Here is a 105707-nt window from a genome sequence, read left to right as displayed (position 1 = left end):
TGTGAAAAGAAAAAAAACTGAAATAAATTTAATTTATATAAAAATCAAAATGTTCATATAAACAGGCAAATCACAATGCCATCCACTTCTATTTTACCCTAATGGATGTGTGGCTGTTCTATCCCTGACACTGACATAATAGCATAATATGCAATCTACCTTGAAAGTTAGGACCACAGTTGTTGCTAACTCTTGAGCTGAGATGTTCTGAACTGATATGTCCCTTGAGTGGTGGTGATACAGGTCCTCTGGTGGTCCCATCCTCAGGAATAGGCTGCCAAGAGGCAAATTTATTGCCACTCTTGGCTCAGCCTCAGCCTCTTTGAGTACAACTGAAAAAAGATTGGATCTCTTCTTTAGAACCATCTGACAAAACTTAAAACCTGGCTGGGTCCAGATTTAAATACTTAACCGGGAAAAGGAAAAAACCGGGAAAAGATTCCTGTTCCTAATAGCTTTAGTTGATGTGGAAAGAAAAAAAAACTGAAATAAAAACAATATTTTTATTTATATAAAAATCAAAATGTTCATATAAACAGGCAAATCACAATGCCATCATCCACTTCTATTTTACCCTAAAAATACAAATTTCATTCACCATTCAACATTTCATTAACACGCTATATACAAATACCCTGAAAATTATAAAAATAATTTTTTTTAAACAAAAACAAAATGATGAAATTCTTATAATTTAGCTTGAGTCATAAGCGACTGTAACTTTTGAGTTAGCATCACATTCCCTTTAATCTTTAGTTTACCTTTTATAAAAGCAACCTGTGGATTAAGCTTACCAGTTACCTGAAAAAAATAAATAAAAGTAAATTTAATAAAAGTATTTTTTTAAATACAATAATATAATTCTATAAAAAAAATAAAGCAACCTGTGGATTAAGCTTATACCAGTTACCTAAAAAAAATAAATAAAAGTAAATTTAATAAAAGTATATTTTTTTATATAATTCTATAAATACAATAATATAATTCAATCCAATTATGTAATGCAAATAATTTCTTTTTTAAATACAATAATATGCTTCTATAAAAAAAAATTGTGGTAGTTTTACTGATATCAGCTGTATTAGGCCATTAAGACTATCCATCTAATGCAAATAATTTCTCGACGTCAACTGTTATGTTGAAAAGTATTTTGCTTGTACAATTGATATTAGTAACTTTTATACAGTTTACAAAAATATAGAAACTTTTAAAACAATTAAAATGTTGCTGACCTCTAAAGCGCAATATTAGGATTTTTTTTTTATCTACAACAGAATTGGGACAGTCAATGATAAAAGTAACTTATTAAATTATAGATCATGTAACCATTAGATTATTCCTTACAATAAAATTATACTTTATAAGAAGTATAATTGTTTCACCTTAATTCCAGGTGAAACAATGTAACTTATGGTCCCATGGAAAACATTACACTGAGGTTTGCCCTCTGTAGATCAATACACAAAAGAACTTCTCAAAATTTGAAACTAACAACCCTAACCCTGAAGACAATAACAACCCTAAAATGCTCAAGTAAAAGATTATTAGTGAACATTATATATACAGTGAACAAGAATACATTATATATACAGTAAAAGTGAATTACTCATATTTCTGATTGTATAATTTTAGTTATGAAAAATCTTTTGTTAATAAGACTAGAAAGCTAAAAAGGATTACCGTTAAAATGATGCTAGGAATGCTTTAAGGGGATTGGAATGCTCTAAGGAAAATGTGACAAATGAACCTTTCACAACACATGAAATCTTGGAAGAGAGACGCCATGTTCAAAATATTCCTTGTTAGTTATACATATAATTTTCATATGGAATTTGACTAATAAAGACTAATTTTTCAAGACCTGGACATTAATTTAATACAAAAGCAGATGATGAAATTCTATGGCAGTCAAAAAGAATATCTAATAATAAAGTAACTTGTTGCCTTAATAACCAAAGCAAAGAAAACAAAATTTATAGCAGAAAATTTAGAAGATTATATTAATAATCTTAATCTTGTAAACAAAGGAACTATACCAGTTTTAACATATATGATACTCACAAGTTAAGATTTATAAAAATGTATATAACTAAACAAATGAATGCAGAAAAAAGCACTATAACAGGTCTAGTAAAAAAATATACATCTCTATGCAAGCTAGACAAAAAAAAACTGCCTTTTCAACAAATACAAGTCACTAGAACTTTACATATGCCATTCAGTTTGAAGAATAACCTCCAACATTCCAGTGAATTAACTATTTTGAAAGGAATCCAAAATCCAAAATTTAGGATGTAATCATCTATTCATTCAACCAATCTAGAGAAATAAGCACAGAAACTTAACAGCATTAAGCCTGCCCATGAGAAGATGAAAGAAATTAAACACCAGATTGTAAAAATGAAAGGAGATTTGAGGGTTTTTAGTCTTTGAGTTACTATAGAAAATTTCATTAAAACTTTTCAAGTATAAAACTATTAAAAAAGGTTTAAAAAATATGTAAAAACTAAAATAGGTAATTCAGAATATGTAAACTGTTTTGAAAGCTTCAAAGATATCTTTACAACACCATTACAACAACCAAGGTTAGAAAAGAATCTAATTTGATGACTGATGCAAGTAATTTACAATAAGCAAGATCCTTAGTTATAACAAAAAGGTACAATAGAATAATTAATGCAAGTACAATTTCCAGAGATAGTGAAACCAGATAGAAAAAGAACTGCTTACAATAGTTTAGTCAACCAAATACTTCCGACCTTTCCCAAGTGGAAGAAACTTTAAAATTTATATCGATAACAAACCACTAGAATGGTTATCTTCAATATAAGACTAACTCAAAGTTCCTGCATAGGAGACTGAAGTTAGAACACAATTATGAAACAACTTACAATAAAGGGAAAAAAACATTGTAACCAATGTAGATAATGTGACAGTGGAAGCAGTGAACTTACATTTTCCAGAATTAGATAATTAATTAGTAGTAGTCAATATAAATTAAAATTAAATTTGTAAATGTGATTTAGAAGGCAGAAGATGATGATTTTAGTCAAACAAAATGAGGTAGAAATACCAATATTAAGGAACAAATAAATTTAGGAAAAAAAAATTATTTTAATGAAAATATAATCTTAGAAAAGTTTTGTAAATTGTACTTTTCATAAAAATATTATTTAGTACCAAATGCAAAATTCACCTTTTATTTTGAAAGTGATTTAAAAAAATGCCACTGCCACAGCTAAATATTTTAAAAGCTATCAGTTTTGTTTAGTGACACCAAAATATTTCCTAGTACATTAACTAACAAAGACAAAACAGATATGAACTATCATGTAAACCAATCACTGAGCATTCCAAAAACCAGACAAACAAAAAAAGAAGATAATATTGGCCCAAAGAAAAAAAAATCAAAATTATACTAATGCAAAGTTTGAAGTAACAAAATATGACAATTCCCTTAAACTTGGAAATGAATCTAACACCTACAACTGTAAAATCACCACAAATAATTCATATACATTAATTTCATCCTTGAAGGAAAAATCTTTTTGACTATATTTAACAGTTTCTCCAGATACAAGGAGGCATACTGAATAGTATGCAAACAAGCAGTAGAAACAGTAAATAGAATTTTTAATTATTTATCCCATCTCATGATACCAGAAATAATAATGTCAGACAATGGCATATTTATTAACAGATTAATTAAAGAATTAATGGGCCTAAGTAAAATAAAATTATATTTCATTAGGATTTAACATGCATATCTGATGGAATTGCTGAAAGAATTCATTCAATGATAACAGAACATAAAACATATAAGACTTTTAAATAATCACTTCCAATTCAAAGGGGAAACAGTAGAAATAAATTAAAATATGCACTTTTCATTTACACTGATAATAGCGAATATGTAATGAGACTAATACCCTTCAAAATTGTGTATTGACATATCAGTTTCAACTTACTGATAACAAATAAAAGAACTAATAATTAACTTCAACATTAATTAAGACATCAGAGTAAACAAAGTTATTATATGAACACTTTTAAGAAATTCAATTAAAGAAAATATTTCAGCTAAAAGGAGCACCATCAAAGAATTGTCAGTGCAAATCCTGTCTGAGGTTTAAGTTAAAAACATGCAAAAGCAAAGAAAAAAATAATAATTATATGAAGTAGAAGATTAATTTTGGTAGACAAACCAAAAAACATGAAAAATAAAAAAAATTTCTTTTTGAAGATTAAAAGACCTAACATTCCTAAGTCTTTCTTTCATAACAAACTATTATCAAAATAGTCTCTAATCCTTTTATAAATCCTGTTTCAGACCCTCCTGTTCACCAATGGACACAATTATTAGACTCAGGATCAATTATTAGGACTAACACTTTTCTGTGACTCAGGATCAACAGAAATTAGAGATACACGACTAATCCCAATAAACACAGGCTTGATCAAATTAGACTTTTCATACCATGTGCTAATAATACCTTACCTTATTTTAGTTCAAAAGTTTAAGGAAGGAATGTTTAAAGTTTAAAAGTTAAGGAACCTAGATTAATTATTATTATTATAGAAATGAATCAAATGCTTTAGTGTTAATAATTAAGTAAATAAAGACAATGAATTTGTAACTGACAATAATAGTAAGCTTAGAGGTGTAATTAATTATTTCAAGTTAATCATACTAGAGAATTAATAAATGAAAAATTAAAGATAATTTCTGTAGAAGATAGCTGTAATACGAGAAATAAGAAAAATGCTTTTGATACAGTAAGTTCAATTGAAAAAGCTATTTCAGACAATTTAGATGGTAAAAAATTAAAAAAAAAATAATCAAGAAAATATTTTTCAAGTATTCAATACTAAATATAATTATTATTGAAGACTTCAAAAAAACAATCAATCTAACTGAAAATAATTACAATGAATTAAAATAATGACTCTTCCATTAAATAAAATATCAAATGATTATGTAGAATTATAAAAACTTAGAAATTGGTTAAACCAATTATATATTTTATGCAGTAGTTTGCTAAGCTTACTATGAGAAGTCGAGCATCTACAACTTTTTATAAACTAGGAGTACTCTGCTCCAGTAAAATATTAGATAAAAAATAATAAAATATTAGATTATGAAATAAACAAATCAACTGCCATTAGAACTAAAGATTGACAAAATTCCTAAGTTCAAAAATTTGGTGAAATAAATTCTAGAATTGCATATGTTTTAAAAATTACCACTTGTTGAAAAAACATATCTTAAACTTTTTTAACTGTATTCTGTATCAGAAAAAATTGAATCAGGGTATATATAACAATAATCTCTGAAGTTAAATATTTTTTATGGTAAACTCAGAATTGAGCAATTTAAAGATTGTATAAATATCAAAACAAATGAATTGGAAAAATATTATCAGTGTAATCAATACAGTAACTGGAATGCAACTACAGCCCACTAGAAATCACCAAAAATTTAATTAAATGGGCATCAAAGATATATCAGTATTTAGAACACGACCACAAAAATAAATTTGGAGGTCGAAGGTAAAATAGAAACTGCTATATAAACAGTTCAAGATATTTACTTCATAAATCTGACTAGTAGCAATGTCACTTGTAAGGATAATCAACCGCATTATTCATCTGAATATTTACTTCATAAATCTGACTAGTAGCAATGTCACTTGTAAGGATAATCAACCGCATTATTCATCTGAAACTAGTTCATAAAAAATTCAGAGATCCATTTGAACTGCACCTTCTAACAAGTTAACAACCTGCAATTTCAATAGAACTACAACACTTGAAACTGGAAAAAATTAATTTAAATAATATATCTCTGATCTACAAATGAACCATTTTTACAACAAAAGTTAGACAATGGGCTATACAACTATTCAAAACTTCATGTTGGTGTTGTACTACTGATTTTTCAAGAAGAATCATCAGCAGCTGTTAGCATCCTCCAGCAATTTCTTTTAGGAATAGAGTTATTATGGTACAGAATATTCATTACGTAAACAGTAATTGTAACCTTATTCTAGAAATAAGTGGATAGTTAACATTTCTTTGTATAACTTTTATTCAGTATTATTACAATGTTCATAGATTTTAGACATTCCTACCTCCTGATAGTATAAAAAAGATAACTTATTAGTATGTAATTTTCAAACAAATAGTTGTTTTAAAAATAGAATATCAATATTTTAAATAACTTATACACATATTAACTGAAGTAAGTAGAGTTCATTAGTATAATAGGAGATATGTTTATAGGAATAAAACTAGTTGAAATTTTTTAACCCATGAAATCAAATTCAGCAAAACTCCAGATGATTAGGTATTATGAGGGATATGTTTGAAAAAAAATAAATAAACCAAGAAATGGTCAATTTTTGAAAAGCAATGACTAAAATTCATTTTTTTACAGTTGGCTTCATCCAAACACTTAAGTCTGGGAAAAAGATTCTGTGTTAATCTATCTTTCTTTTTGCACCACTCTATAAATTACGACATAATCTGTTTTTTAACTGTTAGCAACATTAAATCCCTAGGCAGGTGAGTTTTGTAACTAATCAGGTTAACAAATATACCAAAAAAATCTGATTTTAATTTCTACATAGAACCCCTTTTATATTTTTACATCACAGCGGTGAAATGTACAGTATGGATCATCTATTATAACTGATGTCACGTGAACATTTTCCTGTTCTGTTTTTAAATAGTTACTTCAAGGAGTTAAATAAAAGGTGCGAAATGTATGATGAAAGATGGTTGTCAAGGGTGTTAACAGTGCCATTATATCTCATGTATTTGATTCATATGTAAGTGATAAATCTATGTTTCAATTAATAATAATAGGGTCTTAAAATTTTGCTTCTTCCATTCATGTTTTCTGATAAATCTTAAGATTTAGGGAACAAAAAGAAAATTGACAACCTTCCACCATAATTTCTTGATTTGTAATCTACAAGACTCCTGCATCAAAAGCATATATTTCAAAACAAATAGTTCACTATCAAACCAATCAAAGTGAATTCTTTCATTAATTTGTAAACAAGGTTTTTTTTTTCTTCAGTCATTTGACTGGTTTGATGCAGCTCTCCAAGATTCCCTATCTAGTGCTAGTCGTTTCATTTCAGTATACCCTCTACATCCTACATCCCTAACAATTTGTTTTACATATTCCAAACGTGGCCTGCTACACAATTTTTCCCTTCTACCTGTCCTTCCAATATTAAAGCGACTATTCCAGGATGCCTTAGTATGTGGCCTATAAGTCTGTCTCTTCTTTTAACTATATTTTTCCAAATGCTTCTTTCTTCATCTATTTGCCGCAATACCTCTTCATTTGTCACTTTATTCATCCATCTGATTTTTAACATTCTCCTATAGCACCACACTTCAAAAGCTTCTAATATTTTCTTCTCAGATACTCCGATTGTCCAAGTTTCACTTCCATATAAAGCGACACTCCAAACATACACTTTCAAAAATCTTTTCCTGAGATTTAAATTAATTTTTGATGTAAACAAATTATATTTCTTACTGAAGGCTCGTTTAGCTTGTGCTATTCGGCATTTTATATCGCTCCTGCTTCGTCCATCTTTGGTAATTCTACTTCCCAAATAACAAAATTCTTCTACCTCCATAATCTTTTCTCCTCCTATTTTCACATTCAGTGGTCCATCTTTGTTATTTCTACTACATTTCATTACTTTTGTTTTGTTCTTGTTTATTTTCATGCGATAGTTCTTGTGTAGGACTTCATTTATGCCGTTCATTGTTTCTTCTAAATCCTTTTTACTCTCGGCTAGAATTACTATATCATCAGCAAATCGTAGCATCTTCATCTTTTCACCTTGTACTGTTACTCCGAATCTAAATTGTTCTTTAACATCATTAACTGCTAGTTCCATGTAAAGATTAAAAAGTAACGGAGATAGGGAACATCCTTGTCGGACTCCCTTTCTTATTACGGCTTCTTTCTTATGTTCTTCAATTGTTACTGTTGCTGTTTGATTCCTGTACATGTTAGCAATTGTTCTTCTATCTCTGTATTTGAACCCTAATTTTTTTTAAATGCTGAACATTTTATTCCAGTCTACGTTATCGAATGCCTTTTCTAGGTCTATAAACGCCAAGTATGTTGGTTTGTTTTTCTTTAATCTTCCTTCTACTATTAATCTGAGGCCTAAAATTGCTTCCCTTGTCCCTATACTTTTCCTGAAACCAAATTGGTCTTCTCCTAACACTTCCTCCACTCTCCTCTCAATTCTTCTGTATAGAATTCTAGTTAAGATTTTTGATGCATGACTAGTTAAACTAATTGTTCTGTATTCTTCACATTTATCTGCCCCTGCTTTCTTTGGTATCATAACTATAACACTTTTTTTGAAGTCTGACGGAAATTCCCCTTTTTCATAAATATTACACACCAGTTTGTATAATCTATCAATCGCCTCCTCACCTGCACTGTGCAGCAATTCTACAGGTATTCCGTCTATTCCAGGAGCCTTTCTGCCATTTAAATCTTTTAATGCTCTCTTAAATTCAGATCTCAGTATTGTTTCTCTCATTTCATCCTCCTCAACTTCCTCTATAACACCATTTTCTAATTCATTTCCTCCGTATAATTCTTAACTTTCCGTATAATTCCTTCCTTAACTTTCCGGTATGCTCCGTCTATTTTACCAATGTTCATTTCTCTTTCCACTTCTGAACACTTTTCTTTAATCCACTCTTCTTTCGCCAGTTTGCACTTCCTGTTTATAGCATTTCTTAATTTCCGATAGTTCCTTTTACTTTCTTCATCACTAGCATTCCTATATTTTCTACGTTCATCCATCAGCTGCAATATATCGTCTGAAACCCAAGGTTTTCTACCAGTTCTCTTTATTCCGCCTAAGTTTGCTTCTGCTGATTTAAGAATTTCCTTTTTAACATTCTCCCATTCTTCTTCTACATTTTCTACCTTATCTTTTTTACTCAGACCTCTTGCGATGTCCTCCTCAAAAATCTTCTTTACCTCCTCCTCCTCAAGCTTCTCTAAATTCCACCGATTCATCTGACACCTTTTCTTCAGGTTTTTAAACCCCAATCTACATTTCATTATCACCAAATTATGGTCGCTATCAATGTCTGCTCCAGGGTAAGTTTTGCAGTCAACGAGTTGATTTCTAAATCTTTGCTTAACCATGATATAATCTATCTGATACCTTGCAGTATCGCCTGGCTTTTTCCAAGTGTATATTCTTCTATTATGATTTTTAAATTGGGTGTTGGCAATTACTAAATTATACTTCGTGCAAAACTCTATAAGTCGGTCCCGTCTTTCATTCCTTTTGCCCAGCCCGTATTCACCCACTATATTTCCTTCCTTGCCTTTTCCAATGCTTGCATTCCAATCTCCAACTATTATTAAATTTTCATCTCCTTTTACGTGTTTAATTGTTTCATCAATCTCTTCGTATACACACTCTACCTCATCATCATCATGGGCGCTTGTAGGCATATAGACGTTAACAATCGTTGTCGGTTTAGGTTTTGATTTTATCCTTATTACAATGATTCTATCGCTATGCGTCTTGAAATACTCCACTCCTCTTCCTCCCTATCTTCTTGTTCATCACAAAACCTACTCCTGCCTGCCCATTATTTGACGCTGAGTTAATTACTCTAAAATCACCTGACCAAAAGTCGCCTTCCTCTTCCCACCGAACCTCACTAATTCCTACTATAAACAAGGTATAAACTTCAAAGATGGTCAACCACTCCATTCTTCACTATGACCATATATTTCAAACTTATAAGATTTACATCGTAACTTTTTGCTGAGTTATGATAACACTTCAGAAAAGAATTGTTTGACAATTTTTGCAAGGTGCATTAGAGAATATTTCAATGAAGTATGAATATATGTATGTAAACTGGAGAAATAAGTATTTGGAATGTATGAAGATTGGTTTAAATGATATAATATCAATAAATTGATTTAAATTTGATTTCTTAACTTACTTTACAAATAGATAAACAAAGGTAATTGAAAGAAATTAAAAATACTTACTAGATCTACCATGTCTTGATCATCAATAGTTAATGTAGTATCTACTTTAATATTAGATGCTGGTTCTCCTTCATACACTTCACCTTTCTTCAAGTCCACAGCTGTAAATAACATTTTTTATGTCAACTGAAAGAACTTAAGAGGAATTTAAGAAAATTAACTGTGTAATAGAGTGAAATAAAATCATTAATATCTGTTGTAAAATTAATTAATTGTAATGCTTAGTTAAAAATCTAGAACCAAACTGTATAAAAACACTGAACAGCACTAATTAATATTTATATCCTGTTGTAACTCAATAGTTCTAGTAACCTCAATCAATAAAGTAATAAGAGTTCCTTATCGTCAATTACAGATATAACAAGCAATATATAACAATGATCACTGTTATCTGGCTTTGATTAACCCTTCGTGGGCGGAAAACCATATATGGGTCTCTGAATGAGATTGGCTATTTGTCTTCACATAGTTACATAAAAATTTCAAGAGATGTTCTTTCAATCATTTTGAGATGGGAATTCCTGATACAACGTGATTGGGAACCACTTTACTTCAGTTATCAGATGAGTTCAATGACCGTGCACATGTAACAAAACATGTGCATTACTTTTTCGTGTTTTTCGCTCATTTTTAAGTAATTTGTTTACAAACTGTTCCTTCCAAAACTTCATTTTTGGCTTGCTTCGTTTGAATTCAAACAAAATTTTTGAGACAAAAATTCAGAAGGAAATGAATAAAAATATTTATATTATTATAATAAAGCCATATTATACTATATTAGTTACTTATTATAAGAATTAAAACTAGTCTTTCAATGAAAAATGTAATAAAATAAAGCAAAGGAAATGAATAATAATGTTTAATCAGTAAATTTCTCAACTGGTTAAATAAAAAAAGTTTTCTGTTTATCTTAGAAGCTGTTTCTTTCTTCCATCTTTTGAAACATTTCTGGAAACTTCATTTGGGTTACTATATAGTTCCACTAGTGAATTTTATGAAATCAATCAACTCAAAACATCAACCTTTCAATGACTTTTTAATCTGGGAAATAAATAAAAGTCTGTTGATATTAGATCAGGAAAATGAGGTTGTGGAACAACAGTTTTATCAAAAACTGATGCATTAGAAGTAATGTATGGACAAGTGCAATGTCAGCATGATGTATCCATTGCCTTACATTTAAGCATCATGCCTACATTTTGTGATAGCCTCATAAAGACACTTAATTACTACCAGATAATATTCCATGGTTCACTGTCTGGTCTTGCATAAGAAATTCATGGTGAGCAATGGCCAATATCAATATTTTGGAGTTTGATGATCAGCCTTAACAAGAATCATCAGTAAAAGTTAAATACCTTCATCTTGTAATATCTTTGAAATATCTTCACCACTTGTAGGTAGGAGTCCAGATTAATGCAACATTCCTTAATACTGATTTTAACATCTTCAAAAGAATTTTCCCAATTTAACACAAGATTTTGCAACATGGACGGAGCTTATGTTAATCAATCATTTTAAGTTTAATAAAAATCATCAAATAAACAAAATACTTGTTGACACAAAAAGGCATAGCATGATGACTCAGCAAAATATTGCACTGACTACCCACTTTCCAATGATGACACATGAATACAGCAAGGTCATGCATTCTATTTGGCATATAAATACAATAGTTTGGGAATTGAATAGACTTGGAGACTTGTTAATTATTCAAAAAGATCCCAACCAATAGTACGCTGCAATAACAGAAAGACAAATTTTGTCATATAATTATGTAAATAACATTTATTGTGATTTGGTTATAACATTGTAATACTTTATTAATACAATATTTATAAGTCCAATTAACTAGTGAATATAAATGTAAGCTTGTTTATTCATATATATATATATATATGAATGTCCCATAGAATAACAAAGGATTTTTTTTTTCAACTTTTTTATTTTAACCTCAATAGTAGCTCACAAATGAAACTTTTAATCTAGTAATCTTATTATTCAATTCAATAGACAAATATAATATCCATCTTATAAGTTACTTTCCTACTTTTAAATTAAATAACTGGGGTCCATGACTTGCTTGATCAATGTATTGCAATGGCAATACACCACTTTACATTAAAATATTTTGGAATAATTAAAAAAAAGAGAATCAACCAGTACACTGAAGTGGTTATTCGATTAAAAAACAAAGATGATACACTGTACATATCACCCTTTTTCATAATTAGAAATTATCTTTTAATTAAAAAAAAGAAAAATGCAGTTTAAAAGTATCCAAAAAGGGGATTTTTGGAACCGTTACAATTTTAAAGTAATTTCAACCTATAACAAAAATAAATCAATTTATGCCAGCAAATTAGGCTGTACATCCATGTAGCCTTAATTAAAAAACTTATACAAGCACCATTCGTACTTACTTCTTAACTAGAGATGTTACCACAGATATTGTAGTAATGGAGTAGCAGTAGCTATAATTTTATTTAATTTAAGACTAATTCAGTGTGACTAATTTGCCTTAATACAAATTAGAAAGATATTTTTTTAGTTTTTTATTGTAATAATGAATAAAAAAATACAAAGAATAAAATATAATTGTTTTATATTGTATATATTTGACATATGTTTGAGTAATATTAAATATGGAGAATGACTAAAACATATAATTTAAAAAACGAAGTTAAAAAAAATAAAGTTACTAAATGAGAAGATTAAAAGAAAATATAACAAGTCCACGCAAATTAAGTTTAATTAACGTGTTTCATGAAAAAATATTTAAGGACTTATCTCCTGGGCTTAAAAATGAAGTACCATGATGATTTAACATAATAAATGTCAAACAAGCAATTAATTTGTAATATTTCTAGTTATAAGAAGTAAATATTAACTGGTGCTTAATACTTTAGTACATAATTAAGTGCATATGGATGTGCAGCTTAATTTGCAGGTATAAATTAATTTATTTTCACTGTTATATGTTGAAATTACTAGCGGCAAGTGATATTATATTTCTCTATTTGTCTATCGAATTGAATAATAAAATTATTAGAATTAAAGTTTTACTTGTGCTACTAATAATAAATGGATTTGAAATTATTAATAAATGGAGATTAAGATTAATGTAAATCTATGAAAGGTAAGATAATAGTTAGATTAAAGTAAAAGAAGTTAACAATAATAATAAAAAAACCTCTTTGGCTCTTTATGAGTCAAAATCCCATTACAGAATTCATATAAAATGTTATTGCTGGGGATTCTTTAGAATAAGGTAGCTTGCAGTTTAAATATTTATGTTATTAAGTTTAATGCAGTAAAAAAAATTAATATACAATTTTTATGACAAGTTTTTTTTGTACCGTTTTAAGAATCAACTGCAATATAATTCACTAGATAATCGATCAACTGGAAAGTGGAATTGTGATATTCTTAATTGTTTAGAGATTTACTCATAAATATAATTAGTATAAACATTTTAGAATATCATAGAAAACCAACTGTTAATGATAAATTCATTTGTTATTTGGACCACGAATTGAACAGTAGAAATAATATTTTAAGTAATTTTTAATACTCTGATCAAATCGGTAAATAAAAACAATAATAAATAAAAGGTGACAGAAATTTAGAATTTTCCCTTTATCGTAATTCATCTCCTCACAGTGAAAAGTAAAATTACAGTAATACTCTTTTATGGTTTCAAACAAGCCAAACTTGGTCCTTAGAATTTTTTAAAAAACACAAGAAATACAACTGGATTTTTTTTTTAAATCATGGGAAAATCTGTTTAAAATATGTCTTGTATATCTGCTGTTCAGTAGTTTCTTCAGAAACCATCTTTAAATTTTTCAAAAGATTATGGCATATGTAAATTTCTGTTTTTTCCTACTTTATTTCATAGCTTTCTACATACACAATGCAAGAGCATTACAATGACTAAAATGGTTTTCAATTTCTTCCAAGTGCAAACTACCAGTTGACAAGTAAATCTTATAAAATAAAACAAATTTTGTGATAAGTTATTAGTCCCAACAATCTTGTATTTTCTGTTTATGTTTTTATGATGATAAAAAATATGTTAATTAATTAATCATACTTACTCCATTTTGAAACAGCATTTCCACTTTTTGTGATAATATATAGAAATACTCCATTTATTTTTTTAGCTTTTTCTACATTTTCTTTAATTTGCTCTTGCATTGCTTTAAATATAGAATTACTTTTTAATGACTCTGCAGAGGTTAGATGCTGTACTGGATTACCAGAAGCGATAACTTTATGTAAATCAATATATGCTCCTATAAAATAAATTAAAAAATGGTAAATATCCTAATTAAATGCAAGTAATTTATAATGGATTAAATGATAATTCACCTCCTATAAGCAACTAGCTTACTGCAGGATTAGATGATCATTTTACTGTGCCATAATATAATGTACAATACTGAATGAATACAAATCAGGAATATATAAACCAACTATAATCGTTTAAATGAACACTGCCTACCATAGTGCATCTTTTATTTACTCATAAATTTAGCCAAGTAATTATCAAATTAAAATAATTATAATTACATAATTACATAATTAGTTAAATGTACCAATAATTGCCTAAACAATAATAATCTGAGGAAATACTGGTTTTACAGTCGCTTTAACAAGTTTGAAATATAACTTAATAATGAAAAATATTAATTAAATTAGTAAATCCAAGACAGATGAAATAGAGTTTACCCAACTAATGAAGGAGATCAATTCTATCATGGTTCGCTTAGAATATCTCTAGTCGGGTTACACAATTCATGGAGAAATTATCAAGACATAGGTTCCTCTATAATAATATAAAAATGTTTATAAAAAGAGTAAACTAATTATTAATTTTAAAATAAATATTTTTTTATTTTGTCTTGAAGAATACCAATCGAGTAAATTGGATAGTTGTAGTTTAGGATTACATTTTAAAATTACCTTTTTGTTCACTTATTTAATATCAAGTCATCACAGAATCGTATGCTATGCTAATAAAAAAAAAAAAAAAATGTTAAATAAGTGAAATGTAAGTATTAATAAATAAAAAAAAATTAGTAATATTTTAGGAAAGTATTACCCAAAAGTTTTGTAGCATAATCTAATTACACAATCCAATCAATTGGCAATCAGAAACAAATGGAATATATTTTTTTGTTACTTTTGTCCTAAAAAAATTGATAAAAACGTTATTTTGATATGCATATCAAAATAACTCACAAATCAGAAAACACTCTGAAATTTTTTCCCAACAACCTATATAGACAATATTATAAAACTGTAAAAATGTATATTAGGCATAATAAGAGCAATAAATATGAATGGCATAATAATGAATGACCTATCTTATAAGCCAAAGAATTATGTTGTGTTATATGAAAACAGTTTTATTATCTATTTTGTTGGAGATGGATATTGTTTGTTTTTAAGAATAAGTGAATATTATTTCAGCAAAAATATCACATTCATAATTAACAAACACAGACATAAGTTAATATATTTAATTTTCTAAATATCAAACTTATGGCCAAAAAATGATCTGACAGCACATTTTTGTATCTTGAAAACTTATTGTGGTTTTATGAGGGAGTAACATGAGATGATGTTATACTTTATATGAGAATATATGTAGGCATAATAAATATTTAATAATAATGAAAAACTTAATGTTTTATTAAGGTGCTTCAAAGCACGTAGTACAGTCTGATTTTGTTGCAAACAAATAAATTTGATCATTCCAAGAGAACTTATCATCTAATAGAACACCCAGAAATTTTGCATGGACAACAAAAATATTATTGTTAACATCAATAACAATTTTACCTACATGATCAGAAATGTTATGTCTACCTGAGAAGTACAATGAAAGAATATGTCTTAACTTTAAAAATGGGTTTTATCCGTATTAGATGGTTACAATTCATCAGTGAACAATTTTTTGAACTGCAAACTGAAATCATATTACTTTAAATTTTTTAAATGATCAGCTTTATATAGATACAGTTGTGTTACCTGTGATAAGGTTAAGAATGGTTGGTTCTAGATTTTGAAGCAGATCAATAATAAACAATAAAAAGAGCAACTCAGGATTCTACATCTTGAAGTAAGAATCCAAATTTTACATGTGCAATTCTTATCAAAACAAGAAATTCAACTACCTGTTTATGGTAAGTAAGAAGATATGACTTTCACCAATTTTAAGCAGCTTCTCTGAGAACATAGCTAACTTTTTCAAAAGAAAAAAAAAGTGGAACTAAATCAATACCATTATTGAGATCACAGAAGGGATTTTTGTTTATCAACATACTTTAAAATATTTTCCAAAAACTGGGAAATGGCTGTATCAAAAGGAAATTTTTCCTTAAAACCATGTTGAAAATATGTTAATACATTAGAATTTTAAGAAATGTTAAAACTTTTCTTAATTTTTTCAAATACTTTAGAAAACATGGAAATAGTGAAATTGGCCTATAATTTTGTAAATTAAGTGCTGAATCTTTCTTAAGGAGGAGTATAACAAGGGAAGTCTTAAAGCAGCTGAGAAATTCTTTGTTGTTGAAATTTTATTTATCAAATTTGTGAAAGGTACAATAATAGGGTTTACAACTTCTTTTAAAGTAATGGCAGGAATTTCAGAAATACCTTCTAAATTATTACTCTAAAATAACGTTTTAATTTTTTTAAATACAAATTTAAACATCCTGGGTATCAATGGGAAATAAAAATACAGAAAATTCATCAAAAAAACCATTCAAGGAGAACAGCTTTGTTTGAAATGTGTCATCAATAATACTATTATTTGAAATATTGGGAAATATATTATTGAATTCCTCTGCTATCTGAATAGATATGATATACAAAACTTGAGTCCTTTTGTATGGTGAAGTAATCTGACCTGTTTCATTTCCAAAATAGCTTTTACTTTTGATAATTGTCTTCACCGTTTTAGATTTGTTGTTTGTGTTTAGATATTAAATTATCAAAATAAAGTAATTTATAATTACAAATAACTTTAAATTTGTTTGTAATTTCTGAAATAATTCTGGAAGTTAACAGCATACAGTCAGATTTTATAATTTCTTTATTAATCCATGCATTTTTCTTTTTATGTTTAAATTTTTTTTCTGTGAAGCAAGACATGATTAAGAAAACTATTAAATTTTTCATCAAAGCTAATTTAATTATGTAATTAATTTCCTAATTTGTTAGTGAAAAAGACTCAAAATTTATAACTGAATCTTTTTTATCACTCTTTTATAAGAATAAACTTAGTCACTGTTTTGTTGTACGTTTTCATAAATAAATGATGCTAGGCAGTTTGATAATTGTGATCTCACAGACCATAATCTGCACTACAGGATAAAAAACATCATTTTTAGGTAAATTTGTAAAAATATTGTCTATAAGGTCATTGTAATTCTAGTTGGTCGGGAGATTAAAATATTTAGTCCTGGTACTTCAAACTGAATTCATTTGTTACTAAACTATAATTATCTAGAAAGTTAACATTAAAATCACCACATATTATGCCACTGCATTTATTAGACATTTCAAAACATTTCTGAAAGTTTATCCAGAAAGATTTTTAAAGGACTAGAAGAGTCCTCTAGACTACAATTATTATTCTAGTAATTAATTATTACTATTAATTAATACTATAAATTATTACTTTTTAATATTAATATATCAATATTAAATAATAATTATTTCTTATTAATATTAGTATTAATTAATCATTACTATTCTATAATTAATATTATTACTATTTTGAATAGTAAATTATCATCAATATCACTTTTAGACTACGATACTGAATTGCACAGCATTCAAAATTAATCTCTTTCGCTAAAATACAGTAACTTTCAACTTTATTAAAAGGGTAACCATTAAACAAAAATGTGACTACCCCATTTTTATGCGCAATAATATAAAAAGCTTCATAAGTAAGGTTCATAAATGACTTTGCATTGACTTCTAAAAACATGCAAAATCTGGTGAAGGTGACAAATGGGATTAATGAATATGTGTTAAGAGTGTACAAAATTGGCAACCACCCAACTATCTAAGCAAAATGTTTTATCTTCATTTAGCAATAAATATGTAACCTTCAACAGCAAATATTATGAACTTCAATAAACAAATAGATTTTCAGAAAATATCATTCAAAATTGTGATGTAGGATTACATTTCTATAACCAGAAATATAAAAAATTGCAGTCACCCAACTACACGACCTTCCTCCCCAAATACAGAAGGAAAGAGTTCATGAAATCACCTAAGTACCTTATTTGGTACCTCTACCTTATTTATTAGAGCAAGTCACAAATAAAACAATAAACCTAATTTTGTTACCGAGCTTGTTCTTGCTTATTCAATCACAATCAATTTCACTATCACGGTTACATACCAATCACCAAATTAAAATAAATAAATCACACCCCAAATCAAAAACATGAATGATTCACTTTTGAATAACCCTCTATGAAATATGTCATTAAGAAAAAATAAATAATAACCTGATAACACAACATTTCCATTTTCGACGACAGATGTTTGAAAATGGATTCTGTTGCCCTGTTGCCACATGTCTGTTTTAAGTGTTTCTCCAGGTATAACTGGTTTTGTAAATCTAACCTGAAATAAAACAAAATGAAAAATATTTTAATAAATGAAAGTTTATTGATGACAGCAGCCAACTAATTGTTCTTTTAGAAGTTATCCATGTGGGTAGCAAATTCTTCATTCAGCAAATTTCACATCACAATATTTGACAACGTCTGCCTGACAATATCACAAATTCATTGTAGATATTCTTTTTAATAGTGTACAGCTTATGTTGCTATCTACCATGCATGTCAAACTGAAATTAACAATACGGCACCTATTTTACAACCTTCATGGTAGCAAATACTTTAACAAATATATACGTCCATTGTAAGCAAGATTTTAAAAACTAGAAAAAATGATAAAGCATCAAAAATTTTTAAAAAGTATTAAAGATTTTATGGAAATTAAGTTTTTTTCCATATTTTTACAAATATTACATTAAATCAAGAAAATGGAAAAACTGTTTCCAACCAATAGAGGTGTGCAGTTATCTCCAGTGTTACACAGCACTTTATATTTTGAAATGTGGTAAAATTTAATTTTGAATTAAGCTCAGGACATAATATCAACTATCACACTTATATATCATACTTGTTTCATCTAAAACAAGTAAGACTTTGATACCTTAATAGACAACAGAAAAATAAATAAATTAATACATTTACCAAAGTATTACAACCATAAAAAACAAGTATGCTAAAAACAAGTTCCTGAAATAAAACAGGAAATATCCTCAAAGAAAAAAATCCGTAACTAAAAGCATATTTCAGTTGTTTAACAATCAACAGCAGATACCAATTACCAAAAATGAATAGGTATAAAACAAAACAAAATTTCAATTATTAAAAAAAAACCTTAAAAACACTACAAAAAGTCTTATGCTATTTATAAAATAAAAATTGAAACCTAAAATAGCAATTCAACCTTGTTCTGAACAGTCCAAGTTGAAAGCAAAAGATTAGCAAATAATATAAGACTATAAAATCATCTACGATAAAACTGTACTGGCTTCAGAGGAAGATTATGATCAGTACTACAATGAACAAATCTTCATAAATCTAGTACTTACATCACGTTTACATACTTAATGTCTACCAAACAACCTATACTAATTTAACAATGAATATTACATGATATACAGTAGGTTAAAATTCACTTCATATGTAAGGAATAGTAATTTTTATTTTTTTATTTTTTTGCTTATTAATCATACTGAGGTCATGTGAATACATCAACAATGAGAATTTAAAAATGCAAATGAAATTAATAATTATTTTCTCAGGACATACAAAAGGAAACAAATTCTCACAGAAAACAAGACATAACAGCAAAACATGTATATTACTACTGGCATATATATAACTGACTGTAATAAAACATAAAACAGGTAATTATAAATAAAGTGAAAAAAAATTAAAGGCTAAAAAGAATTATTTTCAAGAATTTACTGAAATTACATACCTCTCAGTGGAATAGCATATGTTTTTTAGAAAAAAAGCTTATTCTCAAACATGATTAGCACACTCAATACAGAATGATAATGGATTTTTTTATTATAGAAACTGAATTGCCAAAATTGGTAGAAATGATGAAAATGTTAAAAAGAAACTAAAAATCTTTAAAGTATAAAATAACCTTTTTTTATAGTTACAAAGTCAGTAGCAGATTAAAATAAACAATGTAATTAAAGGTCAATTTCAAAAAGATTAAATTTAAACGACTGAAAAAGTAAATTAAAAAATTTGATGTGACATCACTTCCTTATATGCCTGTTAAATTAATCACATATACACATTTTTTGCTGCACCTCATTTAAACTTATTTGATTTGAAAGTGAGATACAATCCTCCAATTCTTTAATAAAGTAGACAGTTACACAATTGCATTGTGGTGGACACTACATTGCATCAAATTATTTTGTGGTGTCCGTATCTGCAGTTTATATTTCTTAACATATTAATTTTGTTTCCTGTTGCTCAATTAGTTATGTGGTGTAAGTGAGAACATGTCAGGTCAATAACCATGCACACATCAATTTGAATCCGACTTCATACACATATACTTTTTTAACTTTTTTTTTTTTTTATTTAAATATATTGATTTATTAACCTCTGTAAAAATGTTAGAATTAAAATGAAAAGTACATAAATTTTATTTCATTAATAACTTCTGATTTTTTTCATTTTTTTTTTTTTAATCAGAGGTTAATAATTATTAATAAATCAGTATGTTTAAATTAAAGAAAAAAGTTAAAAAAAAAAGGAAACAATATTTGCAAGAAACGTATAAGCCAACAATCCTATCTTATAAAAATAAGAAAAACAACAAAATTCTAGTGCAGAAGTTTGTTAATGTATTTTGTTATTAATGTTTAATATTTTGTATTAATGTTTTGTTAATGTATCTAGTGCACTTTGTTAATTGTATTATACCTTTCTTATTCACAAATGTTCATATAAAATATGAAAATCAGTTTTTTCAGATCAAATTTATATCTATTGCATTTATAAAAAAAAAATTATTAATGTAAATTTTCCTGAAGTTTCACATAAAAATATGTGAAATCAGTAATCAAGCTATACAGCATTACATTATATAAATTAAATTCTAAATAAGCAGACCGTGAAAATTTTCATTTAAAAATTTTATTTCCATTTAATTTATTTCCATTTAATAGAAATTATAGGACTATCAAAATAACCTCCTTTAAAACACAAAAAAAATAAAAAGCAAAAGTGGTGTGGTGTCATTTGAATGAAAGAATGACTTGAACACAAATACAAAAATATATATAATCAAACTGATAATCTCCTCCTCCCTTTTTTAAAGTACATCATGAATATTGAGTAGACTTCTGAAACTATGGCTGTTCCATACTTTCTAATCACTCATTAGTAAATACCATTTTTAAACTGAATAATTATTTTAACAAAATAAAAATTATTAAATGTTACATAATTCAAAGTAACATCCACAGCAGACCCAAAAACGAAAGGTCTGTTGTGGGTTAACACTTGAAATTGGCATTTTATAATTTTACTCTACTTTGTAATATTATTTAAAATATAAAACAAAAAATTAAGTTTAAGTGGAAAAACTGAGAACCAATATGGATTAAAACTGTGGAACTGTGTAATCAACACTGTCACGATGAAAAAATAAGATCATAGACTTTAACACTGGAACCATGTAAATTGTATTTATCATGTGCAGTTACAAGGTACTCATTAAAAGGAGAAAATACATTTTTATGGAATTACAGCACTAATATAGTAGGCAAACATAGTAAGAAAAACAAGTGCACAATTTTGAAATATGGTGTGATAACAATTTTGAAAAATGATGATGAGAGAATGTTCCATGATGATTAGAGAAAACAAAGCAGCAAAATCTTACAAAAAGAAAGGATACATTTATATATATTACTGTTGATTACAAATTCAAATTTTAAACTTCCAAATTGACTACAAATTATTAATTGCAAATACTCATATATATATATATATATACCTAACTAATTATATAACATTATTCAGCCACTCCACAAAGTGCAGAATTAAAGAACATTCTTAACTTACTTTTTTTCATTAAAGTGCTTTCGAGCATAAGCATTTAATTATCTTCAGTAATGTTTTTTCAAATTTGTTTTCTTTTACATTTACACATTCAAATACATATGATATGTTAAAATTAGTAGAACATTTTTGTTCAGTCAATAATTTTTTTTTTCTAAATTTAAAACGTTATAATATTTCAAATTTCCTTTAACATGTCAATATGTTAATACAGTACCGTACTCCTTTGTACTCCTACTACACTATGTGAAGTGACTGAATAAGTTTATACTATATAATTAGCTAGAATTACGTACAGAGGAAATATGGACTACAAAAAAATTTAATTTAAATTTTTATATATATAATATATACAAATATATTTATATACAGGATGGCACACGAAATGATCCAACATTTGTTTTGGCAATAACTGTTTCGGTTAATAATTTTATTAATGTGTTTTATGTTGGCAGAAGTGACAGCAGTTCATGAATATTAGTTTCTTCTCTTTCCAAGTGTGCTGTTTGTGTATTGTTCCAAGACAGCTGAGAAAGGAAGACTGACTGTTGAACAGTGCATAAAGATTGTGTTGTTTTTTAATGAAAAGAAGTGTGGTACTTACACAAAGATGGTTTCATGTACATTTCAAACTCATTGGTCGTCCTCATTTAAAACAATATGTAAACTTTACGAAAAATTTAATAGTGATGGTTCAGTGTTTGAGAGTAAGTGCAAATGGCCTGCCAATGTTCATTCTCCACAGAATGTCAAATCTGTCAGAGCAGCATTGCTGAGGATCCCAGGCAAATCAACAAGAAAAGCAGCAGCACAACTTGGGATTTCTAGACAATCTGTACAGCAAATTTTAAAAACCGATTTGCAGTTGTATCCGTCAGTATTGCTTAAATTAATGGTTGACAACAGACATCAAAGAATGGCATTCACTGAATGGGCTGTGAATCAAGACATATTGTTGAACAATGTTTGGTTTTTAGAGGCACATTTTCAACTAGATGGGGTTGTTAATAAACAAAATGTGCATTTTTGGGCTTCTGAAAATCCACATAAGCTTCATGAAAAGGTGCATCATGCTTCAAGAATTACAGTATAGGCCTTTATCTCAAGTCATGGGTTAATAGGACCATTCATTTTTAATAAGACAGTGAATGTTATCTAAACATGCTCTGTAATAATTTTGTTCTTCAGCTTTTTGCAAAAGGGTTTCAATTATAAAATGAGTGATTCAAGCAGTATGGAGCCAGAGAGCTAATGTTGTTTTAGACTTTCTGCACGAAACTTTTAATGCAAATGTCATTTCAAACTGATATGCTAATCATTTTGCATGTGAACAGAACTGGCCACTGAACAGTCCTCATCTGAATCCGTGAGATTATTTTTTTGGGGATTTCTAAAGGAAAAGATTTTCCCTAAAGATCCTTGTACAATTATGGAAGTGCTGCGAGTGCTGATCATTGAGGCATGCAATGAAATAACCAAGGATATGTATTGTTGAGTTATTAACAACATAGGAGTTCATGCTGAAGAAGTTACAAGATGTGATGGTGGTCATATTGAACATGTGATAAGCAGAACATAATCTCCAGGTATACAGTAAACACATTGCATTTTACTTTTCTGTGTGCGATTCAAATAAATATTTTTTAACAAAACCAAGTATTGGATATTTTCATATGTCACCATGCACACGCGTGCGCATGTGTGTGTGTAAACTTGGCGAACACTTCCCAGGACACCTATATATGATGAACTGACTAAATGGAAAAAACAAAGTAAAAAGAATGAATTCATTAACTGAAACTATTATGCTGTACAGTATAAAAGTTTAGCATATTGCAATTTTCAAACTCTGCTGAATATATAACTGTTAAAAGTACCTATATTATGTGAACAAAATTAAAGATAAGTGTTACAAAATTATATTTCTTTTCTTATACAAAGTCTGTTTAGAAAATAACAAAACATTTTTAATTACGTGCCAACGGACACATTTAGTGACATGCAGTTGGCAGCAATGTGTTTTGCATAACCTCCTCTGTAGCCACATATTCTTGGATTGTTGATATCTCATTTAGTTTTCGTGCTATTATTATTTGAGTGCAACAGGTTTAACTGTTAGTAGCGATTTTCAGGACCAAGATACAACATAAAATTTTGCATGAAACTGGGGTAAACTTCCACAGAGTGAATTGTGGTGAGACAGACAACTCGTAGTTCCTTCACCACGACAATGTGCCTGCAAACTCAGCTTTATCAATTCTTCAGATTTGTACCAAAAATCAGATGACTGTCCTCCCTCAGTCCCTTTAATCACCAGACCTAGCTTGTTATTTTTACTTATTTTTATAATTAAAATCAGTGATGATAGGGCGCCATTCTGAGACTATTAATGGCATTAAAAAAAAATTGTCATGAACCTTAAAGTCCATTTGAAATGAACCTATCCAGAACTTCTTTGTGAAGTGGAAACGCCACTGGGAAAAGTATGCGAATAGGGGACAAGGACCAATAATCTGTAAAATAAGAATCTGTAGATTAAAAATACAAAATTTGATTATTTCCTGAACAGACCTCTAGCATTAATCTCTAATAAAATCTCTTATACTACTAATCTCTCAGTTGTTGCTATTAACGATACTACATCATTTTATCCCCTAATCAACTGTCATAAAAAGGAAATTTTTTCATATATTATTTACACATATAAGAAATTATTCTTATGTAAGAATGTGCAGGTGATGAATTCATAACAAAAAACACAGACTAATTCACTGAAAACAGTACAAAATGTGACTAGCTTGAAATAATTGTTGCAATATCCACACAACTGTCAATAAAATGATGCAAAGAAAGTTAACAAATAATTCCAAGCATATGGTTAGATAGGAAAAAGTTATCTATAAAACTGTATTTCATATTTGACAATCCAAGCTACATGGTTTATATCACATGCAGACTCACTCAGCTGATACTGATATTATTAAGAATTAACTTTGGTTAAATTCCTGGCTAAGGATTTGCCATTTTTTAATACTTCATTCCACCCACCTCTTACACAAAAAATGTCCATGTAATTGTCCTGCATGTTGAAAATTCATAATAATAACTATCAACTGTGCAGTATCCAAATATTCAAAGCTTATAGCGTCACCAAAAAATAAACAAAATTAAATATAGATGATGAGATCTGACACATAATAAAGAGTTCTGAATTTTTTTTCTTAAAAATTTTCTTTAAAGAAATTTGTAGGAAATACTACAGTTAAAAAAAAGAGTAATAATTATTTTGGTACACATTTACAACTTTATGCTTCAAAAAAAGGTTAGTTGGCAAACAGACCACTTGCATTAGAGAAACTATTTCTCTAACCCAATAAAGTTCTTATCTGATAAATATGGCTCCATAACTCTTCTATTAAGAGTGCAGCTGCATGTCAACAATAAGAATGGATTCAGATTTAGGTAAAAAAATAAAACGGATCAAGATGATTATTATATAGAGAATGTAAATAAATTAATAAAAACTACCAACAACAATAAAATCTAATTTTAATATCTATACATATAATAAAATGATAGCTACGGTTGACCCTGTGCATGCAGGTTTTTACTGTGCGTTGGAAAAACTACTAGACAGATTTTAATAAAACTACGAAGGTAGACCTTAGGAGCTTGGTCATTAACTCCAATTAGAATTATCATGATTCTCCTAATGGGGGTTAAGACATTACAAATATAAAAAATTAACCATTAATTTTTTCTTTAATGAATAACTGTAAAATATTTAACATTTCAAATATTTTAATACATTATAATTATTATTATTTAATTAGCTTAAATAAGCACATTTAGAAAACTTATGGGTTTTGATTGTTTATTTTGGCTGTTGATTTGGACTGTCAAAAGTTAAAAAAATATACCTTGAAGAAAGAGCAGTAACCTTTCTTATTATTCAGTCTGCTAAAAGAAAGAATATTTCAGTCCTCTGAAATAGCTGAAGTGTGTGATTTTCAGTTAACTGGTCATCAAGAGCGCTATGCTCAGATTCGAGCTGCACCTTCATCTACAGCAGGAGTGTATCAGAGCTTGTATGTTAAGAACGAGGGAAACATTGGAAGAATGAGCTTTTCAGGCTTAAATTGTTTTATCAGTATTGTTCTAAAAGTCATGAGAATAACAAACATTAATCCACTGAGAAATGGTGGTCAAGAGGGCGGAGCCTTCTGGCTAGATAGGAAGGGTTTGTTTGCTTCATTGGCCCTGACCGGCTAGTTTATAATAAAGAAGGTGTTAATAAATATTTACTAGCATTTAAATACAATAAAAAAAGGTATAATTTTGTACATCATATTAGAGAAAACTTATTATCTAGTGAAAAAAAATCAATTTTATAAAACAGTAACAAATTTAAATCTCTTTCCCTTGAAAAATACATGTAATAAATAATAGTAGAATATGAACAACTAAAATTTGAACATTCTGACTGGCATACAAAACAATAAATTTAATTTAAATTATTATTAAAAATTTACATTTAAAAATATTTAAATATTAATATTTAATAGCCTTCTAAAAATTTACCAATTACAGTTAATATACCATAATACCAATATGACAGTTAGATCGGGAAACAAGTCTATATAATACTCTCTAAGGTTAGTTAGCCTCATTTTTGGTGAAAGAATTTCTAACTGCTATCTTTTGTTAATTTGTTAATTGCTTATATTCAATTTTTCTATAAACAGGACTGCTACAGCTTAGACTTATGTGTGAAGATCCTTTAGGAAATGCATAAATGTCAACTTTGAATGTAGCTTTTATCTATGTGGAGTACTTAAAAGAGACTTCCCTTATTTTCATTCACCCCTTATTCCCTTATTTGTTTTCTGAGAAGGGGATTAAATTAATTTTTTAGAATGAATTTAAAATTACTACTGAATCTTACTAATAAATCACATCATATAGTAACAACAGAATAACAACCTGAAACAATTAAAAATCTATATCTCAACATTTAAGTACACATATGAGAAAGCAATATTTTGGGAAAACAATGTTTATTACTAATAACCATCACTGGTTATACTCAACTTATAGTTGATTCCCCAAAAAGAGACATTTAGAGATTAAAACTCGTGCTTCCTCATTATTCTAATGAAGCTATTTCACGGACTATTTCAATAAATTTATGCTAAATAGGCTTCCATATTTGCATATTACAACAAAAAATAAATTAAAAATTGAATGAAACTTTGCTCACTTTAACTAATTTAATTTAAAAAATTTAATTTTAAATTTAACTGAAAATTTAAAAAAAGTTACACTTTATAAATTTAAATTAAGAAAAGTTAAGATTAAACAATTACTACACCAGCATGCATTAATAAACGGCATGTGAACTAAAACAGGAAAAATCACATATTCTTCAGATTTAATTACAGCACTTCATCAAACAAAAAGAGTTAATTCTAGCTTACAATTTCTTTAATCAATACAATTTTTATACTAAATTACTTTTTCAGTCTAAAAGAAATTAAAAATGCGTTAACCATTATTGTTTAGATGTAGAATAGATACATTATATTCATCATAAAATAATCTTAAATAAAACCTTATCTTAAATAATCTTTTATTTATTTTTTATTTTATTATAAATTTTAAACAATTATAAATAAAATTATTTAAAATAAATACAAGAAATAATTAATCTTAGAACAATGTAAAACTAATAACAAAAATTAAATACTTCAGCTTACGAACTTTAATGGCTTTGAAGTTTGTAGGATCATCTCCTCCATATTGTAACAAGACATGTCTAGCAGAAAATCCCAAAAAACAAAGACCATGTAATATTGGCACAGAAAATCCACCAAGAATTGAAAACTGAGGATCAATGTGAAGGGGATTTAAATCTCCTGAGAGCCTATATATCGCAGCCTGTCAACAAAACAGAATAGAATATAGAATAGTTTGTTTTTTACACAATAAACATACACCTCTTCCCCTGTGACTATTTAAAAAAAAATTGTGTAATTCCAACTAAGGTAGAACTCCTTAGAATATCACTAAATATTTACTACCTTGAACACAACTCTAATAAAATCAAATATCTTTCTAATTTTCATTCTGCAAATTATGTTTGTACCACAACTTAGATATAAAAAATATTCAAAAATATAAAACTCCTATTTTTTTTCATTAATAAAAACATGTATTCATAAAATCTGTAAGCTACAAATATCATGAGTAAAGTTTTAAACAATAAAATTAATTAATTATTTATTCTGCTGCAATTGTTAAAAATTTCTGTACAATAATTCTTCACTATACAATATTCATCAAAATCTTTGATCACCAAAATCAAAGTTTTCCATTCCACTACATGTAATTGTCTTTGGCACTTTCAAAAATGTTTAATGAACAGCACTATCTAAAATTCAATGAAATGATTAGTATTCAAGATATTCTTTCACATACTTACTGTTTTCACTCACTGACAGATTAAATTAATATCTGGTCTTTTAAAAATTTAACAAACCTATTATTTTTAAAAATTGTTCTTAAGTAAAATCTGTACGAGTTAAATTAATATTAAAGGGCTGATTGATCAACACACCACGCAGTTGCAACATAGATGTTATTCTTTTACATAAGATAACTGGATTCTTCCTTCATCAATAATTTCATTTGTTTCTTCATGCTGAGCCACAAAACTGACTAAACAATAAAAGTTTTTGGTATTTTGTTATCTTTCTGGTTATTAGTTTCTTGTTCTTGGTCCTATTGTCTTCTACTGTTCTCTGATGGCTTGTTCAGTATATTCTTGTTGCTTTTTCTGTTTGTTATTTTTGTTGAATTATGAATTTTATTTGTCTTGTGGCTGCCATTAATGATTCTGCAACAGTGATAAGTCTTTCTATAGCAGGGCTGCGATTTTAATCACAATCTGCATCTTTGTGATTCTAAAACTTTGAGTAATCATGAGAGATGGTTTTGTAAGAAATGAGTGTGTCTGTGAAAGAAATATGCAAATTGGGACTTTGCATTTTAGTTGTTGGTTTATTTATTATTTGTTTTAGTTTGGGTTGTATTTGATTAGATTAATGGTGGGGTTGCGGAAGGGCAAAGCTATCCCATATAATGATGTACAAAAAATCTATATTATCAACAGTGGAATTTGTAAATTCAAGTCTTTACAAGTATATATGAAAGGCAACAAGTATATATACAGCCAACTGGTATTTCATCCTGAACTCCTAGGGGGAAGATAACCACCTTGTGACGATTCCAGTCACCACACCACTACCTCTATTCCTAGCCTTGGTAGATTTTACCAGACCCTCAACACTGGCTACATTTCAGTCATTAACTAGGCCTCTATCACGATGCCATCTATCCCGACGCCAGTCTTATCTAACAACAGCAATTTTGACCTACAATCAATCTGAGATCCACTGATAATTTAAATTCAATATCAAGAATCAATAACAAAACCAAACTTTAACTGAAAATAAATAAACCTTCAGTGGTCCACTCTCAGAAGCCGAGGAAAATGTTTGTTCCCACTTCCACACACAGCTCAATCACAGAGTAAAAGAGATAATTAAACCTCCAGTCTGATCTGTTCTCAGAAGCAGAGGTTAATGTCTGTTCACACTTCCACAAACACAGCTCCATCTCAAAATAAAAATAAAATTGAAATACGAAATCTAACCAAGGCTTGAATGCCACACACGCCTACCTTTAGTCAAATAATGCTCAAGTGGCTCCCAGCTAATTGGGCATTTTAATCTATTTGACAAAGAATCAAGCCACTTCAGCCACCCTCTGCAGGGATAAAAATCATAAGAATCCAGCAACTACAATAAAATCTCTGCGAGTCTTCCAATTGACTCGCAGGTCTAATAAAGAATACTCTCTCAAGTTCCTTAACAATCTTGGTATGCTCAGCTTCGTACCATGACCAAACATACAAGACATAGTCCACTGTGTCCTAGACTCTACAATCTGGGCAACTGACTTTTTTCTTTTTAGCCTCTGGGAATCACCATCAGGAATTACTTCAGAAGATGAATGAGAATTATATGCATGAGTGTAGTCTTGTACAGTCTCAGGTCGACCATTTCTGAGATGTGTGGTTAATTGAAACCCAACCACCAAAGAACACCAGTATCTACGATCTAGTATTCAAATCCATGTAAAAGTAACTGCCTTTACTAGGATTTGAATGTTGGAACTCTCAATTTCAAAATCAGCTGATTTGCGAATACGCATTCACCACTAGACTAACCTGGTAGGACCTGGGCAATTGACTGAATCAATTCAACTAAACCTGGCTAATTTATCCCTAAAGGCACTGTCCAGAAAGAAACTGCTTAATAAATTGATTGGGAGAAACCCATCTAACTGCATGCAAAGCTATAACATATGGAAAAATACTATACATGTTCTGACAATCAGAAGATGCATTCCACCTAATCTGCCAAGATTCAGAACCTAAGTCCTATATTTTTTGCGTGCATCCGAGGGCAAGCTGATCTGTTTTAGCACTGTAGCGCAATTGCTGCTCAATAGCAAGGTTAACAATGAGTTTCTCAACAGCAATGACAGAAATGTCTCTCGCAAGACAATCCTAAAACCACCCATGACATGACAACAAAAGATGAAGGGCTCTCAACAAAATCTTTTTATAACCTTTATTCTACAAGCTCAGACAGGTTCAGTGAATAGAATTATGCCCTCACATACTCCTTTATAAAAGACATACATGATTCTAAAATTCAACCCCAATTCGGATGAATGCCACTTTTTTTTTTTTTGCAAAAAATGGTTTCATGTTCTTATTACATGAGACAAACACATCATAAATGATATTAAAACAGAAAACTTACAACTAGTACCACAGCAAACACATCAAAAACTTACTTAAAACTAATATTACAGTCAGAAACTTAAAAATAAGATAAAATTTACTTAAAAAATAACTCAAACATAAAAAATTTAAATTTAAAAAACAAATAAAATTTAACCAAGTCCGAGAAGAATGTGTAAAGGGCCTCTTCTAAAATAACAAAAAATCTAAGAACTAAGATTAAAACTAAAATAATATGGTTAGCATTTGAATAGAATATAGAACTAAATGTAAAAGTTGAATTAAAAATTGATGGTTGGTGTCACATGACAAAATTAAATTTTATGAAACATACTGATATTGGTAAGTATAACTCCTGGTCTAAAACCTTTTTATCGTTGCCTACGATATGGCGAATGTTTCTTGGCAATTTAAATTTACAACTTTAGGCTACAACATATGCAATCCACAAGAATATGGTGCACAGTCAAGCACCAATCACATTACACATAGTGGTGGGTTTTTGATGACATCAGATACCCACAAGTAGCTCTGGTATGTTCTAACTGCAATCAGCAGATTGCAGTTAGAACATACCAGAGCCTTGGTGCTTGGTCCTCGGTGAATTTTTCTACTTTTAGTCCCATGGCAACACAGCCATGATGTTCCTTGATGTGATGGAGTTTAACTACTGTAACAGTCCAGTCATCTTGTCACTACGCTTGAAAGGTGTGTTTTTCAGAATTAATAAAATCGACAGTAATAACATGAGTGGTGAAAGATGGTTGACTACATGCATTTTTAGTGGCAGAATCCAAAGTTCATTAATCAGAATTCCCACAGGGCTGGGGATCCAGTAGAAACTCACTTGTGTGTTGTGATGGTTCAATTCACGGATTGCATTATAGATTTCAGTGCTGATAGTTGTCTAGAATACAAATCATGGAGTGCACTACAAGAGTCGCTATAAATAATGATATGATGGTATTTTGGGTTAATCATATTCAAAGCCTTATTTAATTACATATTCAGCAGTGAAGCTGCTTGTGTTATTACGCAAACCAAACATACAGGCTCTCTCACAGAAAGAAATTCATAAAACATTTGCTGAAAGACCAATAGGAGTTGTTGATTTTTTTGTTATACAGAGGGGTCTAAAAAAATGTACTCCCTGTTTGCTAATCCATATCTCGTGACAAATTTGACTTGACATGACAATTTTTGGTACTGAGAAAGGATTATATATGTGTTCAAAATAACCACTAGCAGCTGTTATAGAACGCCCATGACACTGAACTGCACATAAAACTACAGCTGTTAGTGTAACTGGTGTAATGGCAGCATGTGACTCCACAATTTTTTCACATACCTCGTCGATGGTTGCTGGTTTTTGTTGATACATATCATTCTTGACAGTCCCCCAGAAGTAGAAGTCCAGAGGTGTCAAATCAGAAGACAGAGGTGAATAACAGTACCTCTTCGAACCACCCACCGTCCGAATACTTTTATCGAGGTACAACCTGACATCTCGATGGTACTGAGGTGGGTTCCGTCTTGTTATACATAAAAACGTTCATCACCATACAGGTTTTGGATGGCAGGCAAAATCTTTGGCTGAAGCATATCAAGATACACCTTACCAGTTATGGTATCCTCAAAGAAGAAGAGACCAATTAAACCATGCACTGACAGACCACATCACATAGCAACCCCCAGTAGATTCACTGCCCTGTCCTCACAAGCATGAGGATTTTCAGGAGCCCAGAAGACACAGTTGTGGTGCTTCACAGTATCATTAAGTTTGAATTGTGCCTTGTCAGTCCACACAAACTTCCCTGCAAATTCCTCATCCTCGCCAACCATGTACTGAAACCATTCACTGTACTCCATCCTTTGGTCTGGGTCATCCTCATTCATCGCGTGTAGCAGTCTTGGAATGTAGACTTTCCACTTTGCACTCTTCAGAATACATCTAACATTTGACCGGCTACCCCACTTTCATGCGAATTCACTGATTTCACTGATTCTCGCCGTGACCAGGTGTAATGTTACAACACCGCAGCAAATGCAAGCAATTGTTCAACATGTTGGTTATGATGCTCCAAGCTCTCTCTGTCATTGTCGTTGAACCTCATGAATGTTCTCGTACTTCCTTGCATTCACAGACGATAAGTAAACCTCAGCCATTATTGCTACTCGACTATCTTCTACTACACTGGCTAATATGACTGTCTCGTTCCACCACCAGCCACCTGTGCATGCGTGACATAAATTGGCAGTTCCGCCTACCACGACAAATTTAATACCTTACACTACACTACACATTATATTAATGAGTGTAAGTCTTTTTTTGTTTAGATATTATTTAATTACAAACAGTGAGTACACTTTTTTGGACCCCCCTCTGTATATAGGTCAAAATTAAAATTATTCAGGGTTGAGTTTCCACAGAAGATATGAACAGGAACAGATTGGGAAAGTAGAAGGTGTGTCACAATTTTAAAGATAATCACTGGGTATGAACACTCTCTGGTGCTGTATATCCTGGATGATCTTCATACTATTGTAAATGATTGCTCATGAGAATTGCTTTAAAAACCAGGTGATTCAGTTGTCCTTTAAGACGAGCTAAGATGCTAGCAGCTGGTCTCATTTATCCCAAAGTGATGGCTTACCACAATCAATAAGCACCTGTAGCAAGACGAAGGAAAATGTAATGTACAACATCCATATCTTAAGCAAGGTATGACATGCTGAAGAGTAGACGATACAATATAATATGAGTAGACAAAACAACCATAATCCAAATGGAACCGAACTAAAGATTAATAAAAATGCAACATACATGATCCCCAATTGGTTTCGCTAAGAATCCATAACATATCTAGAATTTTGAATTGTTTTATGTGTTTGACCCATGAAAGGCAACTATCAAAAAGCAAACCAAAGAAATTAACGTCAGGAGATATAGCAACTGGTTCTCCACATATATATGTAGCAAAATAATTAACAAATAAATAACATGATTTAATATAAAACATGAATTTAGATAAACATGAATTACAAGAGGTAACTGCACACATTTAATAACACTGTTTGATGGCTACAGCAAATAAGGCGACACTTAATACATTTCCTTAAAGCACTCCATTCTCTAAGGTGTTGCTACTTAACACAGAATCTCCAACCAAACACAGAAAGATTGGTCATTTAAGAAACCCCTAATAAAGGCATGCATATTGCTCATGACTCCCTTTTTAAGATGATTCTCATCTTTAAGGATGTTTAAAATACCACATCGCCAGGCCATGTCATACACCTTACTGAAGTCGAGGCACTGGCAGAGCATAACAGTGTATTGGTTAGCTGTTTCCAGTGACACTAGATAATCGATGGAAGATCATCCTTGACAGAAATCACACTGTTCTGGAAATATCAGGGCATGTTTCTCTAAATAACATGTAAGCCTGTGGTTCACCATTTCCCCCATCAATCTGCACAAAATGCTTGTCAAAGACATTAGGGTGGTAGCCTGAGGGATGTGCTTTGTTTTTACTTACCATGTTTAGGTACTGGTATGACTTTCAATCAGACAAGTGGGAAAACTTGTGTAGAGAACAAACCATTATAAATACACAATAAGTGCTGAAGCGCCAAATTAGGAAGATGTTACAGCATACTAAGACAAATGCTGTCAGGTCCAGCGGCGGTGTCACAAGAGTTTTAGTACATGTGGCAACTTATTGTATTAAAAGGAAGCATTTAATTCACCGACAAAATCACTAATATCTTATATCTCATATAGTATCTTACACCTCAGATATTTGTTAGTATATGATGAAGTAAGGGACAATGAATGAAAACAAACTGCAAGTTAGTTGTGACTTCAAAAGATGATTTATTAAATTTTCCATCATGAATAAATTTAAAAATAAATTGTTTCTGCGATCCACAAGTTGTGTGAAGCTTCTTCTACACAGTAGATGTCGAAGTAGTGTGTAAGATGGTGTCTGTAATTTGTCCATAACTTTCTCCTAACATCTAAGAATACCGAATGACATACCACCCTGACCTTACAGTTCAAATTCAAATTGTAGGTCTGCAGTTACACGCAGTGCCTGCTGTCATTTCCTGAAATAGTGCCTGTGAGCAAAGCAACTTGATCAGATAACATCTGAATAAGCTTTTTTAAGTCGCTGTCGGATCTGTATTGTTGATTCCCTGCATTTACAGGGGCTAGCCTAACTGTTGGAGTGGCAAAAAAGACATCTGGTTAAATCAGGTTTCAGGAGTTTAGAATCTTTTATATTCTCTTTTGTGGCTGGAAAAGGTAGCTTTTTGCTCAGTACAAATTTTAAGAACCGCCTTCTTTTTTTTAAAAGTTAGACAATCTTGTGAGCGAGCTGAATGAATATGATCCACCATAGCACATTTTTCTTCCTCCTGGCAGTTAGTGTCACTGTGACCTTCCTTAGTATACTGATTTTAATTTCTTATTTGAAATTTAATTTGAACTACACACTCTCATAAAATTGTAGTTATACGTTAATAATAAACATTAGTAGTTTAGTTCTTTTTGACATAACTTTGATTGTGTTTAACTATTTTTGAGAATCAAGTTATGTAGTGTTTTTGTGTTTGTTGTGCTCTAAACCATACCAAAATTTTTCAATTTGAATTTAAAAAAAGAAATTCCATTTTCAATTTTTTGTTTTGAAAAATGCCACGTCTCTTCACTCATGCAGAATAAGCTGATATGATTTTTGTGTACAGATTCTGCAATTGAAGTGCTCCAGCTATGGTAGAAGAATACTGACGTAGGTATCCTGGATGAGTGGTTCCAAACTGTATTTTGTAGAATGTTTAATAATTTTTGTGAAAACAAATCTTAGCACTCATGTTTCATCTGAATCTCAACCGGTATATGATGATAAAAGAGAAAATATTCTTCAGATGATACAGCTTAGTCCTACAATGAGCATGCAAATAATTTCTACACAACACAACATTCTGCAAAGTACAATATGGAGAACATTATAAGCATTAAAATCCATTACATTAAATCTAGAATAAGAATTTATTAAAAATTACAACCTGATCACGAGATGTTTTCTCAGTTACAGAAGCATCTGGCTTTCTTTTAGGAGGATCAACAGTAGGTATCTCTTTATCAGAATTTCTTTTTCCATTAAAATTTCCATTGCCTACTGCAAAAATACTTATTTGTTCATATACAACTTGCTCACCAGTCTCATCAAATGTTTCAACTAAACAAAAAAATAAAATTCATTAATGCAACTATATATATATATATATATATATATATATATATATATATATAGTAATTACAGGAAATCTTTACAGTACAAATTATAATAACACTAACTCATTTGATTTCTAAAATATACTTCATACTATGTCCTTAAAACACATAAATGTATAAAATAGTGTCAACACCCACACATCCAAAGAACTTTACAAGTATGCAGAACGAACACAATCAAGATCATCAAATGATGATTACCTGTTTATGTTATTTCAGGTAACATCTACACACTAATTCACTTTCACATTTTGAGGAAGATTAAAATTAGCAAAATAATACAAATAATTCTATCCGATCGGTGAGCAATCTGAATATTCAGCTTGTAAAGTGAATTCTTAAAATAAGAAGCCAAACGGACCTACTTGAGACAATAACTGAAATTTTCCAAGACAGAATACAGGAAAACAAGAATATGAAAACAATAATAAAAGCATATACTTTAGATTTGAATGTAGTAAATTCAAATCATTTCACCCATCTACTTGAAACCGAATGTTAATTCACTGTAATCTCACTAATACAGCCTACTATAGAATCAACAGCCTATGTGATGTGTTAACAAGAACTTTCATGATAGGATGCATATTCAATGACAGTATTATGGACAGAGAAATTTAGAATACCTGAAAACATAATAACATAACAAAGTGTGAAAAGCTAAAAAAAGAATGCCCTAATGATTATTTGAAACGAAATTTGTTGGCAGACATTAAAACAATAGAAATAAATGAAAAATTAATTAAAATTAAAATAAATGAAACATTAACTACAGAAAAATCCATTTTCCAGTTTTATAGCATCATAAAATGTTACATTCTAAGTATTGCATAGCATAATGCTAAAGTAATATTCATGCTTCAATTACATACACTGAATGATCTCAAAAAAAAATTCTTTGCTGAACAGAAATGTTTTTAAAACTGTATTTACCTAAATATTTAGAAATGAAATGTAATTTTTACCTTTTGTCAATTTTCTATTTTCAGAACCCAACTAAATACAAAAAGAGAAACAGTTAACCTGGTGATGAGTTTATACTAAACTATGTTTTAAAAAGGTAATAATTTAAAATTTATCTGCAGTAAAAGAAAATTATATTAATTAAAAAAGTCACATATACAGTTAATTATATTAACACTAAACATATATAAAGAAATAAACATATTAGTTGTAATTAGTATAAACATACCATCACAAAGGATGACAGCTCCCTTTCCTTTGTCCAAAACATCAGCAATTCTAATATGAGAAATCAGTTTTCCGTTAGAAGGCATGGGTTTACGCAGTTCTAAGTACTGTTCACCATGAAGTATCTGAAGTATGATGCGTAATAAAATTTATTAAATATTTATTTAATCAGAAACAAAATTTGAATGACAAAGTTCAAAATTTAATTTCATTTACAAATAAGTTCATGTACACATAAACAGTGTGCCTCTAAAATAATAGTGGAGTTTTAAATGGTTACAGCTTCAGCAAAAAGGATAGTAGAGATGAACTATACATTAATGAAAGAGAAACACTCCAAGTTTATGTGTGCAAAAGCTAGCGCATGCATGTTGTGTTTCTAGTACACGCAAGCAGAATGTGCACGTTAGTCATCATATTTGCGAATCAGAGGAAGGTTCAATAGGTGTTATGGCTTGCTATGCTTGAGCCAGTTGCACATGTCAGTTATGTCCTTTTGCAAGCCTCTAGACAAACAGCTGTACATTTTCTTACTTCACAGTAGCCCTCATGTTCTAATGAGTTAATATTATCAACTGAGTTAAAAATCTATTTGTATATACAATATGAATCCAAGCTCTAGTTGTTAAAATAAGTAAGTACAAGTGTATGAAATATCAATACTCAATATTATCAAATCTGTCAATACTTTTTTTATTACTCTTTTTATTATTGATATGATACTATATCATATCCGTAATAGTACTGATATGAAAGATGGTGGCAGTAGTTACCACATTACCTTATTAAGTCTAGTCAAGAGATCTAATAACAAAAAGCTGACAACACAGTTGTAGGACATTCCCGTCATGCGGCTTTTTTTTTTATGCATGGCTTGCAAACACATATATACACAACTTAATTAAAAATATTTATCATTTTATTTAAATATAGTATTTTTTATTTATTTAATTCAACGATTCTAACTAAAGTGCGCGCAATACCATGTTTCATTCACGCAGGTGTGGCGGTACTAGCAGCCACTTTAAATACTTTATTACATTTAAAATATTATTCACTTATTTAATTCTACTGCTCACCTGTGACGTTACAATATAGCAGATGACTACAGCAGCTGTATGTCAGTGCTGCAGTAGCGCTTCTTGTGGTGAGAGGCGATATTAATGACACACAATACCCACTTAGCCACACTTATTTATTTAGAGAATTTTTTGGGTGGGGGTGCGATTTTGCAAAATTTTTTTTTGAAATATTATTTTTTAATTGTTAACAAATGTGCCAAAGAAAAATAAGATCTTAATTGGGCGAAATCTAGAGACATTGAGAGTGACCTTGCTCTACAGCTTCACCCCCTTGACCTTTTAGATTAAAAATTTAATGGCATCATTGCCCTATAATTTAGAAGTAATCTAACCAAGTTTGGTCAAAATTGGTCAAGTATTTCTGGATATATAAGGTCATTTAAAGTGTGACACCAAACACACACGTGTATATACAAACATCTGGAAGATTTCCATCTGGTTTTTGGGTTTTTTGAATTCCTCAGGGTCAAAACGTAAAGATCCGATGAAAACCGCATATGCCCAAATTGGACCAATTACAATACTTTCCCTTCCAAAGCTATAGCTCGTTCTGCTATAGCACTAGGCGGGAAAGTAAAAACAGTATTACAAACGCATTCTATTACCATTAGGTTGTCATTGCATTGACTCCTAACACCCTTTTAAGTGTTCAGTGTAGAACAATACATTTTTCATTAACATGATAAAACAACAAAACAAAAATTTCACTATTAGACATAAATATTATTATCAAACGTTGTTTGCTTCAGCACTTCACATATGAAAAAAAAAATTTTCACAGTTATAAAGGAATTACAACAAAATACTATCAACTATATATTTTAATTATTAAAAAAATGATAAAAATGAATTCCATAATTTAAAAAAGCAGCCTCAAGGAAAACGGAATTACATTAATTTTACATTCATTTAGCCAATATTCTACATACGATCATGGTATGCTTCCCAAACTTTAAAATGATTCATCTTTCAAAACTAATTCTGATATGAAACCTCCCCAGTTTTCAACTTTTGACATTGTTTTTATGTTCACAAATCTGGGATATATAAAGTAAATTCAAAATACTTTTTTTTATTTAATTTTCAAGAATCTAAGTACGTATAAAATTTATAGCAGATTAAACAGTTTAAAACTGATGCAAAATCTATAACTATCTACTTGTTTTTATATGTTAAAAAAGTAGTTCATCTCTAAATATTTTTTATTAAATTATACTCTTACTTCTCAAAACAAAACAAATCCTGGTTATCAGAAATCTTTCATTTGACCCAGTTACTTTCCATAACTTGGGCTATACAGAATAACTTACTCTTGAGAGCTCTATAGTTTTTCCAGGAACAGCAGACATGACAAGATCTGAACTCAATAATCCAACCATTCCTGGTATAATGCCAAATGTAGGAAGAGCGCTAAATTCTTCATGTGATTCATACAAATACTTTAAATCACCTTCACGTTTAACTGTTGCCCCAACTAAAATAAATAAAATCATTAAAGATTAATTATACTTTAATATAAACATCAGAGTTAATAATGTATTAAATTAAAAATAAAATCATTTATACATGCACAGCAAATACTATAAAACATTTATGGCAAAACTGTTACAGCAAATAGTCCAGCAATGGGACAGATGAGCTCTATAATTTAATTTTAATGCATTTTTTCATTAAATAAAAGAAAAACAAATGCATATGCATGTATGTGCATGCACATATACACACCCCACATACATACACAACAGATTTAGTTTTATTCTTTTAAGCACATCCCTCAGCCTAGTTTTGTTGGCTAAATAACACACAATTGTGAATCCCTATGTATTGTGCCTTGCTATGCCAATCATCACAAAAAAGATTTTAAATTTTTAATTCTTTATTCAGTTTTAGAATGTAAGGGTAAATAAATTTTTTAACTGAAATAAAGTAATAAAATCTAACAGTACATTTTAATCTTGATTGTCTAATTATATAAATTCTCTCATAATTTAAGTTTACAAGTTTTGCCTTAAATTTTTATTTGAATAGTGGTAGTTTACAAAGTAAATTTAAACTAAACCAAAAAATGTGTGGGGAAGCTCATTACAGTTGCGGACACTTCCCTGGACTCAGTAATACTTGATTGCTGAGTCGGCACATGGGAAAAGAAGAACAAAAAACTACTTCAAAATTCTAATTTTTGGATTTTATAACAATTTTCTCTGAAAATATTAGAAATACAGTTTTGGGATTCATTTTTTTTATATTTTTCAAGTAAAACTGCACATAAAACTAGTGATTTAACTCAATAATTTGCATCCATAGTTTTAGTTCAACATTATTTCACCTTACATTAGAAATCTGGGCAAAATGTTTTGCTAGCCATAGCTTAAAAACAAAGCAAAACATAAACTATGTTTCAGACATATGTTTGTGTAAACTTTTTCATTCTTTTGATGAGAGGAATACTCTTATGACAGAAATTCCTAAAATACCCCTTTATATATCACACTGTAAAGTGAATGAATAAAGGACACATCATGGATATTATGAACAGTGCCAGGTATGAGATTTCCATACTTACTTGGAAACCATTTATAACACTGGACAAAGCTATCACATACATAACATTATACACCCATATAGTAAAAGCAATATTATTAAGTCAATGAAATACAAGCAGATTAAAAATAAATTAGTTTTCTTTTCTAACTATAAGCATGTAAATTCTTTCTCGCATAATTATATTTAACAAAATATTATTATAGCTCACAAAAAAATTACAATTTAATCATGGATCTCAGCGGCAGTTTTTAAACCTCAATAATTCAGACATAAAAAAAATTTGAGAAATACCTTGTCACAACACATAATTCAATAATTACATAAAAACTATACAATGAAATAAACAAGTTAAAATAAAATAGAAACAATCATTTAATATATTATAATTAACTGTTAAAATATTACACAATTACCTCCTAATGCATAAATGATTGAATCACGTTCAGTAACGTTAAAAATTGTTTCAATGCTGCCTTTCTGTAAAGAAATCAAACCGGTATAAAATTAGCATACTTACAATCAATTAAAACAGATATATTGAGGTAATAAAATGTATGAAATTTTGCAACTGAAGTAATAATAAAAACCTTATCTGGTATTTTTGTCACCAAGGCAAGAGAAATAAGTTGAAAAGTTTTCCTAGTCAAAAGTCTGCACATCCTAGTAACTACTACTATTTTGCCTTTTGTAATTTAGTTTTTTTTTCAAGTTTCTCTACAAAGCCTGAATACTTTGTTATTTATCAGTATTATTCTCACAACCATGAGGGAAACAAACATTGTGGGAGTCTTGACTGGATGGGAATGGCGAGTGAAGCGAGCTCTGTGGAGAACCAGAATGATCCTGGGGAGCCCTTGAGTTAGCCCTGGGGCTGCCTGCACCAACTTGGGCCGTAGGGTCCAGCGGGCTCCATCCCTTGGCTAGATGGTTGGGTAAGCAAAGCAAGCCAGACAGACTAGTATAAATATAAAAATAGGAAAAGGAGCAAGATAAGGACAGTACCAAATGAGGTTTCTTTTTCATGCTTAAACTGAAGAATATGATTGTATGCACTATAGTAATCTGTACATTTAAAATGCTAAAGTTGATCAAGAGAGCTAGCTATCTAAGTAATATTTGTTATCTGCTTTTTAATGCAAGAAATGTGGTAAAAATAGTTGAAATTCTTCACCAAATATGTGTAGGATATGGTCAAGATGTCATGACCAACGTAACGGTAGGAAATGATATGAGTGATGAAAGAGAGATGACTCAAAACTTGAAGACTGGATTTTTTGTTAATTTCTTTCCTTTTGGTTTGTCTTTTCTTTTCATGAAATTGTGTTACAATGAGATTTTTTGGATTACTTGATCAGAATTTGAATTTATACTGAGTACATAAAATATTTTTGAATGTGATAATACAATGGAGTCTGGTGAGAATTTAAAGTCAAAACAATATCCATTAAGTAGAGACATGCATAAAAAAACCACAAATTCAAGCTATTTCAACTAACAAGAAGATAAGAAGTACTTTTTGGGACAAGAAATTTTGCTTTTGAGGTCAGACAGAGAGAACTCACTGATAATGGACTGCTTCTTCTCCTAAGAACTTGAGCAAATTATAGTAAAAAATTCATAAGCAGTTATGATATATTAATCAACAAATTTTGCTGCTTTACAAAAATGCTGAAGCACACTCACATCTACTTATCCCAACAATTTTTGACATCATTAGGCTGAAAATAAACTGATCATCCATCCACCACACACCCACACCTACCACCAATTTATTTTAAACTGTTTTAGCGCCTGAAAAGGTTCCTTTCTGAGCAGCATATTGATGAGATTGAAAAATCAAAACAGGGTGTAGATTTGATTATTTTTACATGTCACTTTGTTCAATAATGAGTGAACACAAACACTGGTAAATCATTATGACAAACACCTCTACAATGACAAGACTGTTTAGCAAAGTGTAAGAAATAATTAGAAAAACAGTTCAACCCAGCTGAAATAAAAATATTATATGAGCAAGATAGAATGAAAGAAGTAAAAAGAAACAAAGAGCAAGACTCTTGTCAAGAATTCAACCTAGAACAACTGATTTAATATCCAGTGTGCAGACATCATTACAACTGGTTGGCTGCCAATTTTTTTATACTTGTTATTTTTTATACTGTAATAATCCACCATAAGCGAAGGATTACACAAATGATGTTTTAATACTTCATAATAGAATTTACGCATATAATTATGAGCAGTACAAAAGCATTCAAAATTTGTCATCCCAGGAGAACTGATTGGATATCGTGTTGATGCCCTTACTGATTAGAGTCGAGATAAAATAGTCTTTAAAAAATAAGCATATTTGCATTTATTTTTTTTTTGCCTAACAGTACTTACTCTGAATATTCATTATTTAAATTTTTATAATAACCATAAATTTTTTAGTAACCCATAGTTAACAAGTAAAATCAACTTAATAGTTTAATAATCCTGGTTAAATTAACTAAATCATCTCTATTGTACATATTATTATATTGACATTTGCATTGTCAACTGCTGAAATGTGTTCCTATAATTTTAATAATTATAGAGCTATAGGCATGCAACTTTCATATAACAAATTCATATTTCTTGGTTTGACATAATATTATTTGACAATAGTTTAAAATCAGAAGAATGCTAATGATGCCTGTTTTAAAATAACACTGCTCCTAGTATCAAAATATTACTCACTCATAATAGAACAAGGATAAACAAGCCTTACATAACTGCTGTCTCTCAGCTAATATGTTAATAAATGTCTGTGTAAGATATATATATGCTAGTATATATTTATATAATAGGAAAATTATTAGTTTTTGGTATTCTTTATACTGAAATTTAGCTATCAGCATTCATAAATATAAAAATACAGTAGTAATATTTAAACAATAAAATATTGCTGTCAAACCATGTTAACTAAGAACACACAATTCTAAATATTCTGTCAGCTAAATCAAAATATTACACAATAAGGAAATTAAAATCAACTTTTTTTAAATGCTAATTCAGACTTTTTTTAAATATCAATAATTAATACTTTTATCAATCTCTTAAATGTAAATTAATCTATTTATCAATGTAAAAAGATTTGGAAAAAATAAAAGTAAATAAGTCTTAATGAATTTAATGAGAGATTATAAATTATGAGAAGTTTGATAAAGATCATTTTTAAATCTTAAGCCACATCTGAAATTTACTGATAACAGGACCAGTGTTAAAATACAGGTAAAATTATAACAACTATTATCTGAATCTGAATAACTATTTTACCAATACAAATGGGATTAAACAGATGGCACCAATCAATCGTGATTAGCTTGAGATTATTTACAGACTTAACTTCAGTCAAAATTAGACTATAAAAATTGTTACAATAAAATAAAAAATTTAGCTGACCAGTCAGATGAATTATCACATGAATTAACCTTATATTTGCACTTAATTATTTTTTATTAGAAATAATAAAATAAAAGAAGACAGTAATATTTTAAGTAAAACATAAAAGGTAATTGAAATTGTGCATAATAAAAAGAACATCTAAGTAAAATTAATCTTTATTATAATTCAAATAAACATCAGCCAATATTAATATTACAAAAATAAAATTATTTTTTATCATATTTTGCAAATAAATTCTAATACACTCTCATTTAATAACATTAATAAGAAAATTATCTTAAGAACTTTAAAAATTTAATGAAATTAAACATTAGTACTTACACTTGACTTTTCAACTGCTGAACTGTCTCTTAAATTTTCTAGATATCCCATAAGTGAAGCAGTAGCTTCCTAAAACAAAATTTTAGAAATATAATTCTAAAAAGTTATAATTATACAGAGTACAAAGAATAGCGGAGTTTTAAAGCTATTATCTCTTAATTTTTGATTTACATTAATGAATCGCAAATGTGATGATAGAGTAACTCTTACAGTTTTTCCCTACAAGTGTTAAAAGTGAGCACCTTCATCAAGTAGCATACATCCAACTGATAGAAAAGTTTGTATCAAACTTTAATCAGAATATCTGAAGTAATGGAAGTGACAGTTACTTCAATCCTGCGCCTCAAATAGGATAGATCAGTAGGTTGTAGAGGCACATACACAAGATCCTTTATAAGAACCCCCAAAGGAAAAAATCACACAGGGGTCAGTTCAGGTAACCTTGGAGACCACTGCAAACAAGCTCTGACAAGAAAGTTATCATCTTCATGCTGCAACATTTTGATTGCAAAATTGGTGTACACAGAGTAGTAGGTAGGCTTCAAAGGCTGTAACAGCTATTACAGTATAGAAACACATGTAAGGGTTTCCTTAAAGTATTCCACAATGTCATCACTGGTAATTCAAGTTCACAGCTTTTTTAAAATAATTTTTAGGACTACACAGAAAAGATTCCTTGACACATTCAAAATTTTCTTCAGAGACCCTTGGTTGTCTTGTATCTACCTTTTACACATACATCCAGTTGTTTCAAATTAATTATGTCATAATGAATGTTATTGTCACTTGGAGAATCCCAATTAAATTTTCTATAGAAAGCACTTTGAATTGTAACTTTCACATTTGGCAAATTGCAAAACACAGAAGGCTTTCAGTTCCGTGGTCACCATCTTTGGTAGTGGGGCTGTCAAGTGGAAAGATTAGTAATTAATTTATGGCCGTGCATACAACTAAAACTGTCCTTTTTGCTTTTTTATTCTAGACTTAAAATCAACACTGTATACCTAATCCAAGTGATATAACAAATAAAAAACCTCAATAATTTTTAATTTTACATCCATTACAAAATATTACATGAATAAAACTCTCAATACAAAAAAATATTATATACAAATATATAATATTTTCCTCAACCAAGGAGTAAGTTCATTCACTAACTGAAGTTAGAGATTTCTAAACAAACTTCAAATCAAATTTCCAATGAACTTGAGGTTTTTTTCTAAGTATATATGTTTCTTCAAAGATCCAAATTTTCTTCTATTGTTTTTTTAACTTCTATTAAATTAAAACTATAGAGAAAATTATCAATTAAACTGTTTTGACATTTTAACATAAATGTGTCATTTTAAAATTTCTTTCAGGATTTACCATACTCTTATAGGTTTACTCTCACGTAACCTAATTTTGTTTTTTAATTTTTTACCCCTGTCTCTCTATACTAGTGATTCTTAACCTTTTTAGCTTCAAGACTCCCAAAAAGTAAACAAAATATATACCTAATTAATATTTCATGACCACCCCACAAGAAAATCCAATGAAACCTAGTTAAAACTATTCAGCTGTGTTAATAGCAACAAATATGAACATGCATGTATGAAGTATATAAACATGAGCACTTTACAAATTCCAACTTGATGTGTACGTGCTTCTTGTAATTTGGTCTGCTTAGATAATATTCGCTGTGAGAGCATCATGGTCAAACATCCATATGAAGCTCAATCTATATGAACTGTCCCAAAAAACAAAAGCTGGTTGCTTGACCAATTCAAAAAAAATTTTAACTTGCCCACTTGTTTCTTACACGTTTCAGGACCTTAAAACTATTTTTTTTTTTTTTTTTTTTTATTTAAGCAATTTTTGTTATGGTGTGCACACCTATTTTTGTGATTGTAAGGATTTACAGAAAAAAACATGAATAAAAGACTATTGGTTCTGGAAGGATGAAACAAAAAGCAATTTAATCATACTTTCTTAAGGTAAAAAAATTGGTCCAGTTGTTTATTTACCTATCTTTCTACTTTCTATAAGAAAATTACCAATAAAATTGAACATAAAAATGGTGAAATTTAATTTTTTGTAATTTTTTCAAGAGGCAGGGATGGTATACACAGTTTGAATTACTTTTTTAGGTATATAAGATCTGTAAATAAAGTAATGGGACTAGTTTTTATGGCAGCCAAAGTGGCAACACTGTAAAGTTACTAGTAAACATATAATTATATGAAAAGCTGATTTATATCAGGTATTAATATTTTTTTAGTCTATTGTTGCCACGTGAGATGTAAACAAACTTTTTGTGAAATGAGTTTTTGTAGTGTATTACAAAAATGACTGATACTAATTATGAGCATTGTTGTGCAATCAAGTTTTGTGTTACTGGTGATATACTTACCCCTAAACTTTTATGAATTTTTGAAAACTAATTTTTTTTTAAAAATTCAGATTTTGGGTTCAAATAACTCTAATGGGACTGATGATAAAAATCTCAAATTTGCAAAACTTGCAGTGCTTTTGTAAATGTTTATGGCAAATAAAAAAGTTTCTTGTGTATTGTACTAATAAAAAAGTTATAACCATTCAAAAATCATGAAAAACCTGTTAAAAAAGATACCATTTTGACTCACTAAAAAAGTGCTCCAAGGGGGTTTTTTCTTGTCTTCTTTGAACTTTAATTTTTTGTATATTTTTTATATTTAGCCCCTATGTTGTTGAAGTCGATGTTTTCAATGTTTTTAAAATAGTTTTTTTTTAAATTATTAATGATAGGTCATAATTTAATGATAACTTAAGCAATACCAGTAACCTATACAATTTTGATTCAAAAATGCTGTAAAACCTACCCAAACTGAGATTTCAATGAGTAGCGTACATCTTTTTTCAAGAATTCATTTTTATTATATTGGCTTATTTTTGTAAACACTATCGATGAAAAAATAAATCATAGCAAAATTTTAATTACTCTTCAATGAAATAGCCTGTTTTTGTAGCAATGAAAGTTTATTATTAAGTTTGATTAACCAGTAGCTGTGATATCTCTTATGATAATTTCTGTTGAAATTTTCCAATTTTTGCCACTAACATTTAGAAAAACTCATCTTTGTTCTGAAAAAAGTAATCATCTCTGCCCTATCAGCTGATACCCACTATCTGTACATTATCGTACCTGGCAACACATCATATTCTTTGGAAAAGTTGAGGATGTCACACACTGCCTGCTTACCTGGACATTTGGTACACACATTCATCATACAGCTGTAGTTATCCTTGTTACAAAGATGTCTACTAAGTCCTTATAATCAACATTAAGTTTGGGACCAAAAATCATGAGTTTAATATTCTGGTGGTGGGGGCAGACACAAACTATATAGTCCCAGATGCACCAGCCAAGGTATACCAATTTGGACGGAGTTTGCAGAATTTTGATCTTCCAATCTTTTCCTCAGGGTTTTCACTTTTAAAGGAGACATACAATTCATTTAAGTTTATCAGAACAAGGTGCTTTTGCTTATGCACTTTGACATTATCAACAGACATGCTAACACAATCCTTTTTAGAAGGATACAGCTTGCTATTATTGTCATCTTCATAAAATAACACAACTTTTTTAATTGTGTCATTACTAATTCCTGTTTTATGTCTTTTACTAAACTTCGTTGAATGCCTTGCTCATTAACTAATTCTCTAGTATGTCTAACCAAACGTTCAGACACACTGTACTCTTGATATTATTTTAGATCTGGTCCAAGATTGGGGAAGTAAACTGATAATTTTAACCTTATCTTCTTTAGAAACAAGAAGACTTATTTTTTTTAGTTTTAAAATAAGATCATCCATCATATTCATGTGAAGAAGATTGAGCTGGATTTTCATTTTCATAAATTTTTGAGCCAAAACACAATTCAAGATTCTTTTTTAATTTTTCAGATACCTTATTTATTTTACATTTTAATGCTGATGGCCTTTGATCCGTGCTTAATTTTTTTAATTTTGATGGAAGTGATACACCCAAAATGCTATAAGCAGCATCCAATTGTTCAATATTGTGATGTGGGGCAATGTATTGCACTTGGTCTTCGCATTCATACAGTTCTTTGTTCTGCTGAAAAAAAATCTATTGAAACAGTTAACACAAAGACTTTCCAGGAACTAAATTTAAATTTGGAAAAATGTATTTTTTAAGAGCTTTCTCTAATGTTATTTGTCTTAAGTTTTTCTTAACTGTTTTTTTATTAGTTCTCAAATGGTTACAACAGAACTATCCATACAAGTGACTGAATTTTGACAAAAAAAATTTTCATATTTACAAACTCTAGTGACATCTGAATTAACACGTAAAAAATTAAGTTGTTGGTTTTCATCACTAATTTCACAAATTTTAATGAGTTCTTTTGGCACTGTACCATACACTGTTTTTTGACTCTTCATTCATATAAATTCCTATGGAACATTGTTCTTCCACTGTTTTATGTCAAATTACTTGAAAATAATGTAAAGATTTAACTAATTTTAAAATTTGCAAATAAAATATTAAGTTAAACTTATTTATTTAATAAACACTTCCAAACACAGGATGAAATTTGAGACACTCAGTAAAGATGTGAACAGGTCACTAACTAATGTCGGACTGACCAGTCCACAACTGCAAAGTTATATGATGCAACATGCATAAATGAGCATGTTGAAACATGAATTTTCCTGATGACTGGAAATGTCTTCAAGCACCTGTAATAACATGAACACTGCAGTTGAATGGTTCAAACAAATCTACTCCAACTACAGTAATAACTACAAAAATATTACAGTGCCAAGAAGACAAAAAACCCCCTTGGAGCACTTATTTAGTGAGTCAAAATGGTATCAATTTTAACAAGTTTTTCAAAATTTTTGAGAGGTTATCACTTTTTTATTAGTAAAATACATAAGAAACTTTTTTATTTGGCAAAAACATCTACAAAAACACTGTAAGTTATGTAAATTTGAAATTTTTATTACCAGCCCATCAGCTATTTGAAGCCAAAATTTGAATTTTTTAAAAAATTTTAAAGTTTTCAAAAATTCATAAAAATTTAGGAGTAAGTATATTACCATTAATATTATTTATGATAGAACTACTAACATAAACCTACATACAAAAAATAATAATTTAAACTGTATATACTATCCCTGCCTCTTGAAAAAAATTTTGTAAAGTGAAATTTCACAGTTTTTCATGTTCAACTTTATTGGTAGGTTTCTAATTAGAAATTTAGAAGAAGAGATGGAAAATAGAGATATATTAGAAGATAGAAAGAAAAAATAGATATATGTAAATAAACTACTGGACCAATTTTTTACCTTGAGAAAATGTGATTAAACTGCTTTTCGTTTCATCCTTCAAAGACCAATAGTTTTTACAATCACAAAAATAGGTGTGTGCACCATAACAAAAATCGCCGCCACAAGTAAAGTGCTTAAAAAAAATTTAGAAAAAATAGTTTGAAGGTCCTGAGATGTGTAGGAAACAAGTGGGTAAATTTCAATTTTTTTTTAATTGGTCAACAACCACCCTTGGGTCACTTGAAATGGGTTACCCATGATAAATTTTAACACGTCAATCAATATAAAAGAGGCATAAGGGACTGCAGAACATCATTTTAGTTTTGAGTGTGAAGTGTGCATCTTGTGCCTTCATTTAAGCTTTTAAAAACATAGTTTCATTGAAAATAATAATAATAATAATAATTGAAGTTTCAGTTTTTTAATGTACAGTCAAATGGTGTAACTGTTTATTTTTTTTTTAGTTAGCTTCTTATGCAAAATGGATAAATCTGTGAAAAAATGAAGTGAACCATCTATATCCAGTGAATCGATTGGTTAAACGACAAGATTGTACAATGACAGTTACTTAAAATATAGTTTTACCTCATTGGATGGAAAGCCAAAGCATGTTGTTTTCAAGTCCTCTCTGATGAAAGTATGAAGCCATCAAAATTAACTTTGACACTTGGAAACTAAACATCCAGATCATAAAAGCAAACCCTTGGAATTTTTCAAAAGAAAATTACATTTGAGAAATTAACAAGCTTCTATTTGTAAATCAACTCATACTGATAAAAGTAAACTTGAAGCATAGCATTAAGAGTAGCTAAGACCCTAGACAAGAGTCCAAACCCTATACAATCACAGAAAATATCATATTGCCTGCTGCAATTGATATGGTCAGTACTGTAATAGGCATCAAAGAAGCAAAAAATTGAAAAATTCTGCTTTCTAATAACAAAATATCAAGACGAATTGATGACATGGCTGCCGATGTTCGCGATCAGATAATTCAGTAGGTGAGTTCAAGTAACTTTTTTAGTATTCAATTTGATGAATCAACAGATATTTTTCAGTTTTAACATTTTTCAGTTTTATAGTTTTGTGAGATATGAATGCGAAAAGGACAGACCAATCAAAGAAAATATGTTGTTTTGCAATTCAGTACCTGATCATGCAACACGACAATGTCTTTTTGATTTTTTTTGGATACTAAAAATTATAACATAGATTAGACAAAATGTATTACATTATGTAGTGATGGTTCAAAGGTGATAACAGAAAGAACAGAGGATTTCTGAGAAAATTAAAAGATAGTCTTATACAGAGGCCAGAATGGATGCATTGCTTCCTTCACAGACATGCTCTTGCCACAAAAAATATGTGCTAGAAAATCTCAAACAAAAATTCTTTGTAAAGCTGTAAAAAAGGTTAATTTTATTAAAGGTTGACCTTTACTGAATAGGCTACTTGCTAAAATGTGATGAACTGGGCAAAAAGAGAAATCTCTTCTTTTCCATACAGAAATTGATTGTTATTATGGGGGAAAGTATTAACCTAAGTTATTGGAATTATGAGATGATAATATTTCAGTTAATATTTCCAGTAAAAACAAACTCCACTTTCAATGGTTTTACAGAATAATGAGTATATGTGGTTGATGGCTTACTTAGCTGATGTATTTTCAAATTTAAACGACTTGAATGTGAATTTACAAGGATGTGACAGAAACATTTTATTAATGACAGACAAAGTTTATTCTTTCATTAAGAAGCTTAATACCTGAATTATTCACCCTCAAGCAGAAATTCTGATGTTTCCACTAACTTCCAATTATATTGAGAAAAATTTGTTTGAAGAAGACACTATTATTCACCAGTTTAATAGCATGAAGATGCATTTGCATGAGCTTAAAGTTCAGTTGGTGGAATATTTCCCAAAAGATAAAAATGATTTCTTGAAAAGATGGGTACTTAGTCCATTTAGTGAAAATGTTGTTGCAGCTGCTAAGTTACCAGTTGAGATTCTTGACTAGCTCATCAAAATATCTGCTGATAAAACATTACAACTATAATTCACATCTGCAGAATAAGATATAATTTTGCCTGCCTGTCGAAGTGAATATGGAAATTTAGTTATGGAATTAATGAAAATATTAATTCCTTCACAATATTTTACTTTTGTGAAAAGGGTTTTTTGTCTATGGTTGCATTAGAAACTAAATATAGGCATTGTCTTTTATCACTTGAAAATAATTTGCTTTTGTGTCTTTCTAAAATAGATCCAAGTACGAAGAAACTTTTAAATGAAAAACAAACTCACCCACATTACATTTAATTTATTTTCTTTAAATTTGTACTTATAAATGTAAGTAAAATGTTTAAAATAAATGGTTTTTTTTTCTCATAAAATGATTTCATAATTGTTTATGTGTAAAGCTGTAGGCTAATTTCAGGACCTTCCTTTCATATTACTGTGACCCCCCAGGTTGAGAAATGCTACTCTATACCAATATGGTTCCTAAAAGCAAGTTTTCTGTTTTTTAACATCTCTGATCTTTGATTTGCATTTTTGGTATATTTTAAACGGCAAGACAATGTGGATGAAATAAAAAGAAACAAAGAGCATGACCCTTGTCAAAAATTTAACTGCAGACCAACTGATTTAAAATCTAGTGTACACATCATTACAAGTAGTTGGCCAATTTTGTTATATTTTTCGTAAAAGAAAAATTATTTATTGTACATGTAAATAACAGTAATAATCCTCATAAGTGAAGAATATGCTCAGATGATATTTAAATATGCCCATAGCAGAATTCAAACTACAGATAAATATGAGGAATAAGGAAACATTCAAAATTTGTCACACTGGGTGTACTGATCAGATATCCTTTTGATGTCCTTATAAATTCATTCTTATTCTTTCTAACAAGCAGCAATGAATTTCAACTGTAACCCTGATTATTGGCCAAGGGGTATATATCAGCCTTCATGCCATACATTAGAAGGGAAAAAATGTTCTCTGGATGAAAGAGTATTATCATTATGGTAAATAAGCTAGATATGGTATGAATAGTTGAAGAGATGGCTGGAGCTGTACTCTAAGGAGGGATGGCTCCCTGTTGAAGATTCTAAATATATGTAAAAATGAAACTTTTTTGAGAAAACATTGTTTTCAATACTGAATACAAATTATTTTCAAAATAATAATAATTACAACATTAATAATGTATTACAGAGACAATAAAAGGTTAAATTTTAAAATGAGATGTTATAAAGTAAATTACTAAACTAATGTACAAAATTATAAAAAATATTTTTTTAGAAAAGTTGTTATACTTTCCTGGCATTGGTTATTTATTCTTATTTAGCACGAAAATAATGATACATGAAAAAAGTTTAAAAAATTCAAAGAATCAATATTTGTTTATTTTTTTCACTCCCTACTTTGAAAACCACTTACCGAGAAAATGTTCTGATTTGTCTATGCTTAGAAAAGCAGTTAATTTTATACTTTTATAATAACATTACATTTTTCAAGAATTTTGTTTACTATGGTGAGTGGAAGAATTTTAAAAACTCCACTAAAAAATGTACAACCAATAAAAAGTTGTCTAATATTTCTATCTCAGGGGTAGGGGTGAATTATGAGGAAACTGTTTTTTAATATTATTATTATTACAGGTTTAACTAAACTAAAAAAAAGTTTTATTCAAAAAATCAATATTTTTAAACTTTGATCGGCTCCTCCACCCCCAATATTGCCCCGAAGTATTTTTTTTTGAGCCACTTGCACAATTACTATGCTTAGCAATACAAAAAAAATTTGGTTAAAAATACACAAAAAAAAGATAGCTTTTTGGATTTTGGAGGAAGGGGGAGAATCTGGAAGCAAACATTATTTTTAACTCCTAAGATAAGCATGTATGCATGTACTGAGCTTAATATAAAGTGATGTTATGTTTGTAAAATTTTGAGAAAACTGACCCCAAACAAACTATCTACCCAATCGCCTGGGGAACTTGGCCCAAACCTTTTGTTTTTTGGTGTCTCAGGATCATGAAATCTCAAGAAATTAAAAAAAACACATACCCTTCTTTTTACTTATTATCATATGCTAAGTTGCCATGAAAGTGAAAACAATAAAAACACCTGCAAACATCTCAACTTGTGTTCTGCTGTCAAAAGGCGAGGGACCCACCTGGCACACACTTTACAGAACCCTAGGTTTTTGTTACGATTGTTTGATAGCTTCCTTAACTTATTTCAACATGTGATGCAATTTCAGAAATTATCAGATGTCGATCACCTTCAATAAGGTCATGAATTATGCGAATGTTCTCCTCTGTAATGCGTAATGGTTCCAGGATGGCAATCATGTTCCTCATTTTTAACGTGTTGATATCCTTCCTTGAACTCGTTATGCCAGGCAAACACACAAGCCCTTGGCAGTGTTTTATTCTCAAACTATTCAGTCAATCTTTGCAGAATTTCCACTGGTTTTACAACTTCATGACCGAGAAGTTTAATGATAACGCATTGCGCAGTGGAAGGATGCACCTGTTGCTCTAACATTGCAAGTGCTACTGCCATTGACATTGGAAGTGGTCTGAACTGGACACCACCTGGTCTCCCCACTCCTGACATCCCCAACTGTGCACTCTAGAAGCAGCAGCTTGCTACCTTCAAACTTACATGTTCAGAATGAAAAGTCTCGTTTATATTTGATCCACCCTTGTATATCTACTAACCTGTAAGTTTCAACTGATTGGTGTTTGTTGTGAAATAACATGAAAGTTTCATAGCAACATGCTATTGATTGCCAGATGGTTTTATTGCTAATGATCTTAGCACTTCAATTAGATTTGCATTACAATTAAGTGCTTGCTTTACTTTTACTCTTTAATGTTGTATACAGATTTTTTTTATCTGTCAAAATAATACTTCTATTTATCCTTCACTGAATTTTATAAAAATGATCATGATAGTATTTTTAATTATTAATTAACCACCACTCAGTTTCATTCATTTTTTAACCATCTTATTTCAGATTATCCTCAATAACTAGCTCACACATGTATTAATATGTGATGAACTTGACTAAAACCAGTCAATGTAAAATTATTTACTAAGTTTTCCATTGTTTATATACGAAATAAATACTTATTCATATTTATTTACTACTACAATGATACAAATAGATCTGCCCCTTGGATTCACATCTATACTCTGGATTCTTTGTAAACAATTATGTGGGACTCTTTACACAGGGCACACAGGCACTAGTTGAAATACGGATTGGAGATATGATACACACACATCTACACTTACCACAGATACAGCATGTTGATCCCCAGCCACAGTTTTATGGCGTATATACAAGTTAGATTATCTAACAATGTTTTTAGATAATACAAAAAATTAATGAATTCATCATCAGATGTAATAAACTACTGCTCAATAACGATGGAATAAAACTATTAATATTCAATTCAAAATACTAAATTAACAACATAATACTATACTAATTTTCAAATTATAAAATTCAGATTATAAACATTTAATAAAAACAAAAAAACAATAAGCAGATACTAATAATAAATAAAACGGAAACGTGAAAGTTTACCTGTATTGAGCCAAGATGTTCTGCTTCAGACATATCCGTAACAGGACCCCAGTTATTCTGAACAACCTCTGGTGTAACAAGATCTGATTTTTTTTTTCTTAATAACTGTCCTTTTCCTCTAACAATGTGACCTATAGAAATGTAAATCAATAAACACAAATCAATTATTTTGAAATCTTGATAGTAATAAAACAAGTGATCCTATTAATAGTATAAACTTCAGAGTAAACATAATTATTGAAAAAAGAAATAATTCAATAAAAACAATGGTTAATAATGTAATAATAACCTCATATCCACCTGTCTTGAACAAAACAGAAAACTCACAAGAAATGTCATCCAACAATGATTTATTAATCATGTATTCTTGATTTAAGTTGCTCATAAAAAATATTCTAAAAAGAATACTTTTAGAATAGAATCTGACTTTTGCCAATAGTAATTTAAATGGTATGTGCACTTCTCCAGCCTTCTTCCTGTCTTGTGTTAAAAATTAAACACATATTTTCAATACACTTCTTACATTCCAAATCCTACATTATCTGATTTATATTTATATCCCTTTACCACTTCCAATGCTCAATTTTCTTTAATGAACAATTAACTAACTCTAAATGCATGTTATAAATACCCCACCACCTTCTTATTTTTACAACATTGTACAAAAAAAAGTCTCTCTTTCAGTTAGTATCAAAACTTCATTTTTTACTCTATTAACTTATGAAAGGCATTCTGTTACACTATAATATTTCAAAAGCCTCTAAATTCTTTGTCTTTCTGTAGTCTATATTTTCCTGCTAAAACATTATGCTTAATCAATTAATCAAGCATACCTCAACATTCTTAACAACTGATGGGGTGAAAAATAATATTACAAAGGTAAAAAGATATAACTGACATTGCAACTAAACATTTCAGTCAAAAAGCCGTGATTCTTTTAGTTTGTAAAATAATTATATATGATTTTAAGAACAGTTTACCAAAATTCCATTTAACTTCCTCAAGTGCTTTTTGCTCTCTGCCATCTTCAGGAGAAATTTATAATAAAAATGTAAAATTCACATAATAAAATTAAATACATAACAACTGATTGTCATTTTGTAATGTTAAAATAACTGCGTCCGTTTTATAAGAATATCACTGTTTTAATGTGGTATTTTTTGAGATAAAAGATATTATAAAAACTATTAGAATAATCCAATATTTCCATGAATTTATTTGGATTATAATTATGTTTAGTATCCAAACTATGTTTTCCAAAATTTGAGTGGTCTTTGTATTTCTTTGTTCTTTAGCTCTAATTAAATTGGTACGATTGGTCGTACCAATATATTGTAATTTGCAATCTTCACATTTTAGACAGTATACACCCTGTCCATTCATATTATATTTATTTCCAGTTACTAAGGTTTTAGTTGGATCTCTATTATTTATATAATTTATGGTTTTATTATTAGTGGTATATGCTGTCTTTAAATTAAATGATTTATATATTTTATTACATTTTCTATAGTTTAAATTATATTCTATTTTTACATATCCATTTCCTGAGTTATTATGTTTTAGTTTTATTTTTTCTCTTATATATAATTTATTTTTTGCATCTAAATTATTTTTAGTTTTAAACGTCCTCTCATAAATTACATTAATTCACTTACATACCAATTAAGTAAATTTTTATCAAATACATTAAAAGAATATATTAAAATAGAAAATAAATATAATTTAAAAAGCAGTTATGAATTAATAAATATTCTTGATAATATCAATAAAAACAATCATACTAAACTTATGACTCTGAGATACTAGACTTATGACACAACATAAAAGATATGTGTGCAAGCATTGATATAGATAAAACCATAAACATAATTAATAATAATTTGGCTGAATTAAAATTACAAACCAATCTGACATATGAAATAATTAACCTATTAAAATTACGCCTTATATATAATTATTTTAAATTCAATAATACATTTTACCAACAGGAGAAAGGTCTTGCCATGGGATCACCACTTTCAGCAATCATGGCAGACATTTTTATGAATAATTTTGAAAACACAATTTTACCTGTGATAATTAAGAAACATCATTTAATACTATACAAAAGATGTATGGATGACATTTTCCAATTAAAAAAATAAATTATATATAAGAGAAAAAATAAAACTAAAACATAATAACTCAGAAAATGAATATGTAAAAACAGAATATAATTTAAACTACAAAAAATTTAATAAAAATATGTAAGTCATTTAATTTAAAGGCAGCATATAACACTAATAATAAAATCATAAATTATATAAATACTAGAGATCCAACTAAAACTTTAATAACTGGAAATAAATATAATATGAATGGGCAGGGTGTATATATTGCCTAAAATGTGAAAATTGCAAATTATGATACATTGGAATGACCAATTGTACCATTTTAATCAGAGCTAAAGAATATCTATATTGTATAACAAAGAAATACAAAGGGCGGTTTTTAAATCTTTTCAGAGGAACCACCACTCAAATTTTGGAAAACACATTTTGAATACTAAACATAATTATAATCCAAATGAATTCATGTATTGGATTACTCTAATAATTTTTATAATGCCTTTAAGCTCAAAAAAATTTACAAGCTATAGATTTCATATCAATTGTGATACTCTTATAAAACAGATGTAGTTACTTTAACTTACGACTTTAACAATACAAAATAACAATCAATTGTTATGTATTTAATTTTATTACGTGAATTTTATATTTATATATTTTAATTATAAATTCCTCCTGAATATGGGAGAATAGCCAAAAGCACTTTATTAATCTTGGTAAGCTATTCTTAAAATTATATGTAATATCTTTTATGTTGTAGTTTTTCTTATTTTATAACAGTTTTAAATTAAGCACATCTAAAAAAAAAAAAAAACTAAACGTTTTTACTAATAAAGATTTTTAGTATTTTAGTAAATACTTTGGAGGATTCTGTATATTACAGATCATTACTTGAGTAGGCTTCATTAATTTGGCAAATAAAGTATACAAACCCCCTCCAAATAATATTCAATTTGAAAAAATCAAATCAACCAGAGGATAATCTGGAATTGTTTTTTGGTAGAACGTTTGATTTTTTTTACATTTATTAGCTAAATAAGTGAAATAAGCACCAGATAAACAAGACTGAGCAACATGACAAATTGTACAGATGATTTTATCATTGGATTTCTAAAAACTGAAATGTTTTTCTGAAAATACTTTTAATGAAAGATTTTTATAAAATGACAAAAAAAAATCCCAAAACTGTATTACTACACACCAAATAAAGCTGACTAAAGGAGAATAAATTGGACTTATACTTTAAATATTTTATTATAAGTTACAATTTTACCAATTATCAAGCTGTTTAATTATTAGATGGCAACTCAGAGAATGGTGAATTCTTTGTAGATAGTTCAAGTTTTGATTAAGCGTGTCGATTATATTTTTTTGCCTCTTAATTAAATTTTTACTCAAAAGAATAAAAAATAAAAATATAATTTAAGGGTTTCATAAAAGTAAAGCCAATTTGGCCACGTTGAATAGACATTTCTCTTATAAAAAAATTGTCATTAGAAACGTCTGCAGACTTTCTTTTCTGTTACGTTAAAATATTAAATTAGTTAATTAATTACTTTAATGGATTAAAACAAGGCATTTCATATAACTTTTAAGTTTTAGAATACTTCTCGTAGAATTAATGAAAACTGAAATTTATAAAGCTTATATATAAATGTACTTTAAAAGGTCAATCAATGAAGAAAAAATAATGTGCAAACATGAATGCATATATTTCATTCATCATATAGTACAAATTTCTGAGCTTTGTACAAAACGATACATGGGCCCAGAAACACTGCACTAGTGAGTTACAGCTAGCGAAAGATTTCGCCCTGATTCCTGGACAAAGAGTAAAATAAGACCATACTGAAATTCTAGGACCCAAGTTAAGAGGTAAACTTGATGGTTTTTATTGTATTTAACCTGATAAATAGAATAAAACAGGTTCCAGAAACACACCTCCAGTAGTTTTCATAACATCTGATGTAAAACAGTTTTGTTTAATTTTAGACATTTATTGTCTAAAGCCATATTTTTTACGTTTGTAATACAAAAACTTTGTTAAATGACTTATAAATGCATAAAATTTGTTACCAAAACTTGTAGAGTATTTAATTCTGAGAAAACTGTTGTAAAATAGCTCAATAAAAAACAAATACAAGTTCAAGAAATTTGATTTTATTACTAACAATTACTGTATGAAAATGAAGGAACTATATCTACAAAGAATGTTTGCTTTCCTACAAAGTGCAATTATAAAAAATATTGTTAAATAAAAGATAAAAATAAAATTAAAGAATTTATAAAATAAAAAAAAATCTGAGTGGACATCACATGACTTCCTTGTATGCCTATTAAATTACATATACACTTTTTTACTGCTCTACATTTAAACTTACTTCATTTGAAAGTGAGATACAATCCTCCAATTCTTTAATAAAGTGGACGGTTGCACCATTGCATTGTGGTGGACACCACATTGCATCACTTTTGGTGTCCATATCAGCATTTTATATTAGTTTACATATTAATTTTGTTTCACATCGCTCAAGTAGTTATGTGGTGTGTGAGAACGTGTCAGATCCATAAACATGCACACATCTGTTTGAATCTGACTTCATATACATATATTCTTTTTTAAACTTTATTTTTTTTAATCTAAATGTATTGATTTTTAATAATTATTAACCTCTGTAAAAAGTTTTGAATTAAAATAAAAAGTACGTAAAATTTTATTTCACTGTAACTTCTGATTTTTTTTCAAATTTGTTTTTTCAATCAGAGGTTAATAAATTATTATTAATAAACCAATACATTTAAATAAAAAAAAAGTAAATGAAGTCAGATTTGAACCTATGTGCCTTCTCCTTGTAAGATCCAAATATTTCATTAATTAAAATTTTATTTGGCAATAATTCTGGATCCAATGAAAATAAGTACCACTTTTATTGTTGAAAAGCTCTCAATGAGGGCTTATTACTGCAGTTAAAAAAAGGCCAAAATCAAAATTGTTTTGGATTTTGGGCTTTTTTGGACACTTTTGGTTCAGTAAATTGCAATCAAAAGGGGAGGTGCACAACTAGATGTTACAACAGACGTACATACATACGTCACACCAAAACTAGTTAAAATGGAGTCAAGATTGTCAAAATGGATATTTCCATTGAAATCTGAAAATGATCCAATGCATTCTTTACTTTGTACAAGAAAGTAAAAGCTAGTCCTAATGTTATTCAGACAATTAAGTTTAAGTATCTTTCTCAAACTCAGTGTCAAATTGAAAATTTGAGAAATTATAATTTCCTAAGTTAGTAACACAGAAATCAGCTAGCCAACAATGCATTTTATCATGTGATCAGTGCATTGCATGTTCTGTGTGGATATACTATAAGAAACAGGGTAAACTTTCCAGCATTAGTACTCACCTCGATTGTTTATCCCATCAAGATCCCGACATTGATGAAACCACTATCGAGGCTATTCATTGCAGTTCAAGTTAGTACACAATACTTTTCCCAGTGGTTTGGAGTTTCCCACTCTACTGTATAGAGGACACTTCATAAAAAGCTGTATCCTTATCAAAATCAACGAAAACAAAATCTTCAGCCAAGAGATCCTCCTCTTTGTTTACAATACTGCTAGTGGTTGAATATGAATCGCCAATGGCACTGGTTAATTTTTATTTACTGAAAAGGTATTGATGCTGTCTACTCGAGACAGCATCAATAACCTTCACAAAAAAACACAATTGGCAGAAGTCAATCCACACATGACAGTAGAATGTAATCTCCAACACCAATTTACCATCAATGTGTGGTGTGGTCCTGTTTACGATCAGCTAATTGAACCATTCATTTTCCCACGATATATAAATTCCAACATTTACTTGGAATTCCTTAAGGAACAATTGCTGCTGCTATTACATGTTCCACTAGCATCAAGATACTGCATGTACTTTCAGCATGATGTTGCACCTTTCTTTTCACTTTTCACGTACCATATCAGTACACTTAAATGATCAATTTTCAGAGCAATGGGTTGGCTGCAAGCCACACTCCTGCCACCAAGATCACCTGATCTAAAAGTAGATTTTTGCATGTGGGGTTGATGAAAAGTATTGTATACAAGAGAAAAGTTTATATGCACAAAGAATTGTTTGCTTGTCATTACAGAAGCTGCCGCACAAATTAAGGAAAGTCATGCATAACTGGGATGAGCAATGTTAGCAATCTGAAAGCATGTAACCAAATGTATTGAAGTTGGACAGATTTTTGAAAATTTACTGTATACTTTATTAAATGTATCAATTAGATTTTTATTTTTTTAACATTGTATCAATTGATGTTAACTTCATTTTTTGTAATTGATAACATTAAAATGTTTTCATGTGGCAAGTACTGATAATAAAACATTGAATTTCTTGAACTTGCATTTGTTTTTTATTGGGCTATTCTACATCAATTTTCTCATAATTAGATTTTCTACAAGTTTTGACAATGAATTTTATACATTTAATAGTCATTTAACAAAGTTTTTGTATTACATATGTAAAAAAAAATGCGTGTTTGGACAAAAAAATTTTCTATTTTACATAGGATATCATGAATACTACTGGAGATGTGGTTTTGGAACTTGTTTTATTCAATTTCTCTGGTCAAAGCCATAAGAAACCATCAAGTTTAACCCTTAACTTGGAACCCTTTTTGCCCAGGTATCAGAGAGAAATCTTTCGCTAGCTGTAATGTTAACAGCATTACAAGCTATTATATGGGTTTCTGGACCCGTGTTTGTATGAACTTTTTCCATCATTTTCGTTAGTAGAATAAGCTCAAAAAGCAATGGTAACACTACATGAATCACCTCATATAAACAAAAAAACTATTAAAAATTTTTCTTAGTGACGAAAAAAATTAATATTATTAGCAGGAAAATTTTATAAAGTGAATGTATCAGGCATTTCTTAACTTCACAAACATCTGAATCTAATCTTACAATTATACATTCTTCTCATCCTCTAGACAACAGCATATGAAAACGTCCAACTGTTTGCATTGGAACACATTATTTTCAATACTCCAGTGACTTCTGGTTTCAGAACTCATTGACTATTAGTTGCAGCTAATATTTTACTAATTTAATATTAGCTGAAACCGTGTAGCAATTTTTTAATTATATTGGATTAATGGTTAAATTTAAGAACAGTTACAAGTTCGTAATTTATTATACAATATAAATTTAATACAATTAACAAATTTAATTCAAATGAAAATTATACTACTACCATGAAATAATATAAACATACATAATTTTTTATATAATCTTTAAAGACTACATATGCTGAAAGACTACATACGCACACACAAACACACACATAAACTTTATTTTGTTAACTTTATATATATATATATATATATATATATATATATATATATATATATATAATTGGAATAAATAAAAAAAAACTATACAAAATCGTAGTTTCTAATAAATCTGAAATAATGGATTGCAATAAGTATTATTTTTTAATAGAACTCTAAAAAAAGAGTGCAAATTGCAATTTAGAAAAAAACTGAAACAGCTTAAAAATAATAAAAATGATTCCATAGATAATGTAGCTTTTCAAGATTCAAAATATATCACAAATTTCAAATAGCAATAAAATAATTTTAAAATAAAGTGACTTCTACATTAATATTAATCTCTATAGAGAACAGACCAATATTTTAAAACATATAACCATTTAGTATCCAGGGTATAAGAAAGATTTTAACAAAAGAAACAAAGCATAGTAATAATTAAAGTACATACTTTATTAGCACTAACAATAAAAATTATTTTAATCAATAAAATAAATAATACATACATTTAGATGCCCAACCAGCTGCTGAATCAATTATAATACCATTTTCCTCACAATTCTCATGACACATCCACACAACAACTGGAGCAATTAACTCAGGTCTTAACTCAGCATAAAGATCTAAACAAAAAAAATAAAAAAATTAGACATCATTCACCAATTTCATTTAATAGATGTTGAACTGCAAAGAAATGCATTGTTAGACACTAAAGGACCACTAAAAAGATAACTGTGCAAATGCTAATTTTATTTTTTATAACTTACATGATATAAATTAAATCTAAATCATGATTTAATTTAAATCATGTTGGTTTAAATTATAACTCAATCTGGGATTTAAGTTAAAACTCGAGGAAGTAGGGTAAGTAATTCGTATTATTTATACTCATTTTACTGTCATTACTTAACTTATTTTGCTGCCCTTGAACATTTTGTAGTTTACAACATACAGAACATACTTTCTGGTTCAAAAGAAACAGAACAGTTCTCTCATTTTTTTAATTTGCAAAAGATTATGCTTAAGTAACTGTTTGATAGTTTACGAAGTTACTTTTGATATATGATGTATTATTAATCAGTTGTAATACAGATTCTTTTGGAATGTACATTCATTAATGTAAATTTACATTTTTTTTTGAAAATTCAAATAATCCATTAATATATTGGTTATCGATTACATATTAAATGAAATTTAAATCACCAAAACACAGTAAATAAATAAGTTAAACTTACCATATTACTTCCAAGAATCAATTTTCATGGTATCCTGCTTATTTAGTTTATATTTAATTCTATAATTACATTAAAACAAATTTTTTTTATGATTTTTGAATTTTGAATTTGTTGAAGTTTTATAAATTTTTAATTTATTATGGAAAAATACACAAATTATACTGTGCCGTATTGGAATGGTGTAATATTTCTGTATAATAATATTATGGAATATTTTTAATATTATGTATAATAATAATAATAATAATTTAAAATACCCTTCTAGATTATATCTTTTTGAACCGATTGTCCCTAAATTAACTTGACTACCAAAAATTCATAAATTAGCCATCCTAATTCAACCTTCAATCAATTTTAAATCTGTGCCATTATATTATGTCCAAAATAATGGGTGAAATGTTTAGGAATCAAATGAATTTAACTAATACATTTAATATAAGAAGTGGTTACAAATTAGTAACTAATTAAATAGCTTAAATATAAATAAAGATACTATAAATAAAAATACTTTAATGATTAGTTTTGACATAACTAACATATATCCTAGCACACCTATAGACCATGCCATAAAAATAATAAAAAATAAATTAAAAAGCAACCAATAAAATCCAAAATTAATTAAATGTATCATCACTACTATAGGAAACATATGTCGTCAAAAAAAATATATTGACAAATAACAGATATTGTACATAAAAAAATACCTTGCATATGTGGATTTTCACTAACAGCAATTATGTCTGAAATATATTCGCAGGATTTTGATAATAAATTAGTACATGCTTCATTCATACACAAAGTTTTAATATGAACATTTCATGTCGATATTCTCATTATATATAACCCAGTAATAACAGTAACTGTAATATATTGTTATAAATAACAGTAATAATATTTAACAAATTATATTCATATAATGAAAATTTAAAATTCACATTTGAAATACATAACAATAAAATGTAATATTATTTAAATGTCAATATCAAAATAAACAAGAACAACCGAATTGAAACATTAGTATATAAAAAACCTACATCTAATAACATAACAATTCATAAAAATTTATCACCCTTTGTCTCAAAAAATTAACATTTATACAAATAGAGCAATAAAATACATGCATAATAACAAAGAAAAGTTAAATAATGAAATAAACATCAAAAAACTTACAGTAGTTGAAAATGGGTATAATACTGCTCTAATTAATAATATTAAAAAAAAAACAACTATCAAAATACAATAACAAAATAACTACCTTAAAACCAATATATAGTAAGACACAAAAGAGTGAAAAAACATACATAAAGTATTTAAATACTTAAATAAATGAATAAAAATATCATTGTAATCATTAATAAAACTTACAATAAAATATTTAAACCAGCATACAAGCCTAATAACAACTTAATAAAATACTAAAAAAAAAAAAAAACTAATAATAATGATAAAATCAACAATCAGTGTGTAATTTGTAAAATTAAAAATACTGATTGTGATGGTATTTATACAGGAAAAACAAATAAATCCTTTAAAACTAGATTTCTTTAACATTACAGAAATTACAAAAATAATAAATTAGGTTTATCTAATATGGCAGAACACCATTCTATTTTTTGATATTAACACAAATTTAGAAATATCAAAAATTAATAAAGATGACAAAATTAAATAATTAAAAGAATACTACATATTTAAAAAAAAAAAATCAATTTGTTTGAGCGAGACAGTCTTATAAAAACTGAAACAGTGAGCAGCACTTGTTTAAATTAATAGATCATTTTCATTATTTTAGTATTTTCATTTTTAGATTACTATTATGCAATAATGGAATTATTTCAATTATGACTGAGGATGCAAAGTATTTTCATGGAAAATTAAGGTTACATATGTCTTATTTCAATGTTCTGTGTACTAGGTGGTTTAATTATTATTTAATATTCTGTATACAAGTGTACCACGAAGTTCTCCTGGGACTTTCATAACCTATACTACTCATGAAAATAATGTAAAAAGTTTATATAAACATATGTCCTAAAATGCTTCATTTCTGAGTTACCCGTAGTGAAGGATTTCACTTGGATTTCAGCTACTCTAGTGAAATGAAGTCATACTGAAATTTTTTGGACATTAATTAAGAGCAGAATTAGTGATTTCTATTGTTTTTTTTTTTTTTTGACTAGAAAAAGCAAATAAAATAGATCCCAGAACTATATCTGCAGTAGATTTTGATAAATCTGGGGTGAAAACCAATAAATTAGGGTTAAAAACCTCTGTTTTTTATGTCTGACAAATAATAACTTTGTTAAATGGGGAATAAGAACACAGAATTTTTAAAGAAAACCTGTAAAGAATATAATCCTCAAAAAAAATTGTGTAAGATAGTTTAATAAAACAAAGGAAACTTAGAAATATTCAGATTTTATTTACAGACAGTATGTTACTACATACTCAGAAAAGTGCTTATTTAATGTAAACAAAAACCAAATTCTTTTTTGATGTGAAAAATTTGTACAACTTCAGAATATAGGAAACCCACAACCAATAAAACCACAATACAAAGACAATCAAATCATCTGTGGTCACACAAAATTAATACATATACAAACATGGTTAATAGAGCAATTAATTATACATAATATAATGAAAATAGAAATGAATTAAACAAAGAAATGATATTATAAAAAAAACTGTTACATATAATGGTTATAGTGAATCTTTTAGTTGATAATATATACAAAAAACAAATATCAAAAATTCACAATAATATATGTTCAATACCAACAAATGACACAAAAAATTGACAATGTATGTTTAAAATATGTATATACTGATAACATAGTTGAAAATATAACAAAGGTTTATGATAAAAATAAATTTAAGCCTGCATACCAGACAAATAATCATATAATAAAACATTTAAAAAACAGTAAACATACTGATTCATGTGGTTTTTACAATCTGGGTGGAATTTATAAAATAAAATTTAATGACTGTGACCTTATCTATGTAGGAAAAACTACTAGATCTTTCAAAACTAGATTTTCTGAACATTTTAAATATTTTTTTTTTTTAAAAGCTGCAGCAGATGGCAGCACTTGTTCAGACAATGTTAATGTATAATTCAATCTATTTCAAATCTGTACATTAATATAACATTGGCTAGCCAGACCACATGTATATTTATTCTATTTTCCCTAACCTTTATTTTTAACCTCCGGGACCACCATTGCTTTTTTTTTGCTTCAGAGGAAGAGATGAATGACAATTTTTGTAGCGTGTAAAGTGCCATGCCTGACTGGAATTTGAACCCAGGACCTCCAGATGAAAGGCCGAGATGCTACTACTCATGCCACACAGGCCGGCATATTCTATTTTACCCTATTTATTTATTGTTTATTTCAATTTTTAATTTTAATATTTTTATCAATTGACAATATATTTTTATAAATGTAATTTCTAATTTTAATTATTGTTAAAAAGTATTTAATTTTAATTTCAATTTTTAACTTTAAATTATAGATTTTTATAATTTATATATTTAAAAAAAATGTTAACAAAGTTTTTACTGTTTTTTATGAAAACGTTTTTATTATTTTGAAAATGCTTATGTGTATTATATAATATATAACTTCAAATTGACATGAACAATCTGAAAAAATAATTACAACCGAGGATGCGAGAAATTTGCGAAAACGTTTTTGCATGTATAATAAAATAAGGTAAGTGTCATCCTACTTCATTTATTATTCTGTACTTAGGTTAATCAAGTACTTTAAATGTATATATGTATATTTAAAGCATTTTCAGATGGCTGGGAATCAGTTGCAGATGATCCACGCTCTGGAAGACCATTAACGTCAAAAAGTAACGACAATGTTAAGCAAATCAGACTTGATACAGTACGACCGGTGATTAACTGTCAGAATAATTACAGAACAATTCAATTTGAACCAAACCACAGTCCATCAAATTTTGACAAACAGATTAAGACATGAAAAAAGTTTGTGCAAAATTGGTCCCAAAAAATCTCACTGTTGAACAGAAAAACAACAGGGTGCAAGTTTGCCACGATCCTCTAGGGCGAATTGAAACTGATCCTGATTTTCTAAAAAATGTTATTACTGATGATGAATCTTGGATATTCGAGTATGACCCAGAAACAAAACGCAGAGCAAGCAATAGCACACTTCAAACTCACCACATCCCAAAAAAGCAAAAATGAGCAATCAAAAACCAAAACCATGCTAATTTGTTTCTTTGATAGTAATAGCATTGTCCATAAGGAGCTTTTGTCTATAGGACAGAATGTAAATCAATATGTTTACCAAGAAATTCTTGAAAGACTGTGGAAAAGAGTTTCCTGCGTGAGACCAGCCATCAAAGACAACTGGATGCTGCATCATGACAATGCACCTTGTCACACTGCACGCTCAATTAATGATTTTTTGGCAAAGTAAAATATTCTTGTAGTTTTTCAACCACCTTATTCACCTGACTTGAATCACTGCGATTTTTCCTGTTCCTGGCTTCAAAAAATCACCTCAAATGACACAATTTTGTTAACAGTAGAAAACATTTAAAAAAATGTAACCAAGCATCTGAAGGATGTTTTGGTTTCTGAGTTCCAACACTGCTACAAAGAGTGGAAAAATATTTGAAGCATTGCATGGCTTCCCAAGAGAACTATTTTGAAGGTGAGTCCATATATAACTAGATTTTAAATAAAAAGTTTTTCTGAATCAGTCTCATTACTTTATTTAGAGAACTCGTATATACATATAAATTTAGTAAAATAAATTTTTATATTGTCCATATTTTTCTCTGTATTAATTCAAAAGCAAAAACAAAATTCAGCAATCCACCACAGTGCAGAACCAAATAAGAGCTTACCTTATTTTTTTCATTTTTTATTATTCTCCCTTATGTATCACTAGTGGTTTTGAGGAATTCCTCATCAGTTGATTAAAATTAAAATTTCAAAATTACACATTAAAATACCAAAGTTATTACATATATAAAATATGTGTAGTCAAATAATTAAATTTTTTTAAAACATCCTTGTGGCTAGTCACTAAGTACAGCACTACACTAGTTTAAGACAAAATTTAACTGATATTGCGAAAAGTGCTACTATCTATAGCAACTTGATAAGAGCATCATTATCAAACTCTTGTCTGCAGATTGATTGGGCTAAATTTTCCTTTATATTTAAAAATATGGTATATTCCAAAATGTCCAATTTTTTATTATTATCACTTTCTTTTGTAATTTCAATTATTTTCAAGTTAAGTTTATATATATTTTTCTAAAATCAATCCTTTCAAAACCCATATCACCTCTGCACTAATAAATTCAAATATGTATAACTCAACTCAATCCACCCAAGTACAGAAATAAGACAACTCTTTCCATATTTTTTTATTTTTTCATATAATGTTTTACAAAAGCACTTTTGCAGGATCCTGCATCATCAGTTCATATATATTTATATAAAATTACAATTAAATATAAAAAGACATATGAAGTAATTAAGAAAAATAAAATAAAAATATAATGACACGTATAGCCAAATACCACAGAACTGCACTATTTAACTAGATATTTTATGTAATATCTGTAAAGGTGCTACTATCTATTGCAGCTTTTATGATTGTATCTCCTTCAAATTCTGTTCGTAAGTTTGATCAAGTTGAATCTTTGTTTATATTTATACATATGGGCCAAAGAAGACTGGAAAAATGTTATATTTTCGAAGTCACATTTTTATGTTCAGGGGTAAAGTACTCCATAAGTTAGAACAGCATTAGATGAAAATACATTACTACCTCATACTCAACAATCAGTTAAACAACTCCATAAAATATGTTTTGGGGTTGTTTATGATTTGAAGGACCTAGTTCATTACTTCCAGTAGATGGTATATTGAAAGGTGATGGATATATCACATTCTGAAGGAAAGAGTATTGTGACATAACCTCAAAATAAATCTCCTACAAGGCAATTGAGTGTTCCAACAAGATTTGGTACTATGCCATACTGCAAAAAGTGTATAATTTTTGTTACAGTGTATAAATTTTGTTACATTTTTGTTACAGGTGAAATAACATTTACATCACAGAAATACAATCTGACACCTGTTGTGAAAACTGCCTAACAGCATTATTTTGGTATGAAGGTAGGAGACCAGGACAAGTCAGGGGCTCCACATATATGCTGCAACTCTTGTTCAGTTATACTACAAAAATAGCTGAAAAATAAAAAACATTCTATAGTTTTTGTTGTGCCTATGGTTTGGCGTAAGCCTACAAATCATATAGATAACTACTATTTCAGCTTGACTTCACCTGTAAAGGCAAGATTGTCAATGAAGAAAAGAGGAACAGTTCATACCCTAATTTCCATCTGCTACTCAACGTATTCCACATTCAGATAGTTTATCAGTTCCTATTCCACCCCAAAATTATGAGCTTGAAGTAGAAAATGAAGACAGAGTGGAAGAAGAAGAACCCAACAAGCCTTCCACATCCCATGACTGTGATTTTGATGAAAAAGATAATAAACCGCAAGACTGAAGTCAAGCAGAATTGAGCGATCTCATTCGAGAGCTTCATTTGTCGAAGAAGAGAGCAGAACTTCTAGGGTCAAGACTACAGCAATGGAATCTTTTCTAATGTGATGTCAGGGTCTCACAGTACAAACATCGTCATAGGGATCTGCTTTCTTTTTTTGAGAAGAAAAGCCATTAACGTCGCAGCAAACAAGAAAAACATCTTGTTTGCTGCGACGTTAATGGCTTGATGAAATGTTGAATTTGAATCATGATCAACTGATTGGAAGCTATTCATAGACTCCTCCAAGCTTGACCCTTGCAGGAGATTGCATTGAAAGCTGTATTACTTCACAACGGCAACAGTCTTCCTTCTATTCCCGTTGGTCATGCAGTTCACATGAAGGAGACTTATGCAAACGTGGCAACCCTTCTAGGCTCAATCAAATATGCTGAACAAAAGTGAAAAATCTGTGATGATCTAAAAGTCATTGCTGTACTCTTAGGAATGCAACTGGGGTACACTAAATATCGCTGCTTTTTATGTATGTGGGACAGTACAGATAGGAAATCACATTAAAGTCAAGCAGACTGGGCTGCAAGAAATTTTAACTCAAGCGAGAAAAATGTTGTTGCCAAGCCTCTTGTGAACGCAAGAGATGTTCTTCTTCCATCCCTTCATATAAAGCTGTGTTTGATGAAACATTTTGTCAAAAGTGTGGACAAAGAAAGACAGGCCTTTAAATACTTAAGAGACAAATTTTCCAAACTCACACCTGGACTTTTTCCCTCCTAGTTGTGAAGAGTTGTCAGTGACGAACACAGAGAAAGATTCCATCAGGATATCTTCATCAGGAAATGGAATAAAGATATCAGAACTGTTGGGATGAAGCAATGCTTGTGGATTACTGCTGATCAGTGTGTAGGGATGCTCCACTCACTTACAAGAGAAAATCCAAAAGACAACGACCTCATGAAGCCATCACATGATTCTCTTCAAATCCAACCAACTGCCAGATATTCTTCCATCAATTAAGAACTCTTGTAACTCTTGAATGTAACTGTCATTAAAAAACTGTCAAATGGACTTTCTATGTTGTTGGCATATGTAATTAAGATGTATTGTTTTATCTTAATCCGTTAAAATAAAATACTTCTAGCTACTGCATATCACAGAAACTAGAGCAAATAAAAATTTTTCTTTTTCATATTAGTTTTTCTCAACTCAAAATTAGTAACGTTTGACTCATGACGTAAAGGAAACATTAAAAAAAAATTTTTTTTGTTGAGCAGTGTTATTTATTTTACTCAAATGAAATGGATAAATGCAAATACACAGGACAAAAGGATTAAAAATGAGGATTTTTATTCCAATTATTAATTAACTTCAATTAAACCTATTATTTCAGCTCTCTTCTGTTCTCCTCTTCTTTTTATCTGTCTAACTCTTCCTCTACTTCATCATTTTCCAAAATTTATTCATCATCAGCATGAATTCCTTCATCTGCTATTTCATATACATAATTCATCATTTTCCAATATTGTGTAAAATGGCACAAGCAAGAAAAAGTTTTGGAACTTTTTTTAATTTTACTTGACCCTGGTTTTCCAACAATGGGAACCGCTGCTTAATTTGCCCGAAAACTCTCTCAATAATTGCTCTTTCTTTGCTTAGTTCTTTATTGAAAGTTTTATTTCATTACTATCAGGATTTCTAAATGCCGTAAGCAGCCATTGAACAATAACAAAACCACTATCTCCCAAAAGACAAGCAGCCCCATTAAATCTTGTCATTACCTCCAGTGTTTTACTGCGTCTCCAAATATGACTATCATGGATGCTGCCTGGCCATGAAGCATCAGCACTGATTACCTTCTCATGTACACCACAAGTTACCTGCACATTAATACTCACATAACCCTTGCGATTGATATAACAGTCACCAAAATGCACCAGTTTTTTAATTTCAATATGGGTACAATCTATGCGTACAATCATCAGTAAACCTTACACAACTTATTTCTCACCCTATTATTACACTTATTCCATCTTCTTTTTCTTCCAATACATTCCTTATCATATTTTCAATGTAAATGTTGAACAGTGTCTGTTAGCAATCCTTGCCTAACACATCATACTAGACCCACCCAGTTAATCATACCCTTTCTTTCATTGTTGCTGTTTGTCTCATGTACAAATCTTTAATTAACCTTCAGACTTTTCATTCTATTCTTCTTCTTCAAAAATCATCATTACCTCACATTTGATTCAATCAAACACCTTCTAATCTATGAAACACATGCTTTTTTTCACTGTAAAAAAAAGCATTATAGAATATGAATACTAGTAGATTTTATCTATTCTCACACAGAGCCAGTCAATCAATCCAGTGATCCAAAGCTACATTTTTATTACATACCACTCAAACAAAGCAGTTATTATATGACCATGTTATAGTGTAACTAACATTATTGAGTGGTTTCTTTAATTTACAATTGAATTTTTTTGTTCACCTGAACCTTGCATTAAATCTAAATTGCATTGCATTACCAATCTAAATTGGTTGCATTAAATCTAAATTGTGAAAAATTATCATACATAATGAAAGCTTATATGAGAAATGACTATAACACTGGTGAAAAATTATTAAATGATAAAAAAAGATTAATAGAAATTAATTACCTGGTGGTAAAACATCCTCTGTAAGACGGGAAGCAGCAGTTGGTACAATAACATTACAATGGATATTATTATTGGCTCCCTCAACAGCTAGAGTATTAGCTAAACCAACAAGGGCCATTTTTGCAGCACTAAAAAAAAATGAGATAAATTAAAACAATTCTTTCACAAAATGATATTTGCCCACACCCAATAAATTAATTTTTCTTATTTTCAATTAATTTTTTTTTTCATTTTTCTTGATTTTTATGCAACTTTTTTGTCTTTTCATTCTGCAATTTAAGTAATATTTAAACTACGGGATGGGCAGGAAGTCCCTTTACACTATAATGCATCCAGCTTAATCAGGCTCCATGCTGCCAATTTTCACCACAATATCGCTCACTGCTGTTAGAAAAGGTAGGTAGGATAAGATGTGAGATCCCAATCGGGATCGTCCAGTATGTTCATTTGTAGTGGGATCATTTTAGTTGAGAGTGGAATGGTAGCGGATATGAGTGTGTTCTCGGTCAAAGAGCATTTTTCGTCTTGGGCGTGGGTCCACGAACATACACATACTAGTAAAATACTGGAAAACATTATGAATGACTTCTTTGTGCGTTTTGAAAAAACGACACCATCACAGTAAACGTTACTGACATGGGAAAAGGAAGGCTTTTGCAACAGAAAGCGTTCTTGATGCGCCATGCAATGGGAGACCAAGCACTTGAGCTAAGATCCATGCTGCTGTGGAGGCATCGATTCAATGATCACCAATAAAATCAACATGCAAACGTTCTGTAGAGTTAGGCATTCCGAGATCAAAAATGCGAGACTACATGCAGAAGGACTTGAAAGTTAAATGTTTTCATCCAGCCACAGTTAATGAATTGAGTGACAATGTCCTTGAATGACGTGTTATGCATGTCAGTTATTGCTTGAATGCTTTCCAAGAGCAAACAATAAAAAGAACATCATGTTTTCGGACAAGTAAGCGATTTATGACAGCTATCATGACCGAAATGTTTTTTTCTGGGCAAAAGGCAATCCTGACTTTTTTTGAGGAAATCAAACACCATCTGCCTCATATTATGATCTGGGCTGGGAAGAGAGCTGAACATCTCCTTGGTCCTTATTTTTTCAATGGCATAGTTAATCAACAGTTATCTGAGAATGACAAGTGTTGCTTCCACAATTAATGAAAAAAGAGATCACTGACTTAGTTACATTTCAGCAAGATGGTGCTCCAGTGCATTTTGCTTTGAATGTCTGCAGATGCCTCGTTGAAACTTTTCCTAATTGCTGAAATGGATGTGGGTCAGAAGAATTACTGGCTCCATTGCCTTGGCTAGCAAGAAGCCCTGACCACACCACACCTGACAATGCACTCCGGGGTTTTATAAAAGAATAGATTCAAAAATGAGGATATGCTAACAACAAGCAGCTCCAAGACACTGTTCGATCAGCATTAGAAATGATCATCTCTGATATGCTGTTGCAGATGAACAACTGGACATGGAAGCAAATACAGCTGTGCTTTGAGCATTGTGAAACCCATGCAGAATGTTTTAGTTCAATAAAAGGTAAGCTGTACCTATCCTAATAATCTCATAACTAGCGTAAAGGGGCTTCCCGCCCATCCCATACTAGCTTGCTAAAATTCAAAAAAGTTATTTAAGAACTGTACAAATTTGTGAAGAAAAAATACAATTTACACTAATACAATCAGGTCAAACATTTTATTTATTGAGATCAACAGTATGAGTCAGCTAAATGAAAAAATAATTTCCATTTCAGAGTTAACCAAAAGGCTTGAATTCATTACGCAACCACTAAAAATCTCAAATTTAATTTAAAGTACATGACTAAAAAAATTCACACATAGAATAAACAAAATTCAGTAACTTATTTATTTATAGATACAATAGGTAGCCAGCTGTTAGATCTAAGACTGAATTCTTCTACCAAGAAATACAAAGGAAAACAGTAAGACATTTCAAATTTCTACAATATAGAACAACCAATTTCTAACTTAATAAAATGTACCAATTTAAAAAACCATTATAATAAGAGGCAACACCTTTAAAATTTTATTTCAGCTACTGTTCAGTAGTATATTTTCTTACCCTGTACAATTTTTTGACTTCTCTCATAACAATTTTGGTCCTGAAAAACATAATAAATAGCATCCTTCACAATCTAATGGCATCAAAACAATTAAAATGTCTCAGGGAGTATCTTCTTGAAAATAAAATGATTTGAAAAGTATGAAATAAAAATGCTGAGATAGAATCCCTAGATAAAATATCACATCTGTGCAGTACAACTACACACACATCTAAGCAGGAACAACATGGTACTTCAGTACCTTCACTTGTCAGCCAAGGGGTCAATCAATAGTCTTACTCAGAAGCTTCCTTGCCGAGTATGGGAAGTGGGAATCCCAAGCTGTCTGAGCTGAATGCAGTTGGGCTTTTCAGTTGCAGTTTACAGTAGAAAGGAAGGCATCTTGTGTTTTTTGTGATGTTGAGCAGAATGCAGAGTATTTATTCCCCTCCTAGTAGTGAAAACTGGGTTGGGGCTTGGCAGCCGAGCTTGCTCTTATAAGGTCTTGTGTTGCGCAAGAGCAATAGTGTAATCCAGTCACTTCAGCCCTTGGCAGGTTGTGTTCCATGGGTAAAGGTATAGGAACCTTTATTGCAATGTGTGAGCCCTGGGACATCAGTATAATGAATCAGGCAGTACCTAATTCACCAGACTAGATTAAATCTGTGGAGGGCAGCTGACTGGGGAAATCCAGGCAGGATTAGTGATCTGGGACATGACAATTGCTTCTCCACCCGCACCTTATGAATGGCTTATCTTAATTCCTCACTTTCTGTGACAAAGGGTCCACGCAAAAATTACCATCCAGGAAAGTCTAAAAAGCAAAAGAAGAGCATAGAATTCAGCAATATAAAAAAAAACAAACTGAACCAAGTTTTGAACAAAGTAGTGTAGGTTATCAAGAAAATTGAAGGATATTTCACAAAGATTAGTATTGTCCTTTCATGATAGCTCAAGCCATTACAGAAGCTGCAGGAGGACCAGTAAAAGAGATAAGAAAGACCACTGTGGGACTATTTGATGAAACCATCAATGAATTACAACTGTCATGGCTACTCAAAGCCAAGAAAATTGGAGTGATGGATATTGAGGTTGTACCACATGGTGCTCTAAATGCCTCAAAGGAAGCAGTGTGCAAGGACTTGTTTAACTGTGCAGAAGAGAAAATCATTCGACTGAACACATGATGCAACAGAGAAAAAAGTTATAATCTCCATGTCACATGTCCTCACCTTTAACAAACTAATGTGTCCAGAAAAATGTCTGATTTTCATAGACTAGAAGTACATTCACTCATCCTGATGCCACTGTGGTACTTTGGAAGTCAAAGATTTGGATATAATAGCAGCACAATGTACAAGGCAACAGATCGATCTGTGCTTATGGTGACTCACTGCATCTGGATGACTTGTGCAGGGGTCCTCCTGTCTGTCTCAATTGTCATAGGCATAATCTAGCAAGATCTTATCCAATATATAAGAAATGAGTAGCAATTAAGGAAGTAAAGACCATACAAAAGACCAGCTACTTCAAAACAAGAAAAATTGTAAATAGTAGATCTTCAAAGGTAACAATGTCTTATACATAGGTTTCTATGGCTTCTGTAACTTCTTTCACATCAAAAAATGTAATCTCTGAGCAAGCAGCCGTAGCTAATATAGTTAATGCCTTAGGTAATATGGCGCCATCAATGAGAAATTGCAAAATCAACCACAAGAGAAAGCAGCCCAAAACCGGTACAGAAAAAAAAATCTGACGTTATTAAGCAAAAGAGTTCTTTTTAACCTAGGAAAGCCTCCAACTCATAAGGTGAAGGATGATGTAGCTAAAATACAGAAGCAGTCTATACCTAATGTAACGCATGTCTAAGTACAGATAGAGAAAATCCTCATTCAGGGAAGTCAGAAAGATGAAGAGATAATGATAACAGATAAAAAGACTGTTGACCAAGTAGCTATGGATCCTCCAAAAGAGAGGCCAAGAATTTTAGCTGGCCCAAACATTTCAATGAAGAGTGCACCCAGCCTAGGCTTGGATGCAATACCCCTTGCTCCAGCTGGGATATCATCCATTACCAGCCACAAAGCATCCCCTCAACCATCATTGGTAGTATCTGAAATGGATGAAGATTCCATCTCCAATGGCTCAAACATCCTGTTTTCAGAGGTGGAAGCTGTCAGAAGGACAGAAAAAAAATAAAAAAGGTTGATCAAAGGGAAAACCTAGGCATTAGATTTAATGTACTAAGTTTTCTAAGCTACTGATGACTTTATTTTAAGGATGTGTTTTTAATAACCGTGGGGGGCCCTTTATAACAATTTTGATATTTTTAAAAACATTTCTTTAAAAATGGATTTTATGTTATTAAGTGGCAAGAGTTTTATACACCCTTCTCATTTTATGGGATCTTGATGCCTTTTGGGATTTTAATTTTAAAAGTTCTATAAGTCTGTTTTCATGATGATCTGTTAGACAAGACTGGTCTTTAACTTGGTTCCCATTTCTGATCAGAGTAAGGAAGTTTTAGCTTGGGACAAGGGCTAATGACCGTAGCAGTCGATACAAAAAAAAAAAAAAAAAATGAAAAAACCCTACTGAAAAGTGGCTTTTTTCTATCCATTGTGTTACAACTTTGTCTCATTGTTAGTGTTCCATGAATGCTTTAACAGACACTTTGTTAAAAATAAAATAACAGTTACTTTATTAATAATAGACAAATGATCAATGGATCTTGATTTTAATTTGAATACCAACTGCTGATGTTACAGTAACTAATTTTATTGTAAGTTAATTTTTTTTTTTATCTGATTGATACAGAAAAGTTAAAGGATAAATTGATATAAATAAAATGATACAAATTGTTTTGGAGAATTTGAATTTTATTCAATCTGTTTCATTTTCTATATAAAACTGTCTGTGAAGGCACAAGATTAGATAAAAACCAAATATTCAAATTAATAATGTAAAGTTCCTAAATAATGTAATTTAAAAGTAACTACAGCGATGTTAAATTGTAAATGACAAGTTATCAGTTCAGTTAGCATAAGGTCAACTGTTAAATATTAAACACTGGATTTTGAATTTACATGGTGAATGCGTTCCACAGAACACTGAGTATAAAAACTATGTAAAAAGTACAGCAAAATGGGAGAAAGGCTTCATTACATACAAATCAACCCAGAATATCAAAAAATAAAATTCATTACTGCTTACTGTATCAACATTTGATTTAAAATAATAAAAATTTAAAAATTGTAATAAAATTCATTCATTCTCACTATCAGAAATAAGCACACACACCCCCCCCCCCCCCCCCAATGCACAATCGTTAAGAAATTGCTTTCATCACTTGAGAAGTTCAGAGGTGATGTACAATTTCAGACCAAATTTACAGGTTCACTTTTTTTAAACTAAAATTCAAATGTTGATTGCTGTGATAGTTTTTTCGCGAGTTCCTTGCAAGACTCCACTTGCCATGCAAGTGGTCAAATCTTGTTGAAATTGCACATCTCGTTCTACATTTTGATCATTTGTTAGAAAATGATTTCAAAATTTATTAGAAAGTTACAGGCCTTCCAGGACTGTATTCACTGTCACTGAACCTCTTTCTTCATTGTCATTACTTTCCTTGGAACAAATGCCCTTTATAATGCCCGACCCACGGATTCAGTCAAGGCTGTTGTATTATGTGGCTGGAATAATACTTTCACATTTGGGTGTTGCAATACAGAATGTCCAAGTGTATTATCGACAGATAAAAGAATTTTAAATGGAAGACCTTTGTCCTTCATCTACTTCTGTGCTTCAGTAATAAAAATGTTATTGAACCGGTCAGTAAATATTCTCTCCATCAACTGTGCTTTTTGTTAGCCTCCAATGTACTGGTAGAATACCATAGTCTACAACATTTATTGCATGTGAATGATGTGCTCTATTAATGAGTAAAGACCTCATTAAGTGATCTCCAAAAGTGTTACTACATATTACAAAAGTAATACAATCTTTAGCAGCTTTTAAACCGCTGATAGTTTTTTCGATTTTCACCAAAATATATTCTGTTCAGCATTTTCTTCCAAGATAGACCTCTCATCAGCATTAAATACTTGGTCTGGTGAGTATTCTCTTTCTTCAATTACTTTAATTAACTTTGGAAAAAATGTTTTAGCAGCTGTCTCATGTGCAGATGCAGCTTCAACTGAGTGTTTATGCATTACATGTCTTTTGAGAAATCCAGATGGACATCTCTTAATCCCAGAAAATAAAGCTTTTTTTGCACAGATAATGTCAACACAATATCAAGACTCCTGTACTTTAATCTGCCAATACACTCATAAGGCCAACATTTTAATAGTTAATTTATATCATAGAATATGTATGGATAAAACACACCATCACACAGATCACACTTAACATCTTCAATGTTGAACAGAATCCAAACAACTGACTGCACTGCACTCTCCAGACTTGCATCACTCCTCTCCTTGCTTTAACTAATCCCCATCCAACATACCTCTCCACACACACTGAATAGTATGTATGAATGTGTAAGAGGGTGCAGGAAATTCCATAAGGACAAATATTAGTTACGCATTTTTGAATTGTTGTCAAGAGCCTGAAAATGAAAATTTTAGTCTCTAACTTTTTGGACCATGTTATTTCAAAATCATGTTAAGATCATTGGTAGAATTTTCAGCTAGTGTGGACTAGCTGATTTTGATGAGATGGTAGATGATGAAATGAAGCAACGCTATGTTCTTCTTAAATCATTATATTTAATTTCTTGTCACCCTTGACATTTTGATTGAATTACAATAGTTACATTAAACTTAAGAAAGAATGACACTTTAGTCATAATTGAACTTGAATATTATCAAGAAACTATAAGTCCCCCTGGACTGAAATGAAAACATGATTGCACTGCGCGGGATTCTGACGTAGAATATAATTAACACTAATTGTCCATCCGGACGAAATGAAAAATGCGACCGCACTGGGTGAGATTCTAACGTAGAATGGTCATATTAGATTAACTTGCCGGCCAGCGCTAGTAGATGCTGGAGTGCAGCACCAACTGGCTCAACATGAAATGGAACAACCATGTAAAAACAGAATCTAGTGTATAATATTAATAAAATAAAATAAATAAAAAACAAATTAGTATCTATCTGTTCATGTAGAAACTAACAATTTACTCATAATTTAAGAATACTTCAGTGTATATAAAAACTTCAAGCATTTATTAAAAGTAACTTTACATACTTACTGGTAGATCAGAATAACATATCAGTAACTGTGTGGCTTCCACCAATCTATATCTCAATTATTAATCTTTTGGGACGAATCATAATATTTTAACAGGTTAATTTTAATCCAATCATTTAATACACTAACAAGATGAGCTAGTTAAATTCTTCAGGCCCGTTACTTTTATCTTATTGTTTAATTATAACCAACCACAATGTTTTAAATGTGAAGTAGCTTTCTGTAATCTTCACAACAGCCGTAAATGCTGTATCTGTTCTAATAAGACAATCCCTCTTCTCCTGCTATTACTGATATTGAAATACAGTTTTATCTGACACAACAAGCATTTTGATAAATACATTTTTAAAAACGTACTCATAGCACCTTTTTAAAATAAACACCCAATTGATGTGTTTTTGGAAACTTCCAGGAAATGTTCATACTTATACATATTATAAAATGAGAACAGCTAAATAACACAACTCCTCAACTATATAACATAACATGATCACTGCATTATTGAAATCAAGCTCTATAAACCCTTAATAAATGCATGTTTTCTACTCATATCAAAGTTCAATATTGCTGAATGGAGTTTGTATCATTCCTTTAAAAAGTAATTACAGAACTCGAAAACGTATTTACAAGGGCCGTTCGGAAAGCAACCTCCATTTCGTTACAAATAAAACACAGTTGTAGGTAAATACATTTTATTATATACATCTTAAAACTACATTTTTCCTCTACTTTTCAACATAATTACCATTTAAATTTAAGCACTTATCGTATCTTGTCACTAACTTAGAAATTCTGGCTGCAAAAAAATCTCCTGCCTGTTCCTTACTTACAGAACTTACAGTAGCCTAACTTTTTCATCACTATTTCAAACAAAACAATCCTGGAAATTTTCAGGAATTCATTGGAAAGCTCTGAGACGGTAAAACGTTGATTTTCACGCACTTTAGCATTTATCTTTTGAACCAGTTAATGACTGACCACAGATGGACGGCCATACCTTTCTTTGTCATGCATATTTCTTCATCTATTTTTGAATGAACAAACACAATCGTGTAAAATTCCTTTGCTCATAATCTTTCGTCCATACACAGTGCAAAGTTCTCAATGAATATCTGCCGCTGAATATTGTTTTACCATGAGAAATCTTATAACAGCATGCACTTCATACTTCACAGGGTTTTCTATTGCAGCGCAAATTTAAAAAAGCCACAGAAAATCAGCAAGTGATCGCACAACCTTGCTACTGCCACAGCTGGATGCCGATTGGCCTCCCATGCACGTCTGTACAAAAACGGTAGTGCTACCCCATTCCTTCAATCATAGTGAGCAAACAGAGGTTACTTTCCGAAATACTCTCATATGTTTACGGTAAAATTAGGTATTTGGAATAATTTTTCACATTTCCATCACATGTATGAAAAATTCATTACATATTAATTTCAGTGAGAATAAAACAAATTATTTCAAAACGCAGGCATATTTCAAACAGTTAATGCAATATTATTCTGTAACAAAAATACCTGTAATTTGCCTGCCCAAAGTTTCCATATAAACCAGAATTTGATGATGTCATAATAATTCTTCCATAATTTTGTTTTTTAAAATGTGGCCAAGCAGACTGTGTTGTTTTGAATGAGCCTTTGACATGTACATCAAATATGAGGTCTGAAAAAAGGAATAAAAAGCTTAACATAAAAACATTAATATAATAAATACATTAATTATATTTGATATATTTTAAAAATTAAAATTAATAATAAGTGTGACAAAAATCATGTTGACAACTACCATTTCATTCATGAGCGTTACCAGGTATATATCACACTACCTCACAAAGTGATAGTTTCAACATTTCAATACTTTTTTCTTTAATTTACTTTATCACATTAGACTTACTTTTATTGTTCAGCTGACTAAATTATGATTACACTCTTTCAAAGATTCACTTAATAAAGAAAATTTTCTATAACTCACTTCCAGAAGAATCTGTCACACAGCCCCTCCTATAGTGTTGCTGACGGTGATGTGGTGAATAATGGCATTCATTCCTTATGTGGTTAAAACCCTCTTTAATAAATGGTTTAATAGTATATTTGATTTGTCTTGTACCATGCACTTGATGCTACTTCTAATAAATTTAGCCATAATCTCAACATACTCAAAAAATATAACAATTTAAAATAATAATAAAATACTTACTCCAATCTGTGTCACTTATTCTTGCAAATGATTTATCGCGAAGTATTCCAGCATTGTTCACAATTACATCAATTCTTCCAAAATTTTCTAATGCAGTCTGTATAATTTTATCACCTTCTACAACAGAATTATAATCTGCTATTGCTTTACCACCTGAAAATAATAAACATGCATTACCTACTAGAAAAAATAAATGTTTTCTGGATAGGATTTAACTGTTCTTAATTTATTAAGGCAACAGTTGATCAAACTGTTGCCTTAAATGAGTACATGAGGAATGATATATCTTTTAAACAAGGTTTACCTTACAGAAGTGCTGACCTATAGAAAAATTAATGAAACTATATAGCTATCAAAGGTGCATAAATAAAAGACAAATATTAATCCTTAAAACATATTTTTAGCTTGTAAAAATGTACACAATGTACTCAAGAATACATATGCAAGTTAAGTCAATCCATAGAATAGATGAAATATGACCAGATAAAATATGTAAACTAGTTCCATAAGAGTAGATTGAAATTTTATTTTTACATGTAAATAAAATTTACATACTTCTTAAAAATATTTTCATATTTACAAAAAATTTACATAAGCAAACATTTTTACATTTTTGCCAAGAATAACTGAAAAAGGTCAAAAGTTTTTTTTAAAAATGAATAATATATCTTCATAAAAGTAAATAATAAATAAATAAAATTAATTCAGTCAGACTTTTCGATTATGGATCTCAACAAATAAAATTTAACCTACTTTACAACTTAAAAAAATAAGAATGCAATATTACAGAAGGTACATTCAATCATATTGATGAAAATAAAATTAATTTCTAATGAAATCAAATTTGCTTATAACAACTCTGACATTTTTATGTTCCTTTATTGAAATAAGAATAAAAGGATCAGAATAAGACAAAATTAATTTATAGTAGCTACTTTAAATTTAAAATTTCCCCCAAAAATACAGTAATTATCTCTTTTATAAACTCAATTACCAGATAATTCTTACATTAAAAAACCATACCTTTAAGTTTAATTTCATTAACAACAACATCGGCAGCATTGCAGCTTTTTCCTTGACCATCTCTTCCACCACCCAAATCATTAACAACAACAGATGCACCTCGTTCAGCAAACAGTAAGGCATATGCTTTACCAAGACCTAAAAATAAACATACATTCAATGAAAATAATTTTTCTTTAATTTCTGATTCATTCTCGTAAAAAAACTAAATTCATTCAAATTCAATCATCTCAGATGCAATGACTAAAGCAAAACAAAGAAAATTAGTTACAAAGAAATTACTACTATAAAAAAAATTTGGTTAATTTACATATACAATGCAAAAGATATGAATTTGGTTAATGAAGATAAGTAGTTTACAGATCAATTTAATTAGTGACATCAGTAAATACTACAATATATTTATTTATTAGTTGTAGTATACAATATAATTTTTAAATAAAAAATTAACTGTATAAAACTCACCTGCACCGGCTCCTGTTACAACAACTACACGGCCATCGTATCTCAACTGATCTGTCATTTTATTTATAGCCCTTCTCCTGTAAAACATTAGAGTAAAAAATGTTATTAGCTGTATTTATCCTATTTATTTTAAACAATAATTTAAATTTCAAATCAGAATCCTAGCATTAGTTTTTATTCTTCTCCATGTAACCTTAAAAAATTGCTTCTAAAAAACTCTACATTAACACAAACTGCTTTTCGACAGATTTTCTATCTGTCATTACAGATTGTAAGCATCATTTAAGTCTTGATAATAGGCAGATAGATATATATAATTACACAAGCATATCTAAAACATATCTAACACTGTAGTTTTAACTATTTATAATTTCTATTTTGAAAGTTTAAGCAAATTTAGTCATCAACTGAAATGATATATAATTCATTCATTGGTAAAATAAATATGATAAATCACATACATTTCTAACAACTTCAAACAAAAGGTTTAATACTAGGAAGTGTAATTAAATCAATTAAGTTTTAATAAGTTTTGGCATAATTTTTTATCACAATTTTTAACCCATAAAAGACATTCATGGAAGAAAAATGATTTGTAATGATACAACATAAAATTTCATATACAAAAGTAAATTTCATATAAATATAAAACATTGACAGTAAAAATTACCAAAAGGCTTTTACAATTAGCAAGTCCACAAATCCATTCAATAAGCCTACAAAAAAGGGCAAATTTAATTTATACTTAATGGTTAAAAAAACATACAAATAAAAAAGTTACACAATTTAATCAAAATGATAAACTTGATATGTGAAGAATAAAGATGAATTCTCTTTCATATATTATTTAACCTCAAATGCGTACAGTTACTGAAGGTCAACAACAAATATGTATGTATAAAACAAGAAAAATAAAATCAGAGCATTTTATAACCATTAATCTTTTACAGTTTTAAAGTTTTCTTATACACAGAAAATAAAATACATCCATTAAAAAAAAAATCTGATTACTGTGTAGCAATATTATGTACACTATCATGTAACTAATAAATTCAATATCAGTTTACTTTACAATTAAAAGTTAAAAGATTAAGTCAAATCAATGTTTAATATTACATTGCAGATAGCATGATGATAAACAAATTCATTAAACCATACAACCATACATATAGCAGTAATTCACAAACCAGCAATTAAGAGTGAACAGGAATGCAAACAAATCGTTATCACTAATGACAAAACTTTTATATTATTATTAACTACTTATAAAAATACACTAAAATACACTAATAATAAAACAATAAAAATTAAAGATTAAAAATAAGCTATTTTTAAACTACATTCTACAGACTAAAGTCTAATAAACAAACACACCCAGAACACACACACAAACACGCGCGCGCGCACTACAAATAGGGTAACCATAATAATTTAAAGAATACATCAACAACAACAACAAAAAATATAAATAAAAAGTAAACAAAATATCAGTTTAAAAATATAATAAATCACACACAAAGAAAACACAGTGCTTTAGATTACCAATAAGAAAATGTTGCACAGTTTAGTAAGAATATATTAAAAGTTAATAAAATTAGACAAGTACACAAATTCTATGTTGGAGTTAGTAATTAAATAATGTCAATAAATTTATCAGTAAAATAGATAATTTATAGAAGTGAGATAAAAATAAACTGAACATTTGACACTATTTTTTGTTTGATAAATATTTTTTTTAACGGGCTAAAATAATATTTTTCTATATAATTTACATAAACTTTTAAAAATTGCTGCCACTGTAGAAATAGTTTTTTTTGTATAAAGGCAAATATAATTTTGTTTGACAATCCTTTTTTTCTATGCTCACCCTAAGGAGGTGGAAAGTTGTGCAAACTGATTTTTCAAAACCAGCCATTTTTTTTTTTAATATCTCCCTCTAGTTGCGATGCAAAGCTGAATTTTTCAGAAATATTAGTAACATCAATATTAGTGTAATAACAACATTATATTTTTAAGTTACGAATTTAATTTAAAACCACCCCTAGAAGTGTTAAATAAAATTAGTTATATTCCCCAATTTTGATGAATATCTTTTTAACCTGTTGCAAGTAAAAAGATGCTACTCTCTGGTAATTTTCAAGAGTAATGAAGCCAAAATCACTCATTCAATAATGGTTTGGTATCTTTTGTAACAACTATTCTTGGTGGCTAATACTTTTAAGTATCATTTCATTCAAACTGCATAACATTCACATAAATTTTTACATTTTCTACTAAAAGTCAAATTTAAAAAATCTTGTATAACACTGTATTTTTGGAATTACTTTCATAATTATGCAGTTAAATATTCAGAAAAAAAAACAAAATAATTTTTTAATAATCAGTATTAACATAAAAAATAAATTAAAGAATAAGATTCAAACAAAACAATGGAAATGCTTTCTCAGAAACTGTTAATTATGAATAAATATAAAAGAATATTAATAAATCAAAAGGCCACACATTTCTGACTAGTTATTATTAAAGGTTACACACTAATGAAAAATTATAAACCACACAGGAATACAAATTAAAATACAGAATTTATATAAAAACAACAAGCATGTTCTGGTGCTTGCAAACAAATACTATGTTAAAATCTATCAAATGAAACCGGCAATTACGTCTTGGAACATATCTTAAATGAATAATAATAACAAATTTACACAATCGAACCATTCAATAAATTATATCAAATTCTAAAATAACAGATAAACTGAACTTGGTCAGCTGATGAAAAATATCCTATTACAATATTCTAAGCACAGTATCAAGAAACAAAAGCTTGTATTTGAAGAGTTAAAACTCAATATTTGACAAAAACGTTTTATACCATTTTAAAACTTGTTCTTTTCTACTTTATTTTTTGTGCTGCAGTTTATTTAAAATAAAACAAAAATGAAGAATTACAAAAAAATTACACATACACATTTATCTGCTTTCTCAGTGCACAATTTCAATGTTCCATAACATTATTAAGAAACCATAAAAGAATTTTCTAAGAATGTTTAAAAAAAATTAAGTTTTTTTTTCACCAACAGATTTTATTTAAAAAAATATTTCTTTAAACACAGCTATATTTACTATATAATAAGTAAATGGGAAATATTTTACATTACAATGTAAATTTTAAAACATCTTTGTGGTATACACATGATTTAAAATGTTCAATTACGAAAATAAAAATAGAAATCTAAATAAAAGGAAAATTTCCATTAAAATGGGTAAGAATCTCAGACACATATTAGAAAAGAGGATGGTCAATTGATATTGGTATAGATACAGTGTTGACCACATCAACTGTCTATACAGCAATCTCACTATCCTGCAGTTAAAGTAAATATTCTCTTCAAACATCCAAAATTCATGTCCATTTTAATAAAAATCTGTCTTCCTTGTCCAGTTGTTATCTGAAATAATGACTATGAAAATACAATTATGTGTTATTAAAAAACTTGATTCAGACCAAAAATAAGTAATATCTATTGCTCAATATGCAATAAAACATATTTTAAAGTAATCTCTAAGTATGTTGTCTATAAACTAAAATATCTAAAACTACACAACATAATACTAATCAAATTATTTACAACATTTCTTCTAAAGATGAACTACACACCACTTATCAGAATGCACTGATAAGTGGTTTCTAGCTTTACACTACTAATCAGAATGCACAAACAAGTAATTACTGCTAACACAATTACTATCAAAGTATTACCCTAACCTTGAAATAAGTTATTATTGTAGTTGTAGCAACGTTCCAACTTACTTCCTTTATATAATAAAATCTAATGCAAATTACATAAGAATTTATTTTCCACCTGAAAGAACACAAGACACTATAAAGCCATACAAACATATGATAATTCTAATATATTATTAATATTATAAAGAACATTAAAAAGTCATTTAAAAAAAATTTAAAAATATCTACATAACTTCAAAAGGTTTTTATATTTATTTTATAAAACGATTTAAAACGATATTGCATTATATTAAAACGATTTGCATTATATTTCCTTCAACAGCTATATACTTTTACCAGTATTTATTAATTTTTTGTAAATATTCCTGTACTATATTTATAATTTCATTTGGCTGCTTCAATGCAACACATTCATTCAGCAACCATTGGCACACCCTAGTATTACTTCCCTGATGTCTACATCACATAAAGAAAAAATGAAAACTGGCTGATGCCTGATCAGGAGAGTATGGTGGACATCCCAGAAGCCGAATAATCCATACAAAATACTTCTTGATCAGCACGGATCAATGTAGTTAGCAAGTTAAATATGCAAAAAAAAAATAACAGTTTGTTTCTCACTTCTCAAACATTTCAATTTTATTATACCCTGTACAATACACAATATCAATAAAATTCTCTTCACTGTTTGGCTTGGCCTTCCAGAATAAATTTATGGTGGTAAACAAAAAAAGTCTTCCAAAAGACTTTTCCATCACTTTTGTCTGAATGAAATTTCTATATCATGGAGAGATGATAATTTACATTCAATTAATATTTTGCAAAATCATAAAAATTAACTCTTGTTTCCTATGATTATATTGTTAAAAAAATTATTACCTCATTAAACCAGTCATAATATGGTCTCCTAGTATCATTCATATTTCAATAGGAAATATGAACATCTGTTGATTTACAAACAGACTTTTCTTATCTACAAGCAAAATTCTTTATAAATATTTGACCAATACAACACATTTTCACATCATTATGTACAGCACTATGGCAACTTCTCAACTGCATTACAACCATTGATGCTCTTGTCTTAGATTTCTTTCATTACTTCAAACACATTGTTTTCATCAAAACAGAAAGGACCCAATATAAAAATCATCACACGTGACCCTTGCAGAAACTATTTAAATCTCTTTTTTATTGTTATTTAATAATATGCATTTTAAGCAAAATTAACATATCTAACTGCAACTTTTTGGCCAAAACAAAAATCTGACATTAGTTGCTGTCAATGAAACTTTATGAACATTTTGAACTCTCTTTTTCTGTTTAGCTTCTGGAACCACCAAAAGGTATTACTTCAGAGGATGAATGAGATTGCTATGTATGAATGTAAATGAAGTGTATTCTTTTAGTCTCGGGTCGACCATTTCTGAGATGTGTTACTAATTGAAACCCAACCACCAAAGATCTAGTATTCAAATCCATAAAAAAGTAACTGCCTTTACTTGCAACAATATCACATGCACACTGTAAAAACAAAATGATAACGGTAATAGTAATGATTGAAAGAAAACAATAATAAAATAATACCAGCCATAATGTTAACTCACAAAAATTGACAACTTAAAATTACGTTTACAACGCTGATTACCTTTTAATTTTTTACATTAAAAGCTTTCATAGTTTTCACTTTCCTGGCATCATAGCTCTACATCTATGCTACAAAAAGGAAAGCATGGTAATCAGTCAAAAAATGGGATATTGGTTGCATTTCTTGATGTTTCATGACCCAGAGACACTAAAAAAGTAGAGGTAATGTTCTATATATGTATGTAGTTGTTATTGTATGTTTGAAGCTTAATAGCTTTTGACTGGATAAACAAATTTTGATAAAATTTGGTACAGAAACTCGTGTACGTGGGGGCAATTTGTTGTCTAAGTTTGGGGGTCAATATTTCCAAGGGATGGGTAAATACAGTAAGTATCGCTTACAGTGACATCAGATATAGTGACCAAAAACTTGTCTCTTGGTTGGTTTGCTGTTAATACATAAATATAGTATGTATATTGTTTATAATTACATCAGTTGTAGTGACATATTGGTTAAGTCCTAGTAGTCAGTTATTTTTACACGGATTTGAATATTAGATCGTGGATACCAGTGTTCTTTGGTGGTTGGGTTTCAATTAACCACACATCTCAGGAATGGTCGAACTGTACAAGACTACACTTCAATTACACTCATACAGATCATCCTCATTCCTCCTCTGAAGTATTATCTGAATGGTAATTACCAGAGGCTAAACAGGAAAAAGAAAAAGAAAGTAACATATTGGTTATTATGACTTATATTTTCTACTGCAATGCAAAATTTTATCGCTTATAATGACGGATGAAAGTGACTTGTCAGTAATGTAGTATATCTACACTATAGCTACAGAAATATTTTGATGGTTCTTTTTTTCTTACATATGTATTGTAGTTCTTTTTTTTACCTTCTTCATGTACCATATTATTGTAAACTGAAGCAGTCAGATTCAGTTGTTATTAATATTTTGCCGTGAGTGTATCATATTGTATGGGTACAATATTTTATTTTACGTATCCTGTGAAATTCATTCAATAGTGATTAAATTATGACTTCGTAAAAAAACATTCACGATAGAGGAAAAGGCACACATTATCAGGAGGTTAGAGAATGGCGAAATAAGGAGATCAACCAAGAATTAGGCGTAGCTCATTCAACAACATTGGTGATATGGAAGAACCGTGAAAAAATTAGAAAAAAGTTTGAAACAGATAGTGTGAAATCAAAAAAAATTACAGCCTAGTCAACATAATGATGTAGACCAAGCACTGTTAAAATGATTTAAATACCAGAGAACTAGTAATATCCCTATTAACGGCCTATATTGGAAGCTAAGGTGAACGATTTTTCTGAAAAATTCGGTAGGCCACGTGAAATAACTTCAGCTTGAATACAACGTTTGATACAAAGCGTCACGATATTGTATCGGGGAAAATAAGTGGCGAGGCCGCAGCAACTCCGACCAGTGTGTCAGAAAAATGTCTAGAAACCATTTGGCGAGAATTAAAAGAAGGCTATTTGGACGAAGAAATCTGTAATGTTGATGAATTCCGTCTTTTTTAAACTGACGCCAGAAAGAACCCTTAGGTTTAATGGTGAAACGTGTTACGATGAAAAATTATCAAAAGAATGACTAACATTACTAATTGCTACAAATATGACTGAAACTGACAAAAAAAACTTTTGGTTGTAGAGAAAAGTACTAAACCCGTTTTAAAAGTTTGAAATCGCTTCCTGTTATGTACGAAAGTAACAAGAAGGCTTGGATGACAAGTGATATCTTTACGTCTCGGTTACAAAAATGGGACCGTGAATTAAATATTGAAAATTATAAAATATTGCTGCTCATTGACAAGTGTCCGGCTCATCGTCGAAAATCTTCGGTGTATAATGTTACTATTCTTACCACTGAAAACAAGTGGTCTTACAGCCCTTAAATCAAGGCAAAAAAACCTAATTTTACAAATGATTCAAAATTTAAATTAAAAAAAAGCAAACACAAATAACTATTCTGACCACAGCTTAGCGAAGTTACTGACGTTGCATATGAAGAATCTTTAGCGGAATGGGGCAATAACTCTGCACAACCAATCGTTGTCAAATGCATTGTTTGAAGAATATCATAAAGTTGGAAAAGATTTAGAAATGCATTTAACTGTAGCAGATGATGTAGTGGCTTAAGTACTGATAGAAATAAACGGGGACGTAGTTAATGACAACAAAGGTAACGATAAAGACATCAACCCGCCAAATCTTCCAAAAGTTTTAGCGGAAATGAAAACCGTTTGTCGGTTTCTTAGTTTTACAGAAGTTTCTAATGAAAAACCAAGAGAGTTTGTTTGGATTTAGAAAATAACCTTCAAAACTGTATTACAACACAAAATGTTCCAAACAAAGCAAAATAACCGACTTTTTGCAGAAAATGTAATTTTTACAATTTTATCTATCTTGTTTTACTCTACACCGTATTTGTATTTATTATTGCGTACTTTTGTTTGTTTTTTTTATAATATTTTTGCGGAAAATTAATTATTATTATTTCTAATAATAATTATTATTACTGTATTACAATACCCGTGTAGATGGCATATTAAAGTAGTACCACTAAGCTACCTAAACATCGGTTATTGTGACTACCGATTTTAATGACCTAAACTCGTCTCTTCCTTGGAGGTCACTATAAACGACATTTACTGTACTTACTTTAGGGGGTGAATTTTCTCAAATTTTGCAAATAAAACTCAACTTTATATTAAGCTCAGTATATGTGTCATAGTTATTTTTCAATTTTTAAAATAATTGGCCCCCAAATTCTCTCCTTTCCCCAAAAATAGAAAAAAAACTACCTTTTTACTTATTGGATATTTTTTAACCACATTTTGTACATAGTAGCAGTGCAAACAATCTAAAAAAATTACTTTGTGAGCAAAAATGAGGGTAGGGAGGCTGAACAAAGTTTAAAAATATCAAATTTTGGAATTTTTTAAAACTTTTTACTTCGTTGTGGTAAAGTATTGTGATCGCGAAACATTTCGGTTTTCAGATTTCAACGGAAATATCCATTTCGACTAGTTTCGGCGTGAAGTCTGTATGTATCTAGCATAACTCAAATTAGCCGTAGAATTTTGAATTTATGATCGTTATAACTTCTATTAGTGTATCTCTCCTTTTGATGGCAATCGACTGAACAAAAGTGTACAAATACAAAAAACTTTGGATTTTTACTTAACTACAATAATAAGCCTTCACTGAGAGCTCTTCAACAATATATCATAAGTGGTACTTATTTTTATTGGTTCCAGAGTTATAGCCAAATAAAATTTTAATTAATGAAAATATTTGAATATTAGGGGAAGGCATATCTGTTCAAATCAGACTTATCTCTTTTTTTTTAATTTAAATTTATTTATTTATTAATAATTATTAACTTTTCATTGTAAAAAATGTTTACGATGATTAATAATTCAGTAACAAAAAAGAAAAAAAATCATTAGTTATTTTTTTGTCTTCAGTCAAAAATGGTTTGATGCAGCTCTGCAAAATTCCCTATCTAGAGCCAGTCTTTTCATTTCGGTATACCCCATACAGCCTACATCCATAACAATTTATTTTACATATTCAAAACATTGCCTGTCGGCACAATTTTTCCCTTCTACCTGTTCTTCCAGTATTAAAGCGAATAATCCAGGATGTCTTCATATGTGGCCTATATAAGTCTGTTTCTTCTTTTAACTATATTTTTACAAATGCTTCTTTCTTCATCAATCTGCCGCAACACCAATTCATTTGTCATTTTATTTACACATCTGATTTTTAACATTCTCCTATAACACTGCATTTGAAAAGCATGGTAGGTGCGCCTATTTCCTGTATAAATGTGGTAAAACACCGACACCCCTTTGTGAGTGTGGTGGAAATCAAATTATCAGACAAATCACAGAAGTTTGCTCTAACAGCTTATGAAGGGAATCCTGAAGATTTCCTGATAGCGACTCAAGAATCGATAGCATATATTAGTTTGTTAAATCTTTGTAATTTTTACTGTAATTGGTGTTATGTTTTAGTGCCATACGCTAAATAAATAAATCAAAAGCTTCTAATCTTTTCTTCTCAGATATTCCGATCATCCAACTTTCATAGAAGATATTATTGAAATAAAATTTTATGTATTTCTCATTTTAAAAAATGTGTATAAGTAATTTAATAGGTGTACAAGTAAGTCGTGTGGTGTCCACATCGGATTTGTTCAGTTTATTTTAACTTTCAATAATAATATTACAATAAAATATCATAATTCACCCCAAAAAAATCTTAGGTAATGTTATACAGGGTTATCATAAAAGAATGATGCGGTTTTGAACATGGTTTAATTAAAACAGAATTACTTACAGTTTATGTTTTTTATTTTTCAAATTTGTTGTCTCAAACATTTTTTTATATAATTAATAAGTTTCAGTATGTTCGCCCTTAGTCGCTCGACAAATGTCCAAACGATACTCAACTTCTCTCCAAACATTAGTTAACATTTCTTCGTTAATGGTTGTCATTGCTTCATTAATCCTGTTTTTTAAGTGGTTTAGGTCGCGAAGTTTTTGCGTATAAACAACGCTTTTGATGTACCCCCACAAGAAAAAGTCGCAAGCTGTCAGGTCTGGACTCCTTGGAGGCCAAAGTATGGGTCCTTGCCGGCCTATCCATCGATCTCCAAATTTTTCGTTCAAAGCGTCCGTGACCAATGCATTGAAGTGCGGGGGAGCACCATTTTGTTGGAAATGAAGTTGATGAATGTTTTCGAGTTCATCCAGCTGAGGAAAGCAATAATTGGTAAACATGTCAAGATACACAACTCCATTAATTGTTTTTTTCAGCAAAGAAGAAAGGCCCTATACACGATTTTTCATCACACCACACCAAACATTAACTTTAGGCGAATCGCGTTGTTTCTCAATACTTGCGTGTGGGTTTTCAGCGCCCCATATTCGTGAATTGTGTCTGTTAACGCATCCATTCACATGGAATGTAGCTTCGTCTGTAAAAATTATATCATCTAAAAATGATTCGTTTTCACTTATTCTGTCCGACATTTCAACAGCGAAATTGTAACGTTTTACACAATCATCAGGTTTCAATTCCTGCAGTATCTGGATTTTATAAGCGTGTAATTTCGGTTTTTTATGTAAAACTTTGTGAATTGTTGATTTTGGAATACCTAATTCGACGGGAGATGGACTTCCCAGGACTTCTAATTACCGATTGTCTAATTAGTTCAACCGTTTCGTCTGGTACACTTGGTCTGGCGGTTGATTTCTGTTTCTTAACTGATCCAGTTTCTTTGAATTGTTTGAACCAACGTGTTATGTTATTTTTGTGTGGTGGATATATTCCGAATTCACGTCGAAACGCACGTTGAACTAAAATTACGAATTTTAATTCAGACATCAATAAAACACACTTTGCTTTATCTTTATCCGAGAACATAGTAACTCACTAAACTCTCCGCAACAACAATACAAGAACTGACGTTGTGGTTACAATTCTGATAAACATTACAACTACTGATAAACAAACTTTTGGGTTGGAGGCTTTCAGGGATACCAATATAATATCTAGAAATTTCCCTACAATCTTCCTATGAATTACTGAAACCGCACCATTCTTTTATGATAACCCTGTATATTACATAGTAACATTAACTATGTTACACATTAGGTTATACATTTTTTGGTAGAATCTTTTTGGCTTCCACTATATAAGAATGAATAACCAATGCCAGTAAAGTATAACAACTTTGTTGCCAGTTTTTTTTTTTTTTATTGTTAACAGAAATGGCTGTAATATTTTTTTTTAAATCATTGGTTTGTGTAGAACTACATTTCGCACGAGATTTGAGCGTGACAACGTATTGCAAAGACCGACAATGTAAATCGACCCCAAAGAGCTGAAGGCATACTAGACGATTATCAATAAACTTCGTCATAAACAGAACCTTATAGCAAACTTAAGGAGTTCGATAAAATATACAATAGCGAAATCATAAATTTATAATTTTTATTTACAAAAAAATGTTCATTTATTATGTTTTTTAATCAAAGCTATTATTATTTCTAAAACTAACGCTGACAGATTTTAAATTAAACTATTAAAAAGAATGTTTTTAAAAAAACAGATGGTAATTGTAAAAAAACAGACAGATTTCTAAAACTAACGCTAACGTCTAGGAATGGGATTATTAGGTGTCCAAAATTGATTACCTCTTGAGTAAAATTATTTTTTGAATGATGAAAATTGATCACGGAAACGCGAAAAAATAGCAGCAAATCTTTCCAATTAAATTTGGTTTAGATCGGTTTAGGCATCTTTTAAAGATTGCACACTCTCAACATTTTCATTAAGATCTATAATATTCACATGTAAATTCACTCAATATGAGAGCTGGAAGCTTAAATATAAATTAAATTAAATTAATTTATTTATATATATAGTTATATATTATTTATTTATAATTTATATAGTATATTATATCCAGTTTACGAAACGAAGTATCGTAATATGAAATAACTTTCCTTGACACAATAACAAAAGAGAAGTTAGCTTTAAAATCAATAAATCGCTAAGGAGGAAATATAGGATTCAAAATTCTTCTAATTTTGACCATTATTGTTTATTCTAATTTTGACCTTTATTGTTTACCATTTGATTTGATTCACGTATTTTACCTATATGTATGTTTAATTGTAATTTCAAGGCCGAAAAAAAAATCATGTTTACGATTCTAAATGAAAGCAAGCTCTCATTATTTTTATCCTTCAAAAGAATAAATAATGAAAAAATATAAAAGTAAAGTAATTGAATAATGAAAAGTATAAATAATGAGGATTTTAAACCCTCATTATTTATACTTTTGTTATTTTCTATTGTGTTTTATTTATTATTATTATGGTATTAGTGAATCCATAGTATTTTCAGCATAGATTTATTTGTATCGGGTAAAATCTGCTACGATATTGAATGAATGAATTACGATAGTAAAATTTATTAATTTATTTTGCAATTATTATTATTCCTGTTGTTATTTATTGTATATAAATATTTAAGAAAAACTTTATGATTTTTTGACAGGCAGTATGTTCAACCATGTAAATATGTTCTTTCTTTTTTCTCTTATTTGCTGGTGTTGCTTCTTCTTACTTATTGCTTATACACATTTAAGAAAAAAACATGATTTTTGACGGGCAGTATGTTCGATAATGAAAGCATGTTCTCAGCTAAGAGGAACGCATACACAGACAGATATACATACAAGTGCTTTTAGTAGGGTAGGACTTAATCCAATTTTAAGTAAAACTCATTTTTTTTATATTGTCCATATGACAGATTACATGTTAAATTTTTAAAGAAAGTTAATAAATAATTAAAAAAGAATCGCGGGCGCGAAGCGCCCCGCTATATTCGTCTACCTTTGATTGTAATGTCGCAAAAAAAAAAAAACTTTTTATCCTTATGAAGTAAACACATGTTTTTTGAGAAACTGGCTTTGGGCTAGATGAAAATACCAATTAATTAAGTTCATCCATGATTTGGATGTTTTAACAAATTACTTGTTTAAACAAACAAATTGAATCGAAGTGATTGTTTAATTAGCTAATATAATTTTTGCAAGTTTAAATTGAATGATTTGTTAAAAAATAATTATGAGCAATTTGTTATAGAAATAAACTTTAATCAAATCAATGTTGATAAAGTGTCAATTTAAAACGATGAAATTGAAATCATAAATCAAATTCATGTAAATGCTGTTTTTGAAAAGCCCGCCAAAACCTGCTTGACATGATAGTATATTATTCCATTGCACGACGGTTCGGCTCGGCTCAGGCATAACGGGACAATTTTTCGTGCGTGCTGCCGGCGTTCATCGAAGTCGTTGTCACGTCAAAAAAATTCGGCTTTAGTTTTTTTGCTATAACATGACTGAATAGAAAACCTTTTTTTTTCATAATTTTCAGTAACGAAATACTAATTATTAGTTTTTTTCTATTAACCTAAAAAAAGGAATAAATCCTTAACTGGTTTAAAAATCAATCTGTTATCAAAATAACTGTTCAAAAAATGAGAAAATAAAAATACTATCATTTAAAATAAATAATCAATACATTATGTTCACAATATTCCAGAAAACATAAAATCCTCCAACCCAAATGAAAGGCAATAACAAATTATATACATTAATATTTAGATAAATATCTAACAAAATTCAAACATTTGCAAAGTATGTTATTTTTGACCACATCATTACTAAAAGTACCATAAATTCAGAGTATTAGTTTGAACTTCCTATTCAACACCAAACTTATATAATGAATACAAATTCAGGATTATAAGTATTCATAATCTTTATAAATACTTTTAAAACAGAAGAGGGTAAGATTATGGAATTTCACTACTACTTCTAAAATTATATCAAATAGATTAATTCTTCTTATAGAATTAAGCACAATAACTAATTAAGGGGATAAAAATTAGCAATGGAAGTAAGGTTTTAATGTATTTTGCATGACATCACTAACCACTCTAAAAATATTAAACAATCTCTAAAATTGCAACCAATTCTAATTTATAGTTAGTATTGAGTCTGAACAAAGAGTAGTGGGCAACTTTGTATTACAATCCTAAATTTGATTCAAAGAATGTATTTTTTAGACTATCCAAAATCCTCTCCTATTAAAGAGATTTAACTTTTAATTTTAAATTCATATTTACGAGGTCTGTAAATAAAGAAATGAGATTAGTTTTTTTGGCGGCCAAAGTGGCAACACTGTAAAGTTACTAGTGAACATATGGTTATATGAACAAACTGATTTACATTCAGTATTAATAATTTTAGTCTATTGTTGCTACATGAGGAGTAAACAAACATTTTGTGAAACAAGTTTTTGTTGTGCGTTACAAAAATGAGTGATACTCATTTGATGAGCAATGTTGTGCAATCAAGTATTGTGTTAAACTCTGTGAGAATGCTACTAAAACTTTTTCAAAATTGAAAAGGATGTATGGAGATGACACTACAGAGTGTTAAAAAAAAACTGCGCTTCTGACAGCAGAAGCGCAGTTTTTTTTTAAAGCATATTCAGATGGCCGGGAATCAGTTGTGGATGATCCACGCTCTGGAAGACCATTAACACCAAAAAGTGACGACAATGTTGAGCAAATCAGAGACTTGATATGGTACGACTGGCGATTAACTGTCAGAAGGACTGCATAACAATTTAATTTGAACCATACCACAGTCCATCAAATTTTGACAAATGAATTGGACATGAAAAACATTTGTACAAAATTGGCCCCAAAAAACCTCAATGTTGAACAGAAACACAACAGGGAAATGTGCTGCTATCTTCTACATCAAATTCAAACTGATCCTGATTTTTTAAAAATGTTATCACTGGTGATGAATCTTGGATATTTGAGTATGACCCAGAAACAAGATGCCAGAGCAAGGTGTGGCACACTTCAAACTCACCACATCCCAAAAAAGTAAAAATGAGCAAATCAAAACCATGCTAATTTGTTTCTTCGATAGTAATGGCATTGTCCATAAGGAGTATTTGCCTACAAGACAGACTGTAAATCAATATGTTTTCGAGAAATTCTTGAAAGAGTACGGAAAAGAATTGCCCATGTGAAACCAGCCATCAAAGACAACTAACTGGATACTGCATCATGACAATGCACTCTCAATTAATGAGTTTTTGGCAAAGAAAAGCATTCTTGTAGTTCCTCAACCACCTTAATCATCTGACTTGAGTCCCTGCGATGTTTTCCTGTTCCCAACTTTAAAAATCACCTCATAAGATACCATTTTGGAACAGTAGAAAAAAAAGTAACCGACCATCTGAAGGATATTCCAGTTTCTAAGTTCCAACACTGCTATGAAAAGTAGGAAAACCATTTGAAATGTTGCATGCCTTCCCAAGGGAAAGCGATACAATGCATACATAATTGGATTTTAAATAAAAAGTTTTTCTGAACCAGTCTCATTACTATATTTACAACCTTGTATGTGTTTAAAAACCACATCTGGTGTATTGATAAGGATAAAAAAATGAATGGTGTTAACATAAAAGTGCTCAATATTTTACAGAGATGCAAATAAACCCAGATGAAATAGAACTAATGTAAAATACTTTTTAATATCACCTATTAAATGTTAGTAACCCTAAACAGCAAAAATCTTTAAGTCTAGGGTGATTAAAAAGAAAAAGTGTCACTTAGCAATAATTAATAACATTGCTGACCATTCAATCGGCATTACAACAAATTCTGAAATGTAATGTAATTAAGAGTAAACAAATACTATTATCTTTTATAAAAGAAATTTTCTTTATTAAAAACCAAATTAATTTGAAATTCTAATTATGGTAATTCTGAGCAATTACTTGATCAGCTTCAATTTTGTTCATACTTTAATACACCAAGGTAGAAACACTTGAGATCAGGAAAGCACAAGATCTAAATTTCACAAAGCAGAAGGATCTGTGCAAGGTCAAAGTAAATGCTGTGTTATCAGTAGTCTAATCAATTAGTATCAGTTTTGTGAAAGAATTAGTATTAATGTTAGACTTTTGCAGAGAGATGTTGGGAATAAATTAGCAGGATATGGCAATACATAATACCAACTCGTAGGATACTAGACAGAACTTATGTCTAGTTCACCCAACTATATCTTCACTAAGATATAGTTACTACAAAGAAAGACTACACCAGATGTTCCGTCTTACTAGTCATGTGTGCAAAAGATAAACAGCATACAAAGAGCCCCATCAGTCTCTTCAATAACTGACTCCAACTGTGAGAAGTTTTAATAACTTTTTTAAATACCTTAAAATAATGAAAAACAAAAAAACCTTAAAAAAAAAAAATATAATTTAAAGTAACAAGTAAATAACTGCTTGTGGTTTATGATTTATACCTCTCTCCACAAAACTTTAAAACATTAACTCTAACCAAAACTTTACTTAACCTTAACCCCTCCACTTAATGGATTACCATCTGAACAAGTCGCCATAACTCATGAAACTGACAGCTATTTGACAATGATAACATGGCATGAACCTTGACCTTGCACAAGCCACTTACTGTCTAAACATGCTTTTCAATATTTAGAACTTGTGTTTTCCTGATCCTAAGCATATTTACAATGGTATATTAAAATATGAAAAAAAGATTTAAGGTGATCCAGTAATTGCTCAGAATTACCCTAATATTTTATTACTAGTTAAATTAATACACTGTTCATATATTTCATTAAAATTGCTTAATAAAGCAGATAAATGTAATACACTGAAAATTATGCTGAACAACTAATTCTGCTGCTATAAGATACAGATGTGCTATACTTAAATACTAATTTGTTTGAGCATAAACAAAAAGCTTTAACATAAATTAATGAAGACAAATTGTATAATCTTTTTCATATAAACAAAAAAGGTTGTTTAACCGAAGTATTTTTTTCTTCTTTCAAACTAACCATAAATTTTAATATCAAAAGTGTTGCGTAATTAAACAACAAATGAGCGAAATAAATAATATAATAAATAATACAAACATGGTGATATAAAAAAATAAATAAATAAAATTAATATGCGTATTACAAACAGTAATAAAATAATTACTAGAAAATAAATTAGGTTATAATTATTAACTTATTTTATGAAGAGATAAACAATATGTACAAAATAGATACAAAAATCACACTCACTAGTAAGTAATTGTGATAAGTTGTAAAACAACAGAGTAATGTAACAAAACCTACCACATAACCTTCCAAAAAACTCGTTTTGATTTCTTCTGTCATCATTCAGTAATGCCAACGTCTTAAAAACTGTACCTCCAAAATTTCCGTAACTCAATGAATTACCTCAACGCTTACGCAAGAATATATCACTAATTTTGGGCTGAGTCAATAACAATCGTTTATTACATAAATCGCAACTGTGGAAATATTTAGTATCTTAGAAACATCTACTGAAAACGTATTGCTTCGTAAAAGTATTTGGCAAAGTTTTGTTTATATACCATAATTTTTGTATTGTAAATTTACTAAAATTATTGTCTTTTCTTAATATTCAAATTTCATCTGGCAATTTTTTTTAACACTTTGCGTAAAATTCCCGTATGCATAACGGTCATTTTATCAAGGATTTGTGGCGTTCTAATCAAATACGGATCGGATCACAAGGGTATAGGAGGAATTTCTCCCTTACTAATCGCAGAGCTTCGACCTGGGTCCCTTGCTGGTGTATCTTTCTAATTATCTTATGGGTATTTAATGGCGGTTATATATTTTTTGTTATTTTTAAGATGGACGGAGTTGGGTATTGCGATCCGGTTTTGAATATTTTTTATTTAGATTATTCCTCGGAAGATTAGCAAAATATGTGCGTCTTTCTCCCGGCGCGATTCCCTTTCAGTAAGTCCATTGAGGGCCTTTCGGTCTGGCAGAAATGCATACTCTTTGGAGGTTGCGAAGTCTTACGTTTTGATCTTACCATCTGACTTGGAGTTTCCGACGATTTCAATCGGTGTTACGTCCGTTCATCAACTACAAAAAAAAAAGGATGACAACACTCGATAGCGAGGCTACCGTCCCGGTTTGGGTTAATCGATTTCTCGTGGTCTTGCCAATCACGGTGATTCGTCAAGGACAGCGTGAGGCCTTTTCCTTACTCCCTATAGGGTAGGATCTTTTGGCTGATCCCTTTGAGATGCTGATGCTTGGACACGGTAGCCCTCCTAAAGAGTTTCTACGTTTGTGCCACATCCACTTCCGATACGGTCTTTATAACATCATAATAGCGTAATGTGGCAATTCTGATAAAAATCCTGCTCAAAGATTTAATTTCAATTTGACTAGTCTATGCAAACAATGAAATGATTTGGAGATTCAGAATGCTTAATTAACTTCACAAAGACAAAAGCAGAAACTAAAACGACAGACTAGCTGGACCGAAGGTGCAACCATATTGGAGAGGTATCTGTTGAGAGCCAGACTAAGGAATGATTCCTGAAAGAGGGCAGCAGCTCTTTCAGTAGTTGTTAAGGGCGTAAGTCAGGACGACTTAAACGGCCAAATCAACATCACTCAGTCCTCTGAGTGCTGTGCAGTTGAAAGCAATGAAAAACTACAGCTGCTTTTTTTCCAAGAAAATGTAGCTCTCTGCATTTTCATATAGCAGTAATGGAAGCGCCTTCCTTGGTAAAATATTCCGGAGGTAAACTAGTCCCCCGTTCGGATCTCCAGGTGGGGACTACTAAGGAAGGGGTCACCAGAAAATTAAAAAATAGCATTCTACAAGTCGGAGCGTGGAATGTTAAAGGTTTAAAAAAGGTTGATAGGAAGAAAATTTAAAGAGGGGAATGGAGAGGATAAATGTAGATGTAGTAAGAATTAGTGAGGTTCGGTGGAAGAGGAAAACAACTTTTGGTCAGATGATTTTAGAATAATTAACTCAGCTTCAAATAATGGGCAGGCAGGAGTAGGATTCGTAATGAAAAGAAGATAGGGAAGAGTTTAGAGTATTTCAAAATGCATAGCGATCGAATCATCGTAGTAAGGATAAAATCAAAACCTAAACCGACAACGATTGTTAACGTCTATATGCCTACAAGCGCCCATGATGATGATGAGGTAGAGTGTGTATACGAAGAGATTGATGAAGCAATCAAACACGTAAAAGGAGATGAAAATTTAATAATAGTTGGAGATTGGAATGCAAGCATTGGAGAAGGCAAGGAAGGAAATATAGTGGGTGAATACGGGCTGGGCAAAAGGAATGAAAGAGGGGACCGACTTATAGAGTTTTGCACGAAGTATAATTTAGTAATTGCCAACACCCAATTTAAAAATCATAATAGAAGAATATACACTTGGAAAAAGCCAGGCGATACTGCAAGGTATCAGATAGATTATATCATGGTTAAGCAAAGATTTAGAAATTAACTCGTTGACTGCAAAACTTACTCTGGAGCAGACATTGATAGTGACCATAGTTTAGTGATAATGAAATACAGATTGGTGTTTAAAAATCTGAAGAAAAGGTGTCAGATGAATCGGTGGAATTTAGAGAAGCTTGAAGAAGAGGAGGTAAAGAAGATTTTTGAGGAGGTCATCGCAAGAGATCTGAGTAAAAAAGATAAGGTAGAAAATGTAGAAGAAGAATGGGAAAATGTTAAAAAGGAAATTCTTAAACCAGCAGAAGCGAACTTAGGCGGAACAAAGAGAACTAGTAGTAAACCATGGGTTTCAGATGATATATTGCAGCTGATGGATGAACGTAGAAAATAAGAATGCTAATGATGGAGAAAGTAAAAGGAACTATCGACGATTAATAAATATTATAAACAGGAAGTGCAAACTAGCGAAAGAAGAGTGGATTAAAGAAAAGTGTTCAGAAGTGAAAAGAGAAATGAACATTGGTAAAATAGACGAAGCATACAGGAAAGTTAAGGAAAATTTTAAACAGATTTAAAACGATTGAAAAAAACCAATACTATGAATTAAATCACAAATTTCTATTTATTTAAAAAAAAAAAATTGCAATAAAAATAATAAACTAAACACTCTGTTAAGTGGTTCATATACCCTCTTCCTTAAAATCAATTATATTATAATTTAACCTCTTTGATGACACAGTTCTAATTTAATACTTGAAAATCAAATTATATTACATTTAAATTTAGATATGCGACTCAAATACAGCAGAATGAATGATATGCATAAAATACCCATCATCTAAACTTAAATTAGTGTAATTAATGTTAGTAAGTTAGTCAATGTTAGTAAAACATTTTTTTACAATAAAACAGTTATATTTCTAAACTACATAAAGAACATGCAATTACTAGCTACATAACAAGTACATGCAATTACATGCTACCTAATTATTTTATGTCTATTATTAAAATTACTGTATATGAGCCAACAAAACCGTGTAAACATAATTTGTATATGAAATAATAGAATTATTTATCTCTCTCCAAAGAGGTTAAAGTTAAATATTTAATTAAAAGGTTAGGAAAATAATGCTTATTAATATTTTTGAAAAATTGTATTATTTACATTACATTAAAAAACCGAGAATTCACATAAAGAACAAAATTACAGTGTACTACTTGTTATTATGAAAATAAATGGAACCTTTACAGTATACAGTCATTTGACTACTTGCTTAAAGGCATGACTATAAACAGGATTGTATTTTTCTTCCTGTATGAAGTTTTACAAACGGCTATACATAATTAAATAAATTCAATAAAATAATTGCAACTGAAATGAAAAGGCAGAGTAAAAAATTGTAAATGATTTCAATGAAGAAATTATCTGAAATAATTGGCTAACATTTTGATATGAATAGTCAAGGGAGGTATAGCGCATGAGTATCTTAACCACCAAAGTACCTAACCTAACAAAGTTAAGAATTACATA

The 105707-nt window shown here is 29.7% G+C and overlaps 1 protein-coding gene across 10 annotated transcripts; it reads right to left on the bottom strand.

Moving 5' to 3' along the window:
* Nucleotides 1-489: 489 nt before the first annotated feature.
* Mfe2 (peroxisomal Multifunctional enzyme type 2) lies at nt 490-102101 on the bottom strand. Of its 10 annotated transcripts, none has more exons than XM_075361136.1 (19): nt 102036-102079; nt 88660-88756; nt 84894-84970; nt 84429-84566; nt 83406-83558; nt 82727-82871; nt 73863-73990; nt 63905-64021; nt 55949-56079; nt 45023-45091; nt 41686-41749; nt 40039-40202; nt 37648-37771; nt 36227-36399; nt 28042-28218; nt 18616-18733; nt 14173-14370; nt 10073-10173; nt 490-801 (listed from the first exon to the last, which is right to left on the bottom strand). In XM_075361136.1, the coding sequence occupies exons 3-19, from the start codon at nt 84949-84951 to the stop codon at nt 688-690; spliced, it is 2172 nt and encodes a 723-aa protein (XP_075217251.1). In that variant the 5' UTR covers nt 84952-84970; nt 88660-88756; nt 102036-102079; the 3' UTR covers nt 490-687. The 10 variants fall into 10 exon arrangements, with proteins under 10 accessions (XP_075217251.1, XP_075217250.1, XP_075217248.1 ...); XM_075361135.1 differs by having other exon boundaries at nt 101982-102057; XM_075361133.1 differs by lacking the exon at nt 88660-88756 and having other exon boundaries at nt 102036-102101.
* Nucleotides 102102-105707: the final 3606 nt, after the last annotated feature.

This window comes from Lycorma delicatula, chromosome 3, assembly GCF_047948215.1.
Source record: "Lycorma delicatula isolate Av1 chromosome 3, ASM4794821v1, whole genome shotgun sequence".
Classification (NCBI taxonomy): Eukaryota; Metazoa; Arthropoda; class Insecta; order Hemiptera; family Fulgoridae; genus Lycorma; species Lycorma delicatula.
The sequence above is the reverse complement of the archived record's forward strand: the minus strand, read 5'-3'. Positions and strand labels throughout refer to the sequence as shown.

Bases quoted from the DNA above. Each gene is read 5' to 3' on its own strand.
- Mfe2 (XM_075361132.1), bottom strand. From the start codon at position 86,041: ATGAATTTGTTTATCATCATGCTATCTGCAAT. The intron at 28,219-36,226 runs GTTGTAATTTTT...TTTTGTTGACAG, and splicing joins AGAAAACATCTCGTGATCAG to GCTGCGATATATAGGCTCTC. The intron at 802-10,072 runs GTAAGTATTTTT...TATTTTTTTCAG, and splicing joins ATCAAGACATGGTAGATCTA to GTAACTGGTAAGCTTAATCC.